This window comes from Coptis chinensis, chromosome 6, assembly GCF_015680905.1.
Source record: "Coptis chinensis isolate HL-2020 chromosome 6, ASM1568090v1, whole genome shotgun sequence".
Classification (NCBI taxonomy): domain Eukaryota; kingdom Viridiplantae; phylum Streptophyta; class Magnoliopsida; order Ranunculales; family Ranunculaceae; genus Coptis; species Coptis chinensis.
The window spans coordinates 63,627,624-63,771,802 of NC_141461.1; the positions used below are offsets into that span (position 1 = coordinate 63,627,624).

General features: G+C 35.8%; 2 protein-coding genes and 2 long non-coding RNA genes across 6 annotated transcripts; 1 reads left to right on the forward strand and 3 right to left on the reverse strand.

Annotated features, from left to right (window-relative positions):
* Positions 1-2,353: 2,353 nt before the first annotated feature.
* Positions 2,354-7,424, reverse strand: LOC147493908 (very-long-chain 3-oxoacyl-CoA reductase 1-like). The gene is made up of 3 exons (XM_086565816.1): positions 6,554-7,424; positions 5,593-5,662; positions 2,354-2,838 (listed from the first exon to the last, which is right to left on the reverse strand). The coding sequence occupies exons 1-3, from the start codon at positions 7,195-7,197 to the stop codon at positions 2,584-2,586; spliced, it is 969 nt and encodes a 322-aa protein (XP_086421942.1). The 5' UTR covers positions 7,198-7,424; the 3' UTR covers positions 2,354-2,583.
* A 992-nt stretch (positions 7,425-8,416) lies between these two features.
* On the reverse strand, positions 8,417-9,214 carry LOC147493909 (uncharacterized). Its single transcript, XR_015199344.1, has 2 exons — positions 9,150-9,214; positions 8,417-9,073 (listed from the first exon to the last, which is right to left on the reverse strand). It is a non-coding gene; the product is annotated as an uncharacterized LOC147493909 (long non-coding RNA).
* Positions 9,215-9,257: 43 nt separating this feature from the next.
* Positions 9,258-77,751, reverse strand: LOC147493910 (uncharacterized). The gene is made up of 3 exons (XR_015199345.1): positions 77,345-77,751; positions 10,033-10,095; positions 9,258-9,400 (listed from the first exon to the last, which is right to left on the reverse strand). It is a non-coding gene; the product is annotated as an uncharacterized LOC147493910 (long non-coding RNA).
* Positions 77,752-89,690: 11,939 nt separating this feature from the next.
* LOC147493911 (lysine-specific demethylase REF6-like) lies at positions 89,691-106,834 on the forward strand. Of its 3 annotated transcripts, none has more exons than XM_086565694.1 (8): positions 89,798-90,849; positions 93,326-93,550; positions 95,507-95,585; positions 95,687-95,754; positions 101,830-101,980; positions 103,071-103,768; positions 104,165-105,034; positions 105,216-106,834. In XM_086565694.1, exons 1-8 carry the CDS (start codon positions 89,940-89,942, stop codon positions 106,508-106,510), a joined length of 4,296 nt encoding a protein of 1,431 aa, XP_086421820.1. In that variant the 5' UTR covers positions 89,798-89,939; the 3' UTR covers positions 106,511-106,834. The 3 variants fall into 3 exon arrangements, with proteins under 3 accessions (XP_086421821.1, XP_086421820.1, XP_086421822.1); XM_086565696.1 differs by having other exon boundaries at positions 89,804-90,849; positions 93,277-93,550; XM_086565695.1 differs by lacking the exon at positions 93,326-93,550 and having other exon boundaries at positions 89,691-90,849.
* The last annotated feature ends 37,345 nt before the right edge of the window (positions 106,835-144,179 follow it).

Sequence of the window (144,179 nt, forward strand, 5' to 3'; positions counted from 1 at the left end):
TATATGTATATGTAACTCCCATACTCATCAATTCTCCACCCTTCTATATTTACTACATTATTACTTCCTTCCCCTATAAAAAATTAACCTCATTTCCCTTTCAAGCGAAAAACTTGGTATCTATTTCTCATTACCTCGCCATATAAGCAAGACTTCTCTTACCAAAAAACAGTCCACAGGTACGGTTTCACTTGCTCTTCAGCTTTGTTCATCTAATTTGTACATTGTCATCTATTTATGTGCCTAATATTTGGTGATTCTCATATATATTTTGCAGCAAATGGCTAACTTATCAAACGAAGGTCCAGATACAAGCAAGCCACTAACAACATCCTATAAAGACAACTTCCCAATTTATAAGCCCCAAGCCCCACCAGGAATGACAGGTCTTAACGCAATGATGTATGTTTTTTATCGTCTCACCGAGTCACACTTTAACTACCTTAAACCAAAACTCAAGGTTGAAGAGATGTTTGACAAAACCACCAAGACGCCTATCAAAACCTCCTATGATAAATAATTTTATCCCACTTCCATGGACGACATAGATTAGGTTGTAATACATAACAAGTTCAACTCAATCCTCACTTGCCACCGTTTCACTTTCAATAATAAATTTTTGACTATTTAGTTTTACAATTACTCATGATTTCCCGATTCAAAACATTAAATGCACGAAATGTAATTGACCTGTTTCCCAGTGCTATCTATCAAGTACTGCCTAAATTTTAAGTTTTAACCTAATTTACGTGACTCAGTATACAAACAAAGACTCCATTGCGGTGAACACAACTATCTCGCGGCAATTGACTTTTTTTGCGGTGGCTATCAAAAAAAAAATTTAAACAAAAAAGGACTCACGGTAACAACCTTCTATGGATTTGCCATCTCGCGATAACTCTTTGTTGTGGGCATTATCTTTTCGCAGTAAGAGACAACTTTTTGACGTGGGTGATTTTTTATATGATTAATGGAGGGATGCCAATACCTTGGAATTGGTCAAAAAGGTGTCAATCCCATAAAGTGGGGTGTAAATACCACAACCCATTGCCAAAGGGCAATTTGCTTTTGCCAAGGGACAAATAAATGTGTGACGAAAATGCCCTCAAAATTACCCTCAATCACTTCATAACAGATTCTTATCTCTTCTTCAAGCTTTGTCTCCAGTCAATTTAGGATGCGTGTCTATGTTAAGCTATCAAACACCCTCATTTTCACTCATCATTTTCCCAATTTCTTCAAAATAATGCTCCTCATGAAAAAGAGAACTTCCAAAACATTTTTCTTCATTCTTAGTGAATGGAACAATTTATTGTTCACTTATGAAGTAATTATTTGTTCTCATTGGTTTCCTAATACCCATATGTTAATATGAAAACCAAAAAGACCAATATTGACGGAAGTACTTATTTGCGAGTTGTGAAGTTATCCAATATAAACTGCGTCAAAACCATTTTCTCAGAAGAATTAATCATCGCTGCACTATTAAATTGAATATAAACTGCGTCAAAACCATTTTCTCAAAAAAATTAATCGTCAAATTCAATTAAAGGTCACATTTGGATACTTCAAAACATAGTACAAAATATCAGGATATAGATATTTATCAATATTCAATTTCTAGATATGTATCGTGGATATATCCCCTCTTTGAGGATATTTGATATTGTTTTACATGCAAATATTGTAGATATATCCAAAATATCTACAAATATCGTAGATATTGTGGATATTTCTTGATATATCATGATACATTATTTATATTTATTTGAAATATAATGGTAAATATTAAATAAAACTACTATATACACAAAATATCGCCAAATATCTCTAAATATCACAAAATATTGTAAATATCATCGAAATATCACTGATATTTACAGTCGTATATATCTCTGAACATATCGTGATATTTATATATCTTTTTCTGAAATCTAGATAGATATCTCCAAATATCACGATATATCAGGATATTTTGTAATATGCTTCAAAATCTTAAGAGGTGGTTCATTTTCACTGAAAGATATTGATGAGATAAATACAAAAGACAACATAGTTTCTTAGATTGAAACGGGTTTACCTTTAACAATATATTCATGTGGAACTTTTTATTGATTTTTTGTAACTATGTTCCCAAACATTGGTCTACGAAGTTTTGGAGTTCCCCAACCCACTCAACAGTGTAGAAATTTTCTTTTAACCTTTTCTTTTCTTTTTTGAGATTAGAGGGCATTTTCGTCACATGTCTATTTGGCCCTTGGCAGAAGCAAATTGCCCATTGGCAATAGCCCCTGTATAAAATATGTTTGGCAAATGTAATTAATAAATGGATCTTTGCTATGTGGACTTTAGATAGAAAATATGGAAATCTTGACAATGCTTTTTTGGAATGCTAGTACGAACTTACAAGCAGAAAAAGTGCATAAAGTCTAGCCTGTATCTAAAACTCATTATCTCCTATATAAATAAAAGTAGAACACAGTACAGAGAGGGCAAGCGAACTAACTTGCACTTCTAAACTTCAATTTTGATTTCTGTCTAGCGACCTGACTCAAGCAGAAAACAGGGTAAAAGGGAATACTCTCATTCTTTCTTGCTAGAATCTTTGACTTGACCCTTCTTCCGTATGCGAAGGCAGAACTGCAGACGCCATGCGTCAATAGCAGACTCAGGCAGCATATGAGCCAAACCCCATAGGATAGAATGTGGCCAATAAGGCATGCAACGGGGCTCATAGCCAATCCACCTTATAGCGGCACGAGCATAACCATCTGTTGATGGAACAAATAACGAGGATCTCCTGATTGAAGCCATCTTCGTCGCAACATACAATGGAACCTGAAGTTAAATGACAAAAGTAGTCAAAACAGAATGAGAAGCAGAACTACTCCTACCTGATCTTAAACTCCCCAATTTCAGTTTCAAAGTTCAGATGACAGACACACGAAAGGGAGTAGTAATTACATTATTAGCAGCACAGACCCAAATTACATATGATAAAAAGTGCAAGTCTCAAAGTGGGTATTAAAGGCCTTTTAACTGTACTAAGCTTGCATGTCAAAACAAAGGAATAAAGGATATTTTGCAACAATGATCACCACAAGATGGAGGGTGTCTGGTGTTTCTTTCAAACAGCCTTTAACTCATTCAAATGTGGGCCCACAAAAAGGTGTATAAGTACTTGTGTCCCATAGGGAATTGCTACAATATGGAATAATATCCCTAGTTGGCCTAAACGCCCTAAAGCAACAGGTGTCATAAATATAAAGTAACCTTAAAAAATAATTAAGATCACAAAATTATGCAGTTCATATCTTCAAAACATCAACACCGTCCAAGACTACCATAATGCAAGCAAAAGTAAAAGGATTCAACTCCGAGAACTTAATGGCTACAAAAATGAATGACATTAAAGACCCATAGTTCAAGGAAGTTCTGCAATTTACAATGATCATCAGTGCAGTGCAGATGCGGACAGATTGAAAACAACATGACATGTACACTGATTTTCTAACAAAGTAGAATAACACTGGTATACATCGAATGATTGAGTTATGTAAATATATATTGGTTCATACTGCAAATACATTTAAAAATGTAGATTCAGTTAGGCATAAACTCAATAAAATGAAACTAGGAATAAAAGTTTTCTGCAAACTAAACTTGTTTGATAGTTTAAGACTATATTTCTTAATCCCTTAAATAGTAATTTTTTTTCCCAGAGACAGTGAAGCGAACCCAAGACCTTGGACCCAACCTCCCCAAGTCGTGACCAGTACTGGTCACTAGACACCTTAATGTCTCATACTCCATATAGAGTAACAATAGAGAATGTTATGTTTGCTCGCTGGAGCAACAACAAATCTGCTCATCCATGTAAACGTGTTTTATCCTACTTTCTTAGTTTGAAGAGTTGGAGATTGAAAGGTGATTTTTTTTATGTTTAATCTATTTATTTTCTTCTCTATTTTTACTAGCAAAACGAATACTGGATATAAGCATATAACCAAATAAACTGTTACATACATTTGATAGCTACATAATTAGCGGCGAGCTGACTCAAGAGTTTCCCACCCCCAAGCCCTAACAAAATCAAACAACCCCAATAAAGGAAAGGCTATTCATACCATCTTTTAGGAGCATTTCCAGAAGTGAACCTCAAGTCATTGAGGCTCTTAGGACTCCCCATTTCACTCCTATATTGATTTATCAGTCTTGTGAGACTCCCATATTGATGTCATTAATTCCCTAGCCCTCAGAGCTTGCTTCCTGCTCCATGATGCTTCCATCTACCATCTGTTAAAGAGTCCATTGCGACATTGCCACTTAAATGTTTCCTTTCAAACCTGGTACCTGATCCCGACCTGGGCCAAAATAAGGACCATGAACTACGCGTTACAGATGGCGTGAAGCTGAACTCAATCCACTATACTTAATTGGCCTAACTCCACAATGATCAATTGGACCATCCAGTTGCAGCATTCAAGCATCCCCTTTCATCGCCATAGTGTCTTCTTTCTCCTATTCAATCAACATCTAATAAAGTGCTCGATCACACAACCCCAAGCCATATCCAAAGCCGCTGGTTTCAATTTCAGCAACGACCCTTTACTCTAATCATTCTCTCCTTTAACGATCATCTACAAAATATGGCCTTGGGCCTTGGCTCTCCAATCTCCATTAATACTTTAACAGCCTCCAAAGTCCAAACTATCTAGCAACAATTTCCTCGCATCAATGTCCTTAATTAACCCCAGTGTTGCTAACCAGTTCTCTAATCGCCAGCACACCCAAAACATGGAGTATCAGCACCAATGAAATACAACCACCTCAGACTTCTTTTGATCCAGCCCTCTTGAGGAAATTATCCCTCGTACAAACAAGGCAATAGCTCCAACATATTCTTTAATGTTCCATATTTTAATCTTCATTAAAATGTTCTCTTCACAAAAAATAATAATCCAAAAAGTTCCCAAATGCAAGTCCCCAGTGGCCCAGCGTATCCTGAACATGTCCCAGTGTGCAGATATTAAAAAGGAATTAGCAAAATTGGATACTCCAATGGCATGTCCGCCGCGCATATCAGTAAACTTTCACCTAAATGTCCAAAAATCTCCATGGGATCCCTAGAAATATCGTTTAGTTTTCATGTGAATTACAAATCACAACAAATTCTGCATAAGCAGAAAAGCTTTTATCAATTTTATGAGAATGATGACGAAGATATGCTTCCTTGCAAACTTGTGTGTGCCCTTTTTTCCTGTATGAAACTCATATGATTAGACATTTTTCAATGTCTTCCATGAGCCTGATGGAGAACATATGACATAAGTTGAAACTCACCAACACAGCCATGGACCTATTTTACACCCGCCTCACTAATATCGCAGGCTTTAAATAATCTACCATTGGTCTATTAGGTATAGTCCATTGTCTTATATGATATCATGTTTAGTCTTTAATCTCTCTAAAGTAAGGAACGGACTCCAATTTAACCAAAAAAAAAAATATCTCGTATAACAATTCATTTTGACAACAGAAATAAGGTCTTAGCAGTTAAACTATCTGAAATTGGAAACAAGAAATACATACCTGGCACTGCACATCAATACCACTCTTCTTATACTCTACATATAGGCATCTCGAGAACTGATCGATATACCTGGAAAAAAGAGCCAACACAGCTTCATATTCAATACTCCAAAAGGAGTTACAAGAAACAAACCCCTATAGATTGGTCCATGTAACAGCCTCTCTCTCTCCCTAAACTCAAGTAATTCTCTTTAGTTAGTATGTCTTGTTCTTGGTATGTTTACATATATTGCTTAGGTTTGATTTCCACATCTTTCATCTCCGACTTGTGCTAATTTATTCGTGTGCTGTGAACATATAATTAGGGTTTAATTGCAATAGTTGGAGAGTTTATTAGAGATAGTCTAAAAGTGTACTGCTAAATTTTTGGGCCATTTAGGTTTTGGTCCTAGTATTAATAGCAATATTAAAGTTGGTCCATGGTTAATCATTTACTACAGTTTGATACAAAATCAACGGTTGCCCATCCAATTCTTGATAATGGCACATTTACCCTTGCACGAGTAGTACACGTGAGGACCATACCCTAATTTTTATTTAAAATAGGAGGGCAAACCATAATTATGGGTTATTATTGCGGCTTAAAATTGTTCTAATAAGTGGTCGTATGCTGTGATTAGGATGCAACGCTGATCTTGTTTGAAACCCTAAATACAATAAAATCCCCAAACTAACAGCAAATTATATACGAATTGGGATGTACAATTTGAGTTTTTGGGATGATTAAGCAATAGTTTTTCAATTAATCCCGGAAGACAAGTTTCCAGTCTATGCATAACATATTCTGGTGTTGACTGTTATTTGAGGCTTTTTAGTATTTGGACCTACTACTAATAGCGATATATGCAGTTGGTCACGCATTTCAAAATAAAATGTGGATGGAATATAATTGAACCAAAACCTAAAAAACTTTGCATTAGATCCATTACTTGTAAACCAAAATACAGAGCAAGTTACTTACGCTTTAGTGGCGGCATAGACAGCGTAAAGAGGATCTGAAGGAATAACAATAGCAGCACCAGACCCAATATTAACAATTGCACCTCTCTTCCTCTTCAACATTCCTGGTATAACAGCTTGTGTAACTTTAGTAGTACCTTCCACATTTATGTGAATCAAGTTTCTCAAAAGTTCTTGATCCACTTCATGGAAAAATCTAGCATAAGGATAAGAAATCCCAACATTATTAATCAGAATCCCAACATCCAATTCCTCAACCAATTCTTGAATCTTTATAACACCTTCCGAAAGATTACCCCCAATCGAGAAATCGATGACGAGGTTCTTGATTTCGGTTTTTGGAAATTTCGTTTGAATTGCATCTGAAACTTCTTTTAATTTATCGGGATTTCGACCGACGAGAATTAGATTAAGACCTTTTCTAGCTAGTTGGAATGCGAAACTTTTTCCAATACCATCAGTTGGTCCGGTGACGAGAGCCCATGACCCGTATTTTTTTAGATTTTTAGCTGGTCTGAGGAAAGTTATGTAAATCCATTTTGGAATAGATAACAAGGTTTTGAAAATTGATAAGGTGCCTAAAAGAAGTAGGAGTTGAATCCAAATGGGTTGAGATTTTACTTGGTCCCAGAAGTTGAGCTCCATTTTTTTCTTCTCTCTTCTACACAGATCTGAGATGAAGAAAGAATGTATTTATTTATATGATAAAGGTTCTGGGTTTTTTTACATTAATAAATGAGGGAATGGGGGGAGTACATAAAAATAACGTGGTGGTGGTGGGAGGGGCTTGAGGAAGTAGTTGAAGTAGATGAGCTGAAATCACTGCAACTAACACTGACATTCAGATCTCGCGTCACCAAATATTTAATGGTAACACCATTTTTTAACTGATGGAGTTTTTTACTCATTTTTTAACCAAAACTTAGTAACTATTGGCCAGTCTATGGCCAGACTTGCTACATAGATAGCTAATAACTCAAAAGCTTAAAGTCCACTTAAATAAATAATATATGTATATTGATAGCTAATGATTCATTGCACACTTTGTTTGAAGAGTTTATGTTTTTATATTTTTTTTTAAAGAGATTGCAACCTCTCAAACCTTGATCTAGTATGTGTAATGCGTACATTTTTTTTGGCTGATGCAACAGTAGTAGCCAAAGACAAATCGATGTCAATTTCAAATATAGATAAATATCATAATATAGGTGACAATAAATGTTTGTTTGTACACCATATTGCACCATTTGCAATATTAAAGTATTGAGACAAATAATAGTTATCACAACAAAAATGTAATTTCTTTAAATTCCCAAGTCAATTTGATCATTCAGGTTACCTGCATACATATGATTTATACAATGATTATAAATATCCGCATTAGATCATGATCCAACTCTACTACTTGCTTTGCATAAGAATGTATTGCTTTGCTTATCAACAAAAAGAAACATATTAGAGTATTGGAAAATTAAATTATGCTATAATAATGGCCGCCTTGCACCCCAATGGAAGTGGAATTAATCCAGCGAATTAATCTTCACGGGATGAGATGGGATTGGAAGGGAAAGGAAGTTAAGTGTTGTTTGGGTTTTGGAAAGAGAGGTGGTGGGTTTTAGATAATATTTTGTTTGTCGTGAATTCTCTGTAGATTACTATTGGAAAAAAAAGGATTCTCTGTTAGATTTTGTTTCTTTGCAGTAGTGGTTATAACAATTTAAGCAATAAAACAGGCTTACTAATAAAAAAAAACATTAAAGCCTATTGCAATGTTGCAATCACAGTTTACATGGCTAACGTCTTCAAATTTCATGAGTTTACCTAACTACCCAAGTAATAAATGCAACCCTGTAACCTTGTAACACATGCAGTGAATATTTCTCATTGTAATTACATGAGCAGAATAAGCAAGTACATCCATTTGATAAATTAGAAAGTCGCCGCAAAGGATACCCTATGTTCAAACATTGACATTTTATATAAACCATCGCAAGGATGGTGGTTAAGATATGGAAGTTGTGTCACCTGCATCCCATTGTGCTCCTTACATTTTGCAGAACACGGACACATTCAAAGAAAGAAGTGAAGTCAAAACCCTGCTGGGTTTCCACCATCAAGAGCTACTTTGGAACTTCCAAGAAATTAGTAAATGGATTTTGATTGGATGACCAAGTCGGAACCACCAAAATCATTTATCGAGACTTAAGCTTGTTAGATGTTAACTTGTTAATGTCTTCAATTTGCACCAACTCCCCTGTTTGTCCACTTGCACCGCCACCACTTTCTTAAGATCCTCCAATTTGTTTCACATAATTCCATTGAGACAACGCTTTCGAGAAGAAGGCCTAGGCGATGAAGAGCAACTTCGCCCCTCCAATTCCGAAAAGTGATAAAGCGTTGAGGCCATCCGAAATAGCCACTTCAAGATAGAAAAGCGATAACCCAACGGTAATCCGTTTTAGAAGCTATACTTAAGTAATCTCAGTCTTTCAATGGGGTCAGCACCAACTAACTGGGTGTGCTGCAAATGATAAGAGCACCAAAATGAACATCATCTCTAATTAAGTAATATTATCAAGATAAAAAAAATTAGGCACCTGAGATTCCCATGGCGCTGAAGAATGAATTCTTCCTGAACTATGAGGGGGGGCCTTGTCTGTGCATATTTTGTGCAAAAGCAGATCAATCATCATGCGGATGAATACGGCTATGTGGATTGCATCATTTGCATGCCACCCAAAAACATTCCAGGAGAGTGCATTCATTTTTATAATACCTTTATACAAATCATTGGGCTTTCATCATACTTTTTCTTTGAATGTTGCTTGATGGAGTAGAACTGCATAACCTAGAATAAAAAGGGATAGAACATAATTATATTCCAACTTATAAATTGTTTGTATGTATTGTGGGTTTAGAATTATTAGTTTTATACATTGGTAGCCATACATATCAATATCCCCCTCCCCCTCCTACACATACGGTGAACATTTCAACACACAACTCCATGAACCAATACAACAGAAAAGCCCGAGTAAATAATTAGCGAGTGTATGATTATAATGTTGAAACCCTTGACAATAATTCTAAAAACTAATGGTTAAAGGTAGCAGGCTTATAAGCTTACGCAGTCAGTTGGTCAAACCAGTGTGACTTGTAGAAATAATGATGACAATAAATATGACAAACATGTAAACACAATTTACAACCACACATTTCCTCTATTTTAAGAGAGAGAGTTATCCATTTCACACTAAACAATCTTTAAGGAAAAGTTCTAGAAACCACTGACAGGTATTACAGAGACGTGTATAATGTACCAGACACCAGTCCAACTCACTTACTCCAAATTATCCATCAATGATTTTATAGTTTAACATCTATCCAACTAAAAATAACTACAAAATTACTGATATAGGATGACTATGTAAAACTTGGAAATGATAAGTAGCTCATTGCAATGAGGCAAAAGAAACTAACCTCATACATGAAGTCATTTACAGACTCGTCTTCAGGATAGGAACCCCTTCCTCTGCATGATATCTAGAACATAGAAAAGACTTTGGGCATCCGAATATTTGGCAATCAAGTAGCAATCACGAAATCATAATAAGGACTCTGATATCCACTTTTACTACGTTAGAGATTGTCTCTCTAATTTGACAAAAGTGCAAATTCAAAGTTTCCTTACTCACAAAATTTCGTGTTCATATAGTTGGAGTAAAGATTCGATCTAACCTAAAGTCTAGGACAACTACAACTTGGTTTTTACTCTTAGGGAACTAGTGAGTAAGTTTAAATACTAATACTAGGTTTCTTTTCTACACAAACATAAAAAAAATAAAGTTTCAAGTGAATGCAACTAAAACACAATACGATTTACTAAAAGAAAATATGGAGAGTTAATCCTCCTCATGTGAAGTTAACTTTTGTTGTTGATTTTAATAAGTTTATTTTATTCTTCCTAGAACTCATAGACAAGTCTAATAGAAGAAAACTTGATCCCTAACATGTATAGCTCATCTCTAAGCTCATACATGCTAGCAAGTGGAACCAAAGCAATGACTTATCTCTAAGCTCATCACTTTGATCCCTAACTAGACACTACACCAACTATCATTTTGGGATAGGGTGTAGGCCTAGTTGTTCTTCCTAAACAACCCACCAAACCAACAACAAAGATTTTTCCCTCACATGAGTTTGATTAACTCCCCAAGGGGAAGTTAGCTCATGATCATTGGGATGAAGGATTACAAGTTAGAAAGTACAAAAAGAGAGAGAAAAAAAAGAAAAAAGAAGACTAATTATCTAACTCACTTGCTTTTGATTTATTTTCAACTAGTAGAAAACCAAAGTTTCCTCCATTAAAACTATTACAAGCTTTTCTTACCAAACTAAAAACTAAATAATCCAAATGACTAAGGAACTAAAATAATACAAGGTAAGGAAAAAGAAGTCAAGGGAGTAAATGGAGTGTCCCCCCTTTGTTTTGTTTTCTTCTCCATTTGAGAGACATCTCATTTTCTCTCATGTGAAACATCAAACCATATTTACTTCATTTTTATCAACCACATTAAAACAAAGTGACACCTTGCCTTTTTTTCACTATTAACACCTAATCTAATTAATTACATGCAAGGTGTCAACTTTGTACCAATAATTTGTCATTTTTGTCTTGACATGCTTCATGATTGATGAGCAGTCCAGTGGCAATCCAGTCTTTGGGCAATTTTACAACTTCTCGCCTATGCGTAGAGTTCATCGCCCTGATTGTCTGAGCAGCTCACTTGTCGCATTCGGAGTCCTGGTTCAAGAGGTAGGAGCTTCGAAAGTTTGATGCTTCTGTGCGGATTTGGACAAATTCATATATATGTTGTTCCTCGTGCTTTATCGCAGGTTTAAATAATATTTCCATGTTTACTGCGAATACCTGCAAAAGTATGAAAACATATTTATTTCATGATTATTAAACACATAATTAACCAAATTTATATGTCTCAATGGGGTTTCATAATACACTTTTGGGTGCTTATCACACTACCCCCAAACAACATTTTGCTTGTCCTCAAACAAAGAAGAGACATTAAAACAGATAAGTGGCCAAAAATGCGTAGTCCTAACTAATTCTCGTTTCGCAGAGTGCGGTTGCATTGACCATATGCAATAAGGCCTTAAACAACTAGGAATTTCCTAGTGGACGAGTTATAGCCTCGTGAGAGTTTTCCAGAAAAGATACTCACAAACTTCATTTGTACTACAACGACTCAGTGACAGAAACTCATTTCCTAAATTAATCTTAGATATCCATACATCTCCTTAGCAGGGAACGAGGATTGATTTCTTTGAAACTCAAGTTAATATATATTCAATAATTAAAACATCTACATATGATCATGCATGCAGTGAACTTTTCATTGAAATATACTAGCAGTGTTGTTTCTGAATCTTTTGGAGAGTGTACCTAAATGGGTTCTCACAGGTATGTGTCAAAACACAATTTCACTCAAATTTTTTCCACTCAGGTTTTGTTAATTCCAGTATGTAGTGGGCATACGTTTCCTCACATCTTAATGACAGTCAGAGGAGCCGATGTCGATCAATCACGTCTACTACTTATTATCACACCACCCTACTCCCTATTGAAATTTGGAGGTCTTTATTAGGTATTGTGGGGCTTAGGTGATAGTGTACAAGAAAATGAAAATAGATAATCAAAATTTACGAGCATGAGAGAATAGGGTTTTCATATATTTACACTAGAGAAATCATTGTTTTCTTTCCTTTTTCTAACTGAGTTTTCCAACCTTGTTCTTAAGCCTCTAATGGATATATATATAGATGGCTTAAGAACATGATTCTATTTTTCTTTCCTGAAGCAAGTAACTGACTTTTATTTGGGACAAGTCTTTCTCTTTATTCTTTCCACATTTCATCCTATTTCTCATACTCATCACTTAGGTAGGTTCTTTTATTTGGTTTAATAGATGGGGATATATATATATATATATATATATATATATATATATATATATATATATATATATATATATATATATATATATATATATATATATATATAAATAACCAAATAAAAGAGAAAGAGATCGTAAAAACACGATTAATCGCGGAAGAAGATCGGTCGAGCAAGAAGAACTTGATTAAACTGAACTTTTATTTATTTATATGGATGGAAGTGTATGTTACAAGGGGAGATGGAGAGCACTCTTAGCAAACTAGAAAGAAAATTGAAAGGTAAAATATTGGATGCCCTCAACAAGGGTGAGGTATCCCTTTTATACTAGTCGGAACTCAAAATATAATTTGGAGTCCGCACAGGAAGTGGCTACGTGTGTTTCAATAATTGCAGTCGACTGGGCCACCTTGACAAAGCATACTTGTCTTTTACTTCTGTCTTCAAAGGATAAGAATCCTTTTGATACTTTAATCCATTACCTTTTGACTTTAAATAAAAGAAAAGGTGAAATGTCCCTTTCATGGGTCCTTCTTGGATAAAGAATCTGTTTGTAAGTATTATCTTTGATTCTATTTTACGGTCCTTAATTTGGGCCAAAGTTAATGCGCCATTATCTTTGATTCGTAGATTCTCAAAGAACTTGGATCAGGATATCATTATCCACATCTTCAAGTTCTGACGCAGAGGAAAGGTCCCCAAGATGGTTAAGATACTCATAAGGTCCTTCTTCATCTATTAATTTGAGGATCTCCATAGCCGTTGGACTAAGAACCAAAGAGCTAATCCTGTTGAATTGCTCAAAGAATTTGGTTTTATTAGAATTGTCCAAGGATTCTGTAAGGATTATAAATCTATCGATTCAGACAAAAAAGTAAACTTTGGATACTTTTGTCTTTGAATTAGATCGATAAACCATTTAATCAATGAAGACCAATAGCACGGATTTCGGCCATTTCTCTGATCCTGTCTTCTGCTGTAATTATATGAAATTTCTCCTTAGATTCGAAAAGAGAAATAACTCTTGATATGTCATCAAAAGGTCTCTGTTTATGGATTAGGACCAAAAATACTGCGGGATAAGTTTCATCTTACGTATATTCGGGACATCTTTGTAATAAATTCACAATGCTTGATGCCACGCCATTTAATCATAGTATTTTCTATGGCATGAACCAATGGTGAAGGGGGAATGTTCGTCATTAGTTCACGCTTCCAAAGATACTTCTGTACTGATGGTTATGGATTTAATAAATCCCATCTCTAGTAATTCATCAATTAGAAACATATCTTCAGGACCAAAATATTGCCAAAATGAAGCAGGAAGGAAGATATGAAGACTAGGATGTATGCTGTGAGTGCCTTAAGTAATGTGGGCAATACCTTTTATAATTAAAGGGCAAGAACCCAAAACTATGGAATTCCAGTTATTAATCCATCTCTGAAAATGTGAAGGAGGAAGATTTTGGATTAATTCAGGTAAAGGTGCTGGAAGGGAAATTTTGGCTTTATTCCAAAAATATTCTGAAAAGTCTTTGGAGAGAATACTCCAAGATACACAATCAAGGGATCTTTTTGAACTATTGGTTTTATTAACCTGAGACCAAGGTTTGATTGAGTTAAGTTAAGTTTTCTAAAATATTTTAGCGATGATTTTAAGAATCTGGATAAGATCTTTTTTATTATGCTGATCAAAGGTATTGATAACATTGTCCAAGATGGACTTCTGAAAGCTGTGAAGCTTTTGATGTGTAAAGAACTTATGTCGGTTATCATAGACATAAGGTAACTCTAGATCATCAAATCGTACTTTTCTTTTACCAGTACTTTTAGATTCTCTAGAAAAATTATGCGAAGAACTTCGATAATTTGAAATATTCGGACTCAAGGTTTTACCCTTGTTGATCTTTATTAGAAATACCAATGCGGACTCAGGAAAGATCCCAGTTAAGGAGGCCTAAATTGTCCTCAAGAATGTTGATAATCTCAACATTAGCAGTATCCTGAAAGGATTCAGAGTCCTTAAAAGGTTGCTCTGTGTGCTGTCCATATAATGGATTCTCCAACGAACCAAATTGGAGCATTCTGGATTCTGTAAAGAGACATTCAATTATGTCTTAGATATACAGGATATAATCCCGGAGAAATATTCTCTGAATAATGAAGAGTATATTATTTCCAAAATATTTGGATACTCATAAAGCCTTTGTTTGTGAATTATATTTCACAATCTTGGATCTTCCGGTTCGCAAAGAAGAAGAGATAAATTCGAAGACCAACGGATGATCCTCAAAGTTAGTGTAAATACCATAATTGTCAATTTTATTTATAGGCATAATGGTATTTAAGAAAGGGGTTCCCAGTATAATTTGCTGGGTAAGGTCTTTAATTAAGAGAAAAGATAGAGGTATATTAACCTCATTCTTATTAATATTAACCTTAGTAAGTTAATCTTTGAATAGCAATTTTACTACCACTTTGGTCATAGTTTGAGTAGTAGTTTCAAAATATTTTGGTGGAATTAATCCTTCTTGGATGCAATTCATATCTGCACCACTATCGACTAAAGCAATATAATTATTCAAAATATATTCTTTGTCAATAATCAAGGTTATAAAAATATTCCATTTCCTAGAAAGTATAGAGGAAGTGAAACTGCAGTGTTGGAAGTTAGTGTCTTCCTTGAAATAGTGTTTCTCTATTTGAAACACTCTTTGCTTTAAATGAAGAATCTCTCTGTTGAGATTCTGGATTTTATCATTGAGATTTTGATTGACTAGAGACTTTGAGGAACTAGGTTTATTCTTTTCCTAGGCGATCAAAACCTCTTTAAGATTATATCCTACGTAGGATCAACAATGTTGTCCTTAACTGTTTTTAAAGCAAGTTTTAATTAACTTTAGCTTAGTGTCGTGGTCAGTAATAGAGTCGATAAGCTCTAAGACATCAATTTGTTCCGAGGTCGAGAACATTAATAGCTAACCCATTCATCTGTAAAATAGCTCTCATGCTATCACATTTAGATTGCAACATGTTACACTGACATGGTGCTTCATTTTCTGAAGTACTAGAGTAAGGATCTTCAGATTCATTATCAGATTCAGAAGAACTAGTATTAAGTAAGATTTTACTTAATTGTAATTTAAGATCTTCATTAATCTCTAGATTATTGATTTTCTGTTTAGTATAGCACTGGTTGGCATAATGACCAATTTTTCCACATTTTAAACAAGTAATATTACTTTTATTGTGTGGATCCTTATAAAAATCTTTATTAGGTTTCCAATTTTTATTGAAACTCCTTTTATGTTTTCGAGAATATATTCTCTTACTGTTTTTCTGGGTTTTTCGGGAAGAAATTTTCTTCTTTCTTTGAGAAGGAATGTCATAAGCAAATTGCTCACAAAATTCTCCTAGCTCTTGTTTACCAGAAAGATTCTGTTTTTTAAGCTGATGCTGTAGCTTAAGATCATTACATAGGCTAAGACCTTCTTGAATGACCTGACTAATGAGACTCCCATAAGTATGAGACTCATAAGAAATATTAGATCCTCCATTAAGATCTCTGAGCTTTTTCCTAACCTTTTCTGCAAAGAAGTTAGGGAGACCATCAATAAATTTAGATTTCCAATGCTCACTATTAGCATCATGTAATTGTAGAACTTTGGCTAGGAAGACATCCTTATACCACCTAAAATGAGATAGAGTAGGACATCTAAGATTTTGCAGCATCTCTCTATTCTTTTCAGCCGACAAACCTTCTGGTCCAATAAAATGATGGACAATGGTTAGGCATAGAGTGTAGACTGCGTCAGAAATAGATATATTCTGATTAGCTTCGGAACTAAACTCCACTTTGGTAGAGTTATAGATTTCATCTCTTTGCTCATGAGTGAGAACATTATCCCACCAACCTTTAAGAATACCTACAAATCCATGGGAAATAAACCTGCAGACATCTGCATCTGTATTTCCATGGGCTTTGCAAACACTCGCATACATGAGCATTTCCTGAAGCGTGTGATAAATCTAATAGTCAGATTTAGCATCAATATTGCAAGTGTAAATAGTCTTAGCTTGATAAGACACTTGGTCATTAAAATAGGCTTCTTCATAAAGAATATCTTGAGGAGTGGGTCTAGGATAATAATTCTATGTGACCTATATGACTCACTTCTCTCATGATACGTTCATAAGTTATTTTATTCAGATTAGGAGAAGTGAAATTTGCTTCAATATCCAAAATTTCATTTGGATTAATATCATCTTCAGAATTAGATTCTTGAGAAAGAATATTAAGATTTAATTTGCTTAATTGGGTGTATAATTTCTCAATAAAATCATTTTTTGGATGAAGACCGATCTAGTTTGAAATTGGGAATATCCACAGGAGGCTGAATAGATGGTCTAATATGACCAAAAGAACTGTTTTGTTTTAAAGAAATATTCTTTAAAGGTTCTTTATCCTTATTAGGATCAATCCTAGGGGTATGTTTAAGGATATTTTCAAGTATTATTCTCAATTCGATTAATTGAGCTCCAATAGTTTGTAAACACAAATTTGTATAATTATTACGTTTTACAAATTTTATTAATATCCTCCATCCATCCTTGATTTGTGGGCTTCTTCTTGGGTAGGCTTGATATAAGCCGCAGTCTCCAGACTATCTTTCAGCTTTAAAGGTGTTGTTGGAGGATGAATAGCTGTCATCTCCTTTTCATCAGTAGTAGTCCATTTTTTCTGATGAAATTCTAACACACCAATATAATTATGTACAGGAGTAAAATTACATTTTTTAATAGTAATATCCTCCTTGATAACAGGTGGAATAACAATCCTTTCCTGTTCTTGAATTACCTCTTTATTAGGTAAATTATTTTCCTTTTTAATTAAGGTATTTTCCTTAGGTAAATCTATTTTTACCTCGGCCATAAGCCTAGCCTCTTGTTTGGCTTTAAGAAAATCACTGATATCTTTTCTCAGAGTTGCACGCTCAACTCTGCCATTCAAAATTTTATGATTCTGATACTCTAAGCAAAACCATTTTGTCAGAGGAGTACAATTCCTCTGATGATAATCATAATAATCATCATAAGGTCTAAGCATAGGTTTTAATTCTGTAGGAGTAAAATATTTACTCAACTCTTCATATTTTAATTTATAAAATTGATAAGTTTCATAAGGTGTATAATCCATCTATAAAACAAAATCCATTTCTGACGCTGTGGGAGATTCCCTAGCTTGCTGTGTATAAATACCATGTGGTATTTGTTGATTAGAGATACGGATCTCTTCTGATTGATTATCTTGTGTTGTAGATTGGCCAAAACTGAATGCCTAGAAGATTGTGGTATAGAGATCTTGTAAGAGGACCTCAAAGACAAACTTCTTCCAACAAAAGGTTTCTTAAAGTTCAATATAACTTCACCTTCTGTTGTTTGGACTATCTGGTCTAAATCATTATTAATGATTGGCGTGGTTGAACAGTTTTTCGCAAATCCATGATTCGAAATTGAATCTCACTCCAAGGAATCATCCTGGGTGTTGCTACACTAGAAGTTAAAAGATTTGTGTCTATTAACACAGTCTTACCTGGTGTAGTTTTATGCCGTACATTAGGTGTTAAAGTCTGTAACACCTTGTAGTGAATTCGTAAGTAATTCCTATCACTTGAGATCGGTAAAAAAGTTATAACCTTTAGCCTGAATTTGTAATGATCTGAGAATCATAAAGATTTCTATCCGATAAAGCTAAACTTAAATTAGGATAGACATCAAAATAGACTGGTCCATGACAAAGACTAGTCTCTCTTTGCTCCCATAAGGGACGGTAAATAGTCGAGACACCTAGCATCTCTGAGTGTTGCTTGAATACAAGCATTCATACCCAAAAGGGTCAATGGTCTAAAAGCAACCTGTATTAGGCCTATGTGAATAAATTTATAATTTTTCACATGGTGATATAAATCACGAGGACTTAAAAGATTTAAATTATTACTCATGGAATTTAAACTAATAGTTTGTTCCATAGTTTTTACAGCAATTTTACTGGTCAATTTTTCAATCCAGTTACCATATCTATATATGGTTTTGGGATCCATATTAGGGATCGTCCATTTATTCATTTTGTCCTGTGTGTCGAGATCATACTCGATTAATTCTGTGTTCTTAATTGAACTCAGATCATCATTATTTGATGATTGTGCCATGGGGGTTGAGGTGTTAGTGCAAAACAGGTAGAGTATAATGAATTATAACTATACCAAACAGTATTAAAACTATTCTTGATGTAATCATTGACACATCGTCTTCTTCTCCAAATATTATAAACAGTATAATCAAAATCAAGTCTTTAGTGCTTATATTAAGTAAAACCACGTCTGTCAACGCTTTACGGGGAGCAAACGGCCTAAACGCTTTCTGCTAAACGGCACAAAGATATACCCCCTACGACTTTGGTGACGTCCCAGAGTTACCAATATAAACGTAAAGAAACAATAATGACATTTTGCCAATGCAAATAGTCTTATTTCAACAAGAATAAAATTAAGTAATCTTAACTTTATCTCTAATAAGATACTATTCATAATACTGGAAAGGAAGAGTCAACAGTATTTTAGGATCCAGGCGGACATTCATGTGGTCGGAAAACCGAGCCTTTAAGCAAGTAGTCCTAAAGAGTAACCCTCACACCTTTTTCCTTAATCATACTTATATCTCTTACTTACATCTTTTCTTAGAAATCATACAATTAAATATAATTGTAAAATATTTCCTCACCGTTATGCACTAACCTCAAGTTAAGCTGCCATGCACTAACCTAAACTTAGGATTGTTATTAAGGAGGATATTACAAAATGTAATTTTACTCCTGTACATAATTATATTGGTGTGTTAGAATTTCATCAGAAAAAATGGACTACTACTAATGAAAAGGAGATGACAGCTATTCATCCTCCAACAACACCTTTAAAGCTGAAAGATAGTCTGGAGACTGCGGCTTATATCAAGCCTACCCAAGAAGAAGCCCACAAATCGGTGCGGATGGAGGATATTAATAAAATTTGTAAACAGAATAATTATACAAATTTGTGTTTACAAACTATTGGAGCTCAATTAATCGAATTGAGAATAATATTGAAAATATCCTTAAACATACCCCCTAGGATTGATCCTAATAAGGATAAAGAACCTTTAAAGAATATTTCTTTAAAAAACAAAACAGTTCTTTTGGTCATATTAGACCATCTATTCAGCCTCGTGGATATTCCCAATTTCAAATTTGGATGGTCTTCATCCAAAAATGATTTTATTGAGAAATTATACACCCAATTAAGCAAATTAAATCTTAATATTCTTTCTCAAGAATCTAATTCTGAAGATGATATTAATCCAAATGAAATTTTGGATATTGAAGCAAATTTCGCTTCTCTAATCTGAATAAAATAACTTATGAACGCAGAATAAAAGTAAAGTGAGTCATATAGGTCATGCTAGGAATTATTATCCTAGACCCACTCCTCAAGATATTCTTTATGAAGAAGCCTATTTTAATGACCAAGTGTCTTATCAAGCTAAGACTATTTACACTTGGAATATTGATGCTAAATCTGACTATCGAGATTTATCACACTTTCCAGAAATGCTCATGTATTTGAGTGTTTGCAAAGCCCATGGAAATCTGAGATCTGCATGATCTGCAGGGTTTATTTCCCATGGATTTGTAGGTATTCTTAAAGGTTGGTGGGATAATGTTCTCACTCATGAGCAAAGAGATGAAATCTATAACTCTACCAAAGTGGAGTTTAGTTAGAAGCTAATAAGAATATATCTATTTTTTAGATCTACACTCTATGCCTAACCATTGTCCATCATTTTATTGGACCGAGAAGGTTTGTCGGCTGAAAAGAATAGAGATGCTGCAAAATCTTAGATGTCCTACTCTATCTCATTTTAGGTGGTATAAGGATGTCTTCCTAGCCAAAGTTCTACAATTACATGATGCTAATAGTGAGCATTGGAAATCTAAATTTATTGATGGTCTCCCTAACTTCTTTGCAGAAAAGGTTAGGAAAAAGCTCAGAGATCTTAATGGAGGATCTAATATTTCTTATGAGTCTCATACTTATGGGAGTCTCATTAGTCAGGTCATTCAAGAAGGTCTTAGCCTATGTAATGATCTTAAGCTACAGCATCAGCTTTAAAAATGTAATCTTTCCGTAAACAAGAGCTAGGAGAATTTTGTGAGCAATTTGCTTATGACATTCCTTCTCAAAGAAAGAAGAAAATTTCTTCCGAAAAACCGTAAAAAAGTAAGAGAATATATTCTCGAAAACATAAAAGGAGTTTCAATAAAAATTGGAAACCTAATAAAGATTTTTATAAGGATCCACACAATAAAAGTAATATTACTTGTTTAAAATGTGGAAAAAAATTGGTCATTATGCCAACCAGGTGCTATACTAAACAGAAAATCAATAATCTAGAGATTAATGAAGATCTTAAATTACAATTAAGTAAAATCTTACTTAATACTAGTTCTACGAATCGATAATGAATACGAAGATCCTTACTCTAGTACTTCAGAAAATGAAGCACCATGTCAATTATAACATGTTGCAATCTAAATGTGATAGCATGAGAGCTATTTTACAGATGAATGGGTTAGCTATTAATGTTCTGACCTCAGAACAACAGTCTGTCTTAGAGCTTATCGACTCTATTACTGACCCTGACACTAAGCTAAAGTTAATTAAAACTTGCTTTAAAACAGTTAAGGACAACATTGTTGATCCTACAGAAGGATATAATCTTAAAGAGGTTTTTGATCGCCTAGGAAAGAATAAACCTAGTTCCTCAAAGTCTCTAGTCAATCAAAATCTCAATGATAAAATCCAGAATCTCAACAGAGAGATTCTTCATTTAAAGCAAAGAGTGTTTCAAATAGAGAAACACTATTTCAAGGAAGACACTAACTTCCAACACTGCAGTTTCACTTCCTCTATACTTTCTAGGAAATGGAATATTTTTATAACCTTGATTATTGACAAAGAATATATTTTGAATTGCTTTAGTCGATAGTGGTGCAGATATGAATTGCATCCAAGAAGGATTAATTCCACCAAAATATTTTGAAACTACTACTCAAACTATGACCAGTGCTAGTGGTAGTAAAATTGCTATTCAGCATAAGCTTACTAAGGTTAATATTAATAAGAATGAGGTTAATATACCTCTATCTTTTCTATTAATTAAAGACCTTACCCAGCAAATTATACTGGGAACCCCTTTCTTAAATACCATTATGCTTATAAATAAAATTGACAATTATGGTATTTACACTAACTTTGAGGATCATCCTTTGGTCTTGAATTTATCTCTTCTTCTTCTTTGCGTAACGGGAAGATCCAAGATTGTGAAATATAATTCACAAACAAAGGCTTTATGAGTATCCAAATATTTTGGAAATGATATACTCTTCATTATTCAGAGAATATTTCTCCGGGATTATATCCTGTACATCTAAGACATAATTGAATGTCTTTTTCTGAGAATCCGGCATGCTCCAATTTGGTTCATTGGAGAATCCATTATATGGGATGACACACGAGCAACCATTAAAGGACTCTCGAATCCTTTTCGAGGATCTTGCTAATGTTGAGATTATCAACATTCTTGAGGACAATTTAGGCCTCCTTGGCTGGGATCATTCTGTGAGTGCATTGGTATTTCTAATTGGCATCAACAAAGGGTAAAACCTTGGAGTATGAATATTTCAGCGCTTATGCGAGTTCTTCGCATAATTTTTCTAGAGAATCTAAAAGTACTGGTAAAAGAAAAGTACGATTTGATGATCTAGAGTTACCTTATGTCTATGATAACCCGACATAAGTTCTTTACACATCAAAAGCTTCAGCCGACTTTCGGAGTCCATCTTGGACAATGTTATCAATACCTTTGATCAGCATAATAAAAAAGATCTTATCCAGATTCTTAAAATCACTGCTAAATATTTTAGCAAACTTAACCAGAACTCAATCAAACCTTGGTCTCAGGTTAATAAAACCAATAGTTCAAAAAGATCCCTTGATTGTGTATCTTGGAGTATTCTCTCCAAAGACTTTTCAGAATATTTTTGGAATAAAGCCAAAATTTCCCTTCCAGCACCTTTACCTGAATTAATCCAAAATCTTCCTCCTTCACATTTTCAGAGATGGATTAATAACTGGAATTCCATAGTTTTGGGTTCTTGCCCTTTAATTATAAAAGGTATTGCCCACATTACTGAAGGCACTCACAGCATACATCCTAGTCTTCATATCTTCCTTCCTGCTACATTTTGGCAATATTTTGGTCCTGAAGATATGTTTCTAATTGATGAATTACTAGAGATGGGATTTATTAAATCCATAACCATCGATCTCTGAAGTATCTTTGGAAGCAGGAACTAATGTGAACATTCCTGCCTTCACCATTGGTTCATGCCATAGAAAATACTATGATTAAATGGTGGGTAATTTCGCATCGTGGAATTTATTACAAAGATGTCCCGAAATATCGAGAAGATGAAACTTATCCCAGTATTTTTGGTCCGAATCCATAAAAGAGACCTTTTGATGACATATCAAGAGTTATTTCTCTTCGAATCTAAGGAGAAATTTCATATAATTACAGCAGAAGACAGGATCAGAGAAATGGCCGAAATCCGTGCTATTGGTCTTCAGCAGATTAAATGGTTTATCAGATCTAATTCAGCACAAAAGTATCCAAAGTTTACTTTTTTGTCTGAATCTGATAGATTTATAATCCTTACAGAATCCTTGGACAATTCTAATAAAACCAAATTCTTTGAGCAATTCAACAGGATTAGCTCTTTGGCTCTTAGTCCAACGGCTATGGAGATCCTCAAATTAATAGATGAAGAAGGACCTTATGAGTATCTTAACCATCTTGGGGACCTTTCCTCTGCGTCAAAACTTGAAGATGTGGATAATGATATCCTGATCCAAGTTGCTGAGAATCTACGCAATCAGCATAATGGCAGACACTATGGCCCAAATTAAGGACCAGAAATAGAATCAACATAATACTTTAAATTTTGTATTCTTTATCCAAGAAGGACCCATGAAAGGGACATTTCACCTTTTCTTTTATTTAAAGTCAAAAGGTAATGGATTAAAGTATCAAAAGGATTCTTATCCTTTGAAGACAGAAGTAAAAGACAAGTATGCTTTGTCAAGGTGGCCCGGTCGACCGCAATTATTGAAGCACACGTAGCCACTTCTTTCGTGGACTCAAATTATATTTTGAGTTCGACTAGTATAAAGGGATACCTCACCCTTGTTGAGGGCATCCAATATTTTACCTTTCAATTTTCTTTCTAGTTTGCTAAGAGTGCTCTCCATCTCCCCTTGTAACATACACTTCCATCCATATAAATAAAAGTTCAGTTTAATCAAGTGTTCTTGCTGCTGACTGATCTTCTTCCGCATTAATCAGGTGTTTTACCTGATCTCTTTCTCTTTCTTATTTGGTATCAGAGCCATGGCAGCTTAATTTGAGGTTAGTGCATAACGGTGAGGAAATGTTTTACAATTATATTTAATTGTATGATTTCTAAGAAAAGATGTAAGTAAGAGATATAAGTATGATTAAGGAAAAAGGTGTGAGGGTTACTCTTTAGGACTACTTGCTTAAAGGCTCGGTTTTCCGACCACAAGAATGTCCGCCTGGATCCTAAAATACTGTTGACTCTTCCTTTCCAGTATTATGAATAGTAGTATCTTATTAGAGATAAAGTTAAGATTACTTAATTTTATTCTTGTTGAAATAAGACTATTTGCATTGGCAAAAGGTAATTATTGTTTCTTTACGTTTATATTGGTAACTCTGGGACGTCACCAAAGTCGCGTAGGGTATATCTTTGCCGTTTTGTTTAGAAAGCGTTTAGGCCGTTTTGCTCCCGTAAAAGCGTTGATGGGCGTGGTTTTACTTAATATAAGCACTAAAAACTTGATTTTGATTATACTGTTTATAATATTTGGAGAAGAAGACGATGTGTCAATGATTACATCAAGAATAGTTTTAATACTGTTTGGTATAGTTATAATTCATCATACTCTACCTGTTTTGCACTAACACCTCAACCCCCATGGCACAATCATCAAATAATGATGATCCGAGTTCAATTAAGAACACGTAATTAATCGAGTATGATCTCGACACACGGGACAAAATGAATAAATGGACGATCCCTAATATGGATCCCAAAACCATATATAGATATGGTAACCGGATTGAAAAATTGACCCGAAGAAATTGCTGTAAAAACTATGGAACAAACTATTAGTTTAAATTCCATGAGTAATAATTTATATCTTTAAGTCCCTCGTGATTTATATTCACATAAATTTATTCACATAATATCTGAGGTTGCTTTTAGACCATTGACCCTTTTGGGTATGAATGCTTGTATTCAAGCAACACTTCGAGATGCTAGGTGTCTCGACTATTTACCATCCCTTATGGGAGCAAGTAGAGACTAGTCTTTGTCATGGACCGATCTATTTTGATGTCTATCCTAATTTAAGTTTAGCTTTATCGGATAGAAATCTTTATGATTCAGTATCATTACAAATTCAGGGCTAAAGGTTATAACTTTTACGGATCGAAGTGATAGGAATTACTTACAGAATTCACTACAAGGTGTTTACAGACTTTAACACCTAATGTATGCATAAAACTACCCCGGTAAGACGTGTTAATAGACACAAATCTTTTAACTTCTAGTGTAGCAACACCCGGGATGATTCCTTGGAGTGAGATTCAATTTCGAGAATCATGGATTTGCGTAAAGCATTTGTTCAACCACGACCCAATCATTAATAATGATTTAGACCAGATAATCCAAACAACAGAAGGTGAAGTTATATTGAACTTTAAGAAACCTTTCGTTGGAAGAAGTTTGTCTTTGAGGTCCTCTTACAAGATCTCTATACCACAATCTTCTAGGCATTCAGTTTCAGAAACTGAATCTACAACACAGTACAATCAATCTGTAGAAGAGATCCGTATCTCTAATCAACAAATACCACATGGTATTTATACACAGCAAGCTAGGGACCAAATAAGAAAGAGAAAGAGATTAGGTAAAACACCTGATTAATGCGGAAGAAGATCAGTCAGCAGCAAGAACACTTGATTAAACTGAACTTTTATTTATATGGATGGAAGTGTATGTTACAAGGGGAGATGGAGAGCACTCTTAGCAAACTAGAAAGAAAATTGAAAGGTAAAATATTGGATGCCCTCAACAAGGGTGAGGTATCCCTTTTATACTAGTCGGAACTCAAAATATAATTTGGAGTCCGCACAGGAAGTGGCTACGTGTGCTTCAATAATTGCAATCGACTGGGCCACCTTGACAAAGCATACTTGTCTTTTACTTCTGTCTTCAAAGGATAAGAATCCTTTTGATACTTTAATCCATTACCTTTTGACTTTAAATAAAAGAAAAGGTGAAATGTCCCTTTCATGGGTCCTTCTTGGATAAAGAATACAGCTGTAAGTATTATGCTGATTCTATTTCTGGTCCTTAATTTGGGCCATAGTGTCTGCCATTATGCTGATTGCGTAGATTCTCAGCAACTTGGATCAGGATATCATTATCCACATCTTCAAGTTCTGACGCAGAGGAAAGGTCCCCAAGATGGTTAAGATACTCATAAGGTCCTTCTTCATCTATTAATTTGAGGATCTCCATAGCCGTTGGACTAAGAGCCAAAGAGCTAATCCTGTTGAATTGCTCAAAGAATTTGGTTTTATTAGAATTGTCCAAGGATTCTGTAAGGATTATAAATCTATCAGATTCAGACAAAAAAGTAAACTTTGGATACTTTTGTGCTGAATTAGATCTGATAAACCATTCAATCTGCTGAAGACCAATAGCACGGATTTCGGCCATTTCTCTGATCCTGTCTTCTGCTGTAATTATATGAAATTTCTCCTTAGATTCCGAAAGAGAAATAACTCTTGATATGTCATCAAAAGGTCTCTGTTTATGGATTCGGACCAAAAAAATACTGCGGGATAAGTTTCATCTTACGTATATTCGGGACATCTTTGTAATAAATTCACAAAGAAAAATGAGTTCCATGCCATTTAATCATAGTATTTTCTATGGCATGAACCAATGGTGAAGGCGAGGAATGTTTCATCATTAGTTCCACGCTTCCAAAGATATTTTCAGATCGATGGTTATGGATTTAATAAATCCCATCTCTAGTAATTCATCAATTAGAAACATATCTTGGGACCAAAATATTGCCAAAATGTAGTAGGAAGGAAGATATGAAGACTAGGATGTATCTTTGTGAGTGCCTTGATAATGTGGGCAATACCTTTTATAATTAAAGGGCAAGAACCCAAAACTATGGAATTCAATTATTAATCCATCTCTGAAAATGTGAAGGAGGAAGATTTTGGATTAATTAGGTAAAAGGTCTTTGGAAGGTAAATTTTGGCTTTATTCAAAAATATTCTGAAAAGTCTTTGGAGAGAATACTCCAAGATACACAATCAAGGGATCTTTTTGAACTATTGGTTTTATTAACTGAGACCAAGGTTTGATTGAGTTCTCGGTTAAGTTTGCTAAAATATTTAGCGTTGATTTTAAGAATCGGATAAGATCTTTTTATTATCTTTGATCAAAGGTATTGATAACATTGTCCAAGATGGACTTCTGAAAGCTGTGAAGCTTTTGATGTGTAAAGAACTTATGTCGGTTATCATAGACATAAGGTAACTCTAGATCATCAAATCGTACTTTTCTTTTACCAGTACTTTTAGATTCTCTAGAAAAATTATGCGAAGAACTCGCATAAGCGCTGAAATATTCAGACTCCAAGGTTTTACCCTTGTTGATCTTTATTAGAAATACCAACGGAGACTCTGGGGAAAGATCGATTAAGGAGGCCTAAATTGTCCTCAAGAATGTTGATAATCTCAACATTAGCAGTATCCTGAAAGGATTCAGAGTCCTTAAAAGGTTGCTCTGTGTGCTGTCCATATAATGGATTCTCCAACGAACCAAATTGGAGCATTCTGGATTCTGTAAAGAGACATTCAATTATGTCTTAGATATACAGGATATAATCCCGGAGAAATATTCTCTGAATAATGAAGAGTATATTATTTCCAAAATATTTGGATACTCATAAAGCCTTTGTTTGTGAATTATATTTCACAATCTTGGATCTTTCTGATTAGCAAAGAAGAAGATAAATTCGAAGACAGCGGATGATCCTCAAAGTTAGTGTAAATACCATAATTGTCAATTTTATTTATAGGCATAATGGTATTTAAGAAAGGGTTCAGTATAATTTCTTTGGGTAAGGTCTTTAATTAAGAGAAAAGATAGAGGTATATTAACCTCATTCTTATTAATATTAACCTTAGTAAGTTTATCTTTGAATAGCAATTTTACTACCACTAGCTTTGGTCATAGTTTGAGTAGTAGTTTCAAAATATTTTGGTGGAATTAATCCTTCTTGGATGCAATTCATATTCTGCACCACTATCGACTAAAAGCAATATAATTATTCAAAATATATTCTTTGTCAATAATCAAGGTTATAAAAATATTCCATTTCCTAGAAAGTATAGAGGAAGTGAAACTGCAGTGTTGGAAGTTAGTGTCTTCCTTGAAATAGTGTTTCTTTATTTGAAACACTCTTTGCTTTAAATGAAGAATCTCTCTGTTGAGATTCTGGATTTTATCATTGAGATTTTGATTGACTAGAGACTTTGAGGAACTAGGTTTATTCTTTCCTAGGCGATCAAAAACCTCTTTAAGATTATATCCTTCTGTAGGATCAACAATGTTGTCCTTAACTGTTTTAAAGCAAGTTTTAATTAACTTTAGCTTAGTGTCAGGGTCAGTAATAGAGTCGATAAGCTCTATGACAGACTGTTGTTCTGAGGTCAGAACATTAATAGCTAACCCATTCATCTGTAAAATAGCTCTCATGCTATCACATTTAGATTGCAACATGTTACAGCGACATGGTGCTTCATTTTCTCAATACTAGAGTAAGGATCTTGATTCATTATCGGTCGAGGAAGAACTAGTATTAAGTAAGATTTTACTTAATTGTAATTTAAGATCTTCATTAATCTCTAGATTATTGATTTTTTGTTTAGTATAGCATTTGGTTGGCATAATGACCAATTTTTCCACATTTTAAACAAGTAATATTACTTTTATTGTGTGAATCCTTATAAAAATCTTTATTAGGTTTCCAATTTTTATTGAAACTCCTTTTATGTTTTAGAATATATTCTCTTACTTGTTTTTACGGGTTTTTAGGGAAGAAATTTTCTTCTTTCTTTGAGAAGGAATGTCATAAGCAAATTGCTCACAAAATTCTCTAGCTCTTGTTTTACGGAAAGATTACATTTTTTTAAGCCGATGTTGTAGCTTAAGATCATTTCATAGGCTAAGACCTTCTTGAATGACCTGACTAATGAGACTCCCATAAGTATGAGACTCATAAGAAATATTAGATCCTCCATTAAGATCTCGAGGCTTTTTCCTAACCTTTTCTGCAAAAGTTAGGGAGACCATCAATAAATTTAGATTTCCAATGCTCACTATTAGCATCATGTAATTGTAGAACTTTGGCTAGGAAGACATCCTTATACCACCTAAAATGAGATAGAGTAGGACATCTAAGATTTTGCAGCATCTCTCTATTCTTTTCAGCCGACAAACCTTCTGGTCCAATAAAATGATGGACAATGGTTAGGCATAGAGTGTAGAGCTAGCGTCGAGGAAATAGATATATTACGATTAACCGAACTAAACTCCACTTTGGTAGAGTTATAGATTTCATCTCTTTGCTCATGAGTGAGAACATTATCCCACCAACCTTTAAGAATACCTACAAATCCATGGGAAATAAACCTGCAGACATCTGCATCTGTATTTCCATGGGCTTTGCAAACACTCGCATACATGAGCATTTCCTGAAGCGTGTGATAAATCTGATAGTCAGATTTAGCATCAATATTCCAAGTGTAAATAGTCTTAGCTTGATAAGACACTTGGTCATTAAAATAGGCTTCTTCATAAAGAATATCTTGAGGAGTGGGTCTAGGATAATAATTCCTGCTGTGACCTATATGACTCACTTTCTGCGTATTCTGTTCATAAGTTATTTTATTCAGATTAGGAGAAGCGAAATTTGCTTCAATATCCAAAATTTCATTTGGATTAATATCATCTTCAGAATTAGATTCTTGAGAAAGAATATTAAGATTTAATTTGCTTAATTGGGTGTATAATTTCTCAATAAAATCATTTTTGGATGAAGACTGATCCAGTTTGAAATTGGGAATATCCCGGGGGAATTTGAATAGATGGTCTAATATGACCAAAAGAACTGTTTTGTTTTAAAGAAATATTCTTTAAAGGTTCTTTATCCTTATTAGGATCAATCCTAGGGGTATGTTTAAGGATATTTTCAGTATTATTCTCAATTCTGATTAATTGAGCTCCAATAGTTTGTAAACACAAATTTGTATAATTATTCTGTTTACAAATTTTATTAATATCCTCCATCCGCACCGATTTGTGGGCTTCTTCTTGGGTAGGCTTGATATAAGCCGCAGTCTCCAGACTATCTTTCAGCTTTAAAGGTGTTGTTGGAGGATGAATAGCTGTCATCTCCTTTTCATCAGTAGTAGTCCATTTTTTCTGATGAAATTCTAACACACCAATATAATTATGTACAGGAGTAAAATTACATTTTGTAATATCCTCCTTAATAACAATCCTGTCATGTTCTTGAATTACCTCTTTATTAGGTAAATTATTTTCCTTTTTAATTAAGGTATTTTCTTTAGGTAAATCTATTTTTACCTCGGCAATAAGCCTAGCCTCTTGTTTGGCTTTAAGAAAATCACTGATATCTTTTCTCAGAGTTGCACGCTCAACTCTGCCATTCAAAATTTTATGATTACGATACTCTAAAGCAAAACCATTTTGTCGAGGAGATTACAATTCCTCGATGATAATCATAATAATCATCATAAGGTCTAAGCATAGGTTTTAATTACGTAGGAGTAAAATATTTACTCAACTCTTCATATTTTAATTTATAAAATTGATAAGTTTCATAAGGTGTATAATCCATCTATAAAACAAAATCCATTTAATTGTGGGAGATTCCTAACTGCGTGTATAAATACCATGTGGTATTTGTTGATTAGAATCTGGATCTCTTCTCTGATTGATTATCTTGTGTTGTAGATTCAGTTTGGCTGAATGCCTAGAAGATTGTGGTATAGAGATCTTGTAAAGAGGACCTCAAAGACAAACTTCTTCCAACAAAAGGTTTCTTAAAGTTCAATATAACTTCACCTTACATTTGTTTGGACTATCCGGTCTAAATCATTATTAATGATTGGCTGTGGTTGAGCAGTGCGTTTTCGCAAATCCATGATTCGGAAATTGAATCTCACTCCAAGGAATCATCACGGGTGTTGCTACACTAGAAGTTAAAAGATTTGTGTCTATTAACACAGTCTTACCGGTGTAGTTTTATGCCGTACATTAGGTGTTAAAGTCGTAACACCTTGTAGTGAATTACGTAAGTAATTCCTATCACTTCGGATCCGGGTAAAAGTTATAACCTTTAGCCTGAATTTGTAATGATCTGAGAATCATAAAGATTTCTATCCGATAAAGCTAAACTTAAATTAGGGTAGACATCAAAATAGACCGGTCCATGACAAAGACTAGTCTCTCTTTGCTCCCATAAGGGGCCGGTAAATAGTCGAGACACCTAGCATCTCGAAAGTGTTGCTTGAATACAAGCATTCATACCAAAAGGGTCAATGGTCTAAAAGCAACCTGTATTAGGCCTATGTGAATAAATTTATAATTTTTCACATGGTGATATAAATCACGAGGACTTAAAAGATTTAAATTATTACTCATGGAATTTAAACTAATAGTTTGTTCCATAGTTTTACCGCAATTTTTCTTGGTCAATTTTTCAATCCGGTTACCATATCTATATATGGTTTTGGGATCCATATTAGGGATCGTCCATTTATTCATTTTGTCACGTGTGTCGAGATCATACTTTCGATTAATTACGTGTTCTTAATTGAACTCGGATCATCATTATTTGATGATTGTGCCATGGGGGTTGAGGTGTTAGTGCAAAGCGGGTAGAGTATAATGAATTATAACTATACCAAACGATATTAAAACTATTCTTGATGTAATCATTGACACATCGTCTTCTTCTCCAAATATTATAAAGCAAGTATAATCAAAATCAAGTCTTTAGTGCTTATATTAAGTAAAACCACGTCTCATCCACGCTTTACGGGGAGCAAGCGGCCTAAGCATTTTTACGCTAAAGCGGACGGCATATACCTACTGCGACTTTGGTGGCGCCCCGAGTTACCAATATAAGCGTAAAGAAACAATAATGACCTTTTGCCAATGCAAAAAGTCTTATTTCAACAAGAATAAAATTAAGTAATCTTAACTTTATCTCTAATAAGATACTATTCATATCTTTGGAAAGGAAGAGTCAATGGTATTTTTAGGATCGGCGGACATTCTTGTGGTGGGAAAACCGAGCCTTTAAGCAAGTAGTCCTAAAGAGTAACCCTCACACCTTTTTCCTTAATCATACTTATATCTCTTACTTACATCTTTTCTTAGAAATCATACAATTAAATATAATTGTAAAACATTTCGTCACCGTTATGCACTAAAGGAAGTAGTCTTGGATTCCTGTTTAGGACTACTTGCTTAAAGGAAGTAGTCTTGGATTCCTGTTTTGCCTTAAGGGCTTCTTTGAACTTGGCCCATATGTCCATAGGTTCTTCTGGAGTCTTGGAAGAGCTTGGATATAACTGGGTTATTGCTTCTGTAATATCAAAATTGTCACCCAATTCTTCTTCGGGCTGACCTTCTCCGGGTAAGCAAGCAAATTGGTTTGCTTCTTCCTGACTATTAATTGATGTCATGGAAACATCATCATGCTGAGAAGATAGCATTGCATTTTCTGAGGATGAAATTTCCTTAGTACCACGGGATTCCAAAGCTGGTAACTTAAAGGAATTTACAAAATGATTTTTAAGCTTCTTCATGCATAACTCATTGATTTGGCTATCGAGCTGGGATTACGAAATTTGATAAGATTCTTCATCATATCGAAGGATTCCCTGTATCCACATCTTTTGTAGGATTAATGCGAGAGTCGTTTCTATGAATGATTTCAAATCATTCTCAAATCCGATGATGGCTTCATCATTTGGAAAAGAAATCCACCATCTTGAATAGAATTTTCTCTTGGAATTTGGAATTTTAAGGTGATTATATTCACAACTAAAATCCCACTTGAATATCAAATACCATATATGGTAAAAAGGTCAAGGATGATAATCCTCTTGGCATCTTATCATTGCCTTTCGGTGAGGATGATTGTGGAGTCCATTTTAGAAAAATATCTAAAAGATTCTCGGGAGAATATCAATTCGGACCAAAATACTCCCACCATTGAAAGATCCAATATGGATAGTCGGGTCTTGATGGATTTGTGGGCATAGCTTGATAAACCATGAGTGCTTTCTGTGAGAATTACGATAGAAAAACACATTAGTAAAAGGCTGAGATATAGTCCCAGTAGTTATATAGGAGATTTGTCGAACTCAATTTTCGACACTTGTTGGGGTCCAAACCCCACTCATTGTAAGAGATAATTCTCTTAAAGATTGCTTTCTTGTAAGAGATCGGACTATATTCGAATCGGGATCTTTATAACGATATGGTGAATATCCATCCGGTGGTAGCCGGCTAAAATTTCTTCATAGATATATCTATGTTTGCCGTCAACAACGGGATCTTTGCGTGTGTCAAAATATCTTCTTTGAATTTCCCAAGGATCGGGCATCCTTTGCTTTCATCACCGGTTGAAGATAAATGATTTGCATTTTGATCCGCCCTTTTATTAGGGACATAAGGAGTCGAGGAGGAGTAAGGACGACCTCTTTCATTGACTTTCCTTTTCTTTGTGATAACGGAGGAAATTGCTCCTTATTGTCAAGGAAATTATATTTTCCTTTACTTTTTCCACGGCCTCTTGTGGTATAACCACGACCTCTGCCTCTCTGAGAGGTACTCATGATCCCTGCAAGAATTCTCTAGTTAGAAAATCTGGCAAAGAATTAGAATCACCTTTGATATATTCAATGTCAAAGTCGAAGGCAGAAAGATCCGCTTGCCATCCTGCAAAAATCTGTTTAGAAGCAATATTCTTGATATCTTTCTGTAATACCTGTTTAGCAGCACTACAATCAATTCGTACCAAGAACTTTTGATTCAGTAAATCATCCTGGAATTTATGAATACACTTTACCAAGGACAGAATTTCTTGTTTAATAGTAGAATAATTAATTTGTGCTTTCTTCCAAGTTCCAGAAGTAAAACGGATTAATTCTTCTCTACTAGAGATAGGATTCTTCTGTTTTAAGATGCCACCATAGCCAAGGTTAGAAGCATCTGTTTCCACAATTTTTAACCAATTAAAATTAGGCAAAGATAGGCAAGGTAATTGTTTTGCCTTAAGCTTAATTTTACAGCACCGCCTTAGTATGAAACGTACTCAAGAGGTTGGAACCTTTGTTAATCTGGAGTATAGAATAGAGGTATCCTGTGAAAGATTTTTATAATAGTCTGCCAAATAATTCAAACTACCAAGAAATCTTTGTAATTGAGTTTTGTCTAAAATTTCATCAGGAAATTTAGAAGCAAACTCAATACTTAAATCTATAGGAATAATTTTTCCTTCAGTAATGTTATGCCCAAGAAAACGAACAGTTGTTTGAAACAACTTCATTTTTGGAGCCGACACTACTAAACCATTTCGTTTAATAAGCTCTTTAAATATCTTTAAATGCTTAATATGCTGTTCTAGAGATTTAGAATAAATTAGAATATCATCAATATAGACAATAGCAAAATCCGAATAAGGATTGCAAATCTCATTCATAATATTCTGAAATTCCGAGGGGGCATTCTTCAAACCAAAGGGCATTACTGTCCATTCATAATGTCCAAAGGGTACTGTAAAAGCAGTTTTATACCTATCTTCGGGGGCAATTTGGACTTGCCAAGAATTGCGACTTAAGGTCAAACTTTGAGAAGATGATGGCTGTAGATAAGCGATCTAATAAATCTTTTTATTAGGAATAGGATATCTAATCCATTGTAAAGGATATTAAGAGGTTTAAAATTAATAACGGTCTGGGAACACCTCTTTCTTTCTCAGCTGCTTTATTGACATAAAAAGCTGTACAACTCCAAGGAGGTTTACTTGGAGTAATCAACTTCTTATCCAGAAGACTCTGGATCTCTTTCTGGCATAAAGTCAAATATTCTGATTTCATTTGACTGGGTCTAGCCTTAGTGGGAATAAACTGTTCATTAAAGCTAGATTCATAGGGTAAATAAACCATATGCTTCTTTCTTTCCCAAAAAGCATTGGGAATATCACTACAGACTTCAGTAATAAATTGATTTTTAATTTGTTCAATTTTATTCTGAAACTCCTTACTGTTGAGTCTTTGCTGTAACTTTAAAGAAGTTATTTCTTCTTTGAGAAAGTTTAATTGGCTTTCTTTAGCTACTAGATTTGTATTAATCATAGCAATCTGCTTTTGAACCGGAGGAGTTATAAACTCAAAAATAACTCTATTTTTATTAATAGTTGCATGAATACCTATTTTAGTGATACTAGTAATAGGCATGATAGAGTTGAGGAAAGGATTTCCTAAAATAGTATCTTTGAGACATATCTTTCACAAAAAAGGAAGGTAGTAGATAAACAATGTCCTTCTTTGAGATGAATACATCACATTAATTTGTATGCTTAACTTGCATAGGTGCACCACTAGCGATAGAAAGATTTTGAGTAGATTTCTCAAAATATTTAGTAGGAACTAAACCCTCTTGAATACAATTTAGATCTGCTCATTTGTCAATAAGGGCAACATGATTAGTGTGAGAGTATATTCTCCTTTAATAACTAAATTTACATGGACATTCCATCTTTGGAATGTGATGTTATTAACCTTATTATAATTCTGAATTTCAAAATTGTCCACCATATTCTTATTGGTCTTTAAGGCTTTTTATATGTTTTTAAGGTTATTAACCTCATCTTGTAGAGATCACGAATACTAGTGATATGAGAATTTCCTTTATATAAAGTATTAGGAAGTCTCATATAATTATAAGAACCAAGATTCTGTAAGGTCATAAAGTTTTGAAGATAATGAAGATCATAAATCTTTTCCTGTGGATTAATCTTAAATTTTCTTATCTTCAAAAGATTACTATAGTCTTGTGGTCTGGTAGAACACTGACTAGTCTTATGACCATTATGATCACACTTAATACAAAAACGAAGGGCTTTGGCTTTAGGCCTAAGTCTCTTCCAATGCTGCTTTTCTCTAAGACTTTTTGGTTTTTTATAAGTCTTAGAATCATTGATTTTAGTAACTAGTATGTTACTATCCTTCTCTTTTATTGGAGACTGAACAGTCACCATGTTCTTATTCACCTTAGAATGTTTTGTTTCACATTCAAGTACTCCAATATAATTAATAGTAGGACATTTTTTTATAGTAATATCCTTCTTGACAACAGGTGGAATAACAATCCTTTCCTATTCTTGAATTACCCTTTTATTAGGTAACTTATTTTCCTTTTTAATTAAGGTATTTTCCTTAGGTAAATCTATTTTTACCTCGGCAATAAGCCTAGCCTCTTGTTTGGCTCTAAGATAATCATCGATATATCTTTTCTCGAGTTGCACGCCAACTCCGCCATTCAGAATTTTATGATTACGATACTCTAACAAAACCATTTTGTCGAGGAGGAGTACAATTCCTCGATGATAATCATAATAATCATCATAAGGTCTAAGCATAGGTTTCAATTCTGTAGGAGTAAAATATTTACTCAACTCTTCATATTTTAATTTATAAAATTGATAAGTTTCATAAGGTGTATAATCCATCTATAAAACAAAATCCATTTCTGACGCTGTGGGAGATTCCCTAGCTTGCTGTGTATAAATACCATGTGGTATTTGTTGATTAGAGATACGGATCTCTTCTACAGATTGATTGTACTATGTTGTAGATTCAGTTTCTGAAACTGAATGCCTAGAAGATTGTGGTATAGAGATCTTGTAAGGGGACCTCAAAGACAAACTTCTACCAACAAAAGGTTTCTTAAAGTTCAATATAACTTCACCTTCTGTTGTTTGGATTATCTGGTCTAAATCATTATTAATGATTGGCTGTGGTTGAACAGCGTTTCTGCAAATCCATGCTTTTGGAAATTGAATCTCACTCCAAGGAATCATCCTGGGTGTTGCTACACTAGAAGTTAAAAGATTTGTGTCTATTAACACAGTCTTTCCTGGTGTAGTTTTATCCGTACATTAGGTGTTAAAGTCTGTAACACCTTGTAGTGAATTCTGTAAGTAATTCCTATCACTTGAGATCAGGTAAAAGTTATAACCTTTAGCTTTGAATTTGTAATGATACAGAATCATAAAGATTTCTATCCGATAAAGCTAAACTTGATTATAACCTGGCTCTGATACCAATAAAAAGAAAGAGATCAGGTAAAACACCTGATTAATGTGGAAGAAGATCAGTCAGCAGCAAGAACACTTGATTAAACTGAACTTTTATTTATTTATATGGATGGATGTATAGTTACAAGGGGAGATAGAGAGCACTCTTAGCAAACTAGAAAGAAAATTGAAAGGTAAAATATTGGATGCCCTCAACAAGGGTGAGGTATCCCTTTTATACTAGTCGGAACTCAAAATATAATTTGGAGTCCGCACAGAGAGTGGCTACATGTGCTTTAATAATTGCAGTCGACTGGGCCACCTTGACAAAGCATACTTGTCTTTTACTCCTGTCTTCAAAGGATAAGAATCCTTTTGATACTTTATTCCATTACCTTTTGACTTTAAAGAAAAGAAAAGGTGAAATGTCCCTTTCATGGGTCCTTCTTGGATAAAGTAATAAGAATACATTCCGCCGATTCTTTACGGTCCTTAATTTGGGCCATATATTAATGCGCCATTATCTTTGAGTCGTAGATTCTCAGCAACTTGGATCAGGATATCATTATCCACATCTTCTAGTTCTGACTCAGAGGAAAGGTGCCCAAGATGGTTAAGATACTCATAAGATCCTTCTTCATCTATTAATTTGAGGATCTCCATAGCCGTTGGACTAAGAGCCAAAGAGCTCCTCTAGCTGAATTGCTCAAAGAATTTGGTTTTATTAGAATTGTCCAAGGATTCTGTAAGGATTAGAAATCTATCAGATTTAGACAAAAAAGTAAACTTTGGATACTTTTGTGCTGAATTAGATCTGATAAACCATTTAATCTGATGAAGACCAATAGCACGGATTTCGGCCATTTCTCTGATCCTGTCTTCTGCTGTAATTATATGAAATTTCTCCTTAGATTCCGAAAGAGAAATAACTCTTGATATGTCATCAAACGGTCTCTGTTTATGGATTCGGACCAAAAATACTGCAGGATAAGTTTCATCTTCTGTATATTCAGGACAAGCTGTGATAAATTCACAGTAAATAGTTCCACGCCATTTTATCATAGTATTTTCTATGGCCTGGACCAACGGTGAAGGTAGGAATGTTCTGTCATTAGTTCCTGCTTCCAAAGATACTTCTGTACTGATGGTTATGGATTTAATAAATCCCATCTCTAGTAATTCATCAATTAAAAACATATCTTCAGGACCAAAATATTGCCAAAATGTGGCAGGAAGGAAGATATGAAGACTAGGATGTATACTGTGAGTGCCTTCAGTAATATGGGCAATACCTTTTATAATCAAAGGGCAAGAACCCAATACTATTGAATTCCAATTATTAATCCATTTCTGAAAATGTGAAGGAGGAAGATTTTGGATTAATTTGTAAAAGGTCTTTGGAAGGAAATTTTGGCTTTATTCCAAAAATATTCGAAAAGTCTTTGGAGAGAATACTCCAAGATACACAATCAAGGGATTTTTTGAACTATTGGTTTTATTAACCCGAGACCAAGGCTTGATTGAGTTACGGTTAAGCTTGCTAAAATATTTAGAAGTGATTTTAAGAATCTGGATAAGATCTTTTTATTATCTTTGATCAAAGGTTTTGATAACATTGTCCAAAATGGACTTCAAAGTTTGTGAAGCTTTTGATGTGTAAAGAACTTATGTGGGTTATCATAGACATAAGGTAACTCTAGATCATCAAATCGTACTTTTCTTTTACCAGTACTTTTAGACTCTCTAGAAAAATTATGTGAAGAACTTCGCGATAAGTATTTGAAATATTCGGACTCCAAGGTTTTACCCTTGTTGATGCTGTTAGAAATACCAACAGACTCCTGGGAAAGATCCCAGTTAAGGAGGCCTAAATTGTCCTCAAGAATGTTGATAATCTCAACATTAGCAGTATCCTGAAAGGATTCAGAGTCCTTAAAAGGTTGCTCTGTGTGCTGTCCATATAATGGATTCTCCAACGAACCAAATTGGAGCATTCTGGATTCTGTAAAGAGACATTCAATTATGTCTTAGATATACAGGATATAATCCCGGAGAAATATTCTCTGAATAATGAAGAGTATATTATTTCCAAAATATTTGGATACTCATAAAGCCTTTGTTTGTGAATTATATTTCACAATCTTGGATCTTCCTGTTCTGCAAAGAAGAAGAGATAAATTCGAAGACCAACGGATGATCCTCAAAGTTAGTGTAAATACCATAATTGTCAATTTTATTTATAGGCATAATGGTATTTAAGAAAAAGGGTTCAAAGTATAATTTCTTTGGGTAAGGTCTTTAATTAAGAGAAAAGATAGAGGTATATTAACCTCATTCTTATTAATATTAACCTTAGTAAGTTAATCTTTGAATAGCAATTTTACTACCACTAGCACCGGGTCATAGTTTGAGTAGTAGTTTCAAAATATTTTGGTGGAATTAATCCTTCTTGGATGCAATTCATATCTGCACCACTATCGACTAAAGCAATATAATTATTCAAAATATATTCTTTGTCAATAATCAAGGTTATAAAAATATTCCATTTCCTAGAAAGTATAGAGGAAGTGAAACTGCAGTGTTGGAAGTTAGTGTCTTCCTTGAAATAGTGTTTCTCTATTTGAAACACTCTTTGCTTTAAATGAAGAATCTCTCTGTTGAGATTCTGGATTTTATCATTGAGATTTTGATTGACTAGAGACTTTGAGGAACTAGGTTTATTCTTTCCTAGGCGATCAAAAACCTCTTTAAGATTATATCCTTCTGTAGGATCAACAATGTTGTCCTTAAGCGTTTTAAAAGCAAGTTTTAATTAACTTTAGCTTAGTGTCGTGGTCGGTAATAGAGTCGATAAGTTCTAAGACCATTTGTTGTTCCGAGGTCGAGAACATTAATAGCTAACCCATTCATCGTAAAATAGCTCTCATGCTATCACATTTAGATTGCAACATGTTCTGACGACATGGTGCTTCATTTTCTGAAGTACTAGAGTAAGGATCTTGATTCATTATCGATTGAGGAAGAACTAGTATTAAGTAAGATTTTACTTAATTGTAATTTAAGATCTTCATTAATCTCTAGATTATTGATTTTTTCTGTTTAGTATATAGGTTTGGTTGGCATAATGACCAATTTTTCCACATTTTAAACAAGTAATATTACTTTTATTGTGTGGATCCTTATAAAAATCTTTATTAGGTTTCCAATTTTTATTGAAACTTTTTTATGTTTTGAGAATATATTCTCTTACTTGTTTTCCGGGGTTTTGGGAAGAAATTTTCTTCTTTCTTTGAGAAGGAATGTCATAAGCAAATTGCTCACAAAATTCTCCTAGCTCTTGTTTACCAGAAAGATTCTGTTTTTTAAGCTGATGTTGTAGCTTAAAATCATTACATAGGCTAAGACCTTCTTGAATGACCTGACTAATGAGACTCCCATAAGTATGAGACTCATAAGAAATATTAGATCCTCCATTAAGATCTCTGAGCTTTTTCCTAACCTTTTATGCAAAGAAGTTAGGGAGACCATCAATAAATTTAGATTTCCAATGCTCACTATTAGCATCATGTAATTGTAGAACTTTGGCTAGGAAGACATCCTTATACCACCTAAAATGAGATAGAGTAGGACATCTAAGATTTTGCAGCATCTCTCTATTCTTTTCAGCCGACAAACCTTCTGGTCCAATAAAATGATGGACAATGGTTAGGCATAGAGTGTAGAGCTAGCGTCGAGAAATAGATATATTACGATTAGCCGGAACTAAACTCCACTTTGGTAGAGTTATAGATTTCATCTCTTTGCTCATGAGTGAGAACATTATCCCACCAACCTTTAAGAATACCTACAAATCCATGGGAAATAAACCCTGCAGGACATGCAGATCGTATTTCCATGGGCTTTGCAAAAACACTCGCATACATGAGCATTTCTGGCGTGTGATAAATCGATAGTCAGATTTAGCATCAATATTCAAGTGTAAATAGTCTTAGCTTGATAAGACACTTGGTCATTAAAATAGGCTTCTTCATAAAGAATATCTTGAGGAGTGGGTCTAGGATAATAATTCTCTTTGTGACCTATATGACTCACTTTCTGCGTGATTACGTTCATAAGTTATTTTATTCAGATTAGGAGAAGTGAAATTTGCTTCAATATCCAAAATTTCATTTGGATTAATATCATCTTCAGAATTAGATTCTTGAGAAAGAATATTAAGATTTAATTTCCTTAATTGGGTGTATAATTTCTCAATAAAATCATTTTTGGATGAAGACTGATCCAGTTTGAAATTGGGAATATCCACAGGAGGCTGAATAGATGGTCTAATATGACCAAAAGAACTGTTTTGTTTTAAAGTGTTCTTTAAAGGTTCTTTATCCTTTTGGATATATCCTAGGGGTATGTTTAAGGATATTTTCAATAATATCAAGCGATTAATTGAGCTATAATTGTAAACACAAATTTGTATATTAATTTTACAAATTTTATTATATTAGACCGATTTTGTGGGCTTCTTAAATGAACCAAATAATTTATCACCCTTGGATAATTTGGTTAAAGGTGATAAATGAACACAAGCATAAGTTCATTTATATGGCTCTGATACAAGATAATTATGCTTAATAATTATGCTCAAATTAACCTCAAAATAATGATTCCCTAGAGAAAGTGTTCTTACTTTCAATCTTTTCTTATTGAATTATCGAGCCATGAATTACCTTTAGTGCATAGGTAAATTATTTTACAATTATATTTAATTGTATGATTTCTAAGAAAAGATGTAAGTAAGAGATATAAGTATGATTAAGGAAAAGGTGTGAGGGTATCTTTTTAGGACTACTTGCTTAAACTCGGGTTTCCACCCACAAGAATGTATGATTCGGATCCTAAAAATCTTTTTGACTTTTCCTTTCGAAACAATTATGAATAGTATCTTATTAGAGATAAAGTTAAGATTACTTAATTTTATTCTTGTTGAAATAAGACTATTTGCATTGGCAAAAGGTCATTCATATTTTAATTTACGTTTATATTGGTAAGTTTCATGGGGCGTATAATCCAAAAAACAAAGGGTATATCTTTGTGGAGTTTCCCAGAAAGCGTTTAGGGCGTATAAATACCATGTGGTATTTGTTGGTTTTACTTAATATAAGCACTAAAGACTTGATTTTGATTAGTTTTTATAATATTTGGAGAAAGAAGACGATGTGTCAATGATTACATCAAGAATAGTTTTAAACTTGTTTGGTATAGTTATAATTCATTATACTCTACCTGTTTTGCACTAACACCTAAACCCCATGGCACAATCATCAAATAATGATGATCGAGTTCAATTAAGAACACGTAAATTAATCAAAGTATGATCTCGAAATTGAGGACAAAATGAATAAATGGACGATCCCTAATATGGATCCCAAAACCATATATAGATATGGTATTTTGGATTGAAAAAAAATTGACCCGATAAAATTAGGTAAAACTATAGAACAAACTATTAGTTTAAATTCCATGAGTAATAATTTAAATCTTTTTTAATTCGTGATTTATATCACCATGTGAAAAATTATAAATTTATTCACATTTGTAATGAGGTTGCTTTCGGACCATTGACCCTTTTGGGTATGAATGCTTGTATTCAAATTAGGATAGACATCAAGATGCTAGGTGTCTCGACTATTTACTAGTCCCTTATGGGGCAAGTAGAGACTAGTCTTTGTCATGGACCGGTCTATTTTGATGTCTATCCTAATTTAAGTTTAGCTTTATTTGGGATAGAAATCTTTATGATTAAATATCATTACAAATTCAGGCTAAAGGTTATAACTTTTTACGGATCTGAAGTGATAGGAATTACTTAGAATTCACTACAAGGTGTTACGGACTTTAACACCTAATGTTATAGCATAAAACTACACGGGTCAATTTGTTAATAGACACAAATCTTTTAACTTCTAGTGTAGCAACACCCGGGATGATTCATTTTGGAGTGAAATTCAAGATCAGAATCATGGATTTCTATGTTCTTTGTTCAACCACGACCCAATCATTAATAATGATTTAGACCGGATAATCCAAACAAATGAGAAGGTGAAGTTATATTGAACTTTAAGAAACCTTTTGTTGGTAGAACTTTGTCTTTGAGGCCCCCTTACAAGATCTCTATACCACAATCTTCTAGGCATTCAGGTTCAGAAACTGAATCTACAACATGATATAATCAAAATCAAGTAGAAGAGATCCTTATCTCTAATCAACAAATACCACATGGTATTTATACGACAAGCTAGGGAATCATCACGTCGAGGAAATGGATTTTGTTTTATAGATGGATTATACACCTTATGAAACTTATCAATTTTATAAATTAAAATATGAAGAGTTGAGTAAATATTTTATTTCAACAAGAATTGAAACCTATGCTTAACCTTATGATGATTATTATGATTATCATCGGAGGAAGAAAATACTCCTCGACAAAATGGTTTTAGGATTAGAGTATCGAGAATCATAAAATTTCTGAATGGCGAGAGTTTAAGCGTGCAACTAAAGAGAAAAGATATCGATGATTTATCTTAAAGCCAAACAAGAGGCTAGGCTTATGGCTCGAGGTAAAAATAGATTTACCTAAGGAAAAAATACCTTAATTAAAAGGAAAATAATTTACCTAATAAAGAGGTAATTCAAGAACTAAGGAAAGGATTGTTATTTATTGTTATCAAGGAGGATATTACTATTAAAAATGTAATTTTACTCCTGTACATAATTATATTGGTGTGTTAGAATTTCATCGGAAAAAATGGACTACTGATGATGAAAGGAGATGATGGACTATTCATCCTCCAACAACACCTTTAAAATTAAAAGATAGTTCGGAGACTGCGGCTTATATCAAGCCTACCCAAGAAGAAGCCCACAAATCGGGTGCGGATGGAGGATATTAATAAAAATTTGTAAACAGAATAATTATACAAATTTGTGTTTACAAACTATTGGAGCTCAATTAATTAGAATTGAGAATAATAATACTGAAAATATCCTTAAACATACCCCCTAGGATTGATCCTAATAAGGATAAAGAACCTTTAAAAGAATATTTCTTTAAAACAAAACAGTTCTTTTGGTCATATTAGACCATCTATTCACCTCTGTGGATGGATTCCCAATTTCAAACTGGATCGAGTCTTCATCCAAAAATGATTTTATTGAGAAATTATACACCCAATTAAGCAAATTAAATCTTAATATTCTTTCTCAAGAATCTAATTCTGAAGATGATATTAATCCAAATGAAATTTTGGATATTGAAGCAAATTTAAGCTTCTCCTAATCTGAATAAAATAACTTATGAAGCAGAAATGAGAAAGTGAGTCATATAGGTCACAAAGGAATTATTATCCTAGACCCATCCTCAAGATATTCTTTATGAAGAAGCCTATTTTAATGACCAAGTGTCTTATCAAGCTAAGACTATTTACACTTGGAATATTGATGCTAAATCGACTATCGGATTTATCACACGCTTCGAGGAATGCTCATGTATGAAAGTGTTTGCAAAGCCCATGGAAATACTGAGATCTGAGATGTATGCAGGTTTATTTCCCATGGATTTGTAGGTATTCTTAAAGGTTGGTGGGATAATGTTCTCACTCATGAGCAAAGAGATGAAATCTATAACTCTACCAAAGTGGAGTTTAGTTAAAGCTAATAAGAATATATCTATTTCGACGCATCTACACACTCTATGCCTAACCATTGTCCATCATTTTATTGGACGGAAGGTTTGTCGGCTGAAAAGAATAGAGATCTTTGCAAAATCTTAGATGTCCTACTCTATCTCATTTTAGGTGGTATAAGGATGTCTTCCTAGCCAAAGTTCTACAATTACATGATGCTAATAGTGAGCATTGGAAATCTAAATTTATTGATGGTCTCCCTAATTTCTTTGCAGAAAAGGTTAGGAAAAAGCTCAGAGATCTTAATGGAGGATCTAATATTTCTTATGAGTCTCATACTTATGGGAGTCTCATTAGTCAGGTCATTCAAGAAGGTCTTAGCCTATGTAATGATCTTAAGCTACAACATCAGCTTAAAAAACAGAATCTTTCTGGTAAACAAGAGCTAGGAGAATTTTGTGAGCAATTTGCTTATGACATTCCTTCTCAAAGAAAGAAGAAAATTTCTTCCCGAAAAACCCAGAAAAACAGTAAGAGAATATATTCTCGAAAACATAAAAGGAGTTTCAATAAAAATTGGAAACCTAATAAAGATTTTTATAAGGATCCACACAATAAAAGTAATATTACTTGTTTAAAATGTGGAAAAATTGGTCATTATGCCAACCAGTGCTATACTAAACAGAAAATCAATAATCTAGAGATTAATGAAGATCTTAAATTACAATTAAGTAAAATCTTACTTAATACTAGTTCTTCTGAATCTGATAATGAATCTGAAGATCCTTACTCTAGTACTTCAGAAAATGAAGCACCATGTCAGTGTAACATGTTGCAATCTAAATGTGATAGCATGAGAGCTATTTTACAGATGAATGGGTTAGCTATTAATGTTCTGACCTCATAACAACAGTCTGTCTTAGAGCTTATCGACTCTATTACTGACCCTGACACTAAGCTAAAGTTAATTAAAACTTGCTTTAAAACAGTTAAGGACAACATTGTTGATTCTACAGAAGGATATAATCTTAAAGAGGTTTTGATAAGCCTAGGAAAGAATAAACCTAGTTCCTCAAAGTCTCTAGTCAATCAAAATCTCAATGATAAAATCCAGAATCTCAACAGAGAGATTCTTCATTTAAAGCAAAGAGTGTTTCAAATAGAGAAACACTATTTCAAGGAAGACACTAACTTCCAACACTGCGGTTTCACTTTCCTCATACTTTCTAGGAAATGGAATATTTTTATAACCTTGATTATTGACAAAGAATATATTTTGAATAATTATATTGCTTTTAGTCGATAGTGGTGCAGATATGAATTGCATCCAAGAAGGATTAATTCCACCAAAATATTTTGAAACTACTACTCAAACTATGACCCGTGCTGCTAGTGGTAGTAAAATTGCTATTTGCATAAACTTACTAAGGTTAATATTAATAAGAATGAGGTTAATATACCTCTATCTTTTCTATTAATTAAAGACCTTACCCAAACAAATTATCTTTGGGAACCCCTTTCTTAAATACCATTATGCCTATAAATAAAATTGACAATTATGGTATTTACACTAACTTTGAGGATCATCCTTTGGTCTTGAATTTATCTCTTCTTTTGCGTAAGCAGGAAGATCCAAGATTGTGAAATATAATTCACAAACAAAGGCTTTATGAGTATCCAAATATTTTGGAAATAATATACTCTTCATTATTCAGAGAATATTTCTCGGGATTATATCTGTATATCTAAGACATAATTGAATGTCTCTTTTACGAGAATCGGAATGCTCCAATTTGGTTCATTGGAGAATCCATTATATGGACAGCACACAGAGCAACCATTTAAGGACTCTGAATCCTTTCAGGATACTGCTAATGTTGAGATTATCAACATTCTTGAGGACAATTTAGGCCTCCTTAACTGGGATCATTCCCAGGAGTCTGTTGGTATTTCTAACAGCATCAACAAGGGTAAAACCTTGGAGTCTGAATATTTCAGCGCTTATGCGAGTTCTTCGCATAATTTTTCTAGAGAATCTAAAAGTACTGGTAAAAGAAAAGTACGATTTGATGATCTAGAGTTACCTTATGTCTATGATAACCGACATAAGTTCTTTACACATCAAAAGCTTCCACGACTTTTCGAGGAAGTCCATTTTGGACAATGTTATCAATACCTTTGATCGGCATAATAAAAAGATCTTATCAGATTCTTAAAATCAACGCTAAATATTTTAGCAAACTTAACGAGAACTCAATCAAGCCTTGGTCTCGGGTTAATAAAACCAATAGTTCAAAAGATCCCTTGATTGTGTATCTTGGAGTATTCTCTCCAAAGACTTTTCAGAATATTTTTTGGAATAAAGCCAAAATTTCCCTTCCAGCACCTTTACCTGAATTAATCCAAAATCTTCCTCCTTCACATTTTCAGAAATGGATTAATAATTGGAATTCAATAGTCTTGGGTTCTTGCCCTTTGATTATAAAAGGTATTGCCCATATTATCGAGAAGGCACTCAAAGTATACATCCTAGTCTTCATATCTTCCTTCCCCGCCACATTTTGGCAATATTTTGGTCCTGAAGATATGTTTTTAATTGATGAATTACTAGAGATGGGATTTATTAAATCCATAACCATCAGTACAGAAGTATCTTTGGAAGCAGGAACTAATGACAGAACATTCCTGCCTTCACCATTGGTTCATGCCATAGAAAATACTATGATAAAATGGCGTGGAACTATGAATGTGAATTTATTCACGGCTTGTCACGAATATCTGAAGAAGATGAAACTTATCCTGCAGTATTTTTGGTCGAATCCATAAACTGAGACCTTTTGATGACATATCAAGAGTTATTTCTCTTTCGGAATCTAAGGAGAAATTTCATATAATTACAGCAGAAGACAGGATCAGAGAAATGGCCGAAATCCGTGCTATTGGTCTTCATCAGATTAAATGGTTTATCAGATCTAATTCAGCACAAAAGTATCCAAAGTTTACTTTTTGTCTGAATCTGATAGATTTATAATCCTTACAGAATCCTTGGACAATTCTAATAAAACCAAATTCTTTGAGCAATTCAGCAGGATTAGCTCTTTGGCTCTTAGTCCAACGGCTATGGAGATCCTCAAATTAATAGATGAAGAAGGATCTTATGAGTATCTTAACCATCTTGGGTACCTTTCCTCTCGAGTCGAACTAGAAGATGTGGATAATGATATCGATCCAAGTTCTTTGAGAATCTACTTAATCGGATAATGGCGGGAACACTATGGCCCAAATTAAGGACGTAAATAGAATAGAATCGATATATTCTTATTACTTTTATCAAGAAGGACCCATGAAAGGGACATTTCACCTTTTCTTTTCTTTAAAGTCAAAAGGTAATGGAATAAAGTATCAAAAGGATTCTTATCCTTTGAAGGCAGGGAGTAAAAAGACAAGTATGCTTTGTCAAGGTGGTGATCATTTGCAATTATTGAAGCACTGCGTAGCCACTTCTGTCGCGGACTCCAAATTATATTTTGAGTTCGACTAGTATAAAAGGGATACCTCACCCTTGTTGAGGGCATCCAATATTTTACCTTTCAATTTTCTTTCTAGTTTGCTAAGAGTGCTCTCTATCTCCCCTTGTAACTATACATCCATCCATATAAATAAATAAAAGTTCAGTTTAATAAAGTGTTCTTGCTGCTGACTGATCTTCTTCCGCATTAATCAGGTGTTTTACCTGATATCTTTCTTATTAAGCATAATTTGAGGTTACTTAGACAAAATAATAATTATTAAGCATAATTATCTTTTTAATTGGTATCAGAGCCATGGCAGCTTAATTTGAGGTTAGTGCATAACGGTGAGGAAATGTTTTACAATTATATTTAATTGTATGATTTCTAAGAAAAGATGTAAGTAAGAGATATAAGTATGATTAAGGAAAAAGGTGTGAGGGTTACTCTTTAGGACTACTTGCTTAAAGGCTCGGTTTTCCGACCACAAGAATGTCCGCCTGGATCCTAAAATACTGTTGACTCTTCCTTTCCAGTATTATGAATAGTATCTTATTAGAGATAAAGTTAAGATTACTTAATTTTATTCTTGTTGAAATAAGACTATTTGCATTGGCAAAAGGTCATTATTGTTTCTTTACGTTTATATTGGTAACTCACGGGGCGTCACCAAAAGTCGTAGGGTATATCTTTGTGCCGTTTAGCGAAAGCGTTTAGGCCGTTTGCTCCCGTAAAAGCGTTAATGAGGCGTGGTTTTACTTAATATAAGCACTAAAGACTTGATTTTGATTATCTTGTTTATAATATTTGGAGAAGAAGCGATGTGTCAATGATTACATCAAGAATAGTTTTATCTTGTTTGGTATAGTTATAATTCATTATACTCTACCTGTTTTGCACTAACACCTCAACCCCATGGCACAATCATCAAAAATAATGATGATCGAGTTCAATTAAGAAGAACGAAATTAATCGAGTATGATCTCGACACCACGGGACAAAATGAATAAATGGACGATCCCTAATATGGATCCCAAAACCATATATAGATATGGTAACTGGATTGAAAAATTGACCCGATAAAATTGCGGTAAAACTATGGAACAAACTATTAGTTTAAATTCCATGAGTAATAATTTAAATCTTTTAAGCCCTCGTGATTTATATCACCATGTGAAAATTATAAATTTATTCACATAGGCTAATCTGGTTGCTTCGGACCATTGACCCTTTTGGGTATGAATGCTTGTATTCAAGCAACACTTTCGAGAGATGCTAGGTGTGTCTCGACTATTTACCATCCCTTTATGGGGGCGGTAGAGACTAGTCTTTGTCATGGACGGTCTATTTTGATGTCTATCCTAATTTAAGTTTGCTTTATCGGATAGAAATCTTTATGATTCGTATCATTACAAATTCGGGCTAAAAGGTTATAACTTTTACGGATCTGAAGTGATAGGAATTACTTACGAGAATTCACTACAAGGTGTTACGGACTTTAACACCTAATGTAATGCGACAAAAAACTACACGGGTAAAAAAGCTGTGTTAATAGACACAAATCTTTTAACTTCTAGTGTAGCAACACCGGGATGATTCCTTGGAGTGAGATTCAATTTCGAGAATCATGGATTTTGCGAAGCTTATTTGTTCAACCACACCCAATCATTAATAATGATTTGGACCGGATAGTCAAACAAATGAAGGTGAAGTTATATTGAACTTTAAGAAACCTTTTGTTGGTAGAAGTTTGTCTTTGAGGTCCTCTTACAAGATCTCTATACCACAATCTTCTAGGCATTGGTTTGAAACTGAATCTACAACACAGTACAATCAATCTGTAGAAGAGATCCGTATCTCTAATCAACAAATACCACATGGTATTTATACACAGCAAGCTAGGGAATCTCCCACAGCGTCAGAAATGGATTTTGTTTTATAGATGGATTATACACCTTATGAAACTTATCAATTTTATAAATTAAAATATGAAGAGTTGAGTAAATATTTTACTCCTACAGAATTGAAACCTATGCTTAGACCTTATGATGATTATTATGATTATCATCAGAGGAATTGTACTCCTCTGACAAAATGGTTTTGCTTAGAGTATCAGAATCATAAAATTCTGAATGGCAGAGTTGAGCGTGCAACTCTGAGAAAAGATATCAGTGATTTTCTTAAAGCCAAACAAGAGGCTAGGCTTATGGCGAGGTAAAAATAGATTTACCTAAGGAAAATACCTTAATTAAAAAGGAAAATAATTTACCTAATAAAGAGGTAATTCAAGAACAGGAAAGGATTGTTATTTCCTATTATTATCAAAGGAGGATATTACTATTAAAAATGTAATTTTACTCCACGTACATAATTATATTGGTGTGTTAGAATTTCATCGAAAAAAAATGGACTACTCTTGATGAAAAGGAGATGTGACTATTCATCCTCCAACAACACCTTTAAAGTAAAAGATAGTCGGAGGCTGCGGCTTATATCAAGCCTACCCAAGAAGAAGCCCACAAATTGGTGCGGATGGAGGATATTAATAAAATTTGTAAACAGAATAATTATACAAATTTGTGTTTACAAACTATTGGAGCTCAATTAATCAGAATTGAGAATAATACTGAAAATATCCTTAAACATACCCCCTAGGATTGATCCTAATAAGGATAAAGAACCTTTAAAGAATATTTCTTTAAAAACAAACAGTTCTTTTGGTCATATTAGACCATCTATTGACCTCTGTGGATGGATATTCCCAATTTCAAATTTGGATCGGTCTTCATCCAAAAATGATTTTATTGAGAAATTATACACCCAATTAAGCAAATTAAATCTTAATATTCTTTCTCAAGAATCTAATTCTGAAGATGATATTAATCCAAATGAAATTTTGGATATTGAAGCAAATTTAAGCTTCTCTAATCTGAATAAAATAACTTATGAGCGAATCTGTGAGAAAGTGAGTCATATAGGTCCAGTGAGGAATTATTATCCTAGACCCACTCCTCAAGATATTCTTTATGAAGAAAGCCTATTTTAATGACCAAGTGTCTTATCAAGCTAAGACTATTTACACTTGGAATATTGATGCTAAATCTGACTATCGATTTATCACGCTTCGAGGAAATGCTCATGTATCGAAGTGTTTGCAAAGCCCATGGAAATACATATCTGCAGGATGTATGTAGGGTTTATTTCCCATGGATTTGTAGGTATTCTTAAAGGTTGGTGGGATAATGTTCTCACTCATGAGCAAAGAGATGAAATCTATAACTCTACCAAAGTGGAGTTTAGTTAAAGCTAATAAGAATATATCTAGACGACGCATGATCTACACTCTATGCCTAACCATTGTCCATCATTTTATTGGACCGAGGAAGGTTTGTCGGCTGAAAAGAATAGAGATCTTTGCAAAATCTTAGATGTCCTACTCTATCTCATTTTAGATGGTATAAGGATGTCTTCCTAGCCAAAGTTCTACAATTACATGATGCTAATAGTGAGCATTGGAAATCTAAATTTATTGATGGTCTCCCCTAACTTCTTTGAGAAGAAAAGGTTAGGAAAAAGCTCAGAGATCTTAATGGAGGATCTAATATTTCTTATGAGTCTCATACTTATGGGAGTCTCATTAGTCAGGTCATTCAAGAAGGTCTTAGCCTATGCAATGATCTTAAGATACAGCATCAGCTTAAAAAACAGAATCTTTCTGGTAAACAAGAGCTAGGAGAATTTTGTGAGCAATTTGCTTATGATATTCCTTCTCAAAGAAAGAAGAAAATTTCTTCCCAAAAAACCCAGAAAAACAGTAAGAGAATACATTCTCGAAAACATAAAAGGAGTTTCAATAAAAATTGGAAACCTAATAAAGATTTTTATAAGGATCCCACAATAAAAGTAATATTACTTGTTTAAAATGTGGAAAAATTGGTCATTATGCCAACCAGTGCTATACTAAACAGAAAATCAATAATCTAGAGATTAATGAAGATCTTAAATTACAATTAAGTAAAATCTTACTTAATACTAGTTCTTCTGAATCTGATAATGAATCTGAAGATCCTTACTCTAGTACTTCAGAAAATGAAGCACCATGTCAGTGTAACATGTTGCAATCTAAATGTGATAGCATGAGAGCTATTTTCTGAGGATGAATGGGTTAGCTATTAATGTTCTGACCTCAGAACAACAGTCTGTCTTAGAGCTTATCGACTCTATTACTGACCCTGACACTAAGCTAAAGTTAATTAAAACTTGCTTTAAAACAGTTAAGGACAACATTGTTGATCCTACAGAAGGATATAATCTTAAAGAGGTTTTGATAAGCCTAGGAAAAATAAACCTAGTTCCTCAAAGTCTCTAGTCAATCAAAATCTCAATGATAAAATCCAGAATCTCAACAAAGAGATTCTTCATTTAAAGCAAAGAGTGTTTCAAATAGAGAAACACTATTTCAAGGAAGACACTAACTTCCAACACTGCAGTTTCACTTCCTCTATACTTTCTAGGAAATGGAATATTTTTATAACCTTGATTATTGACAAAGAATATATTTTGAATAATTATATTGCTTTAGTCGATAGTGGTGCAGATATGAATTGCATCCAAGAAGGATTAATTCCACCAAAATATTTTGAAACTACTACTCAAACTATGACCAGTGCTAGTGGTAGTAAAATTGCTATTCAGCATAAACTTACTAAGGTTAATATTAATAAGAATGAGGTTAATATACCTCTATCTTTTCTATTAATTAAAGACCTTACCCAGCAAATTATACTGGGAACCCCTTTCTTAAATACCATTATGCCTATAAATAAAATTGACAATTATGGTATTTACACTAACTTTGAGGATCATCCTTTGGTCTTCGAATTTATCTCTTCTTCTTGCTTGAGCAGGGAAGATCCAAGATTGTGAAATATAATTCACAAACAAAGGCTTTATGAGTATCCAAATATTTTGGAAATAATATACTCTTCATTATTAGAGAATATTTCTCGGGATTATATCCGTATATCTAAGACATAATTGAATGTCTTTTCTGAGAATCCGGCATGCTCCAATTTGGTTCATTGGAGAATCCATTATATGGACTGACACCACGAGCAACCATTTAAGGACTCACGAATCCTTCGGGATCTTGCTAATGTTGAGATTATCAACATTCTTGAGGACAATTTAGGCCTCCTTAGCTGGGATCATTCGAGAGCATTGGTATTTCTAACAGCATCAACAAGGGTAAAACCTTGGAGTCTGAATATTTCAGCGCTTATGCGAGTTCTTCGCATAATTTTTCTAGAGAATCTAAAAGTACTGGTAAAAGAAAAGTACGATTTGATGATCTAGAGTTACCTTATGTCTATGATAACCGACATAAGTTCTTTACACATCAAAAGCTTCACAGCTTTCAGAAGTCCATTTTGGACAATGTTATCAAAACCTTTGATCAGCATAATAAAAAAGATCTTATCCAGATTCTTAAAATCACTGCTAAATATTTTAGCAAGCTTAACCAGAACTCAATCAAGCCTTGGTCTCAGGTTAATAAAACCAATAGTTCAAAAAGATCCCTTGATTGTGTATCTTGGAGTATTCTCTCCAAAGACTTTTCAGAATATTTTTGGAATAAAGCCAAAATTTCCCTTCCAGCACCTTTACCTGAATTAATCCAAAATCTTCCTCCTTCACATTTTCAGAAATGGATTAATAATTGGAATTCAATAGTATTGGGTTCTTGCCCTTTGATTATAAAAGGTATTGCCCATATTACTGAAGGCACTCACAGTATACATCCTAGTCTTCATATCTTCCTTCTCGCCACACATTTGGCAATATTTTTGGTCCGAAGATATGTTTTAATTGATGAATTACTAGAGATGGGATTTATTAAATCCATAACCATCGATCTGAAGTATCTTTGGAGGCGAGGAACTAATAATGAGAACATTCCTGCCTTCACCATTGGTTCATGCCATAGAAAATACTATGATAAAATGGCATGGAACTGTTTACTGTGAATTTATCACAGCTTGTCCTGAATATACAGAAGATGAAACTTATCCTGCAGTATTTTTGGTCCGAATCCATAAACAGAGACCTTTTGATGACATATCAAGAGTTATTTCTCTTTCGGAATCTAAGGAGAAATTTCATATAATTACAGCAGAAGACAGGATCAGAGAAATGGCCGAAATCCGTGCTATTGGTCTTCATCAGATTAAATGGTTTATCAGATCTAATTCAGCACAAAAGTATCCAAAGTTTACTTTTTTGTCTGAATCTGATAGATTTATAATCCTTACAGAATCCTTGGACAATTCTAATAAAACCAAATTCTTTGAGCAATTCAACAGGATTAGCTCTTTGGCTCTTAGTCCAACGCTATGGAGATCCTCAAATTAATAGATGAAGAAGGATCTTATGAGTATCTTAACCATCTTGGGCACCTTTCCTCTGAGTCGAGAACTAGAAGATGTGGATAATGATATCCATCGATCCAAGTTCTTTGAGAATCTTTTCGGCATAATGGCGGAACTTACTATGGCCCAAATTAAGGACCGAAATAGAATCGGCATATAATACTTATTCTTATTCTTTATACTTTAAGAAGGACCCATGAAAGGGACATTTCACCTTTTCTTTTCTTTAAAGTCAAAAGGTAATGGAATAAAGTATCAAAAGGATTCTTATCCTTTGAAGGCAGAGTAAAGACAAGTATGCTTTGTCAAGGTGGTGGTCATTTGCAATTATTGAAGCACACGTAGCCACTTCTCAATGCGGACTCAAATTATATTTTGAGTTCGACTAGTATAAAAGGGATACCTCACCCTTGTTGAGGGCATCAATATTTTACCTTTCAATTTTTCTTTCTAGTTTGCTAAGAGTGCTCTCCATCTCCCCTTGTAACATACACTTCCATCCATATAAATAAAAGTTAGGTTTAATCATCAAGTGTTCTTCTGTGATCTTCTTCGCGATTGTCAGGTGTTTTACACGATCTCTTTCTCTTTTATTTGGTATCGAGCCATGGCAGCAATTTTTGAGGTTAGTGCATAACGGTGAGGAAATGTTTTACAATTATATTTAATTGTATGATTTCTAAGAAAAGATGAAAGTAAGAGATATAAGTATGATTAAGGAAAAGGTCAGGGTTACTCTTTAGGACTACTTGCTTAAAGGCTCGGTTTTCCGACCACAAGAATGTCCGCCTGGATCCTAAAATACTGTTGACTCTTCCTTTCCAGTATTATGAATAGTATCTTATTAGAGATAAAGTTAAGATTACTTAATTTTATTCTTGTTGAAATAAGACTATTTGCATTGGCAAAAGGTCATTATTGTTTCTTTACGTTTATATTGGTAACTCTGGGACGTCACCAAAGTCGCGTAGGGTATATGCTGTGCCGTTTAGCAGAAAGCGTTTAGGCCGTTTGCTCCCGTTTTGAGGCGTGGTTTTACTTAATATAAGCACTAAAGACTTGATTTTGATTATACTGTTTATAATATTTGGAGAAGAAGACGATGTGTCAATGATTACATCAAGAATAGTTTTAATACTGTTTGGTATAGTTATAATTCATTATACTCTACCTGTTTTGCACTAACACCTCAACCCCACAATCATCAAATAATGATGATCTGAGTTTAATTAAGAACACAGAATTAATCGAGTATGATCTCGACACACAGGACAAAATGAATAAATGGACGATCCCTAATATGGATCCCAAAACCATATATAGATATGGTAACTGGATTGAAAAATTGACCAGTAAAATTGCTGTAAAAACTATGGAACAAACTATTAGTTTAAATTCCATGAGTAATAATTTAAATCTTTTAAGTCCTTGTAATTTATATCACCATGTGAAGAATTATAAATTTATTCACATAGGCCTATCTGAGGTTGCTTTCGGACCATTGACCCTTTTGGGTATGAATGCTTGTATTCAAGCAACACTTTCGAGAGATGCTAGGTGTCTCGACTATTTACCGTCCCTTATGGGGCGGTAGAGACTAGTCTTTGTCATGGACCGTCTATTTTGATGTCTATCCTAATTTAAGTTTAGCTTTATCGGATAGAAATCTTTATGATTCGTATCATTACAAATTAGGGCTAAAGGTTATAACTTTTTACGGATCGAAGTGATAGGAATTACTTACGAAATTCACTACAAGGTGTTCTGGACTTTAACACCTAATAATGCGGCATAAAACTACACGGGGAAAGGCGTGTTAATAGACACAAATCTTTTAACTTCTAGTGTAGCAACACCGGGATGATTCCTTGGAGTGAGATTCAATTTCGAAGCATGGATTTGCAGAAGCTTATTTGTTCAACCACGCCAATCATTAATAATGATTTAGACGGATAATCAAACAACAGAAGGTGAAGTTATATTGAACTTTAAGAAACCTTTTGTTGGTAGAAGTTTGTCTTTGAGGTCCCCTTACAAGATCTCTATACCACAATCTTCTAGGCATTCAGTTTCAGAAACTGAATCTACAACACAGTATAATCAATCTGTAGAAGAGATCCGTATCTCTAATCAACAAATACCACATGGTATTTATACACAGCAAGCTAGGGAATCTCCCACAGCGTCAGAAATGGATTTTGTTTTATAGATGGATTATACACCTTATGAAACTTATCAATTTTATAAATTAAAATATGAAGAGTTGAGTAAATATTTTACTCCTACAGAATTGAAACCTATGCTTAGACCTTATGATGATTATTATGATTATCATCAGAGGAATTGTACTCCTCTGACAAAATGGTTTTGCTTAGAGTATCAGAATCATAAAATTCTGAATGGCAGAGTTGAGCGTGCAACTCTGAGAAAAGATATCAGTGATTATCTTAGAGCCAAACAAGAGGCTAGGCTTATTGCCGAGGTAAAAATAGATTTACCTAAGGAAAATACCTTAATTAAAAAGGAAAATAAGTTACCTAATAAAGAGGTAATTCAAGAGCGAGGAAAGGATTGTTATTCCACTTTTTGTCAAGAAGGATATTACTATAAAAAATGTCCTACTAATAATTATATTGGAGTACTTGAATGTGAAACAAAACATTTTAAGGTGAATAAGAACATGGTGACTATTCTCTCAATAAAAGAGAAGGATAGTAACATACTAGTTACTAAAATCAATGATTCTAAGACTTATAAAAACCAAAAGTCTTAGAAAAGCGACGATGGAAGAGACTTAGGCCTAAAGCCAAAGCCCGCCGTTTTTTGTATTAAGTGTGATCATAATGGTCATAAGACTAGTCAATGTTCTACCAGACCACAAGACTATAGTAATCTTTTGAAGATAAGAAAATTTAAGATTAATCCACAGGAAAAGATTTATGATCTTCATTATCTTCAAAACTTTATGACCTTACAGAATCTTGGTTCTTATAATTATATGAGACTTCCTAATACTTTATATAAAGGAAATTCTCATATCACTAGTATTCAGGATCTACAGTATGAGGTTAATAACCTTAAAACAGACATAAAAGCCTTAAAGACCAATAAGAATATGGTGGACAATTTTGAAATTCAGAATTATAATAAGGCTAATAACATCACATTCCAAAGATGGAATGTCCATGTAAATTTAGTTATTAAAGGAGAATATACTCTCACGAATCATGTTGCCCTTATTATTGATGGAGAGCAGATCTGAATTGTATTCAAGAGGGTTTAGTTCCTACTAAATATTTTGAGAAATCTACTCAAAATCTTTCTCTGCTAGTGGTGCACCTATGCGGGTTGCATACAAATTAACGAGATGTATTCATGCAAAAGAAGGACATTGTTTATCTACTACCTTCCTTCTTGTGAAAGATATGTCTCAGCATACTATTTTAGGAAATCCTTTCCTCAACTCTATCATGCCTATTACTAGTATCACTAAAATAGGTATTCATGCAACTATTAATAAAAATAGAGTTATTTTTGAGTTCATAACTCCTCCGGTTCAAAAGCAGATTGCTATGATTAATACAAATCTAGTAGCTAAAGAAAGCCAATTAAACTTTCTCAAAGAAGAAATAACTTCTTTAAAAGTTAGCAAAAAGACTTCAATGATGGAGGAGTTTGAATAAAATTGAACAAATTAAAAATCAATTTATTATGAAGTGCAGTAGTGATATTCCCAATGCTTTTGGGAAAGAAAGAAGCATATGGTTTATTTACCCTATGAATCTAGCTTTAATGAGCAGTTTATTCCCACTAAGGCTAGACCAGTCAAATGAAATCAGAATATTTGACTTTATGCGAGAAAAGAGATCAAAGTCTTACGGATAAGAAGTTGATTACTCCAAGTAAACCTCCTTGGAGTTTATGCTGATTTTATGTCAATAAAGCGGTGAGAAAGAAAAGAGGTGTTCAATTTGGTTATTAATTTTAAACCTCTTATCTTGCCTTACAATGGATTAGATATCCTATTCCTAATAAAAAGGATTTATTAGATCGTTTATCTACAGCGATCATCTTCTCAAAGTTTGACCTTAAGTCAGGTTACTGGCAAGTCCAAATTGCCCCTGAAGATAGGTATAAAACTGCTTTTACAGTACCCTTTGGACATTATGAATGGACAGTAATGCCCTTTGGTTTGAAGAATGCCCCCTCGGAATTTCAGAATATTATGAATGAGATTTGCAATCCTTATTCGGATTTTGCTATTGTCTATATTGATGATATTCTAATTTATTCTAAATCTCTAGAACAGCATATTAAGCATTTAAAGATATTTAAAGAGCTTATTAAACGAAATGGTTTAGTAGTGTCGGCTCCAAAAATGAAGTTGTTTCAAACAATTGTTCGTTTTCTTGGGCATAACATTACTGAAGGAAAAATTATTCCTATAGACAGAAGTATTGAGTTTGCTTCTAAATTTCCTGATGAAATTTTAGACAAAACTCAGTTACAAAGATTTCTTGGTAGTTTGAATTATTTGGCAGACTATTATAAAAATCTTTCACAGGATACCTCTATTCTATACTCCAGATTAACAAAGGTTCCAACCTCTTGGAGTACAGCTCATACTAAGGCGGTACAGAAAATTAAGCTTAAGGCAAAACAATTACCTTGCCTATCTTTGCCTAATTTTAATTGGTTAAAAATTGTGGAAACAGATGCTTCTAACCTTGGCTATGGTGGCATCTTAAAACAGAAGAATCCTATCTCTAGTAGAGAAGAATTAATCCGTTTTACTTCTGGAACTTGGAAGAAAGCACAAATTAATTATTCTACTATTAAACAAGAAATTCTGTCCTTGGTAAAGTGTATTCATAAATTCCAGGATGATTTACTGAATCAAAAGTTCTTGGTGCAATTGATTGTAGTCTTTGCTAAGCAGGTATTCTGAGAAAGATATCAAGAATATTGCTTCTAAACATATTTTTGCAGGATGGCAAGCGGATCTTTCTGCCTTCGACTTTGACATTGAATATATCAAAGGTGATTCTAATTCTTTGCCAGATTTTCTAACTAGAGAATTCTTGCAGGGATCATGAGTACCTCTCAGAGAGGCAGAGGTCGTGGTTATACCACAAGAGGCCGTGGAAAAAGTAAAGGAAAATATAATTTCCTTGACAATAAGGAGCAATTTCCTCCGTTATCACAGCAAAAAGGAAAGTCAATGAAAGAGGCTGTCCTTACTCCTCTGACTCCTTATGTCCCTAATAAAAAAGGCAGATCAAGCGATCATTTATCTTCAAACGGTGATGGCGGTGGATGCGATCCTTGGGAAATTCAAAGAAGATATTTTGACACACGCCGATATCTGTTGTTGGCGGCAAACATAGATATATCTATGAAGAAATTTTAGCCGGCTACCACCCGGTATGGATATTCACCATCGTTCTATAAACATCGATTGAATATAGTCCGATCTCTTACAACAAAGCAATCTTTAAGAGAATTATCTCTTACAATGAGTGGGGTTTGGACCCCAACAAGTGTCGAAAATTGAGTTCGACAAATCTCCTATATAACTACTGGGACTATATCTCAGCTTTTACTAATGTGTTTTTCTATCAGAATTCTCACAGGAAGCACTCATGGTTTATCAAGCTATGCCCACAGTCCATCAAGACTGACTATCCATATTGGATCTTTCAATGGTGGGAGTATTTTGGTCCAGAATTGGATATTCTCCCGGAGAATCTTTTAGATATTTTTCTAAAATGGGTGACAATCATCCTCAATTTGAAAGGCAATGATAAGATGCCAAGAGGATTATCATCCTTGACCTTTTTTTACCATATATGGTATTTGGATATTCAAGTGGGATTTTAGTTGTGAATATAATCACCTTAAAATTCCAGTCCCGAAGAGAAAATTCTATTCAAGATGGTGGATTTCTTTTCCAATAGATGAAGCCATCATCAGCATTGAGAATGATTTGAAATCATTCATAGAACAGACTCCCAGAATTAATCCTACAGAAGATGTGGATCTGAGGGAATCTTTTCGATATGATGAAGAATCTTATCAAATTTCAGAATCGGTTTCTCGATAGCCAAATCAATGAGTTATGCATGGAGAAGCTTAAAAATCATTTTGTAAATTCCTTTAAGTTACCAGTTTTGGAATCCCAGGGTACTAAGGAAATTTCATCCTCAGAAAATGCAATGCTATCTTCTCAGCATGATGATGTTTCCATGACATCAATTAATAGTCAGGAAGAAGCAAACCAATTTGCTTGCTTAGCCGGAGAAGGTCAGCCCGAAGAAGAATTGGGTGACAATTTTGATATTACAGAAGCAATAACCCAGTTATATCCAAGCTCTTCCAAGACTCCAGAAGAACCTATGGACATATGGGCCAAGTTCAAAGAAGCCCTTAAGGCAAAACAGGAATCCAAGACTACTTCCTTTAAAAAGTAAGGAAGTTCAGGTTTACACAGCAAATTTTCAGAAGACCAAAGATAATAATAATTATCTTTTCAGCATAATGGCAGACACTATGGCCCAAATTAAGGACCAGAAATAGAATCAGCATAATACCTACAGCTGTATTCTTATTACTTTATCCAAGAAGGACCCATGAAAGGGACATTTCACCTTTTCTTTTCTTTAAAGTCAAAAGGTAATGGAATAAAGTATCAAAAGGATTCTTATCCTTTGAAGACAGAAGTAAAAGACAAGTATGCTTTGTCAAGGTGGCTGATCGATTTGCAATTATTGAAGCACTGCGTAGCCACTTCCTGTGCGGACTCTAAATTATATTTTGAGTTCCGACTAGTATAAAAGGGATACCTCACCCTTGTTGAGGGCATCCAATATTTTACCTTTCAATTTTCTTTCTAGTTTGCTAAGAGTGCTCTCCATCTCCCCTTGTAACATACACTTCCATCCATATAAATAAAAGTTAGGTTTAATCAAGTGTTCTTCTTTGGTGATCTTCTTCCGCGATTGTCGGTGTTTTACCGATCTTTCTCTTTTATTTGTTTATATATATTTATTTATATATATATATATATATATATATATTTTTTTTTTTTTTTTTTTGGTGAAAGTGAAAAGTTTGATGAAAGGTTCGATTGGAGTGACTAACGGTAAAATTTGTAATAGGTAAGAATTTTTAGCTATGTCGATCCAAAGATGGCCTAAATTCTCGCTTTAGGGTTGAGATTGGTGATCAAGTAAATAGATGCGTGATTTTCTCTAATCGGAAAAACTACTCCTCTGTGTCATCACACACAAATCACTCATGTCAAGGTTTTTTGTTAGATTCTCACAGGATTTATAGTTTAAGTAACTAACCGTTGGTTCCATAAACTTACTGCTATATACAATCGATGATATGAAAAGATGTATAAACTATTGCATACGTATTATCTTAAGTTTCTTAAAAACAAATCCTAATTCGGATACTAATGTGAGATTTCTAGACAATTTTCATCATTGAAAAGGAAACAAGACTTTGTCACTAAGTACAATTATTAACATGAAAATAAAAACTATATACAGGTTACAATTTGCTTAATCTTTGTTACAGGGTTAAAGCACCCCCAACAGAATGATGCTTAGTCCTCGAAGTATCAATAATTAAAGAGAGAAAGTACCTGAGAACCGTGAGCAAAATTAGGGCTAGATTGCTGGAACAAAAAGGTTGGAGAACATAATATATTATTTAGAAAGAACAATAAAATGTTCAATAGCACACTAAACATAGCACACTAAATAATGAAAAACAATAGCATACGAAACATGAAAAACAATAGCACCCCAAACATAAGGTTTAGCTAGATATTTGTACAATGGAAAGCTCAAGTTTACCATCCAGTAGGATGTGAAGGTCTGACGTCCTCTTTAAGGAAATGCATTTCCTTAGCATCGCGCCAAAAGATAATAGTCTACCAAATTTACGCCCATTCTTCGTCTCAGATTTCCTCAAATGTTTCTTCATATTTTCATCCTCCGGGTAACAACGAACATGCCTCAAGTACCGAGCGGGACGCTTCCATTGTCGAAACCTCAATGAACGAATGATTCTGTTTGCCGGGCACATAGAATCTACCTTGACCCAGTCATGAAAAGTAGCTACAAACTGTGAGAAATGTGTCTTCATGATTCGGCAAGCGGTGGTGGTAAAAGTATATCTTGATCCCACGAAAAGTCGCGAGCTCGTTTGGGTTGGAGATAACACAACCTAAGATGTTAAATAATGTATGACCTTGAGCGATGCACTGAATACAACGCAGAGGCAACCTCATTGGCGGTAGAAAATGCCAATCTCCCATAATGTTAGAGAGTACAAATAACATCGCTGATCCCCATGTTCATGGTCATGCCGCTAATGGAATGGTGATGTCGCACCATGGCACATGGCCATTTCCTTCTCGTTTAATCTCAAGACCATCACCATAAGAGTCGGGAAACGCTTGCCCTTTGAAAGGAGCGGTAAGAATTATGATAGATGTAATGCCATGATGCAGGTTAGGTTCGTGGTATGGAAGATCAAAGTTAGGGCAAGTTGTTGTTCGAAAAGATGTGAGGTATGTCACCAACTAGGATTGTGAACTGTGTGTAAGTAGAAACCATGCATGGTTGAATCTTTGGTGTGTCTTCCATATTAGCATAAAAGTATGCAGACCAAACTTCGGAGAATAGGTTTGGTCGGGGTTGAAGAATTAGGGAAGACCACCCAATGTTTGTAATGTAGTCACGGAAAAGATGGCCATAGGTATTGGAATCCATCATAGGCGAAAAGGATTGCTCAAGAATGAGTTTGGGAGATACCATGTTTTATGAAGATGCAATTGATGAAGATGTCATAGTGGATGAATTAAAGAAATAGGTAAGCGACAAAAGGCAAACTGGATGGATAAATGAGTATGTAAGAGAATAGACCCTCCTGTAAGCACATGTTAAGTTATATTAGTCACAGCATAAATGATGACAATCCTATTAAGCATTTCATACAAAAGAAGACAAAAGGTAAGACAAAATTCATATCTGACGAAAAATGTAATAACATATCACGATTATTTATTTATTGACTTAGTAATATTAGAAAATTATGGATTATTATGTTGATCTTGAGACGATATCGTGCACGGACTATTTAGTTCTTCCATTTGTTGGCGGCTGCATCCGAATGTCCCCTTGGTGGCGAGAGAGTGTAGTTTGATTTTCCATAAGGAGGCGTGATTCGCAAGGGCCGAGAATGATTTTCCAAGATTTCCTCCTGTTCAACATCATGCTTTGCTTGACGTTCTTGAAAATCCTTAAGAGTTGTAATGATGATATTCTGACGAGCGTGTAGTTCCCGCATGCCGTGATGAAGAAATTGAATGCCTTCCATGGGGTTAAAAAACTTTAGCATGACATTTTCATCAAAGAAACGGTCAGGATTTGAGCTTGGGTCGTTTTGTTCATCTGTCAGAGTATCAGGAGTCCAAAAACTAATGGAGTAATCTGTTTGGAGTAAGCTAATATGTGCTCTTTGAAGTGGTGTTTCTGGAGAAATGACTGGATAACTCCAACGCATCATAATTTGCGTGACTAAAGTGGGTAGAGGTAGAGGTGCTGACTTTCTTGTTTTCCTGGTGATCACGTTATAGAGGTGTTGGATTAGACAAAAATCATCTCTTTGAGTCTGCAAAATCCAAAGTAGGTGAAGTTGAGTCTTTGTGACTTCTGATTGGTGAAATGTACCGATCACATTGTGTCCCAACCGAGAGAGCCGCGACTCGTTGATTCGTTTCAAAGAGTTGAAGAACAACGTGATGTCTATTTCCCACTTCGCCATAAGATATGGTAGCTCTTAGTAAACTTTTGACAGAATCAAATGATGATTATGGAAAAAGGCACTCCTGGGTATTCATTGGTATTTGAAGTATGTCAGAGATAATTTTCCTAGTCAATTCCAATCGTCGTCCATAAGCATTGAAGTAGAATTTTCCATTCTCAGGTTCTATAAATTGGTAGAACATCAAAACCAATTCTTGGGAATAACAAGCTGCTGAATGATATAGAAGAGGCGTCCATCCCCGACATATTATTTCGGTGTCAAAATAAGGATAAAACCGGCCATCTTCCAAAACTTTTAGGTAGTCTTTCTCGGGCATTATTTTTCTTGGTTGATCTATTGGTAGTATTACTGAGGAAAGGATAGTGAGAATTGTTTGAATGAGAATGGCTGAAAAAGAAGAGATTTATAGCCAATCTATGAGTCTGTACCAATTTGGATTCCAAGTGTAGTTAATGACCCATGTGATTATGAACAGCAACAATGGGGATCCATAGTAAGTCTTGTTATGTCAGATTTCCAAAAACAATTAATGAGATGTTTCGATGTTAGAAAATACGAAGGAAAGTTTCACAGGGTAATTAGACTTACACATAATTTCAGAAATGATTATCAGTCCTCAGTAATAGCATATGGATAGAATAATCGAGCTGCATGTGTGACAAGTGTTATGCGTACCTTGTAGCGTGCGCGGTCTTCTCTGAACAACATGAGTATCAATTAATTAATTTGGTAAGTTTTGGATGGTCTTTCTTTGTTATGGTTTGTTTATTTATTTATTATTATTATTATTTTATTTATTTTTTTAGAGAGGAAAAGACAACTAATATACACAAATATTTAATACGAAACTTCTCCATTTAATACGTAACCCGTACAAATGTGTGAGAATTATTTAACACACCGTACTAATATACAAAATGAAAGTCAGAAAAAAAAAATGGTTACATAGATCTAGATGTTCTGGATCATGTTATGCATGTAGTGAGGAGAATAATGATAAACACTTTGTTATCACGAATCTTGTGATAGCCCATTCGCGTTGCTCCTTTTCCCATCGCTCGATTGGATTCATTATGATCAAGAAAATGAGAATTTGTGTGTGAAGTGTGAAGAGTGAGAGAAAGGGATGAGTGAAGGTGGAAAATGAGAGTTGTATTTATAATTAGATTTTTGACTGTTGGGCATCTGACCGATTGGCTTTGAGAGTAGGCCTAATGTATCGAGGAACAAACTCACATATTAGAAAGTACAATAATTGCATAACATAAATAATTTCCCATTCAAACCGTCTGGAGATACAAAATTATGATAAATCAACCGATATATAATATTTTTATCACAAAAAACTAAAAATGCAATGCATAAGGGAAATAAATGACATAGTCATTTCTAAGCCAACGGAAATAAGCGACTCTTGGGAATCCTGCGGGTTAGCGAGAAGATGAACCCGGGTTTTCGTCGTCGGCCGGGCCGAACGAACTTATTGGTATTTGGTTTGGAATGTGGCCTATAGACTGTAGCAATTGATCTTGGAATTGCCGCTGATTTGCCATCATCATTCTCTGGAAACGGCCTTGGCGATTGTGCATTTCTTACTGGAAGTCATTTTGGGAAGTAAGCATCTCTTCCTGACGAAGAAACATCCTGCGCATACTTGTGTTCATGTGTCTCAAGGCTTCCATGGGAGTGTTGATTCGGCGCATGGTAGCCTCATTAAAACAGTCGGGTGGTGAAGGGGGAGGAGGAGGTTCGTTATCACGCTCAATATCATCTCTAGCTACTAGGTCCTAGTAGTCCAGAACACAAGTCTCGAAAATTGCAAAATTCTCGAAAGACCTTGTTGGAATGAAAAAGAGCCGGATTTGGAACCCTAAGTTAAGCATAAAAGCCGAGTAATAAGTCTGACAAGAGAGGAGACTGTTTGTTTGCGGTCGTAAGAACATGGCCCGGAAATGGACCATCTGAGAAAGTGTTCTTCTTCTCTGGAGGATCCACGGCAGGTGCAAGAATGTCTTGTTCACGTCGGGCGTCTTTGAAGTTCAATGAGGTTGTCACGCCAGACCATTGAAGTCTTTGCGAAGTCTTTGGTACCGCTTGATTCGAGCCATTATTGTACTCTCCCTCGAAGCGTGTCAAACATTAAGTCCCCGTGAGTCGGATACTCGACAACAACAAGGTCGGACTATCGAGTTTATTGGAATCTGTGTTGTATTCGATATTAACTCAGTGTGAGTTCACGTTCCAACCCATCCGCCGTAATCAAAATTCATCACCGGAAACCTCCATTGTCGTAAAATTTCAACACCAAATCTTGAATAATCGGTTGGAATTCGATGCAAGAGATATTCCCACTCTCTGCTAGCAATTTCCTCATGAAAAATGGATGAAACATCCGAATTGTAGAGATTTTCAAAATTTCTCTCAACTGTGATTCTCCTTCGTGCTTTGCCATAGCAAAGGTCTAGATGAATTTTTGAGGGTGGAAATTACTAGGAGTGATGGAGAAGATGGTCTTTGGAGGAAGGAGTTTGAATTGGTGGAGTTTAGCCAGCGTCTTGTGGGTTGAATCAGTCTGTCTAGTTAGCGTCTTGCTTGAGGTGAGTGTGTGGGGAGACCAAGATCCGGATTTTGAGGGGAAGAAATGTGAGGGATGGATGGCGTGGGTGCCCCGCGTGTGGGTTTTTAAAGCGGGTCCGTGATTTTTTGGGTCAGGTCAATTTTTGGCCCAAACCCAAATGAATTCCAAAAATTCCCCTTATGTCCCAAAGTGTTCCGAAATTTCAAACATGGAATTTCGATTCGTTTTAACTCCAAATTGAAACAATGATATATCAAAACGATTGGCATTAAAAATGCCATTCACTGGAATATGACAAAATCACATTCAAACATTTTTATTTATTTATTTTTATTTATTTATTTATTTATTATTATTTATTTATTTATTTAGTTTTTATTTATTTACAATTTTTATATACAAATGTACAAGACGAAAGGAACGTGTCAACAACACCAGAAATCCAAATAAAACAACACATCACAACAGCTTAACTCAGGCAACTTTCATGTCGGCTCTGGGGCGAACCCAATCCAGCTAGACTGTGGTTTAACCTTTATGTTTTGGGAGCCTAGGGTTCAGGACGGTACCATCCTTGACCAATGTGCAATGGTCTAATAATAATATTACCCTTAGTAGATATGGTATAGCCTCAAACCCCCCCTTGATACAGTCACATAGAAAACCGATCGGGGTTGGCCTAGTGGAATTTATTGCCCGCACGAACTAGGAAATGTCCAATGTTGCATATCATGACTCTCTTTGGGCACCATGCATGGTGCTAAGGGAAAAATAATAAACGAGTATATACATGTTGAGTCTTTTTACGTCAGATCCTCAAGACGAATGTGAGTCTTTTAACGTCAGATCTTCAAGACGAATGTGAGCCTTTTAACGTCAGATCCTCAAGACGAATCCTAACCTGTGGGAACAACGGGACGACGACAAAGTTTATCCTGCTGAGCTGGTGTCAGACAATAATATACCTTATACCGGCTCATCTCGGATAGAAGATCAAGACCTGGACAGAAAGGAGTTTGACAGTTCATACACCACCCCATCCTTTTTGCCCATCGCTTTCGAGCAAAAGTACTATGACCATTACCTATTCGAGATGGGTGAGATTTGCACCAAATGATGAGTTGGAGTTCGCGAGGAAGATAATAGAAAAGGGAGGAGAAAGAAGGAGTTGAAATTTTTGGTACCCATTGTTTTCCGGAAGGCACGTTTGCTCGATTATCAGAAGACATTTATACTCAGTTCTAAAGTAGAGTTTTTGTGGACTATGGTTCCGGCGCTTGCAACCACACACTCTAGTGATTTTTAGAAAAGAAAATAGAAGAGGGCCCGGCTACCCAAATGGCGTAATTTCTCTGTTTAAACACATGAAAAGAAGTACACCATCAAATCTATTAGTCTATGTAGACTGGATCATTGAGAAGAGTCTCTTCGACATTTGGAGAGCGCAACTCATGATAATGTTTAAGGCGTTGGCCATTTACTTGAAATTCGTTGTCATCATTTACGTTTTTCAAAGAAATAGCCCCATAAGGGGTGACAACAGAGACGGTGAAAGGACCAGACCACCGAGTTTTTAATTTTCCTAGAAAAATGTGTAATCTTGAGTTGTACAACAAAACTTTTTGACCCACTTTGAAATCTTTTCTTAATATGTGCTTGTCATGCACTCTTTTCATGTTGGCTTTAAAGGATTTCGAGAGATCATAGGCATCACTCCGAATTTCCTTAAGCTCATTTAACTGCAATTTTCTCTTCACGCCTGCCGCGTTAGTATTATAATTGAGGCTTTTGATGGCCCATATAGCATGGTGCTCAAGTTCAACCGGCAGATGACAAGGTTTTCCAAAAACGAGGCGATAAGGAGACATCCCTATAGGTGTCTTAAAAGCTGTTTTGTATGCCCACAAGGCATCAGATAATCGTAGAGACCAGTCTTTTCTAGATGGATTGACAGTTTTTTCCAAAATGGATTTGATCTCTCTATTAGAGACTTCTACTTGACCACTGGTTTGAGGATGATACGGAGTTGCCACTTTGTGCGTGACTCCATATTTTTTTACTAAAGATTCAAAAAAATTTATTGTAGAAATATTTTCCCCCATTACTAATTATAGCTTTTGGAACACCAAATCGAGAGAAAATATTTTCTTTTACGAACAAAACGACCGTTTTTTATCATTAGCACGACATGCCAATGCTTTAATCCATTTTGACACATAGTCAACTGCTACTAGTATGTATAGGAAGCCATGTGAATTTGGAAATGGACCCATGAAGTCGATGCCCCATATATCAAAGATTTCCACAATTAAAATGGGATTTGAGGGCATCATATTGCATTGAGTAATGCGTCCTAGCTGCTGGCAGCGATTGCATGCTTTGCAATGCTCAGGTGCATCTCTAAACAGTGTTGGCTAATAGAATCCACATTGTAGGACCATGGCCGCAGTTTTCTTACCACTAAAATGACCACCACAAAATTGTTCATGACAGAAGGATAACACATCATTGTGTTCCCAGTCGAATGCTGTGGCGGATTAGTTGGTTGAACAATACTTGAAGAGGTAGGGGATCATCCCAAAAATAAAATTTCACAGTGGATAAGAACTTTTCCGGTCATTCTGAGACCAAGATGAAGGGACTTCTTCGGTAACTAAGTAATTTACTATGTGTCGTACCAGGGGGCGAAAAAATAGAGTACAAGTGTTCATCGGAAAGGAATCACGGATAGGTTGGTATCGATATCAACATCAGCGACAAGTCGTGATAAATGATCTGCAACCACATTTTATAACCTTTTTATCTCTAATTTATAGAGTAAACTCTTGCAAAAGGAGAATCCATCGGATCAACCTTTGTTTTGCATTTTTTAAGCTAATAGATAATAAAGTGCCGCGTGGTCGGGTGTAGACAATAGTTGGAGAACCCACTAGGTAAGGGGCCGAAACTTATCAAAGCATATACAACGGCGAAACTTTTTTCGGTGGTGGTATAGTTACGTTGAGCTTCATTAAGGATTTTACTCACATAGTAAATGACAACCTGACTTATCTTCGGCGTTGCCTAAGTACAGCTCAATAGCATAGTCGCTCGCGTCACATTAATTCAAAAGGTTTAGACCAATCGGTGGTTGAATTATGGGGCGGTAGTTAATCGCGTTTTTAAAATCTCAAAGGCTTGTTTGCAATTGAAACTGAAGTAAAAAGCGGCATCTTTAAGCGGGGAGATTGGTTAAAGGTCGAGCAACCTTTGAGAAATCTTGAATAAATCTCCTATAAAACCTGCGTGTCCTAAGAATTGCGAATGTCTCGAACTGATTTTGGTATAGGAAGTGAAGCAATTTTTTCTATCTTAGTTTTGTGGAACTTCGATTCCGTCCTTTGAAATGATATGTCCTAAAACTATTCCTTTTGTAACCATGAAATGACATTTTTCCCAATTGAGAACAAGGTTTTCTCTTCCTGGCGTGTAAAACCTTTTCAAGATTTGATAGACGACTATCGAAAGAATCTCCATATATTGAGAAGTCGTCCATGAATACTTCCATAAAGCGTTCAACCATATCTGAAAATGTGAAGCATGAAGCGTTGGAAAGTACCGGTGCATTGCAAAGGCGAAAGGCATTCGTCTATATGCAAATGTACCAAATGGACATGTGAACGTGGTCTTTTCTTGGTCAGCAGGGTCTATGACTATCTAAAAATAACCTGAATAATCATCAAGAAAATTGTAATATGCATGACCGGCTAAGCGTTCGAGCATCTGATTGATGAATGGAAGTGGAAAGTGATCCTTGCGAGTGACGGCATTAAGTTTGCGATGCATATTCGCCATTTCACTGGGATACGAGCGGAAATGCATTCATCTTTATCATTTCGCACAACTGTAATGCCAGATTTCTTGGGAACAACGTGTATTGGACTCACCCAAACACTACTCGGAGATAGGGGGTAAATAATACCGCATCGAGTAATTTTAAAACTTCCTCTCGTACCACATCTTTCATGGTAGGGTTTTAAGCGACGTTGCGGTTCACGACGTCTTAGCATTTTCTTCAAGGTGTATGCGATGGGTGCACACAGTAGGTTCAATGCCTTTAATGTCATCGAGGGACCATCCAATAGCAGAACGATGTTGTTGAATGACATTAATTAAACGAGCTTCTTGATCGCCAGTCAATTGTGAAGAAATGATAACTAGGTGACGACCATTTGGATCAAGCTGTACGTATTTTAATTCCGAAGGAAGATGTTTTAAATCAGGGGTGGGAGGAGTGGGTTTTAAAGATTCTTGAGGAAAGTCATCATCCATGCAGTAAACAGATTGATGTTCATCCAAGTTACTGGACATCACAGTCGTAGGGTCAAATAATGGTATTGACTCTAATAACTCATTTACTTCCTGTGTATAATCATCATCCTCAAACTCGGATTCGCTAAAGGAAAGAAATTGGTACACTTCATCTTCTGGAAAAGAGTTTGTTAAATACTCTTGCGTAATGCTATCAACCCTGTTGACCTCACCATCATTGTCAGGCTCTGGGATTTGTTTCATCAACTTGAACACATTCACCTCGACCGATAGATTTCTGAAGGACATGGTCATTGAACCATCCCTACAGTTAATAAGAGCATTAGCAGTTGCTAGGAACGGACGTCCTAAGATGATAGGAATGGAATCACATGCAACTTCTGTATCCAAAATAACAAAGTCTACAGGATAGAAAAAGTATTGGACTTTTACGAGGACGTTTTCCATAATTTCTTTTGGATACTTTATGGAACGATCGGCTAACTATAGAGTCATGGTGGTCAGTTTGAGCTCATGAAGACCTAGTTGTTTAAATAAGTAATATGGAAGTAAGTTCACACTAGCTCCTAGGTCTAGAAGCGCAGTAGCGGTATATTTGTCACCTAATGTACATGGAACTGTTGGTCTACCAGGGTCCTTGTATTTGACTATATCATTGTGTTCGGTGATGGAGGGAAACTGTTCAGTGAGGAACGCTTGTTGAGGAACATTAGTTCTCCTTTTTGTGGTGCACATATCTTTCAGAAATTTTGCATGTTTTGGTAATAGTTTTAAGGCATCGAGAAAAGGTAAGTTGATTGTCAAATTTTGAAAAGTCTCTCGAATTTCAGCAAAATTCTCATTAGGTTTATTCTTTGCCAAGCGTGCAGGAAACGGTGCCTTAGGGCGGAATTTGGCAAAGGGGTTTACCTGCTTGTTTCCTACATTCGGAGATGTTGACTTTGTTGGATCTGGTGAATCCACCGTAGGTTCATTATTGGAAATAGATTCATTTGATCCTTCAGATTCCTTTGGTTGATCATCTGGCATACGTATTTGATTGTCTACAGTTTTTCCAGATCGTAGAGTAGTGATTGCATGCACCTCACCTTGGTTAGGGGTGCTTGTACTAGGTGCATTGGTGAGTTCAAAGGCTGTGTTGGATGGTTTAGGGTTTAGAACTGCTTGTGCAAGAAACACGCCTTTCTGACTCTTTTCTTGCGCCAATTATTGAAGTGATTGTTGGATAGACGTTAAAATTTGAGACTGTTGGTTCATGTAAGCCAAGAAAGTCTCGTTTGTCCTATCCATAACGGGTGGCGCAGGTTGTGCAACAGGTAGTAGTTCTCGATTATTGCTTAGAAGTTGCTGATTATAGTTGGGATCTGGATTAGCTGGAACAAGGCTGCGGTTGGTTTGATAATTAGCATTGGAATTATTTTGAAATTGACCTTGTTGGTATTGTTGATTATTTCCTTGGCGGTATGGAATAAAATTGTTGGTAGGTCGAACAGGTGGATTAGCGAAACCTGGAGGAGCCCCCATCTGTTAGTTATTTTGGCGCCAAGCGAAATTCGGATGTTGTCTCCAAGGTGCATTAGGAATGTTGAATGCACATGCCTCCTCTGACTGTTGAGAAGGGGAGGCATATAACAAGGGACAATAAACATCAGGATGGTCAGGACTGAGACAAAGAACACATGGGGATGTGTCAACGTTCATGACCTGTTTTGGAAGTTGATCGTTTAGTTGAACTGCAAGGGCATCTACTTTTTTAGTTAGGGATTCTATCAAATTTTTTTAATTTGGGATCGGGTTTTACCTCAAAAATAGATGTGGCCTTTGTAACATTGTCCTTTGATGACCCTAGGCGACTTCGGTGTTACCCCGGTGTGTACCTTTTTAAGCTTGTTTTTCAAGAAAAGTATATGCTTGGTAGCTCCTTTGTCCATGAAGCGACCGCCGTTCATTATATCAAGAGTTTCTTTTTGATGATCGAAAAGACCATTAAAGAATGAGCGAACAAGGACAAACTTTGTCTAGTTGGTGATGAGGACATTCTAACGAAGATCGATAAAAACGACTCCATGCTTCCGTAAAGGATTCATGAGGATTTTGACGAAAAGAATTGAATTTTGAAGCATTTCGGTTGTTTTCTTCGAGTGTAAAATTGAAGCATGAAAACTTGAACTAGTTTATTCCATGTGTCTATGGATGTGGCTGTTGTCCCGCTAGCCAAATTGGCGCTTTTTCCGCTAAAGTGATAGAATGGAAATAGCGAAGCAAGAGTTGTTCCTTAGAGGCTGGCGGATGGTGAAATGTTGTGGCCACTTGTTGCAGCCACGAAGATGATTGTAAGGTTTTTCGTGATCCAAACCATGATATATAGGTAACAAACTAAAAACATTTGGCGGGATACGAAAATCACCGACAATGTCCTCAAGTTTGATGCAGGAAGAAGGTCATTCCTGTAATGCGATTATAGAAGAAGTCTAGCGAGGGGCTTCTCGGTTTGGTGGTGGATGATCGTCGGCCATAACGACAGAAGTTAATGGCGATGAAGGATCGTGATGAAGGTAATTAACAGAAGAAGAACAATTTTTAGGTGAGAACTTACGCAATTGTTTATCGTATTTTTTTTCGACGATAGGTATGTTCAATTTCTTTAGTGGAACCAGACCTTAATCTCATGCAAGCATAAAATTAGATCTAATTTACAGAAGGAATTTAGTAGTACTCGAATTTTATTATTATCTTTAAGCATTAGAGTTGAACAACGTAGGCCTAAGTTGCTGTTAACGTAGCAGTGAAGCTAGGAATACGTGTGCATAAACCAACAGCCAGATCACAAGAGAGATATGAGGGAGGCTTTCCGTGCGAGCACGGTTCTAATTAAGTAACCTCAATCTTTTAAGTTTCCTAGACACCGTTGGAATATGATTAAGATTTATGCAAAGTCGGTATTAATTTTAATTTAATTTAATTTTAATTTTTTTTTTTAAGGATTTATGCAAGAGTGAAAATACAAACATGCAAATACGATCTACTCATACAATACTAGGTGCAGTAGCATGTGAAGATACTCTACTCATATGTATACCTATACGAATAAGCAAGCTTGTGTCATCGATAAATACTTTCATACGTACAGACAAATATACATCAGTAATACGTATATGTACGCTAATTTGTAAATCAATATTACGTAGACGTATATCAACAGTAACAGGCAATTTTGAATTACTCATACGTATCCAAATACATTAGCATGCGAATATAGTATACGTACGCAGATAAATACGACAAAACTAAACATGTAAGGTATTATACAGAAACTAAAATACGACTCTTGTATTGCATAATAATTCGATTTCGACAATACTCATTGAGATTATGGGTGCCATATAGAGAGCATCTTCACCCCGTAGGGTTTAGAAACAACTTACCCAACTCAGATTTTAACCCTCGTTGAAATGTTCTCCTCTTTCTTGACAAAATTGACTTATTAAACAATACCTTGTACTTATACGTAGAGAAATACTAAACATGCAACAATAGACACTTATACATAGATAGACATATAACCATGCAAAACAGTACCATTTATATGTATATATATACATTGATATGCAATTTATGCCCAGTTAAACGTATATAAATATTTACAGGTGTTTGAACATGATACATGCATATTTCTAGGCTAATACATAAATAGTAATCCATAAACTAATTTATAATAACTACGCATATGGCATTCATGCAACATTCATGCAACAAAAAAAAAACTTTGGAACATGTAGCTTCCCGCTAGTCTGCCAAAGAAATGAAACAGACGTTTCAAATCGTCGACGTGATTAATCCCAATAGAATAGTCGAATTTTCAGTTATAGGTCCAGAGAGTGAGGCCTGGATATAGATCAAGATAGATCGAGGGGGATCTTTGGAGGTAAATTATGAGCACCAACAAAACAAATACACCCGCGGACGCGGGTTAAACCTGCGGACGCGTGTCCAATACCGCGCACGCGTGTCAATGATGTCACAATGAGTTCAACTTTTCACAGAACCCTTAGAATCGCCTGTAGTGTACTTTCCCAGACCTAACTTTCGGTACCTGGAAGTACAGAAAAATAAATTTTTAGACAGGTCAGTTCGTTTAGTTTTCGACGACGAAGAAATAAGAAAAAAAAACGTAAAAATAGGAAAAACAAGGGAGGATGAGAGGGGTGTTTCCCCTTGGAGTAAAGTCTAATCCGTAGCACTCGTCCTATGCCTTTAGAACAGCAGCGGCGCCATTTTGATATCCACTTTTACTACGTTAGAGATTGTCTCTCTAATTTGACAAAAGTGCAAATTCAAAGTTTCCTTACTCACAAAATTTCGTGTTCATATAGTTGGAATAAATATTCGATCTAACCTAAAGTCTAGGAAAACTACAACTTGGTTTTTACTCTTAAGGAACTAGTGAGTAAGTTTAAATACTAATACTAGGTTTCTTTTCTACACAAACATAAAAAAAATTAAGTTTCAAGTGAATGCAACTAAAACACAATACGATTTACTAAAAGAAAATATGGAGAATTAATCCTCCTCATGTGAAGTTAACTTTTGTTGTTGATTTTAATAAGTTTATTTTATTCTTCCTAGAACTCATAGACAAGTCTAATAGAAGAAAAGTTGATCTCTAACATGTATGGCTCATTTCTAAGCTCATACATGCTAGCAAGTGGAACCAAAGCAATGACTTATCTCTAAGCTCATCACTTTGATCCCTAACTAGACACTACACCAACTATCATTTTGGGATAGGGTGTAGGTCTAGTTGTTCTTCCTAAACAACCCACCAAACCAACAACAAAGATTTTTCCCTCACATGAGTTTGATTAACTCCCCAAGGGGAAGTTAGCTCATGATCCTTGGGATGAAGGATTACAAGTTAGAAAGTACAAAAAGAGAGAGAGAAAAAGGAAAAAGAAGACTAATTATCTAACTCACTTGCTTTTGATTTATTTTCAACTAGTAGAAAACCAAAGTTTCCTCCATTAAAACTATTACAAGCTTTTCTTACCAAACTAAAAACTAAATAATCCAAATGACTAAGGAACTAAAATAATACAAGGTAAGGAAAAAGAAGTCAAGGGAGTAAATGGAGTGTCCCCCCTTTGTTTTGTTTTCTTCTCCATTTGAGAGATATCTCATTTCCTCCCATGTGAAACATCAAACCACATTTACTTCATTTTTATCCACCACATTAAAACAAAGTGACACCTTGCATTTTTTTTTTCACTATTAACACCTAATCTAATTAATTACATGCAAGGTGTCAACTTTGCACCAATAATTTGTCATTTTTGTCTTGACATGCTCCATAATTGATGACTCATCCAATCTTGCAGGCCCGCATAGTGGGTCCTATGTGCAGTCCAGTGGCGGTCCGGTCTTTGGGCAATTTTACAACTTCCCGCCTATGCGTAGAGTTCATCTCCCTGATTGTCTAAGCAGCTCACTTGTCGCATTCGGAGTCCTGGTTCAAGAGGTAGGAGCTTCGGAAGTTTGATGCTTCTGTGTAGATTTGGAAAAATTCATATATATGTCATTCCTCGTGCTTTATCGCAGGTTTAAATAATATTTCCATGTTTACTGTGAATACCTGCAAAAGTATGAAAACATATTTATTTCATGATTATTAAACACATAATTAACTAAATTTATATGTCTCAATGGGGTTTCATAATACACTTTTGGGTGCTTATCAGACTCCTGAGAAAAACTGTACATAATATTATACTTCCACTGGTGGCAAAAATGAAAACTGTTTCTCACCTTAACATGTTTAATACCTTGATTCCTCCAATTAGATGCTGGATAATAGCGGTTAGTGTTTGTCAGATCAATCACTAGACCAAGCTAAAAAGACAGGTTAAAGTACTTTCAGCAAAACTGATTTTTCTTTTACACGGACAACTTAACTTCTACTTCATCCTATTAAATACAGAAACCAAATCCAAACGATGAATACTAATATCTTGAAACTTCAAAATTGAAGGGGGTCTTTAAAATAATAAGCCATAATCATCAAAAGTCAAGTAAAGAGACAATAACAAAAATATGTATAGTTCACCCACACTACAAATTTCCCAACTATTTATTTTAGATTGCAAAAATGAATAGAGTTTTGATTTGAGGTGGGGAATCAATTAGCGCAGGGTTTGGATTTGAGATAATAGAGTTTCACCTGGGTTTGAATAAGTAGGGTTTTTTAGTTTTAAAGTTTTTAGTCGTGGGTTTTGTTGGGTTTCCATTTTGAGTTGGAGCAATTTTTCTCTCGGTAAGTTTTTCTCATTTTTGTCCGCAGTTTTTTTCTCCACCTTTCTCGTAATCCCCCTCCACTGCTTCCATTCCCAAGGCAATCATCAAATGAACTTAGTGGATGACATAAATACAGGGAGTATGCGTACCCTTTCATGCTTTGCCACATACTTAAGAACCGGAAGAGTAATCAGTTGATCAGCTGCATAACCATGTGCAGTTGCTCATAGGTAACTACTTGTGCACGGTACTAATGCCTAGTTTGAGAAACCCATTGCAATGATGATAATGTGATCATGAGTTTTAATTTTCTTCAAATAGTGTTTTATGCAATTGTGCAACTGAGTGAGTGACCATTGTTAAATTGTTTCAACTTTAGGTTTCGAATGGTGTGCACCAATTGCTTCAACTTTGAGTCAACATAAACGAAACCAAGAATTTTCTGCTCAATTAACAGATATGGTTTGGCAATACCTCATATTGACCACAGAACCCATACAAAACCAATCCTTCAACACAATATCTAAAAAATGAGAATAAATCAAGTATGTTGCACTATTTGGTTAAAAGAATAGGATGCATACATGGTTGCTAGCTACCAGTCAGGAAGCTTGCCGAGGATATTGAAAGAGGAGTCCAGAAGAAGACAACACTTGTACAAAAAAAAGTTGAATCATTTGATAAAAGATTTATTATTGAAGAAACTATCGTTGGGGAGGGAGAGATAAATATATAGCAAAGCTATGAGATATGCTCTAATATAAGATATACTCTATATCAAATAGAAAGAACAATGCAAACCAAAAGAGTAAAAAAATTATTGTACCTTGAATAGGCTCAGCTGCTTCGGAGGCAGTAGCAAAGGCCCAACTTGAAGCATAGAACAATAACCCCTAGAAGAGGATTGAGAGAACGCACATGTGGGTATGACTGAGAACACCTGTTATTTAGAAGAGAAACTTGAAGATGAACACTCGTAAGTCGTAAGGAGAGGGGTGATGCTTATCATAGTGTATTAATAGATAAGCCCATAGTGGATGCAACTAAGTCTGCTAATAGTATGAGTCGGATACATGCGTTGGTCTTGTCGGTGGCATCTTGTTCTCCTTCATCTGATGAAGTTGTTGTTTTTGTGTTTGTGTTTGGGAAGAAGGCCCAAACTCTACATCCATCTCTCTTTGACCCCAGTACGGCACATTCCATGGATGGCGGACCTTTCGCTTCCATTCTAGGTGTACGTGTGTTCTTTCAGTGAGGGTACAGACCTTGAATCAAAAGTTACTAAGCTAAAAAACTCACCATTGAGTAAGTTAACTAAGCTTCCCATAGGGTAGTAATCTGAAAGAATGACTTTGATCCTTTTGGCAAATAGATATGCCCTCACCTGCAAAAGATACTCACTGCCCTTGCTAACCTATTTATCTTGTCACACCCGAATTTAATTGAGTGGACTGAAAAATAATATTTGTTCCCGACTCTTCGATCTTCGAGGTATGACGCACTCTCAACTCCCAAAAACCCATAAACAGTTTAAATATGCGGATAATTGAAAACTAATAAAATTTTTAACTTAAACCAAAGTCCTCTTCATTACAAAAATTTACAAATAATATTAGGTTACAAATCTCTTTTCAATAACTCTTTATTTAAATACAACTGAAAAATATAAAACAACATTTGTCTCAACTAAAAATCTATTACACCTTAAGGGAAAACAAAACATATCCTGAATGCGACGCTAATGCAACCACAAGCAGCAACCAACCTTCTTCAACATGAAACCCGCCAAGACTTATCAACTATATTCATTTAATGAACACACCCGATAAGCAAACATGCAAATCGGGTCAGCATTATAAAAATGCTGGTGTGAGTAGCTCTAAAATACAACATATATTTATACATATACATACGCAATCCATAAGGCAGTTAGTTCCTTCCCCGAGGCGCCTTAACTTTCAACGACTAATACAACATCCTTAAGTACACTAAGTAAGGCAGGTAGTTCCTCCATTGAGGCGCCTTAACTTTCCACTAACCCCACAACAAACCATACGCATAATAAAAAGGCATTTAGTTCCTCCACGAGGCGCCTTAGGTTCTAACTAAACTATAACCAGCCAAGCATATTCTATACTTACCGCATTTCATACTCAATTACAGAGTAGGTCGTCTCTGCCCCAGGTAATTAGTTTGACCCACACTTCTGCAAAACCATATACAGTCATCTATCTAAAGATACATCATTAACCAACACATTACCATAATTATATTAATTAAGGCTTTCATTGCGTGTCCCTAAAATCACGTCGTATCTATGTCTTACCTAGTTTCCCTGGCTACCACAATCGCTTCCATTATGTGTACATCCATATGCCTCCCTTACATAATGAACTATTCGGCTATAAAATACAACGGTAACCCTCACACGAAAGTTCATTATGTAATATACTACGCAAAAAATCTGGCGTCGCTCTAATATTACGAGCGGAATAATCAAGCCACTATTGCCCAACCCAACACATGGGTCAATCAACATCTTATATATACACCCTATACAGGGGCCAATCATATCACATACGCCCGCACAGGGCAAATCCTCTGAGTTGTAGTAGCTAGGTTCTAGGATTTTCGTTACGTAATTTATTCAAGTGTCATACATCTATGACTCATAATAATTCCATTATATCACGTGCAGGTCAAATACCTTATTGCACTAAGCCACAATATTTAGAAATATCTCAATTATATCTCATAACCACTTTCATTCTTTCACGTGCCAATATATTATTGCACTACACCACACTCCCGTGGGAAATATCCACAAATACTCTACTACCTCCTAGTAGCATCTCATAGATAAAATAATGGAGCGTTTATACATTTATTTCTCCAAAACTATTGCATTTAATATTTATATCCCAACATATTATATAATGTCACAATATCAACGTCAAATCTTAATTAGATAATGACAACCAAATTTATACAAGCTTCCACAGTATTTTAGCATTTGATTTGTCCATACAATTTACAACATAAAATGTAGCACAATTAAAGCGATCCACGATCCACAATCAAACCCCAAAAATCTAAAGTCCATGAATCTAAGTCCGTATGTAGTTTAATACTCATAAAAACATATATATCAAATTCTTATTATCAGAATTCCCCTCTAGTTACGTGCCAATATTTATATGTTTTACACACTACTTACGTCAAATCTTAATTAGATAATGACCAACCAAGTTATATAATAACGATAATATTTTATTACTACATTTGTCCATATTCTTAAATATGTGAAAAAAAAAAAAAAAAAAACAACATTCCACAGTCAACGGTCAAAGTCAAAGTCAAAGTCAACACGTCATTATCAAAGTCAAACTATCGTTTCCATGTTCAACAGGTTCAGGGTCGTAGCCATAGTTCATGGCTAAGGGCAAAGGTGCATGGCTCATGGGCTCATGACTAAGGTAATGGCTAAGGTCATGGTTCGGACCCACTAGCCAAGCCCAAACCCAACCTTAGAACCCGGCCCCAAAAGCCTAAATGTTGAAAGACCCATTTGGATCTCTATTAAGTCCTATGGACTGACCCCAAGCAATATTAGAAACTGGCCCAAAAACTTAAACTGAACTGGCCCAAAACACAAATGAAACTGGCCCATAGAACTAAATCTAGAACTGGCCCAACAACTAATCTGGAACTGGCCCAACACAAAACAAATAGAAAAAATGGCCCAACCCATTAACTAATATCAAAACCGGGCCCAAACAAAACAACCAAGGCCCAAAAACTGAAACCGGCCCAAGTAGCTAATTGGTTCGGCCCAAGGCCCAACCACAGCTACAGTCGTCTTCTCCATCAGCTCTCTTCCTCCACCGCAACCAAATTTCGGCCACCACAACCTCACCTCCTCCTCACATCGGTTTGACTCCCCATCATAAACCAACTAACTTTAACAAAGGTAATAACCTCAAATGCTTAAATTCACAAACTTCTCCAAAACTAGATCTGGAAATCCATCGACCTCCATTAATGGTTTCCACAAGCTCCACTCGATAGCCCTCGCGCACCCTAACTAGCTACCCATCACCCACAATCCATTCAAACACAACCAAACCCAACAACAAAGTTTGAATACAAGTGGGCAATTTACTGTCGGCCGCCATTAACAAACACCCAAGCTTCAACAGCACCTCCATTGACGCTGTTCAAAGCTATCAACAACCCCGACATCAACCCAACAACCTTCCCACACCACCAACAGTTTACCCAACACTTCATAACAAAAGGAGTTTAAAAACCACAACCAAACAAAACGTTAAAAACTATGCCGCGACGATTTATGGTCGACGCCATTCATTCGCGATGTTCAAAACTTGAACAGAGCTTCAACAGATTCTATAAAATCTACAGGCAATACTATCGGTGGGGCTTTAGCCGCCATGAACAGCACATAAGCTCCCCCCCCCAAATCGCGACCACCAAACAGAAATCAACTCACACACAACACAGTATCACAGTATCACAGTTCGACAGTTCAAATACAAATTTTCGATATTTAACGAAGTTTAATAATACAACAGGCATGACGTCGAGTAAACCAAGATAATAAGCAATATTAATAGGCAGAAATCTTAGACAGTATACACCGATACACAAAAACTATAAATTTAGTGAAATAGCAAAAATAGCTACTCACCTTTATTAAAAGCTCGATGAATTCCTCCTAGTCCGTATCGTCGCGCTCCAACGCTCTAGCAATCCCGCTTCTATCTCTGCCTCCATTTTTATTATTTTATTCTCTCCCAACCCTATTCTCTAGAACAATGTGATTATATACTTGGGTTTGAAACCCAAGCCCAATACAAACTCGGGCCCAGAAATCAGGCCCACATATCCCAAATCCAATCCAGCGACTTTTAAATAAATAATTAAATTAATTAATTAATAAATAATTACGTATTTTAAATACGGGCGTTACATATACGCTCAACTCTCCTCCCAAACTCCTTCCTCTTAACTGTTACCTTACTAAATCTTTTTGCTGCATAAACCGTTCCATCCAATAAAACCACCTTCTCAGATATTCCCACACCACTCACTCCCATCATCTGGACTGAACCCAACATCACTTCTCTTAAACAAAGCACCCCTCACCCTTGACTTGTTAAATGACCCTCCATCACACATGTTAAGTGGGAGTTCACCTGTTAGACCAACAATGCATTCCTCATCCTCATAAGTACACTACTGTGATGATAAACAACTACACTCTCCATATCTAAGGCTTCTAATATTCTTGTTAGTACTTTTTCTTCTTCCGATAAATGCTCTTTATAACATCTGATCAACAGCTTTGGAGAAGGTGTTGAAGGGAAGATGAGAAGAGAATAGTGAGCAAGCAAAGCTAGCAAGCTAGAATGTTTTTTGGACGTTGGGGCTTGTCCTATTTTTTGTTTTGATTTTGCTTGGAATCATGTTTGTATTGATGCATTAGAAATATCGACAGCCAGGTTGGTGTTAGAGAGTTTCATTTGTTACAAAAAAACCAAAGAAAGATTCCATTGATATCCTATATGGCAGTTGTACCCTTAAGTAAGTACTTATTCTTCTTCTTCTGTGTAGCTCGAGCTATATGCATACAATCAATCAATCAATCTAAAATTAACAAAATAACCACAATATTAAATCACATACTCTTTTAATCCTCCTCGCCATAATTAGTATAATACAATTCTTCAATTTCGGCCTCTGTTAGCTTCTTCTTCTCTCTTCTCCTATTCACCACCATTTCGAAGTAATAAATTCAACTCTTGCAAAATCAAAATTTTAACAATAAACCCTAATTTCATAAAGATGTTCGAAAACAATATAAAAAAATCAATTGATATAAATAAAAACTTTGCATATTCGCTACACCATCTTTTTTGACCTCGTTTAATTTTGGAAGAAGAGAAGAATAAGAGAGAGGGTTTGAAGAGATGATTTTTTTTTGGAGAGTTGGGAGTGTTTTGTAGAATTGAAAAAAGAATAAAGAAAAAAGTTTTTATCTATTTTGGGCCACGAACAATTGAAATCGGCAAAAAAGGGCGTAAAATTTCTTTTTTTATGAAAAATCTGATGTGTTAATCTCAGAGAAAAAAAAGGGGCTGACGTGGGTCACTGGGAGCATTTTCCACTACTCAGTATTAATGGTATTTGAAGCCCAGACACCCCGCCTCGACCCGGCCTAATGAAATAAAAGGGCCGTAAAAAATAAAAAAAAAAAGCCCTCTCCATACTGACTTAGGTAATCTCTAGGTAGTAGTATAACCGGTTAAATTCTTCAAATTTGAAGAAAAACTTCGAAATTTCCCATAATCTCTAGGTGCCCTCAAATTCGGTCGCATCACTTGTTTGTTCGCATTCTTGTTCGCAAATTTGGCAATTTGGATATGGATGCAGAGCGACATTGGTAATGTCACGCGCCATTGCAAATGTCGCCCCAATTTTTTTTTTTTTTTTTTGACTTTGACCAGCACCATGCGCCTAGTAGTACTGTCACGCGCCACTACTAATGCCGCGTGCTCCAACAGGAAAAAAACGGGCAAAAAACAATCGAATTCTATATCAATATATCTACACTTATCTCCTTCTTCATTTTACATGCACTCAACTCAAACATTCTTATCAAACAACTCAATCATTTCACACACAACACTCTCAATGTCACAACCAAAACAAGACAGGGGTCCAAGTTGGACAAATGAAGAAAATATTGTGATTGGAGAAGATCCTAGAGTAGGGAATGATCAATCAGGACAAGTTTATTGGGAACCAATTATGGCTAGGATGAATGAAATTCAAGGTTTTGACCGCAATCGTAAGTGGAAGGGAGTTTCACAACGTTGGGCGATTCTTTTACCGTTCTTCAACAAATATCATGCTATACTAAGAAAGCTTGAAGAACAACCTCCAAGCGGGTGGGGACATGAAGACATTGTAAGATTCGTTTATACTTCGTTTAATTTATACTTTGTTTATATACTACTTGATATTGTTTTTTTTTTAATAAACGTAGCTTACATACGCGGCAGTAACTTATGCGGCTACTACTGGAAAACCATGGATATGGCAAGATTGTTATAATCTAGTCAAAAATACGCCAAAGTGGCAAAAACTCAGTTACACAACGAAACGCTTGCTCCAAGACCAAAGAAGAAAGCAAGATCTGGAGATTTTGAAGGCTTTAATTCTTCACCCTCAACCCCTTCAACGCCTCACTCTAAGCCTTCACCTTCACTGTACTCGGAATACGATCCTAGCAGTACCTAAGGTTTTTTAGAGAGGTCGGTTGGTAGGAAGCAGAGCAAAGAAATTGAGAAGAACAAGAAAATTGCTTCTACTGTCGAGAGTAATGTTGCATCCACTGCTAAAAATATGGATGAATTTCTTCAAACTTTTAAAGAAAGCCGAAGAAATAGAGAAGAGATTCTAAATGGGCAATTTCAAACTATGATGAAATTGAGGCAAGAGAAGACACAAAAAAAGTTATTTTTGAAGCAAGAAAAACTCTATGTTAGAGAGGAGGCAAATGAGACTAGGTTGGCAATGTCACTTAACAAAGTTAATCCTCGTTTGCGAAGGGTTTTAGAGCTAAAACAATAAGCAATTATAGCTAAATATGAAAAAAAAAAAATAAAATAAAAAATAAAATAATAATAATAATAATAATAATAATAATAATAATAATAATAATAATAATAATAATAATAATAAACTTGGATCAAGTACTACAAATGAAGCTTTCGACGACGAATGAGCTAATAATGAAGAAAATAATGACTGACTTGATAACTAGAGTAACTATAGTAGTATGCAGTTGGTAGAAAGCAGAGCAAAGAAATTGAGAAGAACAAGAAAATTGCTTCTACTGTTGAGAGTAATGTTGCATCCACTGCTAAAAATATGGATGAATTTTTTCAAACTTTTAAAGAAAGCCGAAGAAATAGAAGAGATTCTAAATGGGCAATTTCAAACTATGATGAAATTGAAGCAAGAGAAGACACAAAAAAAGTTATTTTTGAAGCAAGAAAAACTCTGTGTTAGAGAGGAGGAAAATGAGACTAGGTTGTTGGCAATGTCACTCAACAAAGTCAATCCTCGTTTGCAAAGGGTTTTAAAGCTAAAACAATAAGCAATTGTAGCTAAGTATGAAAAAAAACAATAAATAAAAAATAATAATAATAAAAAATAAAATAAAATAAAAAACCTGGATCAAGTACTACAAATGAAGCTTCCGACGACGAAGGAGCCAATGATGAAGAAAATAATGACTGGCTTGATAACTAGAGTAACTATAGTAGTATACAATAAGGGTGATATGAAATAGTTGTCTTTTATTTATTTATTTTTATTTTATGTTTTTGCAATTATATATTAGTTGTCGTTCTATTAATAAAAATTGCAATTCATTTGCTAAATCAAATTGATTAAAGAAAGTAAATTAGAACTTATCAAAATGATCAAATGAACAATTCTAAATCACACAACATAATAATAATCATCATAACAAACTTAATATTATAAATCATCAAGTCCTCACTTCCTACATACGCCTCCTCTGTCGTGAACTCCTCCTCGATTGTCCTTCTGCTGAACTCTCCATCGTACAACATGCACTTTGTTTGAATAAAGTCAGTGGGAGGCTGCTTATCTCTGACTTCAGTGGTAAATGGTGATGCCTTATATGATTGGAGCATCTTCTGAACGATCTATGCTGCGCTGGCTTTTTCTCCTGAATTTTTCAGTCATTGGGTGAGGTCATCGAGGTGTTGATTAGTGATTGTTGTGAGGGCTGTGACCGCATTGTTATCGATGGCATCTGGAGTCACGTTGTTGGTGTTGGAAGTGGTTTGCTCGCGCATAGCTTTGTTCTCTTGTTGGAGTGTGGTGAATGACTCATGGAGGAACTTGACTTGATCTACTAGAGCTTGTATTTGTGCTTCCATGGTGGTTTTCTAACCAGCTTCGTGGGTTTGAGAAAATAGTGTGGGTGTTTTCTCAAGGAAATGAACTGACAAACGGTGCCAATGTAAAGGTATAGATTTTGTGTCTACGACCTGATGTTGAGTTTGATAGGGAATGATTGCACTCTTTCTTGGGACAAGAGTTGCCTATGTATCAAGTTTCTTGGATAAACTTGAATCAAGCCTTACGTAGTTCATCTCTCTCTACTTATAGATGTTTGAGCCGACTTTCCTTATTTGCTCCAGGCCATTGTCAAGTGTAGATCCATCATTTGTGCTATCTTGATGATTCGTCATTACTTCTGATGTTACAAAGTAAATGTCTTCTTGATTGGTGCGTTGACTGAGCTCCAGGATCATGGTAGATCATTTGCTTCCATATATGGCTGTGTTTGATATTTGAAACGACCTGAGTCTGGGTCATTGTTACAACCTGGTGGCGTGGTACGAGCTGTGAATATACGACCTGGTGTGTGGACACGTGTGCTGTAGTGATATATTTGAGAACGGAGGGTACTTACACTCTTAAACCAACATGTGTCATCAACATAATATCAACACTTGCTCCACATGCACACATTACATCAGACTTTTTCTCATCACAAATCACCTAATTTGGCACCAATCACAAGACACCACCATACTCCACCATACCTCTACATTGACTCTCAACTATAAAGTCATCCATATAACTACATTTTAGTTTGATTCTACACTCTAGCAAAAGGTGGATATGTAGGCACCTTCTAGCTCTATCACAGAATGGTAACTACTCCTAACACTTGAACACCTTCCCCTCTCAAGCCCAACCAATCAACACTAATCACATTCAATGTAATGTCAAACCTCACCTCATTTTATATGAGAAAATTTTACATTTGCATTCCCTTCTGAAAGTTACTCTTTTTGCGATGAGACTCATTTGGTTAATTTGTTAGGTTTATGCCCTACTAACAACTTTGACTTTGAGTTGACTAGTGTTGATTATGAGCTGACTTGTTTATTGACACAATTACCTACTTTTATTCTTCTTCTCAACATCTTCTTCATTCAACAACTCCGCCCACCATCACTGATAAGTGCTCAAAAAGTACATTCTAACCCTTAAAAATACCCCTTGTTAGTCCCACTTCGTGGACTAACTATGCTTGTAAGCTAGGTTTTGTGACTTTATTGGTGAAAAAGAGAGATTTGCAAAATATTGGAGTTAAAGGAAAAAAAAAGTGGGCAATTCGGAGCATTAAATATCACACTAAGCAAATTAACTATTATGGAGAAGGCCTAATGTTTATAACTCATGAAAAGAATGCACTTGGACCTGTTTTAAGTTTATTTGGGTGCCCAAAGATTAGATCAAAGTCTGCTGCAACGATGGACATATTTGAAAGTCATACATATTGGATGCCCAAGACATTGATTAGGACTTCAGCCTAGAAGTTTTCCATCAAACATTACAATGTCATATACCGTAGCGTAGAGCTCATTGCGTTGATTGTTTTTATAGGTCACACACCTCAAATGGACTTACGGTTCAAAAGATAGGAAGTTTACAATATTTGCGTCCCGTAGTAAAACAGTTGATCGAGCGTTTGGGAAGCATGGAAACAAGAAAAACCCAATTTTAGTCAAATTGGTAATAGAAGATAAGTACGCCATCATGGAATAGGAAATTGGACAAAAAAACTCATGTTTTAGATGATTCTAAAGCTCATCTATATAAATAGCACCTCAATGCCAGTTGTAATCATCTCATTCATTATTCTTAATCTCCAGAACTTGAGGCAGAAAGAGGTTAATAATAAAAGACCATATTTTCACTAGATAAGTCTTAATAAATTAATCTTTTTAGTCTTATGTTATTATTTTCTTATTCTTCTTGTGTTTTCCTCTTCTATAAAAGACTAATATTCTCCTTCAAAGGAGGAGATGAAGTCAGTGCTTAGGGTTATTTGATTATTTTGATTCATGATGTTTTCCAATCAGATTAGTTATTATGTTTTAAGAAAATGACGAATAAAGAAGATGGATGTGAATTAATATCGTCTATTGATTTGGGTTGTAGAGATGTTGACATGTGTCTAACTTAGTGGTGACATATCTTCTATTTAACAAAATAGGAAAGTGTGGGGCCCAAAAGGCCCCATCCAATGGTAGGTAATCATTTTCACCAAAATATGATTTGGCAGATCCATGTGTTTAATGAGTTTGTGCAATTTTGTTAAGTGCAATCAATATCATGGGATCTATCCAAAAATCAACAATACCATGAGTTTATAAATTGTTGGGTCTCCAAATTTGACATGGTACTGCACAATTGGCTGACCCAATTAATGCTATTGGGCTTATGGATAATGGACAATTGGGCTGGCCTTGCGCCAAAGGCGTGTGACGAGTGTTTTTTGTGCCGGCGCTGGCGGCTTTTTCTGCCAAAGGCGGCGACGTGTTGTTTCGCGCGAGAAGTATACAGACTGTAGCATACCGGCTAAGCAACGAGTTGTCGGGAGTAGCACGGCAGGCGCGTAGAGGTCTTATAGGCCGTAGACACGGGCATACCCTAGTACATAATAAAAGTGTAACGTGCAATTTTGCTATTAAGAAAATACCAACGTCCATTCGTCATTAGAGGCACAAGAAAAGCTTAAACCTAACAAATTAGCAAATCGAGGATTATTGTAAAAAGAGTAACTTTTGGAGGGGTTCACCTCTAAATCCCCAAATAATCATATAGCCCAAATCCACATTTCCCATTAAAACTTTGCCTTGCAAACGAGTATTCCCCTATTAATTGCTCGTCACTTAACAAACAGGCCCTTAAATTAGAAAACACTAAAAGCCAAAATAAAATCACTCCACTCACAGAGTCACAGCACTCGGCTATTTTCACGTTCTCCCACACTCCCACTTGCCCAAATTCCCCCTGTTTACTAGAAAACTGAAAAACAGAGAGAGAGAGAGTGAGAGTGAGAGGGGGAGTAGAAAAACAGAGTGAAGTAGCAAAACCCTAGAAATTATTAATCTTCTCTCCATCCTCTTTCCACAATGCCGTCTCCTTGCTAAAACAAACCCATATGCTCATTTCTTCCTCCTAAATTATGTCAACATCAGCATTAACAACAACAGCACCGACAACAACAACGACAACACCAGCTCCAGCCGAGCCAGTTCACGAAATTCCACAATGGCTAAAATCCCTACCAGTAGCACCAGAATATCACCCAACCATAGCGGAATTCCAAGACCCAATTGCTTACATTCTGAAAATCGAAAACGAAGCTTCTCAATTCGGAATCTGTAAGATCGTTCCACCTGTTCCTTTACCTTCAAAGAAAGCCACTATTACTAATCTCAACCGTTCGTTATCCGCTAGAAACCCCAACAACAATGTTAATAATAATAAATCTCCACCTACATTTACGACACGTCATCAACAAGTTGGTTTCGACCCTCGAAAAGGACGCCCGGTTCAGAAACCGGTTTGGCAGAGTGGAGAGAGTTATACACTTCAGCAGTTTGAGGCCAAAGCCAAACAGTTTGAAAAAGTTTATCTTAAAAAGAGTCATGGGAAACGAGGGTCAACATTATCTGCACTGGAAATTGAAACGTTATTTTGGAGAGCGAGTGTGGATAAACCATTTAGTGTGGAATATGCAAATGACATGCCGGGCTCTGCATTTGTACCGATAAATACTAAAGCGATGAGGGAATTAGGTGATGCTGCGACGGTTGGGGAGACAGCTTGGAATATGAGAGGAGTTGCGAGGTCAAATGGGTCATTGTTAAGGTTTATGAAAGAGGAAATACCGGGAGTTACTTCTCCAATGGTTTATATAGCAATGTTGTTTAGTTGGTTTGCATGGCATGTTGAGGATCATGATTTGCATAGCTTGAATTATATGCATATGGGAGCGGCCAAGACATGGTATGGAGTTCCTAGAGATGCTGCGTTTGCTTTTCAGGAGGTCGTTAGGGTGCATGGATATGGTGGAGATTTTAATCCACTTGGTGAGTTTAGAATTTTTTACTGCACAACTCTCTGTGTATCATGTTTTCTTTGTTAGGATTCATTGGATTTTTTTGGTGATTGTTTGTTAACTAGTATTTATTCGATACATGTTTGGTGGGTAGTAACATAGTGGAAATGTAGAGCACATCTATGAGTTCCAAAATGATTTAAGGACAAATTTTTTGTGGATATGATCTCCCCAACATGGAGATCATATTCATAAAAAATCATCTCATTTAAATGTGTCTTAAGTCTTTTGAACCATGCAAAACATTGTGCCCAATTTTGAACTTTTGTCTAACTGCCCACAATTTTATGATTTTATAACAAGTTTTGACAAGGTTAGACTTCTTAGAATGAGCTGATTTTTAGGGAGCATGTTCTCCATGGTGAGGAGATAATGTCCTCAAAAAATCAGCTTTTAAATCATCTTTTAAGTCCACATTTTCCTTGAATGTGTACACAATGTGGCCATAAAAGAATGTGGCTCTATCCCTTCCCATATGTATATATGTATATATATGGGGAGGGATCCATATACAACACTTTTTATACAACGCCCCTTTACAAGTTGAACTAAGGGATGATTTTTTGTGGGTATGATCTTACTGCTATAAAGATCATATCCACAAATTTTCAGATCATTTTGAGATATTGACCCTTTACAAAGTTGTTTTAATATTTGAGTTTATTTTAACGACAAGGATTTGAAATTTTGCAACCCTCTTTTGGCATATTTAGAAATTTCTAAATGACTCCATTTTTTGTAGGGATGTTCTCTATGGTGAGAAGGTGAGATCCACAAAAAATCAAGTCTTAAATGAATTTGTAGAGGGAGATAGAGGCCATTGTATAAACTATTGTATATATATATCCGTTTACCATGGTTTATACCACGCCCCTTTACAAAGATGAGTTAAGAGGTAATATTTTGGATATGATCTACTAACTATGGATAGCCACTCTACAAAAATTCAGCTCATTTGGAGACCTCCAACCTAATTAAAAATAGTTGATAACTTTGATTTTTTTTTAACGGCCCAGATTCTTCGATTTTGCAATCATCTTTTGACATTGTTAAACACTATCAAATGAGCTGAAATTTTGTAGAAGTGACTTTCATGGTTTGTTGGACATATCCACAAAAAATTAGGTCCTAGTTCATCTTGTGGGTGAAGTTGTGGAACCATGGTATACTAATCCCTCCTATATATATATAGTCCCTCTCTAAAAAGAAGCTACTTAAGTTAACTTAAAATAAGTACGTAAGTAAAACTTCACCTAGAAAATGAATTCAAACTTAATTTTTTGTGGTTATGTAGCGCTTACCATAAATATCTTCTCCACAAAATTTTATCTCATTTGGAAACCTCTAACATAGATAAAAATTGTTGTCATCTTTAAAACAAAATTTAACGGTCCAGAAATGTCGACTTTTTGCAATCATAAATGAGTTAATTTTTTTTGGAAATGATCTTTATGGTGAGTATATCATATCTACAAAAAATTAGGTTTAAATTCATATTCTAGGTGAAGTTTTATTTACGTACTTATTTTAAGTTAACTTAAGTAGCTACTTTTTAGAGACGGACTGTATATAGTTTTTTTTAATCTTCTTGTAGTTTTAGGATGGCAATGCACTTTTATCTTCTTCTAGTTGTTTGGATGGCAGTGTGCCCTTAGGAAGTGAGTGTCTAAGAAGTTAAGTTTTGTTTGTCCTGGAAAATAACCAATGAAGTAGTAGATCTTGGTGGCACAAAATTTATCATCATTCCACACGACATTTTTTTTTGGAGGAATTCAAGCTTTTTTAATTAACGTTTGAGATCTTTACTCGTGTACTTATCAGTTATTTTAACTGGAGGCATCTGATGCTCTATGCTGATGTGACATGACACTATCAACAATTTGGTTGGCCTTTGAAGCAATGATTATATCTGGGGAAGGATTGTGTCCACTGGCTTGTAATATACTTGAATAAATGGAAACATGATGTCAGTTATTTTAGTCAGCTTGTCCCTATTTTCAATTATGTAAATTGATTGTGGAGGTTCACCCAGTCCTTAGGTACTTCTTGTAGATGATTTGAAAGTTTGGTTCTGAAAGGCATTCTTAAATGTTTTGAAGTTGGTCAGATGAAAAAGGATAAATAACAAAAGTTTGTCGGCAGCTGGCTTGCTTTTTAGGTTGTTCCAACTTCCATGAGTATTGTCAATATTTCTTAATCAAGCACATCTTTTTGGAATCAATAACTCCAGTAGGCCTTTAGTTGGTGATTCCATTAGAAAAAAAATTGTCTTTGCTCAGTGAAATCACTAATTTGCCCCACCATATGTTCATGTTTTCTTAATCACCGGAAGCCTCTTAGAGGGTTTGGCATTTTTGCAACTTTTTGAGCACCTTATAATAATGTTGTATGGCTTTAGTGCACACTATGGGACAACCATATCTCTACATTCTCTTTATGCTGGCCAGTTATATTGGATGACATGGAGCACATAGGCCCTTGGGTAAGACATATTCTCCTGCTCTGCTACCATCTTGAATCTGGATCAACCATGTCAAAACGTTTGGCAATGAGTGGAGTGAAGCCAGGATATTGTACACTATCTTTCAAGGCTGTAAATGTCCAACATGAGACGACATATCTGAGCATTTGCGTTCATGATTCTTCACTTTTATTTGTTTCCTTTTCTTACGGTGAGCATTACTCATTATATCTGTAGTTTCTTTTAGTTTCTCATGCTATTTCTTCAATATAGTAGCAAGAATAGCACATGAAGTTATTAAGACAGTAGTGCTTCAGAGAGTGAGAAGTCGAAGTCCTCAAGTGAAGAGTCAATGAGAGTTTAACTGAAGATGGAAGGACATCTCAGCTAGAGATTCTAGTTGAGCATTTTTTTTTGGGTTTGATTTCGAGTGAAAAACCACTTGGTCTTGCAGATTTAAAGTGTCTTTCATTCATTAAGTTATCTAGATGCTTGTGCTAAATTTTTTTCTTTCTATTCTTGACCAAGGTTGAGAAGGGTTGTGTTAGTTTGGTGGTAAAACGTAATTGGATGTGGTTGTTGATGGTTTTGAAAGAGCGCTCTGATTAGTTAATTCTTCTTACTATTAATTTCTTTCCAGTTTTTATTCTTTTGTAGAGGGTGTTTTGTTAGTTGTTATTCTTTCCAAGATTACGCAAATCTCTTTCTTCCATTTATGTGTTCTCTCCATTTGTTTTTGCTCGGTATAGGTAAATTTCAGTAGAAGTGAAAATAAAAATAGGTTGAGGGAGCCTACAACTTACAAGAGTGTAACAATAAAAAACACAGCCACAGGAGGCTAACCCGAGAACCACAAATCAGCCTGCATCCTAATACAAAATCCTATCCCACCTCACCACAAAATAATCAAAAGGAATGATATGATAAACTCCTGCTTAGATGCTCAAAATCCTTTGAAGTGACGACGATTCTGCTCAATTCAAATACCCCACAAAATAGCAAATGGTAGCAAGTGGTTTCCATCCTTGAAACCCTACTGCTTATAAAGAATCCGAACAGATGCTTATTCCTAGAACTTTAGTGAGTGGTTTGGGACTAGTGGTCCTTTTAGGTAGGAACAGGAAGTCAGAAACAGGAACAGGTTTAAAGGACCATTATGGTTACCGTTCCTAATACCTTACGAATTGGTCCAGCTCATTCTATTGACACCCACCATCTTAAAATTTACGGCTGTTGAGATTATTAATGAAATGGACATGTATTAATGATAAGACTTTTTTCATTTGTTAATGGGCAACTACATTAATTTATAGCAAAGAGCCAAAGATTAATCTTTTCAGTGTAGGACTGTCATTCTAAACAAGTCCTATACATTTTCACTTAGTGAATCTATAAAGAGTTACAACAGGTATCTCTAGTTGCTATAGAAAATCAGGTTGATGTCCCCACCGTAACTTAGTCCCCTTGAGTAAGTGTACACCTATTTTGGCACGATAGTCAGCATTGAACTTCTGATGTGGTGGCTAGTGGTGTTGACGTCCCTATGACGTCTCCCACGCACACCATGACCTTGCCGCACCACCATATTAGAAACAGTCACAATATTTTAATTTGTTCCCAATTTAGTTTTGTTTTGGCCTCCCAATATCAGACACTTGTTTTCTGTCTTCTATTGCAATGGTTATTTTTCTCTTTTGGCGATGCTCTTTCTGTGTCTGCTTTATCCTAGTAATCAGAGAAGATTTATCACTCTCGGCCTGTCTGTCTTCCTCAGAATTTTCCATTTCAATTTATGAGTGGAAAATGCTTTTGTATTTCTTAAGCAAACTGGGATACAAGCATTTTACAGTAAACTTAGAGAAAATAGTTGACTAACTTAGACCTTTTGAGTTGTGATGTGGACAAAGTCTTCGCTATCATTGTCCCCAAAAGATTTTGTTACTGATATCTCTAGACTCTAGTAGTCTAGTTCCTTTGAAGGAAGCTGCAGTCTCAAAGAGTCTTCTTACATGAGCTAAAAGCCAATAGTTTTGGGATATAGATATTAGCAGAAAAATCAGAATCAATTTATTTTCACTTTTCCAGTGATTTGATACATACTTTTTTGGCTGACAAGGTATTTCTGTACTCGGGGTGATAATTTTAAATACTGTCTATTTTTTGGCAGTTACTTTTGCTACTCTTGGCGAGAAGACGACAGTCATGTCTCCTGAAGTACTTGTAGGTGGAGGACTTCCTTGCTGCAGGTGACTGTTGCTCCCTATTATTAGGTTGTGGTTTGTCTTGCCGAAAAAGTTATTTTAGGGTATTGGAATTAATATATCAGCATGTTGTTAATATTCATCAGGTTGGTTCAAAATGTCGGAGAATTTGTTGTTACCTTTCCAGGAGCTTATCATTCAGGGTTTAGCCACGGTGAGGCATCATTTGGTTTGGATGTTTTGATATTAGATATCATAATATAATTAATATATCAGCATGTATTTAAAATTTACCACTATGTAAACCATGAGCTATCTTGCCATAATTGTCACGTGTTATTATCAGTTTATGAGTTTATCACACTATGCACATGTTTATTACCTGTATATAATGCCATTTGGTAATACATTATATGAGAAGATCATAATAGTTCTCAATCAATGTAATGAAAGTAAAAGTGCCATTTTAAAAGGTTATACATCAAATTTGATTCAAGCATCGTAGTAATGGGAGGTCGAGTTGGTCTAGATTTGAATAGGTGAGACGATAAAGAGAGAGTTGGACTTGCACGACTAAAGAAAATTGTGTCGGTCGAATGGAAAACCTTTGAGTTCATGAAAAGCAATGAGAGAATGCTCAGTGTGTGGAGGAAGCTAGGGGTTTCACAACCAAGGTCGATTTTTCATTAGTTTCTGGGAAATGGATTGTAAACAAGCTTGCCGCCTTTGATAACAAGGAGGTCAGAGTGGGTATTGTGGGAAAGAAGAGGCTTGATGATACTGATATCTTGTTAGAGATAAAGAACAACAGATCTGGACTATTCACCTCCTTATTTTTTATTTCAAAAAGGTTTAGCAAAGGAGTGATTTGAATCTGCTGTCCAGTAGGGGAGAACAAGATAGGTTTGTTAACTTTGAAAGAACCACTACTTATCTTCAAATCTTCCCTCAATGTTGTTGGTCATTTTACGACAACTGTTGTGTTAGTTCAGAAGCTGGTGGTGCTTCCAAAATTGTGGTGAAACATGGGTATGCAGATCGAGCGGAATTGTGCACTAATGTTGGAGTCAAAGAGGATGATGTTAACTGTTTAGGCAATCCTGATTTATTAGTTATATTCACCATTACTGAACTCCCTTCGTTGACACGTGTTAACAAAACACAGAGCACTGATGGAACTGTCTTCCAAAGAGGAAGTCTTGAGATTGCTTAAAGCTCCGCGCATCGAGTAACGCCATTTGGAACGATTGATCCCTCATGGCTCCGCAAACTTATACGATGAATTGAATTTCTTGGAATTCCCCTGCACTTATGGTATTTTAAAGTTTTCTAGAAAATGTGTTCTAGCTTTGGGAGGTTTTACAAAGTCAAAGAAGAGTTTGGGGAATACAGAGAAGTAGGAACAAAGAAGAGGTTCCACTATTTTTTGTTCACAAGTTCTTCTCTTAAGATTGTTGGAAATAATTTGAAGTTGGAACAATGAATAGATTAAAGAACACAACCAAAAACTAGTTGAAGAAGACGCAAAACTTACGGAAGTGTTGAGGTGTGTAAGAACACTCTAGTTAAGAGAAGATTTTGCCCATTCGCGGTGCAAAAGGCAACATGACGACTTCCCTCCACGAGAATCAGTAGAATAATGTGTACTCATAGTCATATATTCTACCCTCTAGAACAACACAATAACTATCTCTGGCAGAAGAAGATTTTGTCTTTGGATCTCAAAGGGCACTTTTATGCTGAGGACATAAAACTTTTAAATAGAGGTTCAAGGTTGATCACAAAAGGTTCTCTAGCCATTGTGAGACTAAACAAAATTAAATGGAATGGAAAGTCTGTTTCCAAAAGGTCATTAGTGGGACTAGAACACAAAGCAAACATGGTATTTTGAAATACCAAGTAAAATATTACTAAAAGAATTACAATAGGTTTTATGAGTGGGGTTTGATTTGGCTCTTGATGTGATTTAGTTTGTTGGTGAAAATGTGGTTAGTGTTCAATTCATATCTAGTGTATGTGAAAAACGGGTAGACCCATTTCAGGAAGATCTTGCTGAAATAGGAATTTTTTGGGGTTGTAGGGTGTATTTTGTATATTGGCCTTTATGTTCCCATTCTGGCTATAAAACACATGAGAAGCACGTGTAAGGGCAGTTTTTCCTTTACGGAAGTTTACCTCCTGAGCCACCAGTCAGGAGGCAGGACCTTGTGGTTCGGTGCAAAACCTAGCTACTACGTAATTTTTGGGCCAAAACCTAAATATCCCTATACATTCCTAAAAATCACAACTTGCTCACTGTCATCCATATGATACTCACAGTGTAGATGATACTTAGGGTCCTTTTCAGGGCATAGATGGCATAGTGCGCTACCGGCCTTGGGGCATATGCAGCTCAACGCTTTACTTTTCCCGTTGAGCTCACTTTTTTCCTCTGACATTAAGCTTCCTAAATGGTGTGCAAATGACTGGAGAGTTCATTATATTGTCTTTTGTTTTGTTTTTCTCCAAGAGCACTGTTGATTGCCAGTGGGTGTTCAAGTTGAATCGCAAGTCCGATTATGTTGAACGCCACAGGATGTCTTGTAGCTTATTAGAGTTTCCATCAATGCGAGGATGTTGATTACGATGTGACTTTTAGCCCGCCCTGGTGTTGAACCGGTATCATACTGTTTTTAGTATATTGCTACATCAATTATCTTGCCTGACTTGAAGAGTGCCTGAAACATGGTATTTTTCGCAGACAGTATACATCACTCTGCCGTCTGGATTTATTCATTCTCAGGTCCCTCAATCATGTCTGTAGGCTTCACATAGCTTGCTATGGTCTCAAACTCTGGACCCTTTGTTCTGGAGCAATTTGGTAGAATTAAAACTTTATAGCAGTAATTGAGAGCTAAGTCCCATCTTTCAGTTTATGAAGGTATGCATCTCTTGAAACCTCCAAGTAATCGTCACTTGGATGGTTTCTTAATTGAATCTCACTCTATGATACCTTTGGGGAGTGGCCTGAGGAGTGGTATGATAAAAGGCGCCTAGCCTGGTGATGGGTGACAGCTGCACCATGTTGTGGTCCCACTTCGATTAGGAGTTTGTCCAAGAATTTAGATATGGGTAATTGTCTGTCATATTCTAAGGTTGGCAGGATTTGGGCGTGGGCCTTTGGGTGTCTATGTGGGAATAATATCGACATGTGGTAGGTGGTAGGGCTTAACAAAATGGTATCAGCGTTGTCGTGTAACAAATGGTATCAAAGTCGAGGACGGCTCAATGCTAAAGGTGGTGGGGCTATGATACCCTGGCCATGGCCCAAAGAAGGGTATGTTGGAAAAGCACCTAGCACGGTGCAGTGGCAGTTGTGCCATGGATTAATTGCACCATGGGGGTGTATGGTCCCATTATGCTAGGAGGCTGCCATAGATCCTAGATATAAGTAATTATCTGCCAAATCCTAGTGTCTAGACCTTTTCAAGAAAGGGTATGAGGTTGTGCCATGGTGTTTCACTTAATAGGCTGGCCTACTTACTGGATATAGGTAATTGTCCGTCATGTTCTGACATTGATGCCTTTTCAAGCACAATTGCCTTCAGGGTTGGTGTGAACTATGCAATTAAGTGTGCTCAGGTGGGAGCGATCCTAGCCTGGGTGACCTCTTGGGAACTCTCGTCGGCCCTTGCTGCTAGAGGTCTGCAGTGGTTAAGTGGGGACAATATTGACGTGACAGGATGAGGCAGATGGTTACACACTCGACGACAGGACAATATTGACGTGACAGATGGGGCAAATGGTTACTCACTCGACAGTGTTACCCAATCTGTGGATCATGTTGCTCATTTTATTAGTGTTGCACGGTCTGATCATCTCACTGCAATTAAGCCGTATCTTTCTCTTTTCTCAAAGACACCTTAAATTTCGGTTCGTTTTTTTCGTCTGCCTCCTGGTACTCTATCCCATTGTGCCTTCTCAGAAGCATGCTGGGCTTGCTGTCTTGGCACGAGATGTTCCACTACCAGCTTTTGGATTTTTTTTGGGTCTTAATCTCATTTCTTGGATAACGAAGATCATAGTATAATGCCCTTGCTTTTGGACAGTGTTGAGAATGTTTGAGTTGCTCATCTTCTCTCCATCACCAGTTGCCTACCTCCAGGCCTAACATACTTTATTGTGATAACCGTAGCACCACTTACATGGCCTCAAATCTGATTTTTACTGCTTGCACCAAACATACTGGTTGACTAGAGTACTTTTCGTGAGCTGTGTGTTTCTGCCACTCATTGAGTTCAGTTCATCCATCTGTTGATCAGACTGCGGACCTTTTTGCTAAAGGTTTTCACAATCATTGGATTACACTTTTGCGCTCCAAATTTGTCTGTTAGAGGCACCCAAGTGTGCGGGGGAGTGAAAAATATAAGCCGTTCTGCCAATTATTGTAACATTAGGCACTTGTTTATAGTTGTATATAACCTTTTTTGGTTTTAAAGAACTTTGGATACCTGAAAAGAGAAGAATAGAATTGTCACAATTCAATTGTTTAAATCTTACATACTTGGTTATATTATGGCGTCACGGGCAAGTGCAATCATTTGTATGTATTAGTTCTAAGCCTAGGGGATCACTTGTGTTCCATGGGATTGTTGGTCTACCTAATATATACGCCATCATAATAATATGTTATACTCAGGAGCGGACTCTAACTAATTGTTCAATTTTCATGTAGTAGCCCAAAATCTTCTCAAAGTGTAGTAAACAGACATAATTGACTTTCATGGATAGCTGAGCAACATCACACAATTGACATTCTTCATGTAACCAATATAGAATCATATACCGAAATCATTGTCGGATTATATGAAATGTCTAACTATGAAATAGGACACATAATCAGACGAAGGTGGTGACAAAAATAATCAAATTGCGCACTCAATGAGTTGTTTACTCTTCAGAATTCCTCTAATTGTGGTGAGAATCATTAGCACAAGTTTACTATACTCTCATTTAGAGTTCAAGTCATAACATTGCAACATCTATTTAGCTTGTTCTAACTACAATTCTAGAGCGATCATTGTTGTAGACAAGTAATGCAAAATTAGATTTAAGTCACCATCAGCGCAGAGTAAAGGTGGGTTGAAAAATGTTTCTTGGGTACATGCTCGAGTTAAATTCATGATACGGGACTCAGGTTTTAATTGGGCTCGTTTGATTTTGTTGATTATTGAAACTTCATTTGGCTCGGTTTTGGTTTCAACCTGACCTAGCCCGACTTGTTTCGCTCCTAGATCTAGCAGAGTAATCTACAAATCATTAATAATTCTCAGTAAAAATAGTTTAAAACTTAATGTCATGTTAGATTCAATTGGTAGACCTTTGGAGCCCTCACTGCTAAAGTATTACAAGCGGTCTTTGCCACATTCCATAGACATTGTAGTTTAAATAATCATAGCTCTTAAAATCAGAGACTGGTGGTTTGCAGAGAGATTCTTGGACATTGATATCAGAAATATCCTAGTACATCCGCCATGCATATCGGCAATATCAGAAATTAGGGCGCGACATTGATATTTCTGATGTATACCAACTTTGTCACTTTTATATTTCAGTTTCTTTCTTGACCTTAAAATATTGGTCAACTAGTTTCTATATATTGACATTGTATCAGCAAATCAAGCAGTCTGATATATCGATGGCTATCAATATTTTAGGCCTTGCTTACCTAGTTAAAGTCATCAGTGATGTCAGTCAACAAAAGAAAAAATCTCATTTTCAATGACTTGTCATAAATTCATAATTATGATTGTTACCTTCGAGTGACTTTTGAGTATAGCACCTACTCCCACTTTTTTACTTGCAAAAGTAAAAGGAGCAACTTATTTTGTGCATCCAAATACGCACTCAGTCCTTATCCAGCAAAAGGAAAATTTTAATTAATGCAAATAGAGATTTTAATATAGAAGATAACAAGTGCAAGCAAACAAAAGACAGAAAACAAGTAATCACAAAAGAAAATAATTACGTGGTATTTATTTTATGATAACAGATAAAGATAAAGTTTAGTGAAATCAATGAATGATCCAGTTTATGAATTTTCCAGTATAATCCGCGGGGCTGTGTCCGGTGGATATTGGTATGCTAGGCATAATCCAGGTACTAAGTTTGCATATGGGGTTTTCGGTTTTGAATGTCCTTGGTTTCCTACCTCATCTGCATAAGTAGGCCTTGCATCTATATAATTTTGTGCACTGTTTTCCGTGGTATTGTTGAAATTCTTACATTTTCATTTAATTTTACATTGTAGGATTCAATTGTGGGGAGGCTTCAAACATTGCAACTCCTGGATGGTTGAGGTTTGCAAAAGAAGCAGCTGTACGTCGGGCTTCAATCAATTGTCCTCCCATGGTATCACATTTTCAGCTGCTCTATGCCCTTGCACTGACATTTTGTTCAAGGTTTTGTCTCTCGTTCTTTGAGGAATCTATTTTCATTCACTAGTGAGAGAATTTCCTTGATCTCATCTCAAATTGGTTGTATCTTAAAGATCGGATTTTCAGTGATTGTCATTGGTGCTGTTTGTACCCAATGCTAATAGTTATTTTTAACTTAATTGGAAAATGAGTAGCCCACTCTCTGCTTCAGTAGTTTCTTAACATTTGTTTCTTCCTTGGCTTTGTATGCTGACAGAAATTCTATAGTAAAGAGATAATAAGCTTTAAAGAGAGACCATCTTATTACTAAATTGTCTACTCACTGGGGGAATGGGTTCTAGGGAGAAGTCAGTTTTCCTCCCTAGAGTCCGTCCTATATGTTAACACTGAACAGAAAAGTTAATAGTACCAGGTTTACAAGAAAAGCCACAGTTTTGTGCTCATAGAAGTTGGACTCTATCTTCGTAGCCCCAATATTACTCTAGATTTTATGATCCAAAAGCAAAACATCATTTAAGAAATAGAATTTATGGATGAACAGAAATTTTTTTGCAATTTGTTTTTAGTTCGTTGATCGCTAAAAATTTGTAGAACTGAAATAGTTTGATTGAAGCATCAGTTATTCAGTTCTCAACACTCCATGCAGCATCACATCTACACGTGAAAATTAGTGGGCTACTGGGCTTCAATGTGGCTCCCTCTCTTGCACACACAGACACGCATACAAAAATATATACATTCGTACATACATACATATGCAGATGTTGGGATAACACAGCATGGTTTTTGGACTTGAGGTCTGATTCTTTGTAAAAATGTTCTTTTGATGGAGATTTTTTTCGCGAAATTTGGCTGGTTTTTAAATTCCTATACTTGTAAAAAGTTGTTTTCAACTTTTAAAGTTATCTAACGGTTTTGTAAACCCTCTTTGTGTGGCTTAGTGGGGTTATATATCTCTGTAATTTGGATGATTGATTACAACCTTAGAGGTCAACCAAGTAAGAGAGCCGGCTTGACATATCTATTATTCTATATATTATTGGAATCCGAAATAGTAAGTTGCATATATTTTAATAAATATGTGGTGTTGAGTCTTGACATCATATGTCTGCAGGGTACCTATGAGCCTCAGTCAAGAGCCACGCAGCTCCAGACTAAAAGATAAGAAAAGAGGTGAAGGAGAACGCATGGTCAAGGAATGTTTTCTGCAGAGTGTGATCCAAAATAATGACCTACTTCATATTCTTTCTAGTCATGGGTTCTCTTGTGTACTTCTTCCACAGAATACATCAGAGGTTTCTCTACTTTCAAATACATGTATTGGGACCCAAAAGAAGATTAAGCCGGTGATCTCAGTTGGTGTAGGCTCTAATACTGAGGCATCAGAAGCATCTACAGTTTTATTTTCTGACGAAACCAAATTAGGAACGAACGTGCGGCTCAGGAGTATAACTGGTTTTGATTCTGTAAATGAGACATCTAAGCCTGTCTTCAGAGGGGACAGGGTTGGTTCACTACCTCACCAGTGTAATGTTGATTTGTCAACTACAGTTATAGGTAGCGCTGACATGGAAAAAGATACTAACTATCAAGGTACTGGTTTGTTGGATCATGGGCGGTTTCCTTGTGTCCAGTGCGGGATACTAAGTTTTGCATGTGTAGCTGTCATTCAACCTAGAGAAGCGGCTTCCCAATGTTTCATGTCTGCTGATTGTAGTTTCTTTAACGATTGGAAAGTTGGTTCTGGATTTCTTAAGGACACATTTAGTGTCGCTGATGAGAATGAAACTTTCGAGCCAAATTGCAGTTCTGGTAAGCAGCAATTCTGATTCTTGTGAATAGTGTTCTTCGACCACATGGTAGTATCTCTTCAAGACTTTCACGAACCATATCATCGTTTTTTCTCATGTCCTTTTCTTCCACTGTTTCCTCTATTTATCACAGTGACCTCTGAGTCCCATTTGTTCCATTTGCCTGCTCAGTAGTTTTGACTAGCATGTCATGGATTGGTTAGTTTCTTACTACAGAAAAACCTAATTGTACCCTCATAGTAAAAAAAATAGGGGTTGGACTAGGTGAGATTGGTGCAGAAGAATTCACTTCTGATGCAGAATATGGCATAATATGTTTTGGTTATTCCATTCTGCTTCTATGATTTAGTAATATTTTCTATTGCAAATTTTAAGCTAAATTGCTGTGTTTTTGCAGGAGCTATCAAGAAGGCTTACCAGGGCGGTCTCTATGATGTTCCAGTCCAAACTAGTGATTACCAAGTTCAAGTGTCAGATGAAATGGTTGATGTGGTCTCACGTACTGGATCCCAGAAAGGCATTTCATCTCTTGATTTACTAGTGTCTGCTTATGGAGAATCATCAGAATCTGATGAAGAACTGGTTGAACCAGATATGGTTGTGAATGATGATAATATAGCAGAGCATAAACAGTTTGAAGATAGGAAAACTTTTCTGTGGAAAACCAAAGTTTTTCCTGGTGATTCCAGATTGCGTTCACATGGCTCAGACCATCAGGATGGAATGTCTGAATATATGTCGGACTCTTCTTCTAAACCTGGTTCTGAGGATGAAGTTTCTGTTCAAATTTCTCCATGCACTAGCTCTTTTGTAAGGAAGCGTAGATGGATAGGTTCTGAAGTCAAAGTTGAAAGTCACCTAACTTCTAATAGTTCTCTCAAGATTGACGAGGAAACTCTAGCTTCCAGGAAATTGAAACGTTTGGTGGGTTCATATAGAGATAAAGGGGTTTTCTCTGGGAGGGTAATAACCGGATCTGCTAAACTTAACGAGACCGGTTTGTGCACTAATCAATTAGATTCTGTTCCCGTAGATACTAGAATGCCTTCAAATACATTATGTGCCCGGCCAAAATTTTCCCTCCTTGGTGAGAAAACCAAGTGTAGCAATATTGACATACCAATACTGGACACAAACACATCACTTATGCAAATATCGCAGGAGGAATCTTCTAGAAAGCATATATTTTGTCTAGAGCATGCTGTGGAGGTAGAAAAGCAACTTCGACCAATTGGTGGAGCGTCTATACTGCTGCTGTGTCATCCAGGTGAGTTGGCAGTAGTATTTGAAATAAATAGTTAGTTGTGTTGCATCACTATTTTTTGAAATAAATTTTTTTATTCGATTTTGCTCTTTGATCAGCTCATTGTTGTTGATGATTTTTTTTACAAATCACGCTATGCCGTCTTTAAAGATTGTGTTTTTTTATCTCCTGAAAATATTTGTAGAGTATCCCAAAGTAGAAGCTGAAGCAAAAGTGTTGGCAGAAGATATGGGAATTGATTACCTCTGGAAGGACATTTTATTCAGGGATGCTACCAAAGAGGATCAAGAGAGAATTAGTTTTGCTCTTGACGATAAGGAAGTCGAACCTAGTAATGGGGACTGGGCTGTTAAACTCGGCATCAATCTCTATTATAGTGTCCATCTCAGCAAGTCGCCTCTTTACACCAAGCAGATGCCTTATAACTCAATCATATACAAGGCCTTCCGTTTCAGTTCTCCTACAAATTACCCCATGGAAGTTGAGGTTTCTGGGAAGGTGCCAAATAAGCAGAAGAAAACCCTTGTTGCAGGCAAATGGTGTGGGAAGGTTTGGATGTTGAACCAGGTTCACCCCTCCCTAGCTCAGAGAGAAACCCAGGAAGAAGAAAACTCATCGTCTTACCATGCTCGAGCAGTACCGTGTCTGAAATCATGTTCAATGCTTGGGAGGAAGGCAGAAATGAGCAACCAATTAAAAGAACCAGTGAATTGTCCTACGCGTTGCTCACCCGGAGTGACTACCACCATAGATGGGAAATTTGGACAAAAGCAGAAAAGAAAATTTGTGGAAGAACCAACCATGAAACGAAAGTTGCCTCTATTGGGGTCCCCAGCTCAAACAGAAGATTCTTCCCAAAGTGATTCCTCTCCAGTCAGTGGTAGGAGGTGTCTCAAAAAGGGTCATACCAAGCATGATAGGCCATTGCTTCAAGGAAGTAGTGTGAAGAACATTCGGCAGTTCGATTCAAATTTGAAAGTTGAAATTGACGGTGGGCCTAGCACACGCCTCAGAAGAAGACCTTCAAAACTTGTCGAAGAAGTCAAAGTCAAACCAGTTATCGGGAAGCAAACGAGGACAAAGGTGAAGAAAACTCCACCTAGTAGTAATGACATAGAGGATGAGGAAGCAGAATACCAGTGTGATATAGATGGGTGCACAATGGGTTTTACTTCAAAGCAAGAACTGACTTTGCACAAGCGTAATGTCTGTTCAGTCAAGGGTTGTGGGAAGAATTTTTTCTCCCACAAGTATCTGGTGCAGCACAGGCGAGTTCACTTAGACGACCGTCCTTTGAAATGCCCATGGAAGGGATGCAAGATGACCTTCAAATGGGCTTGGGCTCGAACTGAGCACATTAGGGTGCACACAGGTGCCAGGCCTTACATTTGTCGTGAGGTTGGGTGTGGGCAGACTTTCAGGTTTGTGTCAGATTTCAGCCGCCACAAACGGAAGACGGGTCATTCTGTGAAGGGATAAAGGATAACTTTGTAGGAGGCGGTAAAAACTTGACTGAAGATTGGATTCTAACGTGGAAGTAGAATGGCTATAACCTAATGTCACTGATGAATATGCGGTTTCATTTATAGGTGTCAGTTTTAGTGATCACGTGTAATTTCAAATTTTCCTTTTCTCTTTTTTATTTAATCTTTTTTTACTCCCTGATTCACAATTTGACATTGTTAAGGTCTTGTGCCTTAGGGGTCATTCGATTAACCTAATTGCTTTATCTGGAAAACTGTGAGACTCACTGTAATTGAATTATTTGCTAAGCGATCATTTATGAATTTATTTTTGGGTTGACCGTGTGTTTTTTGTGTATTTGGTGGGAGAGACCCGAATTATCCATCTAGTGGGGGAAAATTCTAATTGGCCCATCTTGGGGTAACACTAACTAACCCTTTATTTTTGTGATTCTATCGATTGGGGTTGAAGTTGACCTTGTAACTTTCTTAGTGAGGAACTGCCACAAAGAACTTTGTCTGTGCTGTAAAGGACCTAATATCCATGGGAAAAATAAATTAGGTTTCATATCCACCAGTCCTGGATAGGGTGCAATTCGGGCGGGTTCGGTCTGGTTGAGGTCTAACCCGATCTCAACTCGACCTTCAATTACTTCAACCTAAGTCTTACTCGGGCTTGCTTACCAACCCAAGCCTAGAACCGGAAACAAGAATGATTATTTTTTTCATTTTTGCCTATGTATCTACTATTTATATACTAAAGCAGAGACTTCTAAAAGAGATTTTTCTCTCATATGTGGCACTCTAATATGAGAGATATAATTTTCTATCTCCTATGTGGCATTCTAATATGAAAGATAGTTTTTTTTTTTTTTTTTTTTTTTTTTTTTTTTTCCTAATAGCCTACAATCCCACGTACATGTAACCTCTTTAGAGAGTTTGAGTGTATTTCTAATTCTTATATTTAGAGAGTTTGAGTGTATTTCCAATTCTTATATATTTGATCAAATAAAAAAAACCGCTAAAAAATAGGTGATTTGTAGAAGGTAATTTCCTATTACAAATCAAACACTTTTAGTGTTCCAATATTTATATATTGGATCAAATAAAAAATTTGCTAAATAATATACTTTTAGTGTCTATGATAAAGCTCAAACTTATTTCAAATATATCTTTAACGCGGCCTAAAAAACACTACATATTCTTCAGTTAATAACTTATTATAGGGTGTAAAATCAGCTTCCGACGGTTCCCCACATTCTCTAAGGAGTATGTGAGATATACCGAATTAGAATACTCAAAATATTATTCACATAACCCTTTCATATACCTAGAATTTGCATTTGTTGTTGGTTATTAACTTCTTAAGAAGTAGACCAATATACTTCCCGAGTAAGTGCCCGAATACCCATCACGCACTCTCACATTTTTAATATATGCACTTTTCTTTCTTTTCGTTTTTCTTTCTTGGATCTCATTATGATTTTCAAACACATGTAGGCTACAATATGATAATATATATTGAAAGTATAAACCTGTAATAAGAACACCGACTTATTATGAAGGGGTGCTTTTATTTGCACATTTGATTTATGCTTCTTAGTATGACATTGTTTCTTTAGACAATCTAATGATATATCTAATAATCAACCAGACACAACCTCTCACATACATACACTCGAACACTCGATTTAGAAAATGCCAAAGTTAACACGAGATCAAATGCCAATGTGCAAACTCTCCCAAGTTCTTTACATATGCACTTTTCTTCATTTCGTTCTTCTTTCTTGGATCTCATTCTGATTTTCAAACACATGTAGGCTACAATATGATAATACATATTGAAAGTCTAAACCTGTAAAAAAAACACCGGCTTATTATGAAGGGGTGCTTTTATTTGTACATTTGATTTATACTTCTTTGTATGACATTGTTTATTTAGACAATCTAATGATATATTTAATAATCATCCAAACACAACCTCTCACATACATACACTCGAACACTCGATTCAGAAAATGCCAAAGTTAATACGTTATCAAATGCCAAGGTGCAAACTCTCCCAAGTTCTTTCTCATTAATGTAGAGAAATGTACTTCTATCGGTTTAAGAACACTGAAAGGATCGGACGATCACCGATAGTCATATTTGGAAGACAGATAGATGTAATGTATAGTTATGTATGTGATGTTATTTTTCTATTCAATATATATAGAGCAATATAGTACGTTTGTAGAGTTTGAGTGTATTTCTAATTCTTATATTTAGAGAGTTTGAGTGTATTTCCAATTCTTATATATTTGATCAAATAAAAAAAATTGCTAAAAAATAGGAGATTTGTAGAAGGTAATTTCCTATTACAAATCAAACACTTTTAGTGTTCCAATACTTATATATTTGATCAAATAAAAAAATTGCTAAAAAATAGGTGATTTGTAGAAGCTAATTCCCTATTACAAATCATACACTTTTAGTGTCTATGAGAAAGCACCAACTTATTTCGAATATATCTTCAACGCGGCCTACAAAACACTACATATTCTTCAGTTAATAACTTATTATAGGGTGTAAAATCAATTTCCGACGGTTCCCCACATTCTATAAGGATTATGTGAGATATACCGAATTAGAATACTCAAAATGTTATTTGCATAACCCTTTCATATACATGGAATTTGCATTTGTTGTTGGTTATTAACTTCTTATGAAGTAGACCAATATACTTCCCGAGTAAGTGCCCGAATACCCATCAAACACTCTCACATTTTTAACATATGCACTTTTCTTTCTTTTCGTTTTTCTTTCTTGGATTTCATTCTGATTTTCGAACACATGGAGGCTACAATATGATAATATATATTGAAAGTCTAAACCTGTAAAAAGAACACCGGCTTATTATGAAGGGGTGCTTTTATTTGCACATTTGATTTATGCTTCTTTGTATGACGTTGTTTCTTTAGACAATCTAATGATATATCTAATAATCATCCAAACACAATCTCTCACATACATACACTCGAACACTCGATTCAGAAAATGCCAAAATTAACAAGAGATCAAATGCCAAGGTGCAAACTTTCCCAAGTTCTTTACATATGCACTTTTCTTTCTTTTCATTTTTCTTTCTTGGATCTCATTCTGATTTTCAATCACATGCAGGCTATAATATGATAATACATATTGAAAGTCTAAACCTATAAAAAGAACACCGGCTTATTATGAAGGGGTGCTTTTATTTGCACATTTGATTTATGCTTCTTTTTATGACATTGTTTATTTAGACAATCTAATGATATATCTAATAATCATCCAAACATAACCTCTCACATACATACACTCAAACACTCGATTCAGAAAATGTTAAAGTTAACACGAGATCAAATGCCAAGGTGCAAACTCTCCCAAGTTCTTTCTCATTAAGGTAGAGAATTGTGCTTCTATCGGTTTAAGAACACTATGAAAGGATCGGACGATCATTGATAGTCATATTTGGAAGACAGGTAGATGTAATGTATAGTTATGTATGTGATGTTGTTTTTCTATTCAAAATATATAAAGCAATAGAGTATATTTGGAGAGTTTGAGTGTATTTCTAATTCTTATATTTAGAGAGTTTGAGTGTATTTCCAATTCTTATATATTTGATCAAATAAAAAAAATTGCTAAAAAATAGGCGATTTATAGAAGGTAATTTCCTATTACGAAATAAACACTTTTATTGTTCCAATTCTTATATATTTGATCAAATTCTTATATATTTGATCAAATAAAAAAATTGCTAAAAAATAGGTGATTTGTAGAAGCTAATTCCATATTACAAATCATACGCTTTTAGTATCTATGATAAAACACCAACTTATTTCGAATATATCGTTAACGTGGCCTAAAAAACACTACATATTCTTTAGTTAATAACTTATTATAGGGTGTAAAATCAGCTTCTGACGGTTCCCCACATTCTCTAAGGATTATGTGAGATATACCGAATTAGAATACTTAAAATGTTATTCGCATAACCCTTTCATATACCTGGAATTTGCATTTGTTGTTGGTTATTGATATTAGCTTTTCCTTACGTTAGAAATTGAAATCTCTAATTTGGTACAAAAGCAACTCAAAGTTCCTTACTCACGATTTTCGTTTTGGTAAAGCTAAAGTAAGGATTCGAACCAACAAAAATCTAGGACAACTACAAATTAGTTATTACTCTTAGGGAACTAATGAGTAAGGTTATACTACTAATGCTAGGTTTTCTTTCCTACACAAACATTAAGAAAACATTAAAGGTTGAAATCATGCACTTAATACAAAAATACAAATTACTAAGAAAAGGTGGAGAGCTAATCCTCCTCATGTGAAACTATCATTTGGTTGTTGATTTGAAAATGTTTATTGATTCTTCCTAGACTCATAGACAAGCCCCTAATGGAAGAAAACTTGATCCCTAGTATGCATGGCTCACTTAAGAGCTCATACATGCTAGCAAGTAGAACCAAGCAATGACTTATCTCTAAGCTCATTGCTTTGATTCCTAACTAGACACTACACCAACTATCATTTTGGGATAGGATGTAGAGCTAGTTGTTCTTCCTAACAACCTACCAAACCAACAACAATTGTTTTTCCCTCACATGAGTTGGATTAACTCCCCAAAAGGGAAGTTAGCTCATGATCCTTGGGACAAGGAAATTACAACTAGAAAAAAAACAAAAAGAGAGAGAAAGAGGAAGAAGATAAACAATCAAACTCACTTGCTTTTTATTTTCTAGAAGAAAACAAGTGTTTCTTCCATTAAAACTATTACAAGCTTTTCTTATAAAAACTAAAAACTAACGAACTCCTTTTTTTTCTTCACTAAGGAACTAAAATAATACCATGTAAGGAAAATAATTCAAGGGAGTAAATGGAGTGTCCCCCACCCTTGTCTAATTTCTTCTCCATTTGAGAGAAATCTCATTTCCTCCCATGTGAATCATCAAACCACATTAATTCATTTTTATCCACCACATTAAAACAAAGTGACACCTTGCCTTTTTTTCACTATTAACACCTAATCTAATTTATTACATGCAAGGTGTCAACTTTGCACCAATAATTTGTTATTTTTGTCTTGACATGCTCCATGATTGATGACTTATCCAATCTTGTGGCCCCGTATAGTGGGTCCGTAATGCAGACCGATGGCGGTCCGGTATTTGGGCAGTTTTACAACTTCCGCCTATATCGCGTAGAGTTCATCGCCCTGATTGTCTGAGCAGCTCTCTTGTCACATTCGGAGTCCTGGTTGAGAGGTAGGAGCTTTGGAAGTTTGATGCTTATGTGCAGATTTGGAAGAATTCATATATACGTCGTTCCTCGTGCTTTATCGCAGGTTTAACCAATATTTTCATGTTTACTGCAAATACCTGCAAAAGTATGAAAACATATTTATTTCATGATTATTAAACACATAATTAACCAAATTTATATGTCTCAATGGGGTTTCATAATACACTTTTGGGTGCTTATCACACTACCCCCAAACAGCACTTTGCTTGTCTTCAAGCAAAGAAGAGACACTAAAATAGATAAGTGGCCAAAAATGTGTAGTCCTAACTAATTCTCGTTTCGCAGAGTGCGGTTGCATTGACCATATGCAACAAGGCCTTAAACCACTAGGAATTCCCTAGTGGACGAGTTATAGCCTCGTGAGAGTTTTCGAGAAAAGATACTCACAAACTTCATTTTATACTACAACGACTTCGGTGACGTAAACTCCTTTCCTAAATTAATCTCGGATATCCATACATCTCCTTAGCAGGGGGGCGAGGATTGATTTCTTTGAAACTCAAGTTAATATGTATTCAATAATTAAAACATCTACATATGATTATTCATGTAGTGAACTTTTCATTGAAATGTACTAGCAGGGTTGTTTCTGGATCCCTTGGAGAGCGTACCTAAATGGGTTCTCACAGGTATATGTCGAAACACAATTCCACTCAAAATTTTACCACTCAGGTTTTGTTAACTCCAGTGTGCAGTGGGCACACGTTTCCTCACATCTCAATGACAGTCAGAGGAGCCGATGTCGATCAATCACATCTACTACTTATTATCACACCACCCTACTCCTAATTGAGCTAGAGGTCTTTATTAGGTATTGTGGGGCTTAGGTGGATAGTGTATAAGAAAATGAAAATGGATAATCAAAATTTACGAGTATGAGAGAATAGGGTCTTCATATATTTACACTAGAGAAATCCTTGTTTTCTTTCCTTCTTCTAATTGAGTTTTATAACCTTGTTCTTAAGCCTCTAATGGATTTTATTATTATTATTATTTCATATATATATATATTAGATGGCTTAAAAACATGATTCTATTTTTCTTTCCTGAAGCAAGTAACTGACTTTTATTTGGGACAAGTCTTTCTCTTTATTCTTTCCACATTTCATCCTATTTCTCATACTCATCACTTAGGTAGGTTCTTTTATTTGGTTTAATAAATGGGTAAGGAAATTTTTTGGTGAAAGTGAAAGGTTTGATGAACGGTTCGATTGGAGTGACTAGCGTAAAATTTGTAATAGGTAAGAATTTTTAGCTATGTCGATCCAAAGAAGGCCTAAATTTTCTAGGGTTGGGGTGATGATCAAGTAAGTAGACGCGTGATTTCTCTAATCGAAAAAACTACTCCTCTGCGTGTCATCACACACAAATCACTCATGTCAAGGTTTTGGTTAGATTCTCACAGGATTTATAGTTTAAGTAACTAACCGTTGGTTCGAAACTTACCGCTATGTACAATCGATGATACTCAAGATACATGAATATTCATGAAAAGATGTATAAACTATTGCATGCATTATTATCTAAAGTTTCTTAAAAACAAATGTGAGATTTCTAGACAATTTTCATCATTGAAAAGGAAACAAGACTTTGTCACTAAGTACAATTATTAATATGAAAATAAAAACTATATACTGTGCTACAAGATGCCTAATTTTTGCTCTGAGGGTAAAAAGCACCCCAAACGAGAATGATGCTTAGTCCTCGAAGGATCAATAAATAAAGAGAGAAAGTACCTGAGAGCCGTGAGCAAAATTAGGGCTAGATTGCTGGAACAGAGAGGTTGGAGATCATAATATATTATTCAGAAAGAACACTAAAATGTTCAATAGCACACTAAACATAGCACACGATACATAGCACACGAAATAATGAAAAACAATAGCATACGAAACATGACAACCAATAGCACACCAAACATGAGGTTTATCTAGATATATGTACAATGACAAGCACAAATTTACCATCCAGCAGGATGTGCAGGTCTGGCGTCCTCTTTCAGGAAATGCATTTCCTTAGCATCGCGCCAATAGATAATAGTCTACCAAATTTCTGCCCATTCTTTGTCTCCGGATTCCCTCAAATTGGTCTTCATCTTTTTGTCCTTTGGGTAACATCGAACATGCCTCGTATCGAAGGGACGCTTCCATTGACGAAACCTCAATGAGTTTAATGATTCTCGCTTTTCTTTGGGCACATGGAATCCACCTTGACCCGATCATGAAAAGTAGCCGCAAACTGTGGGAAATGTGTCTTCATGATCAAGCGGTGATCGGTAAAAGTATATATCGATCCCGAAAAGTGCGAGCTCATTTGAGGGTTGGAGACAACACAACCTAAAATGTTAAATAATGCATGACCCGAAGCTAAAAACTGAATACAACAAAGCAGCCTCATTGGCAGAGAAAATGCCAATCTCCCATAATGTTCGAGGAGTACAAATAACATTGCAGTCCCCATGTTCATGGTCATGCTTGCTAATGGAATGGTGATGTCGCCATGGCACATGGCCATCTCCTCTCGTTTGATCTCAAGACCATCACCATAAGAGTCGCCAAAACGCTTGCCACCGAAAGGAACGGTAAGAATTATGATAGATGTAATGCCAAGATGCAAAGAGGTTCGTGGTATGGAAGGTCCAAAGTTAGGGCAAGTTGTTGTTCGAGAAAAGATATGAGATGTGTCACCAACTCGGATTGTGAACCCGTCTAAGTAGAAACCATGCGCATGGTTGAATCTTTGGTGTGTCTTCCATATTAGCATAAAAGTATGTAGCCAAACTCGGAGAATAAGTTTGGTCAGGTTGAAGAATTAGAGAAGACCACCCAATGTTTGTGATGTAATCATGGAAGAGATGGCCATAGGCATTGGAATCCATCATAGGATCGAAAAGGATTGCTCAGGAATGAGTTTGGGAGATACCATGGATGATGAAGATGCAATGTTTGATGAAGATGCCATGGTGGATGAAGTAAAGAAATGGGTAACGATATCGGCAACTGGATGGAAAAATGAGTATGTAAGAAAATAGACCCTCCTGTAGCACATGTTAAAATTATATTAGTCACAACGGAAATGATGACAATCCTACTAAGCATTGCATACAAAAGAAGACAAAAAGATAAGACAAAATACATCGTACGACGGAAAAACGTAATAACATATATGATTATATACTTATTGACTTAGTAATATCATGGATTCTTATGTTGATCTTGGAGATGCATATTTTGCACCAGACTGTTTAGGTCTCTATTTGTTGGCCGAGCTGCATCTGAATGTCCCCTTGGTGGCGAGAGAGTGTAGTTTGATTTTACATTAGAGAGCGTAATTTTGCAAGGACTAAGAATGATTTTCCAAGATCTCCTCCGTTCAACATCATCGTTGTTTGACGATCTTGGAAATCTGAAGAGTTGTGATGATGATATTCTGACGAGCGTGTAGTTCCCTCAAACCCTGATGCAGAAGTTTAATGCCTTCCATGGGATTAATAATGTTCAACATGACATTTTCATCAAATAAATGGTCAGAATTTGAGCTTGGGTGTTCAAATTTCATCTATCGAGTATCAGGGGTCCAAAAACCAACGGAGTAGTCTGTTTGGAGTACTTTTATATGTGCTCTTTGAAGGGGTGTCTTTGGAGAAATTATTGGATAACCCCAACGCATCATAATCTGCGTTACTAAAGTGGGTAGGGGTGCTGACCTTCTTGTTTTCTTGGTGATTACGTTCCAGAGGTGTTGGATTAGACAAAAGTCATCTCTTTGAGTTTGCAAAATCCAAAGTAGGTGAAGTTGAGGCTTTGTGACTTCTGATTGGTGTGATGTACCTACAACATTATGTCCCAACCAGTGGAGCACAACACGTTGATTCTGTTTCAAAGAGCGTTGAAGAATAATGTGTTGTGTATTTCCGACTTCGTCATGAGATACGGTAGCTCGTAGTAAAAAGTTTTTTTGAATCAAATGATGACTCTTGAAAAAGGGACTCCTGGGTATTTATTGGGATTTGAAGTATGTCGGAGATCATTTCCTTAGTCAATTCCAATCGTTGTCCATAGGCATTGAAGTAGAATTTTCCATCTTCAGATCCGCTAAATTGGTGGAACATCAAAACCAATTCTCGGGAATAACCAAAATTTGAATGATATAGAAGAGGCGCGTCCATCCGCGACGTATGATTTCGGGTGTCAAAATAAGGAGAAAACCGCCATCTTGAAAGTTTTAGGTAGTCTTTCTCTGCCGTTATTTTTCTTGGTTGATCCATTACTGAGGGAAGGATAGTGAAAATTGTTTGAATAAGAATGGCTGAAAAAAGAAGAGATTTATAGCCAATCTATGAGTCCGTACCAACTGGAATCCAAGTGTAGTTAATGACCCATGTGATTATGAACAACATCAATGAGGATCCATAGTAAGTATTTGTCATGTCAGATATCCAAATACAATTAATGAGATGGTTGAATGTTAGAAAATACGGAGGAAAGTTTCAAGGGTAGTTAGACTTACACGTAATTTTAGAAATGATGATCATAACTTCGGTAATAGAATATGGATAGAATAATCGAGTGCATGTGTGAGTGTTGTTTATTACATCTTGTAGCGTCTTGCGATTTTCTCTGAACACCATGTGTATCCATTAATTATTTTGGTGAGTTTTGGATGGCTTTTCTTTGTTATGGTTTGTTTATTTATTTACTTATTTATTATTATTTTATTTTATTATTATTTATTATTATTATTATTTTTTTAGAGAGGAAAATATAACTAATATACACAAATATTTAATACGGAACTTCTCCTTTTAATATGTAACCCGTACAAATGTGTGAGAATTATTTAACACACCATACTAATATACAAAGCAAAAGACAAAGAGATGGTTACATAGATCTAGATGTTCTGGATCATGTTATGCATGAGTGACAGCAGAACAATGATAAACACTGTTATCACGAATATTGTGATAACCCATTCGCGTTGCTCCTTTTCCCATCGCTCTATTGGATTCATTATGTTCAAGAAATTGAGGATTTGTGAAGAAGAATTTGTGAAGAATGAGAGAAAGGGGTTGAGTGAAAGTCGAAAAGGAGAGTTGTATTTATAAGTAGATTTCTGACCGTTGGGCATCTGACCATTTGGCATCTGACCATTTGGCATCTGACCGTTTGGATCAGGCCGTTGGTGTCTGACCGTTGGGCTTTGAGAGTAGGCCCATGCATCAAGGAATATATGAGGAAGTACACTACGTGCATAACATAAATAATTTCTCATTCAAACCGTCTGGAAATGCAAAATTATAAGAAATCAACCGATATATAATTTTTTTTTATCACTAGAAAAATAAAAAAAATGCAATGCATAAGGGAAATAAATGACATAGTCATTGCTAAGCCAAGGAAAATAAACAACTACTGGGAATCCTCCGGGTTAGCAGAAGATGAACCCGGGTTTCTACGTCTTCGGCCACGACGAACTTCAGGCTGAGCTGACTGGTCTGGAATGTGGCCTATAGACTGTAGCAACTGATCTTGGAATTGCTGCTGATTTGCCATCATCATTCTCTGGAAACGGCCTTGGCGATTTCTCATTTCTTGCTGGAAGTCATTCTGGGAAGTAAGCATCTCTTCCTGGCGAAGAAACATCCCGCGCGATACTAGTATTCATGTGCCTCAAAGGCTTCCATAGGAGTATTGATTCGGGCGATGGTATCTTCATTAAAACAGTCGGGTGGTGAAGGAGGAGGAGGAGGTGCGTTATCATGCTCAATGTCATCTCTAGCTACTAGGTCCCTAGTGGTCTAAAACACAAGTCTCAAAAATTCCAAAATTCTCGAAAGACCTTGTTTCAATGAAAGGAGTAGCGGATTTGGAACCCTAAGTTAAGCATAAGCCGAAAGTAACAAGTACTGACAAGAGGAGTCGACCGTTTGTTTGACGCTGGTCGTAAGAATATGGCCCGTGAAATGGACCATACAGAAAGTGTTCTTCCTCTCTGTAGGATCCACAGCAGTGCAAGAAAGTCTTGTTCACGTCGGACGTCTTTGAAGTTCCAATGGCGTTGCGCCCGACCATCGAAAGTGGCGGCTAATTGGTTACGCCCGGCGAATCTGGGCCGGTACACGATTCGAGCCAATGTTGTACTCTCCCTCGAGAAGCGTGTCAAACATCAAATCCCTCGTGGTCGGATACTCTGACAATAACAGGGTCGGACTATCAGAGTTTATCGGAATCTGTGCGGTATTCGAAATCAACTCCAGCGTGAGTTCACGTTCCAACCCATCCGCTGTAATCCAAAATTCGTCACCCCGGAAACCTCCATTGTTGTAAAATTTCAACACTAAATCTTCGGAGTACTGAGCTGGAATTCGGTGCAATAGATATTCCCACTCTCTACTAGCAATTTCTTCATCGAAAAATGGGTGAAACATCCCGGAATTGTAGAGATTTCCGAAATTTCTCTCAACTGTGATTCTCCTTCGTGCTGCCATAGCGCGGTGTAGATGATCTTTTGAGGGTGGAAATAGCTAGGATTGGTGGAGGAGATGGTGCTGGAGGAAAGGGGTTTCAGTTTGGAGGACTTTGGCGCCAGCTTGCAGTCGAATTCAATCTTTGTTGAGTCGGCGTCTTGAGGGGGGTGTGTGGGGGATACCAAGATCCGGATTTTAAGGGGGAAGAAATGAGAGGGGTGGACGCGTGGGTGCCTCGTGCGTGGGTTTTGTATACGGATCCGTGATTTTGGGTCGGGTCAAATATTTGGCCCAACCCCAAATGAAGTCCAAAAATTCCCCCTATGTTCCGAAATGTTCCGAAATTTCAAACGTGGAAATTCGATTCGTTTTAACTCCAAATTGAACGGATGAGATATCAAAACGATCGGCATTAAAAATGCCATCCACTAGAATATGACAAAATCACATTCAACATTTTTTTTTTGGTGTTTATTTATGTACACATTTATATACAAATGTACAAGTCGAGAGGAACGTGTCAACAACACCGGAAGTCTAAATAAAACAACACATCACAACAGCTTAACTCAGGCAACTTTCATGTCGGCTCTGGGCGAACCCAATCCAGCCAGACTGTGGCTTAACCTTTATATTTTGGGGGCCTAGGGTTCAGGACGGTACCATCCCTGACCAATGTGCAATGGTCTAATAATAATATTACCCTTAGTACATATGGTATAACCTCAAACCTCCCCGAAACAGTCACATAGAAAACTGATCGGGGTTGGCCTGGTGGAATCCATTGCCCGTACGAACTAGGAAATGTTTGATGGTGCATATCACGACTCTCTTTGGGCACCATGCTGGGTGCTAATAATAAAAAAAACGAGTATATACATGTTGAGTCTTTTTACGTCAGATCCTCAAGACGAATGTGAGTCTTTTAACGTCAGATCCTCAAGACGAATGTGAGTCTTTTAACGTCAGAATCTCAAGACGATTCCCAACCTGTGGGAATAACGGAGCGACGACGAAGTTTATCCTGCTACTGCGGTGTCAGACAATAATATACCTTATATCGGCTCATCTCGGATAATAGATCAAGACCTGGACAGAAGCGTTGTTGACAATTCATACACCACCCCATCCAGCGCCCGCATTAAACTTTTCGAGCAAAAGTACTATGACCATTACCAATTCGAGATGGGTGAGATTTACACCAAATGATGAGTTGGAGTTCGCGAGGAAGAGAATAGAAAAGGGAAGAGAAAGAAGGAATTGAAATTTTTGGTACCCATTGTTTTCCAGGAGGCACGTTTTCTCGATTATCAGAAGACATTTATACTCAGTTCTGAAGTAGAGTTTTGTGGACTAAGGTTCCGGCGCTTGCAACCACACACTCTAGGGATTTTTAGAAAAGAAAATAGAAGAGGGCCCGGCTACCCTAATGGCATACTTTTCCTGTTTAAATACATGTTAAGAAGTACACCAGTGAATCTATTAGTCTGTGTAGACTGGATCATTGAGAAGAGTCTCTTCGACATCTGGAGAGCGCAACTCATGATAATGTTTAAGGCGCTGGCCATTTACTTGAAATTCGCTACCATCATTTACGTTTTTCACAGAGATAGCCCCATAAGGGGTGACAGCAGAGACAGTGAAAGGACCAGACCATCGAGTTTTTAATTTACCTGGAAAAATGTGTAATCTTGAGTTGTACATCAAAACTTTTTGACCGACTTTGAATTCTTTTCTTAATATGTGCTTGTCATGCACTCTTTTCATGTTGGCTTTATAGGATTTCGAGAGATCATAGGCATCACTCCGAATTTCCTCAAGCTCATTTAATTGCAATTTTCTCTTTTCGCCTGCCACGTTAGTGTTATAATTGAGGCTTTTGATAGCCCATAGAGCACGGTGCTCAAGTTCAACCGGCAGATGACAAGGTTTTCCAAAAGCGAGGCGATATAAGGAGACATCCCTATAGGTGTCTTAAAAGCTATTTTGTATGCCCACAAGGCATCGATAATCGTAGAACCGATCTTTCCTAGATGGATTGGCGGCTTTTTTCCAAAATGGATTTGATTTCTCGATTAGAGACTTCTACTTGACCACTGGTTTGAGGATGATACGGAGTTGCCACTTTGTGTGTGACTCCATATTTCTTTACTAATGATTCAAAAATTTTATTGCAGAAATGTTTTCCCCCGTCACTAATTATAGCTTTTGGAACACCAAATCGAGAGAAAATATTTTCTTTTACGAACAAAACGACCTTTTTATGATCGTTAGCACGACATGCCAATGCCTCAATCCATTTTGACACATAGTCAACTGCTACAAGTATGTATAGGAAGCCATGAGAATTTGGAAATGGACCCATGAAGTCGATGCCCCATACATCAAAGATTTCCATAATTAGAATGGGATTTAAGGGCATCATATTGTGTTGAGTAATGCGACCTAACTGTTGGCAGCGATTGCATGCTTTGCAATGCTCATGTGCATCTCTAAACAGTGTTGGCCAATAAAAACCACATTGTAGAACCTTGGCCGCAGTTTTCTTACCACTAAAATGACCACCACAAGATTGTTCATGGCAGAAGGATAACACATCGTTGTGTTCCTAGTCAGGAATGCAACGGCGGATTAGTTGGTCTGAACAATACTTGAAGAGGTAGGGATCATCCTAGAAATAGAATTTCACAGTGGATAAAAACTTTTTCTGGTCATTACGAGACCAAGATAAAGGGACTTCCTCGGTAACTAAGTAATTTACTATGTCGGCGTACCAAGGGGACGAAAAAATAGAGTACAAGTGTTCATCCGGAAAGGAATCACAAATAGGTTCGGTATCAGTATCAACATCACTGACAAGTCTTGATAAATGGTCTGCAACCACATTTTCGCTACCTTTTTTATCTCTAATTTCGAGAGTAAACTCTTGCAAAAGGAGAATCCATCGGATCAACCTTTGTTTTGCATCTTTTTTCGCTAATAGATAACGAAGTGCCGCATGGTCAGTGTAGACAATAGTTGGAGAACCCACTAGGTAAGGACGAAACTTATCCAACGCATATACAACGGGCGAAACTTTTCTCGGTGGTGGTATAGTTACGTTGAGCTTCATTAAGGGTTTTACTCGCGATAGTAAATGACAACCGGCTTATCTTTCGGCGTTGCCCTAGTACGACTCCTATAGCATAGTCGCTCACGTCACACATTAATTCAAAAGGTTTAGACCAATCAGGTGGTTGAATTATGGGAGCGGTAGTTAATGCGGTTTTTAATATCTCAAAGGCTTGTTTGCAACTGAAACTGAAATAAAAAACGGCATCTTTAAGCAGGAGATTGGTTAAAGGTCTAGCAACCTTTGAGAAATCTTGAATAAATCTCCTATAGAAACCTGCGTGTCCTAAGAATGCGCGAATGTCTCGAACTGTTTTTGGTATAGGAAGTGAAGCAATTTTTTCTATCTTAGCTTTGTCGACTTCGATTCCGTCCTTTGAAACGATGTGTCCTAAAACTATTCCTTTAGTAACCATGAAATGACATTTTTCCTAATTAAGAACAAGGTTTTTCTCTTCACAACGTGTAAAGACCTTTTCAAGATTTGATAGACAGCTATCGAAAGAATCTCCATATATTGAGAAGTCGTCCATGAATACTTCCATAAACCGTTCAACCATATCACTGAAAATATGAAGTATGTAGCGTTGGAAAGTACCAGGTGCATTGCAAAGGCCGAATGACATTCGTCTATATGCAAATGTACCAAATGGACAGGTGAACGTTGGCTTTTCTTGATCAGCAGGGTCTATGACTATCTGAAAATAACCTGAATAACCATCAAGAAAACAGTAATAGGCATGACCGGCTAAACATTCGAGCATCTGATCGATGAATGGAAGTGGAAAGTGATCCTTACGAGTGACGGCATTAAGGTTGCGATAGTCAATGCATATTCGCCATTTTACTGGGATACGAGCGGAAATGCATTCATCTTTATCATTTCGCACAACTGTAATGCCATATTTCTTTGGAACCACGTGTACATGACTCACCCAAATACTATCAGAGATAAGGTAAATAATACCCGCATCTAGTAATTTTAACACTTCCTCTCGGACCACATCTTTCATGGTAGGGTTTAGGCGACGCTGCGGTTCACGCGACGTCTTAGCATTTTCTTCCAAGTGTATGCGATGGGTGCACACATTAGGTTCAATGCCTTTAATGTCATCGAGGGACCATCCAATAGCAGAACGATGTTGTTGAATGACATTAATTAAACGAGCTTCCTGATCGTCAGTCAATTGTGAAGAAATAATAACTGGGTGACGACCATCGACATCAAGCTGTACGTATTTTAATTCCGAAAGAAGAGGTTTTAAATCAGGGGTGGGCGGAGTGGGTATTAAAGATTCTTGAGGAAGGTCATCATCCATGTAGTAAACATATTGATGATCATCCAAGTTACTTGACATCACTGTTGTAGGGTCAAATAATGGTACTGACTCTAATAACTCATTTACTTCTTGTGTATAATCATCGTCCTCAAACTCAGATTCGCTAAAGGAAAGAAATTGGTACACTTCATCTTCAGGAAAAGAGTTTGCGAAAATACTCTTTGCGGAATCTTTGTCAACCCCCGTTGACCTCACCATCAATGTCAGGCTCTGGAAGTTGTTTCATCAACTTGAACACATTCACCTCGACCGAAAGATTTATGAAGGACATGGTCATGGAACCATCTCTACAGTTAATAAGAGCATTAGCAGTGGCGAGGAACGGACGTCCTAAGATGATAGGAATGGAATCACATGCAACTTCTGTATCCAAAATAACAAAGTCTACAGGATAGAAGAAATCTTGGACTTTAACAAGAATGTTTTCCACAATTCCTTTTGGATACTTTATGGAACGATCTACTAACTGTAGAGTCATGGTGGTAGGTCTGAGCTCATGAAGACCTAGTTGTTTAAATAAATAATATGGAAGTAAGTTCACACTAGCTCCTAGGTCTAGTAGTGCAGTAGCCGTGTATTTGTCACCTAAGGTGCATGGAACCGTGGTCTACCGTGGTCCTTGTATTTTTTACTATACCATTGTTCACGATGGAGGAAACCGCTCGTTGAGGAACGCTTGTTGAGGAACATTAGTTCTCTTTTTTGTGGTGCACATATCTTTCAGAAATTTTGCATATTTTGGTAATAGTTTTAAGGCATCGAGAAAGGGTAAGTTGATTGTTAAATTTTGAAAAGTCTCTCGAATTTCAGCAAAATTCTCATCAGGTTTATTCTTTGCCAAGCATGCAGGAAACGGTGCCTTAGGGCGGAATTTGGCAAAGGGGTCTACTTGCTTGTTTCCTACATTCGGAGGTGTTGACTTTGTTGGATCTGGGGAATCTTCCGTAGGTTCATTATTAGAAATAGATTCCTTGGAACCCTCTTTTCCTTTGGTTGATCATCCGCACGTGATCCGATTGTCTACACGTTTTTCCAGATCGTAGAGTAGTGATTGCATGCACCTCACCTTGGTTGGGGTGCTTGTACGAGGGCATTGGTGAGTTCAAAGGTCGTGGTTTGTTGGTTTAGGGTTTGGAATTGCTTGCAGGCAGAAAAAACTCTTTTCGACTCTTTTCTTGCTTCAATTGTTGAAGTGATTGTTGGATAGGCGTTAAAATTTGAGACCGTTGGTTCATGTAAGCTAAGAAAGTCTCATTTGTCCTATCCGAAAACGCGTTCGCAGGTCAGGCAACAAAGGTGTTCACGATTATTGCCGAGAAGTTGTTGATTATAGTTGGGATCCGGATTAATTTGGAACAAGGGCGGCGGTTGGTTTGATAGTTAGCATTGGAATTATTTTGAAATTGACCTTGTTGGTATTATTGATTATTTCCTTGGCGGTATGGAATAAAATTGTTGGTAGGTCGAACAAGTGGATTAGCTTAAACCACGGAGGAGCCCCCATTTGTTGGTTATTTTTGGCCAAGCTTAAATTCGGATGTTGTCTCCACGGTGCATTCGCGAATGTTGAATGCACATGCCTCCTCCGATTGTTGAGTAGGGGAAGCATATAACAAGGGATATGCATCAGGATGGTCAGGACTAAGACAAAGGACACAAGGGGCGGTGTCAACGTTCATGACTGGTTTTGGTAGTTGATCGTTTACTTGAACTGCAAGGGCATCTACTTTTTTAGTTAGGGATTCTATCAAATTTTTTATTTCGGGATCGGGTTTTACCTCAAAAATAGATGTGGCCTTTGTAACATTGTCCTTTGATGACCGAGACGACTCAGTGTTCCCCCAGTGTGTGCCTTTTTTCGCTTGTTTTTCAAGAAAAGTATAAGCTTCGGTAGCTCCTTTGTCCATGAAGCAACCGCCGTTCATTATATCAAGAGTTTCTTTTTGATGATCAGAAAGACCATTAAAGAATGAACGAACAAGGACGACTTTGTCGGTTGGTGATGAGGACATTCTAACAGAAGATTAGTAAAACGACTCCATGCTTCTGTAAAGGATTCGTGAGGATTTTAACGAAAGAATTGAATATTCTGAAGCATTTTAGTTGTTTTCTTCTGAGTGTAAAATTGAAGCATGAAAGCTTGAACTAGTTTTTTCCATGTGTCTATGGACTGTGGCTGTTGTCCTGCTAGCCAAATTGACGCATTTTCCGCTAAAGTGAATGGAAATAGTCGAAGCAAGAGTTGTTCCTTAGAGACTGCTGGATGGTGAAATGTTGTTGCCACTTGTTGAAGCCTACGAAGATGATTGTAAGGTTTTTCGTGTTCCAAACCATGATATATAGGTAACAAACTGAAAACGTTTGGTGGGATACGAAAAATCACCGACAATGTCCTCAAGTTTGATGCAGGAAGAAGGTCCTTCCTGTAATGCAGTATAGAAGTCCGAGAGGGGCTTCTCTGCTGGTGGAGGATCGTCGGCCATAATGACAGAAGTTGATGGCGATGAAGGATCGTGATGAAGGTAATTAGCAAAAGAAGAACAATTTTTAGGTGAGAACTTACGCAATTGCTTATCGTATTTTTTTCGACGATAGGTATGTTCAATTTCTTTAGTGGAACCAGATCTTAATCTCATGCAAGCATAAAATTAGATCTATCTTACAGCATGGCCCATAATATCGCCGAGATATCCGATATCTCGCCGATATATCTCGGTAAATTGGTACACCGATATCGATATTTCCGACATATATCCACCGAATATTGAACCCCTTTTTTTCCGAGATATATCGAAATTTCCGATATGAAAGTTTATATCGCCGATATAATCGATATTTCCGAGATAATCGATATATATCAGTTGACTTTTTGACCAATTGTTAATAACTTAATATTGAAATTTCAGAAATATCCGATATATTCGAGATATATTGGCGAGATATCCGAGATATATCGGTGAGATATCCGATATTTTAGAAACTTTGGACTGGTCACCAAAAAAACCGAGATATCCGATATATCTCGGTTTTTGGGTACACCGATATATTAACCGATATCGAAATTTTGGGCCTTGTCTTACAGAAGGAATTTAGTAGGACTCGAATTTTATTATTATCTTAAGCATTAGAGTTGAACAACATATGCCTAAGCTGCTGCTAACATAGCAGTGAAGCTAGGAATACGTGTGCATAAACCAACAGCCAGGTCACAAGAGAGGTATGAGGGAGGATTTCCATGCAAGCACGGTTCTAATTAAGTAACCTCAATCTTTCAAGTTTCCTAGACACCATTGGAATATGATTAAGATTTATGGAATTAAAATTTATGCAAAGGCGGTATTTAATTTAATTTAATTTAATTTAATTTAATTAATTAATTAATTAATTTTTTTTTAGAGAGATTTATGCAAGGGTTAAAATTTAAACATGCAAATACGATCTACTCATACAATACTAGGTGCAGTAGCATGTGAAGATACTCTACTCATACGTATAGCTATACGAATAGGCAAGCTTGTGTCATCGATAAATACTTCCATACATACAGGCAAAGATACATTAGTAATACGTATATGTACGCTAATTTGAAAATCGATATTACGTAAATATATATCAACAGTAACAGGCAAATTTGAATCACTCATACGTATCTAAATACATTAGTATGCGGAGATAGTATACATACGCAGATAAATACGCGACAAAACTAAACATGCAAGGTATTATACATAAACTAAAATACGACTCTTGTATTGCATAATAATTCGATTTCGACAATACTCATTGAGATTGCGAACGTCATATAGAGAGCAGCTTTACCCCGTAGGGTTTAGAAACAACTTACCCAACTCAGATTTTAACCCTCGTTGGAATGTTCTCCTCTTTCTTGACAAAATCGACTTATTAGACAATACCGTGTACGTATACATAGAGAATACTAAACATGCAATAATAGACACTTATACATATAAATATAGATAACCATGCAAAACAGTACCATTGGTATGTACATATACATTAATATGCAATTCATACCCACTTAATCACATATAAATATTTACGGGCGTATTAATATGATTCATGCATAGTTCTAGCCTAAGACGTAAATAATAATCCATAAACTAATTTATAATAACTACGTACATTGCATTCATGCAGAAAAAACGAAAAATAAAAATAACACTGAAAATTTGAAACCTGTAGCTTCCCGCTAGTCCGCCAAAAAATTGAAACAGACGTTTCAATCCGTCGACGTGATTAATCCCAAAAGATATTCGAATTTTTAGGTACTAGTCCAGATAATTAGGCCTGGTTATGGATCAGGGTGTATCAATGGATGCTGGCGGTTGAACAGGAGAGGCAAAGGAAGAAATTCACCCGCGGACGCAGGTTAGATGATACAAGACGCTGACTTCACACACGCGCACGCGTGTCAAGTAATTCAGAATGAGTTCAAATTTTTCCAGAACTCTTATAATTTCCTGCAGTGTACTCGCCCAGTCCTAACTTTTGGTACCTGGAAGTGCAACGAATTTGTTTTTAGCGAACAGGTCTATTGCGAGGGAAAAATCCGAAAAAATAACAAAAACATAATAACGAACGAGAAGGAAAGAAAAGAAGAGAATGGGGGTTCCCCCTTGATGTAACTTCCGATTTGTAGAACACGTTCTTTGGCTTTAGAACGGCAGCGGCGCCATTTTGATATTAGCTTTTCCTTACGTTAGAGATTGAAATCTCTAATTTGGTACAAAAGCAACTCAAAGTTCCTTACTCACGATTTTCGTTTTCGTAAAGATTTTAACCAACTAAAATCTAGAACAACTACAAATTAGTTATTACTCTTAGGGAACTAATGAGTAAGGTTATACTACTAATACTAGGTTTTCTTTCCTACACAAACATTAAGAAAACATTAAAGGTTGAAATCATGCACTTAATACAAAAATACAAATTACTAAGAAAAGGTGGAGAGCTAATCCTCCTCATGTGAAACTATCATTTAGTTGTTGATTTGAAAAGGTTTATTGATTTTTCCTAGACTTATAGACAAGCCCTTAATGGAAGAAAACTTGATCCCTAGCATGCATGGCTCATTTAAGAGCTCATACATGCTAGCAAGTGGAACCAAGCAATGACTTATCTCTAAGCTCATTGCTTTGATTCCTAACTAGACACTACACCAACTATCATTTTGGGATAGGATGTAGAGCTAGTTGTTCTTCCTAACAACCTACCAAACCAACAACAATTGTTTTTCCCTCACATGAGTTGGATTAACTCCCCAAAAGGGAAGTTAGCTCATGATCCTTGGGACAAGGAAATTACAACTAGAAAAAAAACAAAAAGAGAGAGAAAGAGGAAGAAGATAAACAATCAAACTCACTTGCTTTTTATTTTCTAGAAGAAAACAAGTGTTTCTTCCATTAAAACTATTACAAGATTTTCTTATTAATAAGAGCCCAAAACTGTAGTTTTAACCCCTTAACAATCGTACTTTTAGACCAATTATATGAATAATAAGTTAGAGTTAATACTGATTATGTGTTTTTATGCATTTCAGGCTTCAAAGTCCATTATGTGCAGAAATGTGCTACTTTAGCGAGATAAAGGAGCAAAGGTCGGTTGCTAAGGAGTTCTGTGATTAAAGGCCAATTTTCAAGAAGACAAAGCCTCTGTAAAGCCCGGTCAAAAGATGAAAAGTCAAAGTCCACGCGGGCAGAAACAGTGCACAAAGTCAACAGAACTTCCGAAGACCATATCTTTGGACTCAGACCTCGGAATTGGGCCTACCTTACGTCAAAACGACCGACTCGGAAAGAGGTTTCTAATGGTCCAAGCCATGGCCCAATCAGAGGAGCAGAAGTGGACAAAAAGTCTGTCGAAGTCAACTGCAGCTGAAGAGGCCTTTTTGGACTGAAAGAATTGGGTTTTGGGCCTGATTCTCTGGCCCAAAACATGGCTCCAAGCCCATGCACGATTTTTGGATCTGAAAGTATAAAAACAAAAGCTTAGCTCTTTGTTAATGGTAGATAGTTAGGTTAGAAAATAAGTTAGGTTAGGAAGCTAATGTTAATGGAGTTTAGGGTTAGAATAATTTTTAGATCTAGAATTAAATCTCCATTTTAATTAGTTTTTCTTTCCCTTGTTTTAATTTAAAGTATTAAAATATTGTTATTGCTTCATTAGATAAATTAAGTAGTTTATTATTGATCAAATTCGATTTTGTCATTTATCTATTGCTTAGATCTAATTTCATTTCTTGGTTGTTAGTCATTTCGTAGTTATTGATGTTGGGTTGGATTATTGTTTAATTAAATTTTATAAAGTTAGAATCTTTAGATTATGTTGTATTCAATTTCATATAGAAATGATAGTATAATGATATTAGAAATCTCACATCACCCATTACTCTCACCATTGTTCCTTGTGTCGAGTAGTTGAATTCTAATTAAGTCTTGAGGGTTTAAGAGTGGAACGAATCCTGACTATAATATATTACTTCGTTATTGAGAGTAGGAATATTGATATAAACACGTATTTACGTAAATTGATTATTTGTGTTTACGCAAAGATAGTTAGAATACGTAAAATCACTTTTATCAAATGGCACCGCTGCCATCTTAATCTCGTTCATGACAAGAATTCAATTGCTTGGATCCAAGGGGCAATCCCCCATTCTCTACCCACCCACCCTTTTAATTTTTCATTATTGTTTCTTGAATTTTCAGAACTGTTCACTGTTTCAGGCATAGGGGCTGCGGATTCATAGAGACAAGCACTGCGGTGTATGTATTTCTAAATTTTCTAAAATTCTGAAAATTTTCATACATACTATTTAATGTGTTGTTGATTTACTGGAATATTTTCAGATTTTTCAAAGTTGGTTTACCTTGTGAAAAAAATACGATCTTTACAGTGCTGCATTTCAGTTTTCACACCGTATGTTCTTGAAAAACAGACGAGTAAGGTTACTTAGGGAGTTCTAAAAATTCTATAATTTTTACAGGAGTATCTATCCTAAGTCAGGAGTTTGTAGTATAAATTTGATGAGTTTTTTATTTGTTTTGACCTCCAAAATAGTAGAGTGTTTCCAGTGTGTTTCTGCAGTGTTGCAAACACTTAATATCTGGAACACCAGCCAATAAGGAGAGGTTGTAGAACTCCAATTGCTCTAAATGTTTTACAGGAACAAGTAGGATCTGTCAGGAGTCTCCAGTAAAAATATGGAAATTTTTGGCTTTGTTTTGATGGGTTAACCATTCGGTTGTTTGTATTGTGTCCGAAAACTGTTTTGCAAACTTTTCAGGGAAGTAGAGGGACTTTCATAGCTCCAATTGATCTGAAATTTTACAGACTACTTGATAGACATCTTAGAAAATTACTGTAAAAATTTCAAATTTTTTGGAGTACGATAAAAGGCCTACAACGTGAAAACCCTGGAGCGCGACTGCGCCCAAAACACTGGACATTCGATAAAACAGAGGGCACCCGCGCCCTCGAAGGAAAATTCAGCGTGAATAGCCCAATTTTCATAGGTAAATGCAAATTTTTATTTCTTCAAGTTATTCAGTGTTTCTAACTTGTTAAATACACTGAGATTGCGTATACAAGACGCTATTCAAACGCGTAGCAAGGAGGCATTCAGGTACTCCTTCTTCCACTCCTCGCCTCTTCTGTCAGAGGAGTTTTAATTCTAGTATAATCAGGCTTGTTTTTCGTAAAAATAAATATAACACGCCTATCTAGAATTTCACACACTACACTTGCATCAATGGCTAAAGAACAAGAGACTCCTCTCTCTGATTTTTATAAAGCCCTAAACGATGGCCCTAAATCGTGCATCGTTCTTGTAGACCTAGTGGGGGATTTTCGAATCCCCCCTAATATATTTAACTTGTTACCGGTTTTTCATGGTTTAAACCACGAGAAGCCTTACCAGCACATGCGTAGGATAGACCAAGTTCTCACTACATTCCATCATCCTAGCGTAAGTCCATATCAAGTTAAACTCAGGGTGTTTCCTTTCACCCTAGCCGACAAGGCGGCGTCTTGGTTAACTACCCAAACGCCAAACTCTGTGGACTCATGGGCTCAACTTGTTCAATTGTTCATGGAACAGTTTTACCCACCACTGAAGACAGATGAAATGCTTCACAAGGATTCATTTCTTCCACTATAATCCTCATGAATCCTTTTCAGAGGTCTGGAATCGTTTCATGGATCTTCTCATTGAATGCCCCATCATAATCTTGCGAAAGACACGCTTTGTTCGTGCTTTCTTCAAGGGGCTTTCACATTATCATAAGGAGGTTCTAGATATCATGGTAGGGGGGTAGTTTTCTTAGTAAAGGAGCTTTAGAGGCTTATAAATTCTTAGAAGATCAATCTAAGAAGAACAACAATTGGGGAGGAAGCGATTCCTCCCGGCCATCTCCTTCTTCTCTTGAGGTTAAACATGATCTCGAAGCTGAAAACTCTTATCGATGCCCTCACTAAAAAGGTAGATGCCATCTCTATTCAACAACAACCCACTCCAGTCATGAACATTAACTCTACTCGTTGTAATGCATTGTAGTCTTGAGCATTCCGACTTTTATTGTCCTCTTGTCTATCACAAACACCACCCACAACCATCACACTTTAACCAATTAACTCAACATCAAGGACAAGGGAACTTAGGTGACCGAATAGAGGTTTAGTACCCGGAACCAGAACTATCAACATCAAGACATGAACGCTTAACAAGCTTTAATTCCAATACAACCATCTACAGACAAAGTAGTAGTGACCTTGTTGGAGAAACAAAATCAAATTATGCAACAAAACTCCAACTTGATGAAAGATCAGCATGATCAAAACTCTAATATGATGAAACAAACGATGCAAATGATGCAGTCTTTGTGCCAAAAGGTTATTGACATGTCTTCTAACCAAAATAATAACCAAACCGGCGTGTTTCCAAGTCAAGCAATGCCTAATCCTAAGTTAACAAACACCGCCTTCAAAATAAAAAGTATTCAGTGTAATGGTAATATAAACCAAGGGGACCTACAGGCAGTCACTACCCTTCGTTCAGGGAGAGTAGTTGATAACCAAGTGACTATGCCTAAAGATCACCCGCAAACTATAAATGATACCATACCAAATACGGTCATAGAAATTGAAGACCCTACACCTGTAGAGGTTCCAATATGGAAACCTAGTTGGAAAGTGATAAAAGATAAAGCAACGGTTAACAAATATGTTCCCCCTCATATTAGGTATAGGGATAAAACACCGCATGAACAACTAGATTTTCCTGTAGAAGGTGAAGTTAAGTCTATTGAGAGTTTTGTATATCACATTAGTGCTTCGACGATGTCGCCCCTACACTAGTACATATCCCTCTTATGGAAGAAGACAAAGATCACAATTTTGACTCTTTGAACATAAGCGAACTAGAGAAAGAATTTTCAACCCTACCTTCTGACCATAGAAGAGATGGACTAAACCTCATAAATAGGCTAGATAGATGAATTCCTCAAAGATGGAGATGAATACCATAATTATATGAATGCGAACAACCTAGATGAGGAATTGGACGAGTTTCTAAGAGCTTTGTGATGATCCACCTTCTCTCAAACTACCTAGAGCACCACCCTACCACCATCCACCTGAGTTAATCCCTCATAAAATCCAATCATTCTTCCCACCTTTTCTTCTAACACTTATCCACATTCTAAGTATTTTCCAAAACCATTCATTTACTCACGATCATTCACTTGGACACCTTCTTATTCGACTAAGTCAAGGCCAGAGAAAGTTTTGGAGCTTGATTCTGTTTGGTGGTGCATTCCATGTTAACTATTTATGGAAAGATCCACAATTGTTTAGATTATTGATATATGGGAAACTGCATGTAAATAAATATATATCACTTTAAGTCTAGGGAATCTGACTTTAAAAGACCCACATTTTAAAACAAATTTTTACAAACCTGTTTTCAAAAATTTGTTTGGGGGTGGGGTGTTTGGTTTTTCCATGCTTGATCATTAAACTTCCTATTCTTATCCCCACCTCGCTCCCTTTAAGAGTAGCTAGATTTCTCATTGTTTGTTGTTTTGATTTTTTTTTTTTAATTTTTTAATTTTTATTTTTAGTAGATAGGATGTTACGTTGTTAAATTTCGTAGTTAACTTTGAATTTGGTAGTTAAATGTTGTTTGAATTTCAATTTTAATATAATGTTGTTCTTTTCAAATTGTGCATGGATTTTATTGTTAATCCCACCTTCTCGAATTGTTTGGGGGTGGTATTATTTATTCTATCATGATTTGTAGAAGATCCTCCATTTTAGAGTTTGTTTTGGAGTGAAGGTTGAGAATATTGTCGTAATTGGCATACCTATGATTAGATGTGGTGGTAGGATGAAATCTAAGAGAGTTTAGAAGTTACTATTCTAAATCCAGTATAAAAGATACTAGGGTTGTTATAAAATAAAAAATATGAGTTGTTTCCGTTTTCGGGTTCGAAAATTTTATTGTTTCCGGAAATTACCTTAAAGCTTTTTGGCAACCTACCGATTCGTTTTAACAATTCAAAACCTATAAAAACTTCATTCATTCTACACTCACAACCCATACTACACCTAACTTCCATCTCTCATCTTTCACTCCCACGTTTCCCGTTGTTCTTCACCATTTTTACAAATCAGCACCTCGGAGCGCACCTGCGCCCCAGAGGAGCGCACTTGCACCTTACACATTTATCAGAATTTTTGTACAGAGCGCACTCGCACCCAAGTTGAGCACGACTCGCGCCCAAACACTGTAACTCCAAAACCTCGAGGCGACCAGCGCTAAAGTGGAAGCGCGGAGCGCATACGCTACTGTGAACCGCGGAAAACGAAAATTCCAGCGGGTTGTTCGGTGATTTGCAGTGTTTCAGGCGTAGTTTTGAGATGACATCTCCAACAATAATACCGGAACAGTTTTTCAAAGATTTGTTCAAAGCACTACTTATGGTGCTTGGTTTCGCGAGGTGATCACACACGTAGGCTGGGAACCGCTTATGGTTCTTGCTAGCATTTGTTCTTGGACTTGACATGCCCGCTGAAATACAAGACCAATGATGCTATTGGGTAGATAATAGGCATGTCTACACTTATGACTTTTTGCATGAGGCTTATGGGGCAGGCATTTTCCGTATCGAGGACCAACGCAAATATAACGTCGCCCTTGGTAGCCTGTCCATGAACATAGGAACTGTTATGTTTTGGATCATGCTAAACATTTTAGGGGAATGGCGTTTTTTCTTCTGTGAATGATGCCACTTGCAGTGTTTTCCTTGCTTTAGCCACGGGACGTATGTGCCATGACCTTCCCAGAACCTTGATGTCTAGTTTAGCACGAGCCCATAGCATGAGGCATAAGTAACTTCTTATGCCTGTTTTAGTTTGCCGTATTATGCTATGTTTCTTCCCTATTTTTTGTGCCCGTTTCACGGATTGGGTTGGGGTCGAAATTGTGAGACCCACCAATTGTATTATCCGATCTTTCCGTGCAATGACTTGGCAAGGGTGGAGGATACAACCTCATCAGGTTGCACCTTACACCCCATCCGACCAAGTGGCGCTTAACAGGTTAGCATCCGTAGATGATAAATGGCAGCAAGCTTGGAAAATTATAATGGCATGGCAGGATGCGAAGGAACCTCACTTCTTTATAGAAGGAAGGATGACGAGTAAACGCTAGAGTGGAGGTAAGTTTTTAGTTTCAGTTAGTGTCTGCTTATGTCCCAAGCAATTTAATTCTGTTAACCCCATAATGGGTGGAACTCTTTATAGAGTTCGTTTTTTTGATTTCCTATATTAGTATGTTCTAACCTTGTTTTGCAGATGTTCCAGAATTTCACGCGTTTCCATGGTATTTTTCTACCCTCTTTATTTAAATGCTTTGAGGACAAAGCATGCTTCTTGTTTGGGGGGGGGGGGGGCATAGAAAGACGTGTAATTAAGGCATCTGTTAGGATATAGATATGTATATTATGCATTTGTTTTCAAGTTAAAAATTTCAAAAATATAAATAAATAAGTTTATGCTATACACTTAGGAATATTGGTATTGTTTTCTTTCTCTATGCTCTTAACAATCTAGAAGTCTTACGTAGCTTTTGCATCAGAATAATTGTTAGAAACTTAGGTTAATATGTAGGTAATAATATTTGCATCTATCTATAAATATATTACATGAGTATCTATGATTGTTAGCGATAAGTTTCTGAAATCTAGGCTAAAGTACTTATTCTACAAATCCTGCGGAGAATATAGCCTAAAGCCTTATATGAGCCGAAAAACATTTGAGAAATGACACAAGGGAGAAGTAAAATCCGGATAGAGAAATCACATGTCCACTTGCTTGATCACTATGCCATATCCTAAGCGAGAATTTAGGTCCTCTTTGGATCGATATAGCCAGAAATTCAAACCTATGAATTATTTTCCGCTAGTAAGCCCCTCCGAGCCTTTATTTAGCCTTCCATAAACCACAATTCCTTTACCCCTGTTACAAAAACAAAACAAAATAAAAAATTCAACTTACCCAATCTAGAATAAGTCCGAGAATAGAATGAGTTAAGAAAGAAGAAGAGAAAAAAACCGTGGTAAACAAAAATTAGTTGGTTGCTTGAGAAAAGAAAAGAAGTTTCCATCCAAGGAAAAGAAAAAAAAAAAGAAATAAATAAAAACTCCAAAAATAGAATAAAAAGGAGTCAAAAGCCAAAGAAAAGAAAAAGAAAAAAATATGGCTAAGGATGGAAACAAAGTATAGAAGCAAAAAGAAAATAACAAGTTTTTTCTAAGTTACATAATATGAAGACTCTATTATCTCGGACTTGTCCTTTTGAATATCCATTTCCTTCCTTTTTAAACCATCTCCTAATCCCCATGAACACCTAATAAAGACCTCTAGCTCAATTAGGAATAGGTTAGTGTGATAGTAAATGGCGATGTGTTTGATCGACTCCGACTTCCTTGTTTGTCATTGAGATTGTAAGGTAAAGTGTGTGCCCACCGCACAATCGGAGTAGCTTAAACTTGAGGAAAAATCAGAGTGGTTTTGTCTTGACATTTATGTGAGGACCTACTTAAGGACGCTTATTTCGAAGTTTTTCGAAACGAACCACGCTAGGCATTTTATAGTATTACTCATAGTATATATATTTGTATCATAGATGATTGATTATTATGCATATATTAGTTTAGGTTTTTGACTTGGTTATTTTTATTCAATTGCTAGTTAGATGTATAGATAGTTGAGACATGAATGAGGAAACAATAGTTTTATTTCTTAGTCGTTGTAGTATAGATGAAGTTTGTGAGTACCTTCACTGGAAAACTCTCACGAGGCTATAACTTGTCCACTAGGGAATTCCTAGTGGTTTAAGGCCTTGTTGCATATGGTCAATGCAATCGCACTTAGTGAAACGAGAGTAGTTAGAACTCCATTTTTGGTCACTTATTCTAATTTCTCATATTTGCTTGAGGACAAGCAAAATGCTGTTTGGGGGTGGTTTGATAAGAGCCCAAAACTGTAGTTTTAACCCCTTAACAATCGTACTTTTAGACTAATTATGTGAATAATAAGTAAGAGTTAATACTGATTACGTATTTTTATGCATTTCAGGCTTCAAAGTCTATTATGTGCAGAAATGTGCCACTTTAGCGAGATAAAGGAGCAAAGGTCGGTTGCTAAGGAGTTCTGTGATTAAAGGTCAATTTTCAAGAAGACAAAGCCTCTGTAAAGCCCGGTCAAAAGATGAAAAGTCAAAGTCCACGGGCGTAAAACAAGCACAAAGTGTGGAGAACTTCGAAGACCATATCTTTGGACTCAGACCTCGGAATTGGGGCTACCTTATGTCAAAAAACGACCGGCTCGGAAAGAGCTTTCAAATGGTCTAAGCTTTGGCCCAATCAGAGGAGCAGAAGTGGACAAAAAGTCTATCGAAGTCAACTACAGCTGAAGAGACCTTTTTGGACTGAAAGAATATGGTTTTGGGCCTGATTCTCTGGCCCAAAACATGGCTCCAAGCCCATGCACGATTTTTGGATCTGAAAGTATAAAAACAAAAGCTTAGCTCTTTGTTAATGGTAGGTAGTTAGGTTAGAAAATAAGTTAGGTTAGGAAGCTAATATTAATGGAGTTTAGGGTTAGAATAATTTTTAGATCTAGAATTAAATCTCCATTTTAATTAGTTTTCATTTCCCTTGTTTTAATTTAAAGTATTAAAATATTGTTATTGCTTCATTAGATAAATTAAGTAGTTTATTATTGATCGAATTCGATTTTGTCATTTATCTATTGCTTAGATCTAATTTCATTTCTTGGTTGTTAGTCATTTCGTAGTTATTGATGTTGGGTTGGATTATTGTTTAGTTAAATTTCATAAAGTTAGAATCTTTAGATTATGTTGTATTCAATTTCATATAGAAATGATAGTATAATGATATTAGAAATCTCACATCACCCATTACTCTCACCATTGTTCCTTGTGTCGAGTAGTTGAATTCTAATTAAGTCTTGAGGGTTTAAGAGTGGAACGAATCCTGACTCTAATATATTACTTCGTTATTGAGAGTAGGAATATTGATATAAACATGTATTTACGTAAATTGATTATTTGTGTTTATGCATAGATAGTTAGAATACGTAAAATCACTTTTATCACTTATAAAAACTAAAAACTAACTAACTCCTTTTTTTTTTCTTCACTAAGGAACTAAAATAATACCATGTAAGGAAAATAAGTCAAGGGAGTAAATGGAGTGTCCCCCACCCTTATCTAATTTCTTCTCCATTTGAGAGAAATCTCATTTCCTCCCACGTGAATCATCAAACCACATTAATTCATTTTTATCCACCACATTAAAACAAAGTGACACCTTGCCTTTTTTTCACTATTAACACCTAATCTAATTTATTACATGCAAGGTGTCAACTTTGCACCAATAATTTGTTATTTTTGTCTTGACATGCTCCATGATTGATGACTCATCTAATCTTGTGGCCCCAAGATAGTGGGTCCATGCGATCGATGGCGGTTCGGTATTTGGGCAGTTTACAACTTCCCGCCTATCGCGTAGAGTTCATCGCATACGATTGTCCGAAAGCAGCTCTCTTGTCGATTCGAGTCCCTGGTTCGAGAGGTAGGAGCTTTGGAAGTTTGATGCTTAAATGCGGATTTGGAAGAATTCATATATACTGCCGTTCCTCGTCTTTTATCGCAGAGTTTAACCAATATTTCCATGTTTACTGCAAATACCTACAAAAGTATGAAAACATATTTATTTCATGATTATTAAACACATAATTAACCAAATTTATATGTCTCAATGGGGTTTCATAATACACTTTTGGGTGCTTATCAGTTGTTAACTTCTTAAGAGGTAGACCAGTATACTTCCTGAGTAAGTGCCCGTATACCCATCACACACTCTCACATTTTTAACATAAGCACTTTTCTTTCTTTTCGTTTTTCTTTTTTGGATCTCATTCTTATTTTCAAACACGTACATGAAGGATACAATATGATAATATATATTGAAAGTCTAAACCTGTAAAAAGAACACCGGCTTATTATGAAGGGGTGCTTTTATTTGTACATTTGATTTATGCTTCTTTGTATAACATTGTTTCTTTAGACAATCTAATGATATATCTAATATTCATCCAAACACAACCTCTCACATACATACACTCGAACACTTGATTAAGAAAATGACAAAGTTAACATGAGATCAAATAACAAGGTGCAAACTCTCCCAAGTTCTTTACATATGCACTTTTCTTCATTTTCGTTTTTCTTTCTTGGATCTCATTCTGATTTTCAAACACATGCAGGCTATAATATGATAATACATATTGAAAGTCTAAACCTGTAAAAAGAACACCGGCTTATTATGAAGGGGTGCTTTTATTTGCACATTTGATTTATGCTTCTTTGTATGGCATTGTTTATTTAGACAATCTAATGATACATCTAATAATTATCCAAACACAACCTCTCGCATACATACACTCAAACACTCGATTTAAAAAATGCCAACGTTAATACGAGATCAAATGCCAAAGTGCAAACTCTCCCAAGTTCTTTCTCATTGATATAGAGAACTGTGCTTCTATCTGTTTAAGAACACTATGAAAGGATCGGACGATCACTGATAGTCATATTTGGAAGATAGGTAGATGTAATGTATAGTTATGCATGTGATGTTGTTTTTCTATTCAATGTATATAGAGCAATAAAGTACGTTTACATGTGAATCCATAGAGCTTTTTCCATTACAATAAGAGCTGACTATAATAATCTAGATTTTGTATTCGGATATCATTGGGAAACAAAAATAAACTCAAAAGCAAAAATGTATTTGACACTTGGGATAGTTTCCTTTAGGGCTCCAATGGTAAGCAAAATCTTAAGTATATGTACTTAATTAATTTTATCTATAAACAATACATTGACATTTTTTGAACTAAATATATATAACCTTCTTACATTTCATTTCAGCTCCTGGAACAGAAATTGGAATTGACTCTTATAATAAATACAAGATACAGTGAGTGAAATCACTTCATTCAAGAGCGAGGATTTAATTAACTGATCGAGGCGACTGTCTTTGGTTTCCTAAGTTTTGTTATTTTTTTTTCCTGAGTACAGGAAGATGGGATAATGCTAAAAATAAATTTTCAAAATTTGTGCTCATTCTGAGTGCAAGAAGATGTGATAGTGCTAAAAGATATGGGTCAGGATGCTAGTAGGATCCTGCCAAGTATGTTTCACCTCTCTAACTTCATAAATGGGTGTGGATGTTTATAGAATGTCTATATCATCATGGAATAGGATCTTACCAAGTTGTATAATAATATGATGTCCTATATGAGCTACTCTTGGTATTGCATAAGAAAGCTATCATTGAATTTGCATTGTGATGAGCATTTCAAAGCGATAGAACTACAGTTGAACTTGCAATAGCTCAACAACCTTTATTCGATACGCAACAAACTTTGGTTGCAAAGAGAGCCACCTAAATATTTTTTGGTTGTAGGAATTTTAATAATTTTGGAGTAAAATATATCGAAGCTTAAAAATTCTTACGAGTGTTCTACTGATAATTGATGGATGATAATTCTTTGGTCCAAAAGAGTGAAGAGTGTTTGTGTGAATTATTGTTATACTTATTTTTGTGGCATTTTATTGATACCATCAAACTTAACCCTTTCAACATTAGTGCAATATTGGAAAAACTTTGTGGTACTATTTCTTCATCTGAACTTTGTTTTGCAATGTGCTTGCAGAAACATTGAGAATAGATAAATCTACTATAGATAAATCTACTATAAGAAATAAGGAAAAATGTGGAATAAGATGGAATATTTAAACATTTTATTGTAAGTTCAAAGTGTGTGTTAGAAGTTTCAAGTTTGGAAAGGGAATGTTGTTTGAAAGACACACTCTTCTTCTATCCATTTGATTATTAGATTGTTCAAATATGAAAATTAATGACCATTACTCATTTTACCCAATCTTATGTTAACACTTTAACATGTTCACATTGACGAAAGACATAGAACGACATGATTTTCTATGTTATTCATGTTGGAATTGAATAAGTATATTTTGCATGTATACAAACAATCACATAGAAAAAGAGAAAATACTTGGGAGATTATTTTAAGTAGGTGAACGCATTTTCTTGAAAGATTTTTTTTTTTTTTTTTTGTATTTATCAATTTATCATAGAACACGTTCATGTGATAAATCTTTTCAAGTGAGAGTAGTGCATTCTTTGAGGATATGGAAACAATCAATTTGTTTTAGTAATTTGATAGATATTTTAGTAATTTGTACACATTAGTACGTAAGCCGAGCGGTGATGATTTACCGCTAAATCACCATAAATCTAAGAAAACTATTATACAAACTAGATTGAGTTTAAGATAATCCCATTTGAAAATTATGGCTTAATATCCTAAACCACAAAGTGAAGAGACTTTCTCAATTTGATCCCTTAGTTTCCAAGTACTTATGCACCATAATCGCTGCTCATTAACGTATTTCGATTTATTTCCAATAAAAATATATTCTGATTCGAAAATTGTGTGAGACATTTTGTAAAGCCTTTTTAGCACACAAAATATTTAATAGATCCCGGGTGCATGCCTGGGTCCAAAATCTAGTTTGTACTAAATATGTGATTACTTAAACTAACTATATGCTTTGTTAAATCTGTTGTGTGGAGACTGGCGATCATTAACAACTCCTTGTGTTTGTGTTCTCCTTGCATAGAAACTACAGGCTTCTAGCTAGTAATATAAAATTAGATACTAATAAGATATACTATTTTTTTTTCCGACAAACTTGAGGGTATTCCTCATACACTGGATCCGTCCCTGAATCCAAGCCCTACTATTCGTTACTAAATATTTCTACATTTTTCTCTAATTTAAAACTATTCACATATGCTAATAGGTACTTGTAAAAACTGCTTTCGCTTTCATGGCAGCGAGAGAACTACTCCTTTGAGAGAAATACTCCTTGAATCCTCCTTAGAGAATTTTCCATTTTTTCCTTTCGTTTTCCGCCTTTCCTTACTTCCATCCTCTCCTTTTTTTTTTATCCATAAAATTTTCATAATCATCCACCACTACCACTTGCTGTTATCTATCACCTTCTTTTTCAATCTTTCTTCTTAGTGTCATAATATATATTAATTGTCTTTCTTTGTGTAATAGCTTTTACCTCTAATTTTATTTTCCTCTCCTCCTCTCTTCTTTCAGTTCGCTCTGCTGGTGAGTGCCTGTGATGTCTGGTTCAAGCAACTCGGGAGGTCATGGATATGGTTGTAGTGATCAAGTACGTTTGAATGGAGAAGATGCTTATGTATGAAGGTTGAATGATGATTTGATATGAATTAAACTAACTTTTATTGAAGAATGAAGTTGGTTACACCACTCTCTCTCTCTCTCTCTCTCTCTCTCTCATTCTTTCTCTCTTCTTAAATCATCTCCTAATCCCTGCAACACCTAATAAAGACCTCTAGCTCAATTAGGAATAGGTTAGTGTGATAGTAAGTGGAAGATGTGTTTGATCGACTCTGGCTTCCTTATGTGTCATTGAGTTTGTAAGGTAAAGTGTGCCCATCGCATTAATCGGAGTAAAGCTTAAACTTAAGCGGAAAAATCAGAGTGGTTTTTGTCTTGACATTTATGTGAGGACCTACTTAAGGACGTTATTCTGAGTTTTCATAAACGGACCTGCTAGTTCATCTCATAGTATTACTCATTGTAAATATGTTTATTCGTAGATGATAGATTATCATGCATATATTAGCTTAGGTTTCGACTTGATTATTCTGTATTCATTGCTAGTGAGATGTATAGATAATTGAGACATAGATAAGGAAACAATAGTTTTATTTCTGAGTCGTTGTAGTATAGATGAAGTTTGTGAGTACCTTCACTGGAAAACTCTCACAAGGATATAACTCATCCACTAGGGAATTCCTAGTGGTTTAAGGCCTTGTTGCATATGGTCAATGCCATTGCACTCGGCAAAATGAGATTAGTTAGAACTCCATTTTTGGTCACTTATGCTAATTTCTCATATTTGCTTGAGGACAAGCAAAATGCTGTTTGGGGGTGGTTTGATAAGAGCTCAAAACTGTAGTTTTAACCCCTTAATAATACTACTTTTAGACCAATTATGCGAGTAATAAATAAGAGTTAATGCTAATTACGTATTTTTATGTATTTCAGGCATGGAACTCAATTATGTGCAGAAATGTGCCACTTTGGTGATATAAAGGAGCAAAGGGTTAGTTGCTAAGGAGTTCTGTGATAAAGGTCAAGATTCAAGGAGACAAAGCCTTTATGAAGCCCGGTCAAAAGCTGAAAAGTCAACACAGGCAGGAACAGTGCACAAGTCAGCAGAACTTCCGAAGACCATATCTTTGGACTCAGGCCTCCGATTTGGGCCTACCTTATGTCAAAACGACCAGCTCAGAAAGAGCTTTCCAATAGTCTAAGCTTTGACCTAATCAGAGGAGCAGAAGTGAATGAAAATTCTACTAAAGTCAAAGCCAACTGAAACGGGCTCTGTGGAATGAAGAAATTAGGCTTTGGGCTCGATTTTTCGGCCAAAAACATGAGACCTCAGCCCATGAATGAAATTGTGGATCTGGTCTCCTTCTTTACATAAAACAAGACTTAGCTCTTAAGAAAGATATAGTTAGATAGCTTAGAATAGAAAGTAGCCATTAAAATAGCTTGTAGATCTAGTTTTTGAATTTTAATTAGTTAATTAATTAATTTCATACATTGTTTTAGATTAGTTATTGGAATGATTGTTCTTCATTGATTAGATAAATAAAATAGTAGTTCTTGATTATTTCGATTTTGTCATTTAAATTTGTAGATCTAATTTCAATTCTTGTTGTTATTCCATTCTTAGTTATTAATTAGATTTGAAGTATTGTTAGTTAAAATTAGTAAAGTTCAAATCTTTATATTATGTCTAGTTTTAATTCAATGGGAAATGATAGTTTGATAAATCAAGGCTAAACCTCCATTAGAGGGGTTTGATGAAGCCTTGATGAAAACTTGATTGTGTAGTATAGAATCGTTGTAAGAATCTATTCCACTCTAGAAGGTCGTTGATTCGCCATGAGAATGGGTGGATGACCTCACATGCTAGTTATGAATTGGTAGAAATGCCATGTATAATTAGGGATTAGAACGACCAATTCTTACCGTGAGAACGTAAGAATTGGTTTACAACAAATCTATGCTAGTTTATTAAGTTGGATTCAAGGTGGAATCAAATTCCCCTAATTCTTTATCTAGATTCAACTTTTAGCATTCTGTCATTCCGTTATTCGTATCGTGTTATTTGAATTCACATCGTAGTATAAATTCCCTCGTAAATCTCTCATTGACTTTGGATAGACCATCAATTGTAGAAAACTTTAATGCTAAAGGACTAGGAGTGAAACAAATCTTCTATTCCAACTCTACGTCAATAGGATCGAGAGTAGAAAACAAATATCTTTGATAAATCTAGTAACAGTTCAGTTTATAGTTTTACTTGCGTTTAGAGTTTCATCGCTTTATTTGTGAGTAAAACTATCTTTTTATGGTTATCAGGTTTACATGACAATCCTTATGAGCTCCTCAAGGGAACATCATCAGCTCGACTTCTTGCGGGACACGGATTCCTTCTATAATCAACAGCACACCTTACATACAATGTCATTACCTAATCTATCGAGTTTGTTGATTCACAAATGAATCTCCCTCATTGATGATTTGAAGCAATGTACAATGCATGTAAGTGCCCGTTATTATATCCGGATTAAGAGGACAAACATCTATAATAACAGAGGCGTTTGTTCTCTTATATAGTCAGT

Excerpts from the sequence above, each read along its gene's own strand:
- LOC147493908 (XM_086565816.1), bottom strand. The coding sequence starts at position 7,197 with ATGGAGCTCAACTTCTGGGACCAAGTAAAATCTCAACCCATTTGGATT. Across the intron at positions 5,663-6,553 it reads GTCTATGCCGCCACTAAAGC|GTATATCGATCAGTTCTCGA; the intron begins GTAAGTAACTTG and ends TCTTTTTTCCAG. Across the intron at positions 2,839-5,592 it reads GTATTGATGTGCAGTGCCAG|GTTCCATTGTATGTTGCGAC; the intron begins GTATGTATTTCT and ends ATTTAACTTCAG.
- LOC147493911 (XM_086565694.1), top strand. The coding sequence starts at position 89,940 with ATGTCAACATCAGCATTAACAACAACAGCACCGACAACAACAACGACA. Across the intron at positions 93,551-95,506 it reads ATTTGTTTCCTTTTCTTACG|TTACTTTTGCTACTCTTGGC; the intron begins GTGAGCATTACT and ends ATTTTTTGGCAG. Across the intron at positions 95,755-101,829 it reads TCATTCAGGGTTTAGCCACG|GATTCAATTGTGGGGAGGCT; the intron begins GTGAGGCATCAT and ends TTTACATTGTAG.